Below are 144,179 nucleotides of genomic sequence, written 5' to 3'. Positions count from 1 at the left end.
ACTGTTGTCATAATAAGCAGTGCTAAATATATTTCAATGCGGCGAAAGAATATTTGAAGAGCCAAAAATACATCACTTTCTTAACCGTCAATCAGTTAGATGCCACGTTATATGTAAATAGATCTGTTGTTCTAATTTATTATTTGTAGTTTTTAAAATTAATGCAATTTTAAATTTGTTGTAATTTTATTATTTTTATTAATAAAAAAATAAAAAAATAAAATATTTATGAAATTATTGTGTACACGATCTAATTTAAGATTCAAAAGAGAAAACTTCATATATCTGTTTTATTTGTTAACTCAGCATGTTTCAAAATCAGCTTTAAACTACTTATTCTTTAAATTGAATTAGCAGTAGTTATAGATATGACTGTAGGTTTGACATAAGAAAATTAGCTAATGAGAGTATAAAATAAAAGTTATTTGGTAATTAATTAGGTACTCTTATGTAGTTTAGCCCTGTTAATTAAGTTAGTAAGAGAAATGAAACATGAAGTAAAATAAATCAATTATTTTACATAAAAAAAGGTAGCGAAACGCACTTTGCATCCTGGGCTCCTCATCAATATTAACTTACATTTAATATTTGAGTGTTTAATACATAACTATAATATACATCGATGACCATATTACAAGATTCTTATACCCTTTTTCACACACTTATTGTTAAAAATGAGCCACTGGTATCAATAATATAATTGGTGACTAGAAAAAATTAAAGTTGTATACAATTGCAGACTTAATATATTGTATTGGTTTAAGTTAACACCAGATATTCTTTTTATTTTAATTTGTTTTAGGTACTATACATTTTTAAGACTAACTTATAATTTAATTTGTTGCTTGTTCATCGAGATTGGATGGTTTAAATCCTGGATTATATGTTTGATAAGAAATGCTTATCCACTAGAAACAATTCCATTTCAATGGTTTCTACTCTGAGATAAAAAAGTTAGAAGACGTAGATTCTGGCTTGGTTTCTTTAAGTCGAAACTCCATGATCATTTAATAAGCTTGTAGGTTATCTTGGGTTTAGACGATTTAATTTTTAGATCGGTTTACTATCAGATTCTTAGGTGTAACTTTGCTGTAACTTTGGCAAGATATTTAGCAAGATAAACAGAAATATTTTTTTTTATATGGTCTAATCTGAATAACCATCGTATTATTCGTATTATATATCGTCATATAACAGCTTCAACTCCATTTTAGTCCTTAGAAAATGACAATAGAGAGAAACTACTATAGGTATTTGGATCAAATAATCTACCAATTATTTTTAATTTGTTAAAACTACTTTAATCAACCAGTGCTGCAAATTTTTCTATTTTTCGTTATAATATTGTTGATAGGTTGACCTTTTCTTGAGATAGCGTAAATAAAGAAACCTTTTGCAAAATCGAAGCCTTTCACTGTGTAAGGGAGTAGAGACATTAGGAGGGTGGCCAAATAACTTCTAGAGTGGTGGCAATTTGAGCAAAACAAAACAACAATGACTGTGGTATGCTTTGAAATCTCATAAATTTGAAAAGGTAATTTATTTTAGTTTGTATACAATGTATAACTACTATTCGATTCAGATGGTTATTTTATTTACAACAGATGGGTTCGGAAAGAACAAATTTGTTTGAAACTTAGTTTTTTGTTGTAAAATAAAACAGTTTCGTGATTAAGATTTTTTTAATACACAACATAACAACAACAAAAATGTCACACACTAAATGTAGTAGTAGGACAAGTTTTAAGAATCCCAATATTGATGCAAACTTTGTAAGTTTCATTTACGTACAGATCCATTATTGACATGAACCACGTGATGTCAGTTGAAGTTCTTATCGTAGTATTGGGTCATTAGCTTGACATTTGCAGGACCTGTCGTGGTAGTCTCTCAGGAAATGCTTGACATATAACAAATATTCCAATAACAAGATTTTGTTTTAAAAAATATGAACAAAGATTGAAAAGTGCGGGGTTAGAAGTTGTTTTCTGGGTAGCTAGCTATTAGCTATTAATTTTTTTGCAAGCAAAATTTATAAGAAAATATTATTTCCGAATAATCTTGGATCAATAGAAATTAAATACTTGACAGTGAATATTTTAATCTTAAAAGTAAAACATGTGTTCGGTATTAAGATATTTATTACTATAATTTTCCTCCATATGCTCTCTAATAGGGGGTGTACTAGACGTTATATTGTAAGGCCTGGTAATACTACAGGACTGAAAATTACGTAGTAAATGGCAATAGGTCCAGGTAATAACTGTTCGTCCCACTAACAGTGGTTATGCTTTACAAGATCGAAAATAAACAACTAAGTTTTTACACAGAGATTTTATTGTTTCGGTAATCATTAAATTCTCCAATTTTCCCAAGTTAACGTATACCCAATGAATTTTGAATCAAAGAAAGAAAGGTAGCTTATACCTTACATAGAGGCTTGATTCAGTACTTGATTTACTAAGGTCAACAAATATTGGCAACCCTTAGAAGAAGGATACCTGTTATAATCAAAGATTCAACCAATGGCCTACTTCAATGGGTATTTAAACTAATTTTTTTAGGTGTTAGTATTTAAAAACAATATTTTGTATTTTTTAGTTTCAAATACGAAATTATAACATATTTTATACATTTTTAACACAACCTCTCCTGATAGTATTGAATATATATTGCTTATCTAAACATTATTGGATTTATTTAAGGTCCATTCTACCTCTAGAGAATTAACGATGTGTTACGAGCCGGTTCTACATTATGTTCCAATAAAAATTAGCGTGAAATAAGGACATTCGTAAATCGATTTTTATTTATACCTGTATTTGCCAGGTCAAAATTTTACAAAGCTTATCTCATATACTTGTTTTCATATTTGAGCCTAGTTTTGAAGAAAAATATTTTTTTATTTAATTTTTTAAGGTATACGACACACACAATTAGCAACCAATTTTAGTCACATATATTTTTAAAGACACTATACTTTTATATGTTTCTTCGTGAACTGTTGCCGCTAGGTAATATTCGAATAGGCTATGAAAAATTCTCTATAAAACAGTAGTACCAACAATACCCTTTAACCTGGTATTTTTACAGGTTAAGTGTAAGAAAGGGTCATGTGGCCCAAGCTTTTCGTGGGTAAATAAATAATTTTTCATTTCTTTTCTTTTTATAGTACCCATGTAAAAGTCAAACATACTTAACAAACTTTTTGAGAGTAAGAAATTAAACATACAATGTTTAACTTATTCGCAGGCCATACCTGTAATTATGACGAATCTGTTTTTAAGTATTTAGTATATCCCACCGAAATTGAGGTATAACTAACTAGGTTCATATGCAAAGTCTATCATATAGGTAGGTTAGAGTAGAATGATTTTAATAACAGTCATTTCAAACTTTTTAACAGTGCTAAATACTGCGCCATTACCACACAATGTATAAATATAACATACGGATAAATTACAGCAAGATAATGTTTTATTGTAATTCACATAAAAACGAATATTACAGCATAAGAGTATTTAGATAAGATATTTTTTTCAAAACACATGCTCAATAGTACAAGACAACACTGAATATTATGCTTTGTCTACCTTAAGATTGAACAATTATTTTCTAAGATGGGAATGAAAACAGAGGGTGCAGCTTTCGTAGAACTACGCAAACAAAGGGCTTATCAATGACGTCATGCATTCGAGAGAGAGAGAGAGAGAGAGGGTGTGTGTGTGTGCGTGTGGGTGTGTGGCATACTGTCATATTCTTACCTGACTTGCTCTTAGTCATCAAATTTAAGTTGTTTTAATGATCCTTATGTTAACATTGTTTGCAAGCTCAAAATATCCAATAAATATCATATATAATAGATAAAAGTTATTAATACCTTAAAAAATTGTGTACTTAGTAAATTTGACTAAAAGTGATTGACCTTAAATTGAGGTTCAAATCACAGAGTTAGTTACGATAATTTTATAGAAGCACCTTACACATAATGTTCTGCAATTAAACTGAACTGAGATTTCTTTTGTATAATACAAACAATATAGGTACTTTTAAAACATTATTTAACCAAAAAGGAATAGTTGAATAAATATTTCATAGTAAAATGACAAACATAACCGTTATAATGCACTTCATGGCAATTTATGTAAATAATTATGAGATAATATCAACACACAACAGAAAGCACCAAGGGAATTTATGTATATTTTCCAAGGCAGACATTGCTAAAAAATAATTTTAAGTTACCATAAGTTATTGCAATTGAGCACTTTTGGAATTTTTTTCATAATGATGGGTTTTCGTCAGTAATTCCTTTTAACTCATTGATATGAAATTAACAACGTTACATTGGATAAAAAACCTTGGTTTTGGAGTTTGGATAAAGTGGGAGCACACCATTAGAGCACACCAAGCAAAGTTAAGGAGGTCATTAACTTTGCTTGGAATGACATTTTTGATAAAATTTATGGCAACCTGATAAGCATTTAAACTATTTAACTACTTAGGTATGTACGCGTTTTACCATTACAATGAATTTAGAACCAATATGCATTAAAGATATATATTTATTTATAACATAAATTAGACTGCGTGTACACTTAAAAGTAACCATAAAAAGTTAGAAGAACCGACTACATTGAATAAACAATAACATCTTCAAACAAAATAAAATCAGCTGATTAGTTGGTAAACAATTACGTTGATACACATCTGATATAAAAAGTTTGGGTGTTTTTTGTGAATTTTAAAGACAGTATAAAGGTGCAATTTTATGCCATCCTAATGATGGATAAATCATAAAAAACACTTTTGGGGTTATGTAACATTTTATTATTGTTTGAAATAATCTAAAAACTCTCAAAAATAAATTGCAAAGCGGAAGGAGACTGTTGCATTGTTAAGGCAGACTTTAGCCGCAAGCCTTGGCATGCACTAAAACTAACCTCCAGCGGTCACGTATTACCAAAGCTACCATATCTCAGTTAATATTCGTCCTATCTTAAAAACTAAGGTGTCAATCGATTTTTCCTTAAAAAAAAGAATTATTGTAAATGTCCGAGACGTCACTCATTTAGCTTTCCAATCCAAATATCTAGTAAATCATGTTTAGGAATGCTAATAAGTTGTACATAATGAACATGTATTTAAATTAACAATCTGGTACCCACGGGCTTCACCCCATTCGACATCATAAGTATTAATAAAACTATTGATTGGTTAAGTTAAGCTGAAATAAACAGTACAGAATACAGTAATACAAACCAATAATCACAAATACATGATTTTAATAAAGGTAATATATTGAAAGAATAACAAACAAATAAGTACAGCTGAGGTGTTTTTAACATTAGGTATAAGGAAAGTTCCCTTTAGAAAGAAATTGTGACCTTAAAAAGCAATTCATGAAATAATGGATAGTCTTGCGCAAGGTTTCTCGTCATGACGAACATTTTAAGTATATGGTTTATAGGTGTGTAACTTGTAGTTTTCTCAAAAGTTAATGCGTACTTTGGGCTTTATATATATATATATACACAAAACACAAATAATTTGATGTGGGGGTTTGAAGTGAATCTCACAAGACGTATTACAGATTTTGGATAATCACTAATGATTTTAATTATCTTCAAACAATTACTGCATTCATGGGAATTCCATAAATATTGTTTTGCGTAACGTTAATCAATGAGATCAATATCGAAAATGTCTACGTTGACTTTCAAGTAAAGGAGAAGAAAATTAAGTATCACGAAGTTTAATGTAAAAAGTTGGAGAGTAATGATTTGGTTGGTGCACATAATACTCTTCGTGCAGAATATTATGACATTAAATCAAAAAGTTAATTTTCTTCAACTAGCTCTTTCACCATAGTTTTTGATGGTGAACGAAATTAAAATTTGAACATTGGTCAATAGATACTTAAAATGAAAAAGAAAATTGGATGATATTACACTATCCATTTAGAAAAGAGGATTAAACACTCGCAATACAATCATGTTATAACCTAGTACAGTTGTAGATACATTTATTGTCACGTAAGACAATTGCCATGGCAAGAAACCGTAAGGCCCGTATACTTGAGAAGGTTATGTATTAACCATATTCAATAGCTTTCAGTAACAATTATTTTAGTTCGTAAACAAGGAACTTATTGCCCGTGTTGGATGTAAAACATCTTCTTCATATACTATAAAGATAAAGGCATTTAGTTTCAAACTGATATGCTAGTAACAAACTTAAATATCCTATCAATGCCATTAGTGTACATTTCTTAACAAAAGAGTTATATAATACAGTTGTGGTCAAAGTTAAACAGCCCGAGACGCTAGTTAAGGTTTAAGAGGTCCCGCTACAATAATGACGTCGTTTTATTGGTTGGTCTCTTCTTAACCTCAGTATTAAATTTTATTTATACTTTTGGAAGTAATTTTGACGTTATTTTAGATGTATTAAGTATCTGTAAATTCTAAACATACATTTAACACATACAAGTTTTAATTTTAAGTGTCAAAATAATAGTATTGATGAATTTGGTAATTTTTCATGTTGATTTATATGAACTGGTCAGATTGCTTTTTAACATAAATGATTAAAACAACTGTGGTATGTAGCAGTGAACATAATCAAACTATATATTAAGCACTCAAAATAACATACAATAATATATAAAGCGGAGTGCTTTTACATTTTAATTCTTCTGAACTTTTTTTGTGCATGTATAAACATCACCTAGTAGTTTATTAGGTGTAATTTTTTTTCTTAAGTATATTATTTTAGAAATTTTGGGAAATCCTTTATTCGCCTATTGGGTCTAATGATGATTGGAGTGTCCAATCGAAATCTATCACCACTTACCATCTTTTTGTATATTTACCGTCCTGTGAGTAACAGTGTAAGCGTAAATATATGTTTGAAGGGTTATAAGACGTTTCTTTTATTTACTTTCCGGGGAAATCCTGTCCGTGTTGTTTCAGCTTGTGTTACGAGATATTTCAAATTTATTTTAAATTTATTGTTTCAAGTACTTGACTTAAAACGGAAAAATTTTACTTATATTAAAAAAAGTCTTTAAGAATTATAGGTCGATGAAAAAGTCAATGGATCATTAGGATGGATACTAATTTTAAAACGACGTATGCATTACAAGAACACACAAGTATTTTTAGCATATATCATACAACTAATTTAGTCCTATTTAAAAGGGTACCTATTTAATTTTATGAAATAATTTTGCATAATAACAATTTATTCTTTTGTAAAAAGTCTGGTCAGACTTTTAGCAGTACATTTTGTTTATTCAGTAATTCCGGTTTGTATCTTACTGTAAATTCAACATTTAATTGGTACAGCTAACAACAATTCCCTACTGGAAATGTCATTAATTGCCAATACAATGTACCATTATTACTTCGAATTTTAAGGTTAATTTTGCAGTCTGTACGGTTAAAGGTCAGCCAGTTATAAAACATGTAAGCCCCTAGAGTGCAATGCCAACTGAGGCGATATGTGCGGTCAGGGCTTGTTAAGCCAATTTTCATTACGAACTCAACTTCAATATTGAAAACCTTCGATATCCGATAGCAGGATATGATGAAAAACCTAATGTTGCATAAGTGTTACTTTTCTATACACAAAGGTTTTATCAAAAAATTATATACACTACGACTTCATACTTATAGTATTACCACTGCTTTTATTATCAACTGCTTACCACTTAAAACCACAATTTGAACCATCAAATTTAGTATCTGATTACTTTAAACCAACTTTTAATTGTTTCATAGCTCGGGATGCCTCAACGTTTCAGACCTGATCGTGAAAGGGACAGATGTAATCACTGGAAAGTCATCTTTTTTGTTGCTAAACTTTTCAGTATAGCAGTTACATTCATTATATCACATAATTATTATGTGTAATGCCTTAATTATCTTCTATTGAACAAAATGTTACATACTATCATATTTTTAACTTTTAACAAATATTAGGTCAAAGTATTATATGAGTGTAACATGTAGGCCTATTTTTTTACGTCAAACCTTATTAAATGTGTTTGTATGCATAACGTTGAAAAGGTATTTATATATTACGGTGTCAAGTTCTTCAGATTGTAAACAGTATTATATATTGTCGTAACTAAACTAATATTTTGCAGCTGAATTCATCTGGTCACACATTTACTATTGAAGATTAATTTTGGTGTAAATTATTTTTATGGTAATGCATGACGAAAGTTAATATTACAAACGACGAAGCAATATTAATAGCTCGTAAAATATTTTGAAACTGTAATAGTAAAGTCCGTAGGATAACTTTTACAATAAAAATATTATTTACATAAAACCTACTCGTTTGTCCATAATTATAAAAATAAAAGATGACATAGTAATTACTTATCTTTAGTTGAAAATTGACTGGAATGAAGCAAATATTTACCCTGCTTTAACAAGTTTACCTCTTGAAATGATTAATTACACTTGGCCTAATTCTTTGTCTTTGAGATTTGCTCAAACAAAAACCCACTACTGCATTTTGATTCAGGATTTAATGAACCAACTAAGCTTTGTTTGTTCTTCTAATTAGTTTTTCCAACCTCAAACTTTTATATAACTGGTTACGTAAAATAAAGCAAACCAGTACATAACAGTCTTCATCGATTTCCACTCATTCAAAAACATAAGTGTGACAAAAAATTACTAGTATCCGACACATGGGTTTCAATATTATTAGATATTCACCTGTATCTCTAAAAAATTTCTTTAATTTTCAAATTTTTAATTTGGCATAATTTATAAAACTAAATATAATACTTATGTATTTAATTTTTATCTCTTATTTATTAGAGTCCTTGTATATATCAAAGTAGAGTCACTCATTTTCACAGGTATATGTATTTAACGTGTGCAATGCCATTCTTGGACAGAAATAATATATTCTAGCCTTGGAAATCCCATACCAAACCAAATGTAAAGCATTCATGAAACATTAAGAGGTTAATTGACCATAATGAGAAATCATCTATATGGCAAAAATCAAAATTAATCAGTTTTATAGCTGTATAATCCTTCGATATTTTATGTGTACTATTTTTCTGTGTCATTGGCAACCTTATTTTTTAAGGCAAAGGTATTTTTTTTTTATAAATAAATTTTTTTCTCTCTAGGCTAAATATTGATTGTCTGCGATCTACACCTACTACTATAATAATCACTCTCATCATACACGCAAAATTCAGTGGTGATGTATTGAATAAGTTTAAAACTAAAATTACAGATTAAGTGGCATTTACTATACAACAGCACAGATGATGTGCACGTGGGGTGTACAGTATCGGTGATATATAGAGCATCCCTTTCCTGACACTAGCCAGGGGTTGTAGTTAGTTATACTTCTCACATGGAAGGGTGGTAAGGGTTCAATGTGGTTTGACTTATATTACAACCCCTTCCACGCATGCTTTGGAACAGCTGCGAAATGTCTCAAATAAAGGATTTTTGATTACTTGTGGTTTTAAATATATTTATATTCTAAGTGCAATTAATAAAGAATAATATTTGAAAAAATCAATTGTAGTCACATTGATTGTAGTCATATTGCAAGTGGTGTACTTTTTATTCTGTATCCAAAGATCCGTTGCCTAATTGACTATACCTTTAAAAACCATGAGTAGAAAAAAAATAAACTACACAAACTGACACAAATTTAGTTTGCAGAATAGAAATAAAGAATTATATGAAAATAGTATTGAGAAAAATAATGAACTGTTGCTTATAACAAATTATATTGCTTATAACAAAACAATAAACAGGGACATTTTTGTTAAAAAAAATAAAAATAAAACGTAAATTTCGTATTTTGCTTTTTGTGTATCAATTGGACCTCACCGACAAGTTTTGTAAACTTGGTGAGGCCGAGCTGTTGTATTTTCATAAATAAATATATTTGAATTTGAATTTTGAATTTAAATTTGAAAACCGGTTAACCTAAAATATCTAAATCTCGATAACAAATAAACAATATTAAGCATTTCGAAACAGATAGTATAACTAAACAAATAAAATCAGAACTGTAAAGGCTTCTAAGGTGCAAGACTTTGGTAAAATTATAATATAAATTGTTTTACTGTACTTTCCTTGTTGTAACCTATATAATAATAATAATATACCAAATGTGAGCCTTCTCGAGAAGTTGGATAATTTGTGATGAATAAGCGGATGATAGCTCTGAATTTTTTTTATGTTAAGATAACAAACAACCTTGAAGAAATTTATAAAATACATTCTCCTGATATTCAAATAATAGCTTTATCGTATGCATTTACTGACAGAAACTTGAAAAAACACCAAAAAGAGAGTATGTTTTGCAATAATGCTACTAATGTGTGTCTTAAGAAGTTTAAATAAATTTGAGTATATTTTATAATTAATTGTAACTAACACTACAGTTGATTTAGGCCAGTACGTTATGATATGGTAATTTTTTGATAGTTAATGGGCTTTATACTAAGAAATTAGAAAATCCATAAATACACTGAACAATCAATAATTATTATGAACTACAATATATATTATTAACACCTCTGATCATCCGATCGGCAATAAAGTAAATAAAACAGGGATACCAAAATATAAGGTTGTTTTTTTTTTAAATGTGTCTCACAGTAGTTTTTATTTAGGCTGCGCGTTAAAAAAAAGCCCTGTATACTGTTAGTTCCAGACTAGTAGATACTAACTTAGTGACTATATAACTATATATCTCTGAATGATATTTGGACTGCTCTGACATGACCTGATAGGTGACTTCATTCTGCTGGAGCTAAAGTGGGTTAACCAAGTTTAATTACAAGTGAATCACTTAACAGGAGCTGAAGATGTTGTTTAAGTTTACGTATAATCCTTCTGTACTGCAAGTTCCATTTTATTTATCTCAGTTATTATTATTAGTAAAGATTTTAATAATGTTTAAATGTTTTGAATTTACTGTATTTCTCATGTGAATAGATAACGTTTTAGAGGAAATATATTCTCTACACTCTTTCAATTCAGATGTATAATATTGAAGAAGACTTTAGAAAAATCTAAGCCTGCATTGTGTGGAAGGCGGGCCATTAGGAGAATTATCCAGATCAATTTCGAATAATCTTAATTCAAAATGCTCTTCTAAGGATAAGTAAATTCTGTTGAGGTATATCATTACTTTAAAGTTTGGCAGAAAATATTTCTATCCAAATGAGGCTTTGCATTAGAAAATACGTCAAGGTAGATTATTAATTCAGCTAAAGTAATCAAAAAGTTAAATGGACAAAGTCTCTGAGTAATATTTTGGTTGGCCAGTGAGCATGATGACTATTACCTTCATACAAAAGATTATAAATATAAATTCCAGATGACACCTTTCTCCAAGTAACCTTATTACCACTGCATAGTAATTTGTGCAGCTAAAGGTCCTTTAAATTGCTTAAAATAATTTAGTACTTTTTTACTCGTGATCAAATTAATGACTGTAAATTTACTAATTAAAATCAAAGAAACACATTTAGTCACTTTTGATTATTTACTACAGTACTAAAAAGTGTACTTTCAAAAGAGATACATTAAATATTCTATCGTGGTCAAAGTGGAACAGCCCGAGACACAAGTTAAGCTTTAAAAGGTTCCGACCAAAGTTAATGACGTCATTTAATGGGTCGGTCTCCCCTTAACCACAAGATTTACCTTTGTCTAGTTTTTGGTTTATTCATTGTTCATTTAGTTACTAGTCGAGTTTAGTTTGATTTAGTTGTTTTTTGACGCCCCTGTTTTTATTATCTTTTATAGTTTCAAGTTTTTATAAACTCAACCTTTAATTTACTTTTAACACAATTGTCCTTTTAACAAAAGGAGATTATTTATAGTAGTTTAATTTCCTTGAATATACAGTGTCGTAGAAAAGTCCCGGAATGGTTTAATAAAATGTTTACCAAAATAGATAAAGTAATGAGATTTTGTATGTCAATAAGAGCCATAAATGTCTACTTTTTTAAGCTATTATCTCTTTTTTATCCCTTAAGGGGGATGGCTCACGAGGAGTCGTACAAATTCTTAAATAGCAGCATAGGTCAAGTTTGGTACTTAATTCAAGTTCTTAGTTAGAAAAACATATTGCCACAAACCCAAACTCAAAAGGACAACTACTGGGTAAAACAATGACAGCTGTTCAAAGATGCATTGAATTTTCATTGATATTATACGCTACCTCCTCAAAGGGGCGACCACAAGAATTAAGAAGAAAATTATTAACATAAGCATTGGTCGACATGCACAACAGATTAAAGGTCTTAAACAGTAGAATGTAATAACCCAAATTCGAACTCAATAGAAAAACTGAGTAAAAAAAAACAGCCACTCAGAGATTCAAAATGGCAGATTTAAGATTTTTTTTAAAGGCTGCCATTTTTATTCAAGTTTCCATTTGAGTTCGGGTTTGTGGCAATGTGTTCTACTAACAAAGGCCTTCAATTAGATACCAAAATCGACCTATGCTGCTATTTAAGAATTTTGTCTGACTCCACGTGGGCCGTCCCCCTTTAGGGATATAAAAGTTATAGTACCCTAAAAGAGTAGACAGTCATGGCTTTAATTGATATACCAAGTCTCATTGCTTTATCTATATTGGTAAAACATATATTAAACCGTTCCGGGACTTTCCTACCACACTGCTCAATGCTTTAGGAATTTTTTTAGAGAGCCAGTAAGTTATAAAAGATGTAAATGCCTAGAGTGCAATGCCAACTGAGGTGATATGTGGAGCTGGTGCTTGTTAAGCCAATTCTCATTCTGACCTCAAATTGAATATTGAAAAACCAACCAGGATATTGTTTTACCATTGAGCGAAAATGATCATAGTTATCTTAATATTGTATGCTGATCAACATTTTCAATATTCCAAGATTGCCTGTTTTAATAAATGTTCTAGCTTCTGAATACATGAATATTTTGCACAAGTTGTAATCATTAAAATCGTTGTGGTAAAGTATAAAAAAAATGTTTGTTGACTGAATCATTATTTCTAATAAATATACAATAGGTTTAGTGACTAACATGATCAGAAGCATTCTAAGTTCCATCCTCACTGAAATGTTTTGTACTAACACGAAATAACAGTTATTACGTGTAAACAAAACCCGATTACTAATAATGCAATATGATATATGTTGTACTGCTCTACCTGTATGAGGGTACAGTTTAAAATGTATCTATCATTTTGCAAAAAGTAATACACCGCTTCCAGTGTCTGTAGGTCGAAAATTTGTTAGACACTCATTATGCCAAACACACACATTGACAACTCTTAGATTTTGGAGGTCAGGTTCGCTTCTATGGTTTTTTGGAAATTAAAACTATGGTGCACTGTTTTATGGGGAATTTTGAGTATTCTCATTGTAATATTGATTCTATAGGCCATTTTATAATCTGTATCTAGTTTCTTGACTAACCTGTAGTTTCTTTGTACAACATGGTTGTTAGTGATTTAAATGTTGCGATTAACAACATTGACTTATTTTCCTTTAACAACCTTGATTAGTTATATTCTTTTAGAAGAAAAACCTTATTGCATAAAACTATGGACCCAACATATATATTTAGTATGTGGGGAATCATCATTTATATAAGTTAACTAACTAACGAAGTATTTAAGCACAGTCTTGCTGTGACTGTCAGTGAGTAATGGAGTATTCCGACAAGTAAAACTGTGAACCTGATGTATAACCGATATCACCAACTGTATGGTTCTTGTGTGAAGGGTAATCAATACAATAAAGAACATAGTGGCCCGTTTTAAAATGTTAGAAAAGTAATTATTAATAATTTTCTGTCCAAGCCGCATTATAAATACTAATACGTTATCTAAAAACATTTTGTTTAAAACACTTAGGCTTTGTTGTAAATGCGCATCCATTCACTCACAAAAAAAAATACACTTTGATCATGAACTCATTTAATCATGTTAAAAGAAATATAAAATTAGAAAATATTATATATGACGGAACTTGATGACTATCTCAGAGAAGAAACGAAAGACTTCGGAAAAAAGGATGCGTTTGTTTCAAATGCACTGTAAAAGAAAAGTTGCACTATAAAACTTGTGGTGTTTTGTTTTAATTTAACTACTTTTTTATAATTAACTTTCAATTAATTACTATGTTTTTTTTATCAACTAATAGTTTAAATTGAATACTATTCTTTTGTATTAGTAATTGAAATAATAAACAATTTAAATGATAAAACACGATAACTTTAATAACCTCTGCGATATTAAGTGTACCTTCAATTAACACACAGTTTGCTCAATAACTTTGATTAAATTCTTAATTTTAAGAAATTTTACGCAAGATAATACATAATGATAAATTATGATGATTATGATTTTTTTTATGATTTTGTTGGTACATAATGATAATAATGTGCTTTAAATTATTTCTAATTTAAAATTAATAACTGAAATTAGAAATATTTACTCTTTTATCGCAGGATACCACAAAAAACTATTAATTAAATTCACTATAATTCTATTAACTTCAGGTTTGCTAAAATAAATCCCAGTTCTGCGATTTCATTTAGATTTGATTCATTAACTTTGTCTTTCTTTCACTGATTAATATATCTAGAATACAGTTTTAATTAACTAATCTCTCTCATAAAGCACTATAAATAAGCCAATATCAAGCTAAACACTACGTTTTATTCAATACGTCTAACGGTGTAAAAGTTACAGCACATTTAGGCTATAATAATACAACGCCCCTTATCAAATTTAGAAAATTTATAAATGTATTCCAATTTTTAGGGGTTACTAATTTATATTGCCTTTAATTTTACAATGATTATTTGTTAATTTAAACATTTATATTCTTTATCTATTTCATACTTAACACAATTCTACACGCAAGTACTGATACACTTCTATTAAAATACACGCTTTTAAAATCAGCTGTTTTGAACGTTCCGAGTATCAGATAGAAACTTAATATAAGTCAAACCTCATTGGACCCTTATCATATGTTAAGCATGAGTTACGACCACCCCTGGCATGTATTAGGATAGGGTTGCTTAATGCATCACCCTGAAGTACACTTTTGGCATTCATAAGAAAACGAAGCAAAGAAAAAATATTCCTTTATATTCTTGAACAACTTTTACAAGTACGTCAATACTGTGGAACAGGTCAATCAGAAGTCGCATTTTAAAGTAATGAAGTTATATGGCGTATTAAAAAGATGTTAGTTAAGTGATGATAAAACTTAACTAACAATAGTTTGCTTATTTAAAGGGTAGATTGAGTCAACTCAAATGAAAACCGTGTACGGCCGATTATGGAATACTATGTTAGAGGCAGCTTTATGTAAAAGGTTCACTTTAAATAAAAAAAGCATATATTTTGTTGATACATTGACATAATAGTTTTTTTTCAGTTGAATTTACACCGTAAACGAAATGTTACTGCACAGTAATGGTCAACATTTGACATTTTATCGGTAATGACGTAACACTGTTTAATTTCGTTATGCTAAATTACTGTTTCGCCTAATATTTATATTTTGAATCCATAACCATAACATGGGGGAGCGAGTTGGTCTAGTGGTTAGAGCGCGGGACTTTGATGCCTGCGGTCCCGGGTTCAAATCCCACCAAATCACCAATGGATTTTATCTAAGTGATAACGCCGCAATCCCTAGGTCTAGCCTGAAGTAATGTTAAAAACAATCCCGGGCTTGTGTCTAGCGCCCTAGGACAAAAAAAGTAACCATGGCATAGGCTTTTAATCAAACTCCCCAGTGGTTATTTTAAAGGCAATATTTATATTCTTGACAGTATACAGTTCCTTCATATTGGATATACGCCAAGTGATGTCAAGTCTGTTCTCATCATTGTATTGGGTCATTAGGTTGACATTTGCGGACCTGCTGTGGTTGTCTCGCAGGGGCTTACTGACATTTCACAGGAGTCTTATCTTGATATAGTCTAAGTTCGGTTATTTGGATTGACTCTTCTAAACTTGTTAGCTTAATAAATAGTGCAACTCGCCTGTTTCTTGCCTGTTTTCTCAATTATACTTCAGTTAATCTATGTACAACTGTTAATCATTTGTTCAAAATAACTACATTTATATTTATAATGTACAGTTTTTTCATTGTAACATTTAAATATTACACCCAACTAAAATGATTTGTATAACAATTGCGTCCCTGTACAAAAAGTAGTATCAAGAACTTGAAAAGATTATTTAATTAATTCGGAACAGAAGCGCAAAGCTAATTGCGTATTTAAAAGTGGTAGTGAATAAAGAATTCGTAGAAGTTATTCGCTATGTAAAACCACTCTATGCTAAGCCATTTTTTTTTTTTCATTCTGTACCATTACATAAAACTTGTTTAGAAATACATATTTATTCATCGTAATAACGTAGATTAGGGTTAATATACCTTCATCCATAGTAATTCTGTAGATACAAAGACTACGTTTGGCCTGTTTCTGGGTGAATCAACATACAGAGTGCAACTCTGGCTGTTGTCATAAATGCAAAAACAATAATAGTGCTGCACCCCATTGGTAAGCCTTATAGCTTTTTAATATTATTGTAAATTATAGAACCAACTTAAATAGGATCAAGTTTGATTGTATCACTTTAATAGTATAATAGATACTCATAAGGTTAACATGGGGAACAACAGAGCCACTGGGGCGGAGCCCGTAAGGATTTTTGAGATAAGAATAGGCCTATATGTTAATCGGGAATGTAAGATATCATCATGCCAAATTTCAGTCCAATCCATCAAATGGTTATTGCGTGATTGAACTTCAAACAAACAAACAAACAAACACACACACTTTCACATTTATAATATTATATGTAATATGATTTGATGATTAAAATTATTAAAACAGCTCAATCTTACTTTTTTCTTGCAATAATGTTTTAAGAAACTAAAAAATTGATCAATTTTTAAAACATACCAAAACATGAAACATTTGCTACACTCAAGTTTAAAGAGAAAACTCTAAAAAGCTTGGAAATCTTCACTAGTTTTCCTCAAAGGTTTTTTTAATGTTTTACAATAACTCGATTTTGGTGTTTAGTATTTGATATTATATTTAATAATATCTGGTAAGGGCTTGCGTGTTACAAACACAAATCAAATAATTATATTATTCAATTTGAAATGTAACTTTTCGTGGTAAAGATTTTAGAAAATTACCATTTGACATTACATTTCATAAAATTATATACGTTTAAACAAAGCGTTGAATTTTATACAAGGTCATAAGTTAAAGTGGCTTGGTACAGAGGTTTACATGTCTTGTTATCTTACTACAGCAATCATTCAGATGCTTTGCCAAGATCTTAGTATGACCTGACAGTGGCTTACACACTTGACCTATTACTGTCTGGCAAACTTGGTAAACTTATGAGAGTTGCGTTGTTAAACACAAAAATTGTAGAGTTACGTTAAGTACACCTATACAGGGTGTTTCAGAATTAGTGTCGGATATTTTAGGGTATTATTCCTGGGTAAGAAACATATCCAAATATCATATTTAAACAGTCCGGAAGTCTTTATTTTACTCAAACAGCCGCCATTTTGTTTTTTTCCTTTAATATTTTTTTTAAAGAGAATGGTAAAACATACGGAATTGAAACTTTGCACAAACATTTCTGACTACTAGGCAAAGCTACAAAAAAATTATGAAAATTTTCCAAATACATAAAACAAAATGGCGGCCATTTAAAATTTTGTTTCTTAAATAACTCAAAAACCGTTGATTTTATGAAAATTTTACAAGAATAACTTTTTTTAGGTAATTTTATTACAAATCGATTGACACCTTAATTTTTACAATTGAACGTATATTAACTGAGATATGGCAGTTTTAGTGATACGTGACCACTGGAGGTTAGTTGTAGTGCAAATCTAGACTTAGGGTACCATAGGCTAAACAAAACCAGCAAAACTCCAAACAACATGGGGATCAAAATGTTTAATCTCTTGCCAAAGACACTCAAAGAAATAAATGAAAATAAAGCCTTTAAAAAACAACTCAAACAATACCTTATTGAACGTCCATATTATAAATTAACTGAATTCATCAACGACCACAAACATAACCTAAACAATAAATAGGAAAGCAATGCTCAATTACACTCTCACACACATACACTATTACAAGAAATTGACGATTCCCCTGTCTACAAGGACGGCGGAGAAGACATCGATGGTAAATGGTAAATGGTAAATGCATGCGGAGTTATGCATTGTTGTGGCAGACGCATCACTAAAACTGCCATATCTCAGTTAATATACGTTCAATTGTAAAATTAAGGTGTCAATCGATTTTTAATAAAATTACCTAAAAAAAGTTATACTTGTAAAATTTTCATAAAATCAACGGTTTTTGAGTTATTTAAGAAACAAAATTTTAAATGGCTGCCATTTTGTTTTATGTATTTGGAAAATTTTCATAATTTTTTTGTAGCTTTGCCTAGTATTGTTCAAATGTTTATTGCGGACATTTTCCATCACGAAAGTAAAAAACAATACACAACGTTTCGGGATCTGGAATCTGATCCCGTCTTCAGGTGAAAAAACTTAACTAACACATTACAACTAACAATACACAAACGCCCAACCTAAGTTGGAATACACTACCGAGGGTAGTAGTCAAAAAATATGCACTGTATAGCAGTCAAGTCATGATACAACATGCAATTAATAACAAATCACAAAACACTATAATCTATAAAAGGTTTACGTACAAAAAACTCACACAATGGAACACTAACAACACCGTACGCTATGACTCCACCAATGAAACTGAACCAACATGGCTGACCAATCGGAAACACGGAGACAACAGAAATGGCTTCCGGTCCCTGGAAAAGTAAAACCAACAGAATGGCGGAGCGATGTACGATGCCGCAAGATGGGTGTTAATTATGTTTATTCCTATCACGAGTTTTACTACGAGTTAACATAACGTGCGAATTTTGAGGAGAACTCGTTATTTCCCTATTTATTGAACAATTAAGTTCCCTATCCTTTAGTTCCTTGTTCAAAATGGGTAGCCAAAGTGGCCTTATTTCAACCGATGACTGACTGATTGGTTGGTCTGCTAATTTAATGTATGAGGCTTCAATGAGTTTACGTTTGAAAAAAACGTAAACCTTTACCTTTACCTTTACCTTTACGTTGAAAAAAACGTAGTTGGAAAATGTCCGCAATAAACATTTGAACAACATTAACTCACCATCACCAACAATGAACTTCAAACAAAGAATTTGCCTAGTAGTCAGAAATGTTTGTGCAAAGTTTCAATACCGTATGTTTTACCATTCTCTTTAAAAAAATATTTAAGGAAAAAAACAAAATGGTGGCTGTTTGAGTAAATAAAGACTTCCGGACTGTTTAAATATGATATTTGGATATGTTTCTTACCCAGGAATAATACCCTAAAATATCCGACACTAATTCTGAAACACCCTGTATATTGTTGAATTGTTATGTAAATACTTTGCAAAAAGAAGAATATAATGTAGATAGAATCAAGTGCTTAACTTATTTGACAGGAGATTTACCTACAGCATACAAAAGAAAAGAATTTGTTCAGTAATTGAGATTCGACATTTTGACTTTTATCTTCCTTATTGATAGATATAGTAAGAAATGTTCTAGTCAAAAAAGTATTTTAAGTTATACAAGTTTTTTGTTTAAAATTGTACAATGGAATAGAAAACCAACACTGAGTGGTCTTACAGTAATTATTTTTTTTTAAGAATTATATCGAACCAATCCTTTTCTCATTACAGCGATAAAAAAGCTTATATTTACTCATACACCAGTCCCACATTAAATAACCAATTGAACTACTATAAAGTGACTTTCAACCCTTGTGTAACTCGTTATATATTTTCCCTGAGTCGAGGAAGAAAGTAAGGGACGTTGTAAACCGTAAGAGCTTGCATTAAACCGTATAAACAAAGGGATGATCAATGACGTCATATATCCAGAAGGGATAGTGGCATACTGTCCGCTTCTCACTTGACTTGCATTCAAATATCAGGGGTAATAGTACACATTACGTTTCGGGATATAAAATGATTATGTCGTGGAAATAATATACATACCAACAAATATTACATTTTAGTCAACGGTATACATCTGTAAAAGTAACACAAGAATGCAATTATTCGATTGTTTGCATTATTGTATCTAATAAACTATAATGTATAATGTGATTGCAACTACTAAAATACTGAAAATGACAAATGAAATATATTGGCCATGGTGTGTCAATTCACCTTGAGCTAACTACCTTTTGGCATTATACTGCAATTAAATAATAAACTATATTTTTGAATTTTGTGTCTTATGTATAGACGATTGTGAAAGTATCCATTGCAGTATGTAATCCATTCCCCGTTGTTAATTCATAAAATTATCTCAACCTATTGCCAAACCAGAAAAATTGCAAGATTTGTTTTGAGGTAAATATTTTTTAAATTCCACTGTATAAAACAACAAAAGAAGTATTTGTGTTGTTCAGACACAAAAGTAACTGTTTCTGCAACTGGGAATTCGGTGCTGTTGAAATGTGAAAAACACTTCATCCCCTCAGGAGTGAACCGCAAATGTTTCCTTTACGTCAAAACACATGTTTTGCCGCGCAGTTCACTTCAGATAACACACATACTGTTACTAACGTAATGCTGTTTGTGAGCCTAAGAGTTTCCAAAGTTATCTTTAGTAGGCTATATTTTAAAAATCAATTAATTATAAACAATAAAAACTTAAACCATATAAACGTTTCTAGTTTTGATCACTTCTTCAAAGTTGGACAAGATATTTGGGTTCAACAAAGTTGACACTGTATTTTTACTTACTTGTGTACCAAACACACTAAGGTAATTGAAATGATAATGTAGCTTTTTCATTTACAAATAATTATTGCAGGTTTAGAGCTAAGTAGTAGTTTTCAAGCAACTTTTTATAGTTTTTGATAACAGAGACATTCTCAACGATTCAAAAGGTTTTTTAAGTTCAATATATCAAAACTTTTCTGATCATCTTATTATATTGTTTTATGTATAACCTTTGTGTATTTTTTTTATACTGTCAATTGAAGCATTGACAAACGTATGCCATTTTACCAACAGTTGTCATAAATCCGTTTTTAAATGCTTTTGCATAATTTAATAGTCTCATAGTGTAGTTAGTGGTAAATAATTAACCCTTATTAAGAAAAAATATGAATAGTGTCTATTAATATTTCTGTGTAAGAAGGTTATAATGTATAACTGAATAAAAAAATTACTACAGTAGAGTTTTCATAATTTATATAAATGCAGTTTTTAGAAAATTTTGTAATTGGAATTATTTTTTAAAAAATACATTAAAGTTGGTATTACTGTGAGTAAGCACATTGTTGTAAATTTATTTTTAGTTTCACTACACACCTTACCTTTATCTTCAGTGAATAAACCTAAACCTATCACAAAATGTCAAACTACATTCATAGAGAAATGTGATACACCCAATATCAAATATAAAGTTAGTTTTCAATAAAATATGTTTCACTATTTTGAATTAATAAAACTACCTAATGATAGTAAAAAACTATTCATTATTAGCTATGTGCCATGGGTTATACTTCTCATTACATTATTTCTAAATACCCAGTGGCTTTCCCATGACGTAAAACTAATTAAACGTTAATAACATAGCTGTACAAATATATCAAGCTTTATTACTAAGCATCAAAGTATTATTACTAAACATTCATTAAATATTATATTAATAATTACTGTATTTCAAAATAGTTTATTTAGATTTATCATTGCATGAAATATATTCATCAAAGCAAATATTAACATGATTAAAACTGGTCAGTAAATATCAATGAACCAATGTCATTAAATATGGTACTTGTTTATATCGCCACATACAGTATAATTAAACATCAATATAAAAAATAGTTTTAATTTGATTGCTTGCTAATTAATTAGTCTATTTTAATGACAAGTATTTTTTGGTACATTAAAGTGTAATGTATAGACCAATTCGTGTTTCAATTTTATTTTTAAGTAAGTATTTGATATAGTACTTAGTTAAAGCTAATTATTTACAAAATCGTCAACTGATAACAGTTTCTTTATGGTTTAAATAATAACGCAAGGTGATATTATATTTAACTTTAACACCTGTGAAGATATTATAACACTTCCTTAAAACACATGTCGGAGTGATACAAAATTCATTGTAAAACATAGGCAAGTGGATATCGGAAGATTTAATGATAGTGATGCTAGTTAAACCATAACTATGTAACAGGTTAATTGTGCAGAACGAATTAACACATTGAAGTCTTCTACGCGTGGGCATGTAGTTTTAAATTGTCCGTGCAATTCAGGTCGAAATTAGTTCCAGTCAATTCTAGCTGTCATAGGTATATTGAACATTTAAAAATAATTTTCTATTATAGTAATAATATGATAAAAGGTATTTGATCTACTTGAACATTCCAGATTACTTGAAAATAAAAAATACCTTGAACTTAGCATTTACCTTTCTTTGGATTGTACAACGGCACTAATGTACTGAAAGTGTACAAAGTTATAATTTACTCAACAATTATTAGACAGCCTTAATCGTTTATTTAAGAAACTATAAGAACAGAAGCTTAAGCTGAAAGTATTAGGTGACCATAAAAGGTATGTACAATTTCAACGTACCATGTCTACATGTGTTCGTTGTTTGGACACATTCGACCGTTTAGATTTACTAAACGTTTTCCGGGTTTGTTGATCTGAATATATATTTTTTCGTAGATTTTAAATGGTTGACTGGCACATATAGACGAGGATAACCAAACATACTAATACACTTGCTTTTCACACACCAACTCATGTGATTTATAAATAAAGGACACTCCCTAAGTAAATCCTCCTAATTAATGAACAAAGAGAGGAAATACTCCGTTTTTAATTAAATCTTTTGTATATTACACCAATGTACAACTTTGTACAACAATATACAATGAGCGAGAAAAACTGTTTTAATGCTTCTTAGATGAGATGAAATCATTGAAAGTCGCTTATGGAACCCGAAACTTAAATTTTAGTGCAATCTCTGTGTTATAAGATAATGAAGAATATGAATAAGAACAAATCTGTTTTCAAGAGTCGATTGAATGAAATGTAAGCATTGAAAGTCGGTGACGTCAGCTCTGGTAAGTTTGGCCGACGACGAGGATGTTTATACAGCGAGTTGACACTTCTCATCCGGAGAAGGTTTCCAACACAATCTCTCTTTAATTTCATAAATCTTTCATTCCATGATTTATTATTCCACAGTCATTCTTGGCTAAATTTACTTTGCCGGAAGCCTGGTTTGGTTTGCATTTACGTGAAGTTTATCTAAATATTGAAAAAACTTCGTTAATATCAAATCAACCACCTTTTTATGTATTAATTATAAGTCCTAGTATATTGCAAGCTAGCTGTATTAAATGATTAAGATGTTATAGAAGTTTTCACGAGATATTGATACTAGTTAAACACCTTAGCCAAATTACGAAGCTCAGTTTGTCAGTTTATCATCGGCTTAACTATTTTACTTAAACACTTTTTACACATTTCCTTCCTTATACAACTGTACGACTTTGTAACTATCTACATCCACAGTAAGTCCTAAAATTAACTTAACTGAATAAGAAAATTCATATAGATCCTTTGTTTGGTTTAACCAGCTATAATGCAATAAGGTTTCGGAATAAATATGACAAAGACTTGTTGTAAAAAGTCAGAGTGAACTTTACTTATAGGGGATATGGCACTGAAAATGCTAATTTCCTTAACATTATCACTAGGTCTTTCAAACTTATACCATGTGTTTTATAGGCATAAGAATAGGTATAAACATAGTTAAAAGTAAAATTTTTCGTTAAGTTACACCCTTATTATTTTTTTAGTTTTTTTTTTTTAGGTAATTAACTAAATTTGATATAACTTCAGTTCTAATTATTGGATTTTAATCATTAAACCATCAGTTTGCAGGGAATAATGCCCTCTAAATATTTAGGTAGAATTATAACAGTATCTTAAATTATTAATTTTTTATGGGTCATTTTGTAATTTTTAAAAAATAAATTGGTTTTCTGTGGAAATAAAAAAAATCTTTTTAACTTTGGAATAGACATACATTTACAATTCTGCCTAATTATTTAGATAATGACATTCTAAACACTTGGCAAAAATTTGAATCATGTAGCATAAACCGTTTTGAAGATATATCGAATTTAGTAGTTAAAGACGCTAAAAAACTGATTAGCGGGAATCGCACGCTAAAGTTACACTTGGCAGTGTAACCATGGTGATACTTATTGTTGAGTTATGGATCAATTTTTTGTTTATGCAAGCATTTTATTATTATTTATTATATTATAATGTAATTATTAGTTAATTATTACATAATTAATATTAAGACTAATGATAATTATTATTATTATTACTAAAATAAGTCAATGACCGGATTTTTTAAAAATATCTTCCGTACTTTTCTTAATATAGCCTAAACACAAAAAAAATATTTTATTTTTATTTTTGACCAATTTTTCTTATTTTTAGCATGATAAATAAAAAATAATAGACAAATTAAAAAAATCACTTTTTTGAAGAAAAAAAACATTATTTCAGTGCCATATATCCACACACACACACTGCAATTCCGTTACTTTTTATCCATCAACAATTTACTTCAATAAGGTGTTGGCCTTTGAATAAAATGTTTAAGTAAATCTCTTATGAAACCTCTTCAGACATTTAGAAGCATCATTTACTTGCATGTCACAACCTCTAAATGAATTCAATTTATTCATTAGAATCGCTGCCATAGTAGGTCATACAAGCGAATTCATAACCCGCTTTTAATGCATAATATGTAATCTAATTTAATCAGACATAACAATGAATTCCCATCAGCATCGTTTTCATATAGAAGAGTTGTTTTATCAAAATCCCGATTAAGTCTTTATGTATTTATATAATGAAACATAATTAAATACATTGGAGTTTCGCACAAACAATAGCCATTATATTGAATGTTCAAGCAGACATTTTGTAAAACCAAGAAACACTGATGAGCCAACGTGTTAAGCAAGTAGACTATTCCTCTATAAAACAAGAATTGCTTACGTCAAACATGGCTGGAACAATGCAATACATGAGAGAGGCTTTCGTGTGTTTGTTTAGTCTTAATGTCTGACAGAATGCTCGTTAACTTTTAGGAAGCCATTCCCATTCATTTTTAAGGTTAGGTTAGGTTAGGTAAGGTTAGGTTAGGTTAGGTTAGGAATTATCGTATAGAGTCATATTGTATCTATATCCTTAAACCCATAAACGTATAGACTACCAATACTACAAAAGTAATTACCTAATTGTTGTAATAATTATGTATCAAAAACGTTTTCATCTTTTGGATGTAGGGTAACAGATTTTATTTCTCGATGTAAAATTATATTGGATAGTAGCCCATTATATTAAAGCATTTGCTTTTGGATACTTCTAAATAAAAACAGTCAATATTAAAGCTTATAAATAACAATTTGGTAATTGTTATAATGGTTATAGTAAGGTTTTTAACGTACAATAATTACTATATTTGATTTGAAGGTGGACATATCAATTTATTGTGTTAGTAATTCTCAACGATGTTCATTCTTAATAGCTAGAATAAGTGATCCCTGCATCTTAATATAGAATTTTGTGTAATTTTTTTGGTAAAAAACATTTTTTGAAATCATAATTTTATTGTATAAATTGAAGCATACTTTTAAGTCCCTATTTTCATATTTTTATAATATGTTTTAATAATGTCAGTAATACAAATTTAGTTTTAACAATCTGATTTTTATAAGTTCTTATACCATTAAAGTACCTAAAATATTATTATCACCGTGCAAGAAATTGCAAGGAAATGAGTTTCAGTTTAAGTTGTATGTATCCAACATCATCTTGCAGCTACAATGCCAGAAGTGTTATTGTTATTGCCTTGCAATTGTTCCTATTCTGTCAATAGGTAGAAATTATTACTATCTGTTTTACATATTTTGTTACTATTTTAAATTTTTGTATTCAAAAACTTAAAATCTTATGTATAACTAAAGGGACATAATAAGCATTCACCAAATAGTAATTATTAAGTTCACCGGTATTTGATTAATTTTTTTCTTAAGAGCATTCAGTAATGTTACTTTTGTTATAAAAAATTATTCGACAAAAATGGTAAATGTGTCTAAATTTAACTTAGATAGCGTACTAACAATAAATCGTATATTTAAAAATAAATATCATAAAACTTTTGAAAATTGACATTTATTTTTATTTTATTACACTAAAGGTTTTTGAAACTATAAGAGTAACTATAAAAGTAAACTGTAAAAATCTTTAGATGGAGATAAAATAATAAGCAAGGCTCTGTCGCGTATATTTCAAATCGTTTTAAAGCAAGGAGTCGAGCTATTTTTATCGATAATAAAACACCACGAGAGTATGTGCTGTTCCTAGTTATTGGTTTTAGGTTTATAGTTAAACGTGTATGGTAAAAATTGCATAGTTTATGTTTAATAGAGTTAGAAAATGTATTAATACAATTTTAATTGATAGGTTTTACTAGTTAAAAATAGTAATGAGACTACCAGTAAAAGAGAAAGATAAAGAGTATAAATGGATACATGTAAAATAGGTACATACCTAAAATATGCTATGCATTATTTTTATACTGTAACAATTAAAGCTAAAACCCAAAGTTTTATCAGGCAGTAATTAAATTCCGTGTACAGTATAGTTCAATATGTCTTCAGACAAACAATCTCAGAGTCCCTTAGATCATACAAACTGTTTGGACTACTATGTACTTTGTAACTCCAAGTACACTTGACTTGACACGAACAATTAGCTGGTGTAGAGTAACTAATACTGAAATGTATATTAAACGTACTCACCCATATTGTTGTGAAGTATTTATTCAAATTGTTTAATGTAACTGAAGGTTCGACTATTGTCAAGAGATAGAAGAAAATGATTAACAAAACTATTTCTCAATTATTAATGGAATGAATAAAGCGAAAATTAAATTGTGGGTGGAATATGTTATTAGTGTATTTTAATTTACACACTTAAGGAACTTACAATTAAGATGTAACAGGGTATGTAATATTTAATTTAAAATACAGAGCTCCTATACAGTATATCTAGCTTTGGTTACCTATTTATTTTAAAAGGAAAATTTAACTACAGAAATAAGAAAATAAAAAAAATTAAAATCATGCAATCTTTTGTAGACATTTTTAACTTGACTTATAACTCTTGTACCGCAGTCGCACAGTATACTATTACTATTGCAGGAATCGGTTGGATGCGATTTTACCAAAGATCTCAATGTTTACTTTGCTGACAGAATTTAATGGCTGGGAACATTTGGCGCTGATCATACAAGACGCACGTGAACAAATAGATGAGAGCTGCAGTCTTAAACACTTGGGATAGCACATCCCAGCTGGTGCATATAGTTGAGTTCTGCTTTGTTGGATGTTAGGTAACAGATCTTTACGTATTTCCGGTCTTAGATTCAGTCGTCTTACAATCTAGACAAAATGCCATTCAAGAAAGTTTTAAGGTGTTATGTAGACAATGGAGAAGTTGACTAGAAATACCGTTTTGGCGTTGCTAAGGAATGTACCGTACGTTTTAAAACAACATAGCAATTAACACAATCAAATGGTTACAAAAGACTGATAAATTTATCACTAATATATACATTTTTTTAAAATAGGTTTGAAGATATTTTGTCAAACTTATTGGTAAGGGTATTGGGCATATATTTCTAAATTGCAAAATAGTCTTAATATTTGCAAAATTGCGATAAGAACAAGTAAGTTCGCAGATTTGGGACCTGTAGTTACAAAGACTTCAGTAAATGAATATATTGAGGGACAGTAAAAAGACTTGTTAGACTTGTTTAAGACAATATAAACATTTCTCCTCTAAATCTTTCCATTGGTATATTCAATCACACGTTTTCGGATTGATCCAAACGAATGATTGATAAAATAAGTAACCTTTGTCATCTCCAAACACAAGCATAATGTATTAGTCGTCCATTAATATTTATAATATACTAATAGACAACTAATACATTATGCTTGTGTTTGAAAAAGACAATGAACATTACTTTTTTATGTTTTGAGTGCATCTACTTCTAATCGTCAAGTAATTGTGTGACATTCAAAGATGTGATAAAAATATTAACAACATTGGAAAAGATGTTAAAAATATCACAACAAAATTGTATTAGTATTAGTTTTTTTTTACGTTTTATATGACATTCTAGATATGTTTGTGGTACCTTACGCAAATTGTACGATACATTATTGTAATTAAACTGGACATTTATAACTCATGATTAGCTAACTGAAACTTTTAACATGTTGGCAATTAGTTGAGACATAACTCGCAGAATATTAGAGTGACGTTTGATATTAGGATCAGACATCTTATAAGTTAATCTATAATACCCAAACGACTTGCAGCATCTGTATAAGCTTTACATAGAGCTGTCAGCTATAGATCTCATTACTTTTAAAATTCTGTCATCTCCGAGTAAAAACAATACAACTGTTCTTCGTACTCATTTTCTGTTTATCATTATTATTATTATCAATTGAGATGGGGTCATCATCACCTAGGTCCCCCTGCGGTTTCGGGGTTAGAATAGAACCGCAGCCTTCCCGGGCTTGTCGTAAGAGGCGACTAAAAGGGTGACCGACGCTCTCACTGGGAGTCCTTGGGAGTGCCCCTGTTGTGTTTGCAGGGGTTGATGTGTGCTCTGCACTGCCGATGGGTATTCTCAGTGAGTCGTGAGAAACCAGCCACTTCGGTCCTTGGTCAGGGAGTGCGGCATGGATGTAGAGGTCGGGCTCTACATTGTGACGGGTGACCCCCGGCACGTCAGGTATCCGGTGCTGGGAAAACGGAGGTTGGGCCTCGGGGAACTGGGGTAGGGGTGCTGTCCCCGAGGGTATACCCGTTCCTGACTATTCCGGGCCACCCCTTGCCGCACGATGCGCTGGTAAACACAAGATGGCTTTTATAACAAATACCCTGAACACATCTTTAATAAGTAGCTCGAATGAGCAAGAAAAGAAGTCGGAAGTAGAGCGAGACCCTTTTGGGCGAAGCTCCAAGGTCCAGAGATCGCCAACATTGAAAGGCGTGAAGACGTCCCCTCCACCTGCATCTTTCAGGTGTACAAAAGACTTGACTTTGGGATCTCCCTTGACAAGTGGAGAAGGAAACGGTGGACCACCCTCTAAGTCTGGTGAAGGGATGCCGGAGGAATCCCTAACAGCAGCGTTAGATTTGGAAGTGTCGGGAATGGTACTTCTGCGTCAGCAATATCTCGACGCAGAAAATGACATCGAAAACCGGCTTCGAAACATGGAGCAGACCATAAAGGCAATGCTTGAAACCTTTAAGACGCAGAGAGGAGTTAACCAAGTGGTTAAAAATGGTATGGCTAAGCTCGAGGACGACCTTGGTTTTGTCTTCGCCTGCCGGCTGGTGAGCAAGGCGGCCATGGAAAGGATCGCCGAGAAGGTGGTCCCTACCTGACGACAATGCGCGACCTTCCAAGAAACGCAGGAGGCCTACATCAGAAAGCCCTCCAAAAAGAGAAGAGGTTGTTCAGACAGCAAAGCCTAAAGTTAAGGTCAAGGCGACCCAGACTTCTAGGTCCTTCTCTGACGTAGTTGCCGCTCCAGCGAAACCTCAACAGCCACAGCAACCTGCGACACCCATTGAGGGTAGCTCCCGAAAGGGGTCAGTCGTAGAAACACCATCTGGGACTGTGTGGGAAAAGCGCCTTACGAAAAAGGAGAAGAGGAAATTGAGGCACGCGGAAGTCGGCTCCAAGACATATGTGGCAGTGAGGGTGCAGTCGACCGGCGTGGCCCAAGCTGTGCCTGGCTCGGCACTCGCTAAAAAGTCGCGGCCCAAAAAGCCCAGGACTGAGGCAATTTTGGTCAAGCCTTTGGAGGGAAGATCATTCGCCGAAGTCTTGGGTGTTATCAAGGCCAAGGCTAAGCCAGAGCAAACCGACACGGTTGTACGGTCGATTAGACAAACCCGGGACGGGGACGTCCTCCTCGAACTGGGTAAGTCTAAAGATAAAGCTGCCTTTCCTGCCGAACTAAAGGCAGCTGTGGAAGGTCAGGGCACCGTTCGTGCTCTCGAACCCAAGACGTCCGTCGAGGTTCGGGATATGGATTGTGTGTCAACGGAGGATGACGTCATTGATGCCCTAAAAAAAGCTGTCCCCGAGCTTGCCGGACAAACGGCTAGTCTGAGGGTGTGGCTCACGAAACCAAACCGGAGTCAACAGCGGATGGCGGTCGCCGAAATGGCAGACGCAAACGCCAGTAAGGTTCTGGCACTCCAGCATTTGAGGGTTGGATGGGTTAATTGCAGGTTGAGACGGAGGGTGGAAGTAACGAGGTGTTTTAAATGCCTTGATTTCGGCCATTCCTCCCGAAACTGCGAAGGGCCCGACCGAGGCAAGAACTGCCTTCGATGCGGGGAGGTGGGTCACACTCGTAGGGACTGTAAAGTTGAGACCTGTTTCCTCTGTAAGGAGAAAGGCCTCAATGATAAAAACGCTAAACATATAGCTGGGTCTGGGCAGTGCAGTGCATTTAAAGGCGCACTACAACAAGCGAAAGCCCAACCACGAAGATAAGGATCCTCCAGTGCAATGTAGATCGATCCAGGACGGCTGACGCGCTTCTCAGTCAGCTTGCCCTCGAACACGGTGTTGACGCACTCTTGGTCAGCGAACAGTACCAGTACCGGGACAGGGACCCATCTCTTTGGTTTCCCGATACACTTGGTACTGCTGCGTTCTGGGTTCGTAATACAGCTAAAGTGCAGGTAAGGAGTCACGCGAAGGGCCGAGAATTCGTTTGGGTCCGGTGCGGGGATGTCACTTACTTTAGTGTATACCTCACCCCCAACGAGGCTATCCGTGACTTTCGTGGAAAGATAGACCGCCTGGAAGAGAGCGTGCGCGATACCGCCGGGCACGTTGTCGTGGCGGGGGATTTCAATGCTAGGGCTGTCGAGTGGGGAATGACTCTCACTAATTCCCGGGGGAAGTACATCCTGGACTTTGCTGCCAGGGCTGGACTTGTTGTCATAAACGAGGGCAACACGCCAACTTTCCAGCGTCCCGGAATGAGGGGAACGATCCCAGACATCACGCTAGCATCTGAGTCCCTCTTGCCGAGGATACGAGCCTGGAGAGTCCTAGAGGATTATACGGCCAGTGACCACCAGTACATCATTTTTGATGTCATGGATAGTCATCAGAGACAAGCTACCGTGGCTCGGCAGGTGCCCGTTCGGTGGAACACCAAAAAGCTGGACGTGGCCAAATTCACTGAAGTCATACTACGGGGAGAGCCAGTGGTACCTGCAAAGACATCAGTTACATTATTGATGAGGCTGATAGTCTCGGCCTGCGAAGAGTCAATGCCTTGCAGGAGATCCCGGTGCGATAAGCGACCTGTGTACTGGTGGACAACCGAGATCGCAGATCTACGACGGGCAGCATTGAGAGCCAGACGTCTTGCTACCAGGGCCAGAGAACCTGAAGATAGACGTCTTAAGTCTGACGCTTACAAGGTGGCTGGAAGTCTCTTCGCCGGGCCATTAACCGGAGCAAACGCAGTTGCTGGGAGAAATTAAGGGACGATATCGATTCCGATCCGTGGGGCCTTGGTTACAAGATAGTAACCAAGAAGCTTGGCACCCGCTCTCCACCTTCCGTTATGGACGGGGCCTCTATGGAGAGGATCGTAAAGTCCCTTTTCCCGACTCACACACTGCGCCCATTGCGGGAGTTCGGAAGGGTGGACGACGTACCGCTTTTCAGTCTCGAGGAGTTGGAGGCGGCCGTTCTGTCCCTGAAGAACAACAAGGCTCCTGGACCGGATGGGGTACCTGGTGAGGCCCTGAAGAAAGTCTTTTCAATAAACCCACAAATCCTTTTGAGCACGTACAATGCCTGTCTGGCCGAGGGGAAGTTTCCCTTCTGCTGGAAAACAGCTAGGCTTGTGCTCGTGGGGAAGGGAAAAGGAAACCCAGACCTACCCTCCTCTTACAGACCTCTCTGTATGTTGGACACTGCTGGGAAAGTCTTGGAAAAGTTGATCCGTTCCCGACTGAATTCAGCCGTGGTTGCTGCAGGGAATCTATCCCCTCGTCAGTACGGCTTCAGGAAGGGACGGTCAACGGTTGACGCTATTGAGGAGGTAAAGCGAGCCGTAATGAGAGCTGAAGAGTTTAACAATTATTCACGTCGGGTTGTGCTGCTTGTAACACTTGATGTGCGAAACGCATTTAATTCCGCGAGGTGGTGCGATATGCTCGACGCACTGGAGAACACTTTCCACGTCCCGGCATACCTCATGCGCATGATAGAGGACTACCTCCGGTACCGCCTCATCATTTACGACACTACAGAAGGCTCCAGGACGATGGATGTAACTTCTGGTGCTGCTCAAGGATCCATACTGGGCCCGGACCTCTGGAACGTCGCCTACGACAGCCTCTTGAGATCCGAGATGCCTGAGGAAACTGTCCTAGTTGGGTATGCAGATGACGTTGCGGCTTTAATAGCTGCACGTAGCATTGAGCTTGCCCAGCTGAAATTAAATCGAGTCATGCGAACCATTAACGCATGGATGGCAGAACATGGTCTCTCGCTCGCTCTGAGCAAAACTGAGATTGTGATTCTGACTAAAAAGAGGATTGACACCATCGTGCCTTTGATGGTGGGGAACGTTGAAGTCCAAACCACTCGTGCAGCAAAGTACCTTGGGGTCATGGTGGACAGCAAGCTCAGCTGGCGAGACCAGATCACCCGTACGGCGGACAAGGCTGCTAAAATGGTTTCTTCCCTTAGTCGGTTAATGGCCAATGTCGGAGGTCCACGGTCCAGCCGCAGAAGGCTGTTGATGTCTGCGGTCCAGTCCGTGCTCCTGTACGGTGCGGAAGTCTGGGCAGACGCTCTCAATAAGGAGGTATATAGGATGCGGCTCGCCCGAGTGCAGCGTCAGGCAGCACTAAGGGTAGCATCTGCCTATCGAACAGTGTCCGAACCCGCCGTCCTGGTGGTTGCTGGAGTCATCCCCGTCAAACTTTTGGCGGCGGAGAGGAAGGCAATTCATCAGCGCCGTGGGGAGGACCAGGCAAGACTTGAGGAACGCACCCGGACCTTCCAGCTGTGGCAGGAGAGCTGGGAACAGGAGACAAGGGGGCTCTGGACCAGGCGACTGATACAACAGGTCCAACCTTGGGTTAATCGGCGTTGCGGAGAGGTGAACTTCTACCTCACCCAATTTCTGACGGGTCACGGCTTTTTCCGGTCGTACTTGTTCAGGATGGGCAAAGCCGTGTCACCCGATTGCATATACTGCCCAGGCATTCCCGATGACGTGGAACACACTTTCTTCCACTGCCAGCATTGGGAAAGGCCCCGCCTAGAGGCTCAACAGTTCGTAGGACTGCTGTCGGTGGACACGGTCATACCGATGATGATGGAGGGTGAGGACAATTGGACCTGTGTGTCACTTTACATCCAGGGTGTTCTCCGCGCCAAGAAGCTTGACCTCGACCGGGATGCGGTGTAGGTCAAAAAATAAATAATGCCAGAAACGGTGCGAGCCCTGTGGGCTTAGGTCACATGTTGGCCTGACTTGAAGTAATGTGACAAACAATTCCAGGTCTGTGTCCAACAGAGTAGAGGGGGTTTTTTAGTGAGTAGTCTGTGATAAACTCAGGAGTCTCACACTACAGGCTGGCTACCTGTGTGCGTAAAAGCATTTTCCCTCCTCACCCTAAAAAAAAAAAAAAAAAAAAAAAAATCATCACCTAGGTGTCAAATTCCCTATTATGAGTGAAATATGAGTGTAAAATGGAGTAAGATCATATGTAGCCTTGTTATTGAATATGGCCAGCTGTTTTATTATCCAGCATCATTTATTTAGAGCCCAATGACCAGGGTCAGCTGGGACCGGTTTCGAATAATCAAAAAGCTACTCACTTTTTTCAGGATCGATCTGGAACCTTTTGTTAAGCGAACACTGTAAATACTCAGGTATCCAGCAGTCGAAAGTTTAAATGAATATAAACATTGGAAATTCTGTTGGGAGTGGAATGGTGGAATGGTGCTATTCTTCGTGGCTGAGTCTTTAGTGAATATTTTTATAAATTACTTCTAAGTCCAGAATGCATATCTAGAACCAAACCAGCGACCTACAGTTTTGAAGATAGCTATAACAATTGGGCTATCCAGACAATCTGTGGTTTGAGCAAATAGCAGAATGCACATTTAGTGGAAAGCGAAAATCATGTAGAATTACGTTAACGGTAACGTAAAGCAACATCAATAACCTTTAAAGAAAAGTTTATACCACAATCATTACTATAAGATCATAAATTGACTCGCTCAATGGTTCTGCTCATCTTCCATCCTGTTTAATCTGCTCGGTTAATGGCTATAGCCATGCCGTGAGGTGCAGTAGTGTGTTTGTATGAGGGTATAAATACCACTAACTTATAGTTAAACTTCCTCTCTACCGCACTCAGGGCTTGTAGGGCTTGTTTGCTGTGATATGTTTCCAGCCTAGTTCATAATCTTGCAGTATAAACCCCATGCTTCCCTTGACATTAATAGTTTGTGTGGTCTGTTGGAAAAGCCGTTTATAATTTTAGTGCTATGTTGTGGTAATGCTTGATTAGGAGTTAATCTTGAGTCAATGGTCGGATTTATATTGTGAATGAAAGTTTAACACTTAAGTTAATTGATACAACACAATTATGGCTTAAACTTTACTTTGTGTTTATAATACTTGTGACAAAATTATTGAGTAATTATGTGGAAAACAAAATTATAGTACCACACCACCTCTTCCATCAAAATCCGTACAGTTACCAAGTAGAATTTCTCTATAATGATGATTATTTTAAAGCATTTGGTTCAGCAAGTTTGTTCAGAACCTAATTATTGCAGTTACTGTATCTACTCAATGTGCTTCAAGTTTACGTATTGAATACTTATGATAGGTATTTGGGGAAACAACATTATAATAAGCACTTTCTAAACATGCCAATTGCATTGTTTTCCTGTTACAACACACATGTACTTGACCAACAATGTTGTTTATTTCTGTTTGAACCACCCTGTACTATTTGAAAGTGAGAAATAAGATATTTTAAAGCAAAGTTCTAATAATGTTTTCAAACAAAATTCTCATCAATAAATTACATGTTTTCTAAACAACACACTGATAATGTGTTTATTATTATTACTGAATGTAAAACATAATCACCAATATTATATTATTATTCGAAGAACTAAATTATATTCAGGAACATTAATTTACAATGCATGAACTTGTAACAATTTATATTCATGATACGCATGTAACATCATTCTCTTTCATAACGATAAATGACACCTCGTTTAGGTGGGAGGGATAAAAACTAAGGGAATTTTGTTCCCATCAAAAACAACCAGAATAAAACATACTGATAATTTCGGTAACATGCTATCAAAAGCCTTGTTTACTACTGATAGTTTTTATAACCTAGCGTAAAAACCAGTAAGTTTATAGAACGGATCTTTTTTACTTACCAACCAAACTTATCTTTCCAGTAATCTCATTATCTAAGTGACATGTAATGCTATTAATATTTAATCAATTCTGAGTGAAGTGGTAAAAAGGTCGCCAACACTACAGGGAGATCAACTTTGCTCTCAAGTGTAACATGTTCTTGTCACTGAACGTTAAAACTTTTCAACAAGTTAGTGTTAAAAACCCACGAGGGTGGTTTTCTTCCACATATTGTCAAAAAATAGTTGTTAGAAACTCTTTCAATATTAGTTCAGTTTCATGTTTATAATATTACATTTAGAAGTGGAATTTTGTAAGTTGTATTCAGTTATTTAATATTGAGTTTCACAAATAAAAAACAGTAGTTGGGGTTTCTGTAATTTTTTAATTACTTTTACACGTGTGTTTATCAGTTGGAGATTCATAATTGTTGTACAAATAACACATTTATTCAAACATGTATCTTATTTTTTTGTATGACACCGATAACCAGTTTTATGTATCTTTAAAAAATATAACACTATCAAAAAATTACTTTCTATTTTTAACTTCACTTACGTTTTTAAGTTCAAGTTTCAAAAAATCAATTACTTGTTCAGTATAAAATAATTATTGAAAAATTTGTGAAACAAAAACTAACAAATCTAACCTGAACAAAATTGTTCTATGCAAATTTTTTTACTTATAAATTTATAAAAAATGTATTATTTAAACTTATGAATGTCACTTATGTGTAACTTATGTGTAAACTTATGTGTAAACACATGCGCGGTTTAATGGCGAACGCCGTAGGTATTGAAGGCAGTTTTCATTCCACAGGGAGGCGTATGAGTATGAGAAGTATTGTACATATTAGTGTATGCAGCTCTATCGTTGTGACCTACTTTCTAAACACCCTCCTTAATGTCCAAGATGCATTCTACAACCCGTGTTTTGCAGACTATTTTAGCCGATAAAAGGAAAGGAAAGAATAAAACCAAGCAATCAAAACTACAAATAACATTTCTTTAGTATTAAACGGCACATTGTACTTTGTAGTATTAACTAAAATAAAAATAAATATATGACAGTTTCTTACCGTATATAAAAGGGTATGTAACCCTATGATTGATATAACTAAAGAGAGGAAAGTTTTTAAGAAATTCCACGGTCAACTTTATAAAAAGGATATTAGTGACGACAAGGTAATATTTGTATTACTGCTAGTTAAAAATTAAATAACTAGGACAAAAAGAATACTAACTCTCCTTATCACAGGTTTACAAATAAAAAATGTCAATTACAGTTGTGTGAATTAAATAACTTATAATTGTTGGTATTTAATTTGTATGTGCAAGGAATAAGTACCAGTTTGACCGTTTATGTATTCATAAAGTTGATATTGGTTTAATGGAAATTATGGTATGGTAATTTGATATGATTCATCACAATTAGAATATTACAAGTACAATTACCCAAACTTACTTTTTAATCTGGATTAAAGTAAACTTAATGAAAAATATGCGTATAATTTTAAAAGATATGTGTTACTTTTAGTTTTGCTGAGAAAAATTGCTGAGTTGAAAGTGGTCTAACTCTCTTTTAATTTTTTTACGTGCTAAGAATGCAGTTAATGTGTTTAATTTACTTTATTTTTATTACACAAATTAAGTCTTACCTGTTAAGCTAGAGAGCTGCCGGCCTAACCGCATGCATGCAAATTGCACAGTGCACATGCACATTGCACATTGCACATGCACATTGCACATTGCTCATGCAAATTGCACGTGGCACGTTGCACATTGCACATGCACATTGCAAATGCACATGCACATGCACATTGCACATGCAAATTAATTGCACATCAACGTCAGACCAAATAATGTATATTTGACGTCCGTTCTTTCGACATTTATTTGTGCTGTGTTTAATTTTCAATCGTATATTAGACTAATCTATATATTATTAGACTAATTGTATTATGACGCACCAGAGTATATTCCAGTACAACAAAAAATTTAGGTCATAACTTTACAGGATATTTTATTTCTGTATGATGTTTTGTTTAACCTAGTCTTTTTACAAAATAAGTTAATAAGCCAATATATCTCCATGTATACCATAAAGCAAAAGGTTTGAAGATTTATCATTACACAGGTTCTAAGAGGACTTTGCAACCTTAAGTACTAAACGTCCTAACGGACTTACCAAAGATGTACGATTACACAAGCTGAAGAACTTGGTGAATAAGTTTATTCAACGTCTTATCTTCCTCCGTCTATCATTCAAAAGTTGAGCCTATATGATTTAGATCAGACCCAGACTTACTTACCTTACTATCTGAAACACGTGAAAACCTGTGGAACTATTACTAAACCCAAAACAACAAGGTATAACAAATAATACAATGTATTAATTTTGTTTAAATATAAATTGCTTAAGTTAAGAAAATAATAAATGACATAGAGACATTACAGCTTAGTGAGCTATTTTACAAAACAACAACATACAACATAATCAAACGAAATCATTAGCTTGTAGTCATTTAAAATCTTTACTTTAAAAAAATAGTTTTAAAATATGTGTCGTAAAAGTACTGTTTCAACGCGTATATTTTTTATTCCTTTGAGCTATAGAAGAATATCAAACTAAAACTTTACTTGAAAGAATAGGTTTGAAACAATTTGCTACACCAAATATTTTAAACATTTGAGTATTTAACACCGAATTGGCTAAGTTAAGTTTTACTTTTAAATAGCTTATTGTTTGGACGCCACCTAAACACTGGCAGTAACTTTGCAAACTATTTATATTGTTATACTGTCTTCAAATGCTGATATTTGTTTGTGATGTTATTGTTGACTGTGAGAGTAAAGCGAGTTTATTTACAATGGGTTTCAACGACTCAAGGTGATAAAAAGTTCAACAAAATATACAAACAGCATAAATACTTGAGTATGATAGATTTTTTCATTAGATTCCCTTTATTACATATTTTAGAGGGTATTAATGTTAGTTTTTAATGAAACCCAAATTATTTTGGCAATTGTAAAGATGTATGCTATGTAAATATGTATTGTTAAATTGTTAACCCACCGAGCAATGCTCACCACCTGGTACTCATATTAAGTAGCCTATTGTATGAGAAACCCTGTGTGTACCACGCTATATATATTTGAGTCGGATGAAAGTAAGGGACGTGTCTTCCATCACACCACGTAAACAAAGGGATGATCAATGACGTCATATATTCAGGAAGGATAGTGGCATACTGTCCGCTCCTCACTTGACTTGCATTTTGATATCACAACTGATTATTTGCTACAGTAAACACAATCATTGAGTTGAATAAATTTAGCTCTTATCATTTAAACTCATACCAATAGGTAGTACATTTTACGATATTCAATGGTATATAGACTTTAAGCTAATAAATTCAGACACTACATTCCATTAAACCAACAGAATAATATAATAGATGAAATATATTGTTTCAGTCGTTCACGTTGCATTTGATAACAGGGAATGAAACGCATGCACAACGTTCTTTGGGGTTTCTACGCAATTAGTTTTTATAAAGATGCTTGAAAAAAAAAACTGTCTAAATAGTCACCAATTTTCCTATAATAAAAGAGTACCATAATCAAAGGGGAATTTATTAAATCCATAATTCCGAAATATAGAGCATTTGCAATTTTATTGCTTCAGAACCAATATAATATATTGACTGATAAAACCTAGCAAATGAGGAATGTGGAATTTTTTTCGAAACAAGTTGAGCTCTATGTTTGAAGATAACATAATCAAAAGTTAGTGTCTTCAATCATAAACCTTTAAGGTTAACGTTGATAGTTTTGCCCTTGTGGTTTATACAGGGTAATATACTGTTACCTTCTAACGTTCCAAAATGGTGTGGTCATACGACGCGTTTCGTCAACACAGTGACATCATCAGGTGATCCGCTATCGCTTCGTCTTGAACATTAACACAAAACACATATCACGAACACGAACACATAATTTTTACATATAAGGACCGATCGGTATTGTCGTCGCTGTGGCCACAACTCGCGTACGCACATGATTAATTCTGGGCGACGACTCCCCAGTCGCCCAGAATTAATCATGTGCGTACGCGAGTTGTGGCCACAGCGACGACAATACCGATCGGTCCTTATATGTAAAAATTATGTGTTCGTGTTCGTGATATGTGTTTTGTGTTAATGTTCAAGACGAAGCGATAGCGGATCACCTGATGATGTCACTGTGTTGACGAAACGCGTCGTATGACCACACCATTTTGGAACGTTAGAAGGTAACAGTATATTATTATTAATAACTGACATTCCAGTAGTAGGAATGAATTCTAATTATACAGGGTGCTTCCAAATTGTCTGGACATATTTTGTGGACTTGTTCCTTGGGCTAAGACAAACATAAAATGCCATATCAGTATGGGTCTAAAATGCCTAGATTTCTGTTTGTTGGTATGTTTGTGATTTTTAATAATTATTTTATATCTTGGGCATTCTTCAAGGTGGAAATTTCAAAACTGATATAAACGTGTATTTTAGTAGATAAATAGAGCTTACAAAGTTAAAAGTTAAAATCTTTAATGCCAGATTTCTTGAAAACCGTAAATACGAAGAAAACTGTTTTTCATATTAAAAAGGTCAATAATTTAAATCCTAATCTAATTATACCTTTTTAGTTAAAATCTGATGACAAACAACCGAGTTATCAGCGTTCTTCTACATTCGGTTACGCAATTTAATAGGACAACCATACTGATCTGTAAAATAACAAATAATAAACAATATGGAAATACTAAAATACACATTTATACCAATTTTGAAATTTCCATCTTAAAAAATGCCCAGGGTATAAAATAATTCTTAAAAAATAACAAACAGACCGACGAACAGAAATCTAGGCATTTTAGACCCATAATTATACGGCATTTTATGTTTGTCTTAGCCCAAGGAACAAGTTCACAAAATATGTCCAGACAACTTTGAAACACCCTGTATTACAGCACTACCATTAGTTTATCCAAGAGTAAAACCAGTAAAACGTAGCTTAAGTAAAAGGTCACTGTGGTGAGGCATAAATAAAGTTCACACAGGCATACTTCCTAAATTTAAATATTCTACAAAAAAATTAACACGAATAGCATTACACCGGTGCAGCCAAGGCTACCTAAGCCGATTATACACTGAAACACCGCAACACGTCATCTTGTAAAATTGTAAGCCTACACCTAACAAATCATAAATATCGTGATAAAAAAATGTTTATTTTATACATTTTTAAATGTTTGATTATTCAAATGTGAGAATTACTGTTGATCAGAATTATTGTAAATATTTTAGAGTTACAATTAAAATATTTACAGATCGTTTACTAAAAAAAGCTACACAAACTTTGTGTATAATTACATTGAACACAATTTTATAAATAATATAATTAACTTATTTGTGAAGAAAAATAATAAGGAAGTGATTCAAAATGTTTCTTGTACCAAATTATGAATAATTGGTATGTAAGGTTTCTAAACAAAACATTTGAAAGTTTTATAGGGGAAGAGCATAATAATTTTGGAGTGTAAAGTTTGTAAAAGTAGGATTTAAGATTTCTTACTCACCAAAGTATAAATTATTTTTGTACATCTTGATGGTAATTTTCTTGCAACGTGGTAGATGAAACTTTAAAAGTTCTTAAAGTAAAATAAATTTGATAAAGCTATTCTCTTTGAGTAAGGGGTTGGCAGGAATATACATTTTTTAATAACACATTATATTTTTATAGCCAAAAGAGATCACACTCACAATGCAGAAAAGTACCTTGCACAGAAATATAAACTATTGGAAGGTTTAATAAATAAATGTCTGTTGTACAAAATATGTGTTGCTATTTTATTTACAGTAGGTTAAATCTTTAATTGTATATAAAAATATCGTAACAAAAAAGGAATAGGAAAAGTAGCATAACTGATAAAACATTTAGACCATTAGTAAACTTACAAGAGATTTTCCATTAAAAGATATAACTAAAAACCGTTTAATGTTTGAAATTACACTAACTTAGTTCAACAGAATCTTTAAGTCACATTTTGAACAATATAAAAATGGCTAAGCTTTTAACAAGGTGATATGATAGTTACAGAAAAATATATAAACATCTACTTATAGCTATTTATAAAATAAATGACTTAGTACATCTTATAGATATATACATATACATTTAATTAGTGAAAACTTAAGCCAATCTACATAGACATTGGATGTCTCAGTTTGTGCATTGTATTTACAAGTAGGAAACACGGATCACAGTTGATGCTTGCTGGCTTAAAACAAGCCTGGTTTCTCTTAAGCACGAACAATAGAAGATGATCAATCATACCAACATAAAAAAATATTTCACATACATTTTTGTTAGGTACAAATAATGGTCAACATTTTAATCGCGAGATCTGTTCGTAAATTTAGGTCTCCAACGAATCCCGTCGCTGCAAAGTGGTCAATATCTAAAACTGCGTCGTATTATTACTTCATTCACTACTATTCTAACTCATATGGGACAATTCGGAAACGTTGCGATGGAAAATTAATGCCCCTTAATGAGTTATGGTTTCTGTAGAAAGGGGGTCAAACCTTTTCGGTTACGTTTTCAGTTCAGGTGTGTTATGCAGAAAAATGTTTTTACGTTGAAAGTTCACAAAAGTAGTATGGGAATTCGCAGAGGGCCATACGTATTTGCTCAGCGGGGTAGGAAGTACTCACATTCTGTAAGACAGTAGTTGAATTTGGGGAATTTGATTTTTGATTGGCGTGTTGTAAACTTAAGGGCTAGTCACGCCATGATCTGAATGTAAATTTCCTTTAACTTTAGTCATTGCTCCAAATAAGACAAAATAACTACATCAGTTAGTCCACTCCCTTAAAAACGTCCTGTAAATGTTTTAGACCACTAACTTTTGAGCCCCTAACATGCCTTGCACATATTTTCTACTGTACTGTATATCGACTGGCGATAGACTTAAAGCCGTTGACAATTGAAATAACATAAATTCAATTACAAAATGCTATTTATACTTGGGAAAAGCGCCAATCTGTTATTACGACATTTGGAATGCTATGACAAAACTATATGTGTGTGAACCAAATAAAACAGAGTGGATGAAGTAAGGAACACGGTGTCGGTTTTGGATTTAACTAGCGTGCTTGGTTTCAATGGGAGCTCGAAGGAGACCTTAGTTTAAGCACAACCCCCGTTATCTTTCAATGGTTTGTTTTTTTCATACAAAGGAAAGCTTATAGTATGTCAAGATTAGTTAAAAGCTAAATAACAACCAAGAATATAGTAAAAAAAAATTATGATTGGAAAAAATAAAATAATAAAATATAATTTCTTAACGAGGCAGTTTCAAAACCTTTTAAACTATACGATGTAACGAAATACTGATTGACACGTAATATTTTAGATAAATATCTTTGTAATCGCTATTCTTAAAACCAATAGGAACTGTAACATAATGATTAGTGGAAACCATGTTAAAACTAATTACAAATAGTGTAAATAAACAATGTGTAAAGGTTTTATCGTATTTTGAATTTCTTCAGAAATGGCGTAGCAATACAAGTGATCAAATATGCAACATTTATTATTTGTGAGTTCGTTAAAATTATCAGTCATTAGCATAAACACTCTGAGTCAATAAAGTAACCAGTCTCATATGAAAGGGTATAGCTCGAGAACGTGGATCTCTGAAGTATGCATAACCCTAGATGAAAGTGAAAAGGCAATCGAGGTCTATGACTCCGATACTAAGAGATACTTTAAGGCAGCTCACACTTACACCCACTCATATTCACGAAATGCACCACAAGAATCACATACATCACAAAGACGTCACTTGGCTGGTGAGTCTCACATTGTTCGAGTCTCACACAAAGTACCCCAAGTCTCATGTCCCATTTGCCAAGATTTGTAGGTCAGGGTCTTTTGTGATCTCGTCAATGGTGGCTATTGACACTTTCTTGGTGTCGTCGATGACTGCGCCGTGGTTCTCGAAGATAGAGTCGTGCTCGGGTCCTCTCTTGTCCTCGTGAGTGTAGTAGTACGCCGCGTGGTGTCTCGAGTAGAACACCGTCAGCACTATCACTGTGGATGAGATGAGAAGTAGTACAACAGCAGCACCTGCAGCAATCAGCCCTAGCTTAGTAGTGTAGGCTAGCCGCAGACTGTCATCCCTGTATGATGGGTCAGCACTGCACCATTCCAAACTCTCTCTGTCAAGAGATTCAAGAGTCATACCTTGTACTGAGTAAGGATACATACACACGACCTCTCGAAGATAGTCCATCTTGTCCAGCCTGTTCAACATCCAGTTGATATGGCAATGGTCACACGACCAAGGATTTCCTTGTAGATAAACCATCGCGATGTTCTCCAGTCTTGTCAGCAATCTGTCATCCAGACCGTAGAAGTTGTTTCTTGATAGGTCTAGTTCGTTGAGCTTCGGCACTGGGGCGAGCACTTGTGAAGGAAAGTGCATCAAACTGTTTCCAGAGAAGTTAAGGAACCTGAGATGTTCTAGGTGTACTAATAACCCCAATGGAATGTCTGACAGGCTCATATCAGCTATTGATAGCTCCTTTAGTTTGACCACAACTTGTAATACGTACTTAAGCTCAGTGATGGGAATGTTGTTTCCGCTAATGGTGAGAGCCCGCAGAGAGTCTGCAAGAGGTTGGAATGTTAAGGTCTCGGCGCGGTCGAGCTTGTTGTATCCTATGTCTAGTTCTAATAGTGTCGTCAGGTTTACGAAAGCTGTTGTGGTAACTTTTGCCAATCTGTTTCTTGCCAAAGACAATACTTGGAGTTTGGGGGTCCAACTGAAAGTTTTCTCTAATACTACTGGAAGATGGTTGCCGTCAAGCTTTAAAACTTGTAGCTTGCGGAGGTCACGAAACTCGTCCGATGCGATGTATTTGAAGTCATTGTCTCCGAGGTCCAAATGTGTCAGGGATGAGAGCAGGCTGTATATGTGAGCGTTGATGTTCTTCAAACCACATCTTCTACAGCTGAAGACTCTTAACTCCTGGAAAGAAAAAATACTGATGTATATTACAAGAAATCCAAATTATATAATAAAATGTTATACCATCGTTCATTTCCTATACCAGAAATTGCATATTCACTAGAATATTGGCTATATTGAATTGTTTACTCTTTCGTGAGATCTCCAAAACATATCAACTAAAGATTAATGTCCATGGTTTTTCTCAAACAAATCTGCTTTACACATAAAAAATTCACCTTTAATTGAGAACTTCTCTCATAATTAAGATGCTTTTACTACCAAACAATGAAATATAGTATAAAACAGTGCCACCAGCAAAACGGGTTTGATATTTACCACAAGTATCTTGAAAGAAATATGTTTACCGAATTGTTATTAACGAACCTAACTGAAACTTTTTATTTTCCATCAAACATTGACGGGATGGTTCTGCACAAAACACTGAAAATAAATGCGAAATCTTCATATTGTACAAATTATGTATAAATACTTCCACCAACCTGCACATCCTTGAAGACCTCAGGACTAAGATCTTCCAAGGGGTTGCCACTGAGGTCTAGCCTTGTCAGTTTCGCCAGACTAAGGAATAGTCGAGGAGCCAACTCTGTTATCCTGTTCCTGGCCAAACTAAGGACTCTCAGCTCTGGCAGCTTCCTGAAGGTTCCACTGTGCATCGACTCTATCCTGTTATCCTCCAGGTGGAGATGTTCTAGATGCATCAAACCCTTAAAAAAAGACACACGCTATTTTTCAACACAAAACTGAAATGAACTAATAATAGTATGGGTATTCTTAGTAGGGTAAAATAATCTGTGGTTACTCATGACACAAAAATAGAAAAGGGTGATGTATATGAACTGTAAATGAGTGTTACCTAGCCTAGTGTCAATGTGAATAGCGTATCGGACTTAGGTGTAAGAGAAACTGTTGCAATCAATGAGAAATTAATGGACGAGTTAGGTCAGTTTTATTTAAACTAGAGGCCATCCAGTGGTTGATAATTTCACCAAAAATATGTATTGTGCAGACTTCTCTATTTTGACCCTATGCTGTAAATACATGTGATTGAAATTTCTTTGATTTTTTTTATTTTCTGTGCATATTTTATTCTTATTTCGTCACCAGCCATTTTATTGTTATTGGGTTGTCATCCATAAATCCCATGTTATTTTTTTACATCTTAAAATTCATGATTTGTACTTATCTTTTAGCCTATTTTAATTTATGAAGGGTTTCTGATCATCTTCAGAAAAATATCTTTTTTTAACAGTTTGCGTAGACTTCCCCTGTGATGCATACGAGCTCAGAAAAAGGTTTTAAACAAAATTGCTTGCCTATTATTATATAGATGACGTTTGGGTTTATTTCCTACAAAATGCCAACGGTTTAGATTGGGAGCCTCTAACCTAAGGCCTCAAACCACATCTGGTGAAGACTACAAAAAAAAAATATTTTTTATTTTACGATGATCATTGTCACCTGAGAGTGCAGCAAAATGCTTAAGCCAAGGTTGGTCTTGGTGATACCATGATCGTGGGAAACACATTTGGGAATATTCTGCCATCTCGATGATGGTGGTCCTTTGCGATGGGGGCACCACATGAGAAAATCTTGCTCCCTCGTCAATAGCATGATTTTCTCCTCACTGCTCTCTTAGTATGTTATAGGAAAAACAATGGAATCTTAGGTATGAATGAGGGCTTGGCTGAAACTGTAGTTAATAATCAAGTTTTTGAGTTTTTACATTTTGTGAAAATGTGAATTAGTTTACTTGATTTGGAAAAGAGGATGGTGAAATTTTTTAACCTTGCATTCGACCGTCCAAATAGACTACGGATATGTGCGTGGAATGTATCCAGCAAAACAAGAGGTGAGTCAGTACAGTACAAGGGTGAAATGTACTGTTTAAAGTCGTGGTACCGATAGGTTCCAAAATTCGAACCCACGACATCGCTGCCTTGGGCCCGAAGTACGTGGAGCTACCGACTGAGCTATCGACCAAATAATAATAGTTTGCTAACCAAGCAATATAAATGTATAATTTTTCAACTTCCTAGCCCTACAGAACATTTTATTAAAATAAAAAACAACATGTTTTTGTAAAACGTCTATGAATTTTGAATTCAGATAAAACTATTAAATATAAAAATACAATTAACTGTTTGACGAAACAAATCTTCTAAAAGGCAAGGAGTAAATGCCAGTTTTAATTTAATCTTATTAACCACTTTGGAACATAAAGCTTAGTCTTCCTAGAGTTTAAATCCCGTAATACTATTCAGACTCACTAATGTTTGTTTATCCAAGAGGATTCTGCATACTGCTCTTAATTAGTGAAGAGACAGTTTTAGCTTAAGTCTAGCAGAAAATCATCACTCACTGTTTGTTGAAAGGGGTTTCATATTTTTTTGAAAATATATTTACTCTGTAACTACTACTATTATAAAAAAAAAAAAACATGAAAATATATTTTGGAAAAGCATGTGAAACTAAATTTTTACTTCTTAGAAAATAATGACTCCAACTATAAAACAATTAACTTAACTTTATTTAATTTTACTTTACTTTTATACAACCAGGATACTTAAGTGAACAGTTAGTTTGGTTTATAGGGCTTTGGTTTAAAGCTGTAAAAGTGTATTCAGAACATGAACCGGTAAGTATTATTCTTTTAACAACTTTAATTGTTATTAAAGAAAATAATTAAACAAATGTATATTAACCTAAAACAGTATGCAAATACTTCTAGAAAATTTTACTATTGTATGATAGGATATCATGAGTGCAATATTTTGGGATTCTTTTAAAAAATATTATGTAAAGTGATTGAAGTTGCCTCCTATGGTATTTATTTAATACTTACAATTCGTTTTTTTATAGTATGTCAAATTATGGTTGGCACTTATAACAATAGTTTAAGAAGTGTTCAAGTTCGTTACACCATTGACTATTGGCAACATTTGGACCACATTCTGATCTTCTAAAGTTGGTTTTTCATCATAAAACTATTTTTTTTTCCGAATTTACAGGCAACGTGTTGAACTTCAGTGTAATATAAGAAGTTTATGATTCCTAAACAGCTTGAAAAACTTGGATGTAAGCAAAATTCTCGAAGTCATCAAACACGCTTTAAGTATCTCAATGCAAAAATCCCTTAAGTTGAAATTGTTAAACAAATATTTACCTGGAAATTGTACTCGAGTACTTGAGATATGTTGTTCTGCGTGAGGTTGAGCACTTTGAGAGTAGGAACGCCCCAGAACGAATGTTTTCCGATAGCTGGAATATTTGACTTGACTATGTGAACCTCCTCTAGCTGAGAGAACTGCTTGAAGATCGGTCCTATGGTGAGGGTGTTCTCGTTACTGTCGGGTGCTGAGATCTTGAGCACCTGATGTAAACATAGAAATCGTTAGAAACAAATAAGTAAGATGATGGAAGATCTGCTTGAAGATCGGTCCTATAGTGAGGGTGTTCTCGTTACTGTCGGGTGCTTAGATCTTGAGCACCTGATGTAAACATGGAAATTGTTAGTAACAAATAAGAAGATGATGGAAGATCTGTTTGAAGATTGGTCCTATAGTTAGGGTGTTCTCGTTACTGTCGGGTGCTGAGATCTTGAGCACCTGATGTAAACATAGAAATCGTTAGAAACAAATAAGTAAGATGATGGAAGATCTGCTTGAAGATCGGTCCTATAGTTAGGGAGTTCTCGTTACTGTCGGGTGCTGAGATCTTGAGCACCTGATGTAAACATAGGAATGGTTAGAAACAACTAAATAACGTGATACCAAACAACCACCATGGTGTAAAACCTAAAGCATGATTTGGTGAGTAGCTTACTGGATAGAAATCTTTAAATTTGTTATGTTTATTTTAAATCGTGCGCTACATCCAGATCATAACATCACAGGAAAATCAATAGTTTATAAATACTTTTTGGCTAACAAATAAACAAGTGATTAACAATAATAATAGTAATAAATTTAACATTATAGGTAGTTAGTTACCACTTCATTCCACATCAATAAGAACTCTTCAACAAAAAGCACGTAAATACGTCAAATTTCCAACTTATTCACAAGTTTGGCAAATTTATAAGAAAGTATTTGATAGCTATTGTGTTAAATATCCTTTATGTTAAAATTGAAATTTATGAAAACACTTCTTTAAAGTTTTTTTCTTATTCCTTTCTAAAAAGTCCTAAATACCTTTCAGAGAATTTTTAAACTATCAACATTTTCTAAAACAATTTAGGTTTTATCAAGGATTCACGTAAAACATGTAACTGAGGATAAACACACAACATACAACACTTGTAAGTTAAGTGTTGTAATATTTTAACCCAAAGAACGTTTAGGCTTTATTCATTTTTAGAAAATACAAAAAGCCAAATATTTTCTATGGCGAGGTTGGTATTGTTGGGAAAACGCATCATCTAATTGTCATGGATGTAAATGTTGCATGCCAATCTATAGCAGTACCTACATATTTCAGTTATTTTCTACAGTAGGTAACAAAGGATGAAAAGTCCTATAGTTCAATCTGGGATGAAAATGAAATCGAAAAGCCTCTAGCCTAAATTCAAATTAAATTTTTTCTTTGATTTTCCTGAATAAATTATTTATATTTATCAAAATGTTTTTTAATGTCATATAAAAGGCTCAAATGAAAGCTCAGTCGAGATAATTATTCAACCTTAAGTGTCACATCAATGCATCTTAATAGGAAATTTAAGATTTGTCAATAGTAGTAGTTTTATAAACCAAAGGTCATAATTTAGTTGGAGATTCGATTGCAGAGACAGACGTTGTTATGCAGCAAAAGCTTGCTTCGTGAAGACCAAAACCTGCTTGTCAATATTACGAGTTAAGGAGGACCGGAAAGGCAATAAATAACCTGCAATGTTGCGTGCACCGTAGCTCTCGGGCTGTCTCTGCTAATTTCGTACACAGAACGACATCCGGCAAATGTTTGCACCGGAACTTTATTGTCTTACATAAACCTAATCTTCTTAGAGAGGATTATGTATACTGGAATAACTGGCTCTGTGTACCCTTTAACATTAACTTTAAGTTTCCAAGCTCAACTCTAGATACTTTAGGTTTCATAACTCAACTACTTGTCGTGTACGCTTTGAGACATTAACTTGGGGTTTCTAAACCCTACTATCAGATAGTTAACCTTTGAAAAGTAGCTTAAAGTTCCCTACCTCAATTAGCTTGAGTTAGTTGGTTAAAACCCTTATTGACATCTCACCACGTACAAAACACATCTTAACACTAACTTATCAAACATATTCTGCATAACTGATTAAAGTTCATTAAATTACTATGAATGCAGATTATTTGAGAAAGCTACCAAATATTCCTTCAAGAACTAGGAAACAGGTTTTAAAGCAATATGAGTTTCTGACTGCTTCTTTTCAGTGTAGAAGAGATTATTCTACTACATAACAAACTCTAAATTGTGTTTCATTATCATAAAAGAGAGTAGTGAACATTGTGCTATAAAATATCCAATATCTATATAGACCTAATATGTTTTAGTTTTGTTGTTTTCCTATTTAGCTGTAAAATGGCAAAACATAAAGTTCGGAAAATCAAACATGAACTATAGTAGACTGTAACAAAGCTATATTTTTGTCAGTAAAACCAATCAAAGTTATTACACTTTATCAGCAATCTGCTTGAACATTCATGAAACACATTTCAATTATAAACTTGGATACTCTATAAAATTAAACTATAACAGACTGAGTAAAAATTTGTTGGATGATGTTTGAATAGTGCATCAAATGACCTATTGGGTTTAGCAAGTGGGTCACATAGTCTAGTTCATTATAAATCATTGGACATCTATGAAAAGGTTGATTGGAAATTGTTTCCATAATTATGTTTTATATCAAAACTAGCTGTTACCCACAGGCTTCACCCCGTTTGACTTCATTAGTATTAATAAAACTATTGATTGGTTAACATTAGGTATAAGGAAAGTTCTCTTTAGAAAGGAATTACGACCTTGAAGAGCAATCTGTGGATTAATGGATAGTTTTGCGCAAGGTTCTTGGTAATGACGAACATTTATGGTTTAGCGTATATGGTTTATGGGGGTGTGACTTTTAGTTTTCTCATAAGTTCATGGGTACTTTGGGATTTATATATGGATTTAAAAGCTTATTGTGTTGGGGTCTTAAACAACGAATAGTTTGGTTCCACATCCTTTGCTGTATCTTATTTCTGAATAAATTTTCACAGCATTGGCTTTGTTTTGTAAATAGAAGGTTTCACTATAACAATATTAATTAAGACTGGATATTTGGGATTGTGGTTATTTTCTCCAAATTAAGGTAAAGTCTTTAAAAGTGTGTATTCTATCTTGTGAGTGTTACCTCTTTGCAACAATTAATTGGTATTTTCTTGCACCAGGTTGACTAGATAGAAAGAGGACTAGTATCCCGTTACATAGAGTGAAAAAATTCCCTATCGAGAACATAAACAGAAAACATAAGCAAAAATGTACGTCAGTAAATTAAAACTGACAAAACACTTTGTAGACACATTAAATAGACATTTAGAGAAAAATAAAGGTAGTAAACTTAAAGCAGCATTTATCGTAAAGACATGTACTGTATAGCCCTAAGTTTAATATCGTAAAGATCTTTGCATCTGGCAAAATATATTGAAAAGAACGTTTAACTGTTTTAAGAACGTTTTGAAGATATTAGTTTATACACGTGAATGTTGCTAAACTATTGACACTATAGACACGTTTGTCAAGGTTTTTTTTAATTATTCATTTAAATTATAGTATGGTTAAAATAAGCTTACCTCCATCATGGCATCCATGAACGTGATGGGGATGGGGTCCTGCATGCCACCCTTGGAGCACGTGACCACCCTTCTCCCTCTGGCGTCAAGGTCACACTCGCACTCGGGGGGACAGATACAGGATATACCAGCGAGCAGGAACAGAACTACCAGCAGTGCGGACAGCATCTGGAGGGCAAAGGGTTGGATTGACTAAAACAACAATAATTATTTGCACAGTTTTTAATTATATAATATTGAATTTTATGTCCAAACTTTTCATCCTAGGATGCTATGTTCTATTCCCGGTCAGTATGCACTTTTATTTAGGCTATGCCTATTAGGGTTGGCCATTATTACATGGGTACATGGGTAACTATAAATCTTTGAAGATTGGCAGGATTTGAACCCGAAGTCTCGGGAACTGTAACCATGATGTTTTCATTGCCTGATGATAGCCTGGAGGCTAAGGATATCAAAGTACGGATTATTGTAAAATATTTTAAGTAATGTATTCAATACAATGAACTCATATGGCAATGAACTGTTAAATTTTACTAGTATTTTGTATATAGTTCAAAAATGAATTATTTAATTTCTAATATGTATAAATATAGAAAATATGATAAACCTACCATGGAGAGCATTAAATATTCCTTTGTTTGTAATTCAAATTATTCAACAATGTATTTTTTTTTATTTGGGCTTTTATTTATTACGCCTAGTATTCTGAATGCATTGCAAGTGCATATGCGTATATAAGTTCATATGCAAACTTCCAAAATTTATTTTGTAAGCTAGTTTGTTTAAGCCAAATGAATCAGTATAGTTGGCAGCATTGAATTTTGTACTGAGACTTACCTATCAAAATAATTCATTCAAATGACTGTCCTTACTGATTTTATAATTGTTATGGATTTACTAGCATTTGAAAACAAGAAAATTATCTTGACAAATCGTAACAATTCTAAGACTACTTTTTGAAAACTCATAATCTTTATGATTTTTGACGTAGCTTACTCGAATTGGTCTCCAAAAAGATCAGATGACATTAAAAATAAACAAAATAACTAATATAATCCTTAATATATATGGATAATCGTTACTATAAAAATAGTAGGTACCTTGAATCTAAGAAGAGACGAGTTGACAGTAGTGGCAGTTTATTGAGGCAGGCTGCGAAGAATCTGAAAACCATACAGTTAAATTAGCATATCATTTTACATATTGAGAATATTGTTAACTAGTAAAATAAAACTAAGGACATGTATTATAAATCCAGATAAACATTAATTTCATAAGGGACAAAACTCCGAGTTTGGTACAACAGTAAAGAGATTTTCGTTTTATAGCTGGGTAAATGCATTCAGAAATAAAGAAAAGAGACGAGTATCGAGAGTCATCACAATAAAGCGTTTCTTAGCGCAGCTTTTAAAGCAACCATATCATCAGCCAGAGCAGGTGACGGCGAAGCCCTGTATAGTTATAGGGTTTATTTTTATCCCTGGGGGTGGAAGGTTATATTATTGTGAGCCGTGACACATGTCTAGCGAGAAACTGCCACAAACACATTCTCATCTCCCTCACACACAAACACACCAACTCACACACACACACACACACCCCAATGACGAGCAGGCGTGGACACCCTAGTGTGAAGAGACGCTTCTAGTAAAAGTTTAATTTCGTTGTCATTACGTAAAAATAGGTCAATCCAGTCTGGGGTTTGGTAAAATTATATTGTTATTGTTAGGAAAAGCAAAACTAGTAAGTGACAACATTATTATTGTTGATTAATAGCTAATTTATATTTCTAACTACAACATAACAATATTGCACCATTTGTATACATTTTTGAATTGTAAAGAAGATTTTCTTTATTTTGAGCATAAAACAAACAAATTGTACATTTTGATGAATTAAGAATGTTGAAATTATTTTTTTTATGTTTGAAATAAAAACTGGAATTTGCAGAAAGTTGCCTACGTCAGACGTGTTAGATCTATGTTTCATGACATTTGTAAAGATTAACTAAGACCTAATCTGGTTGGTCCAATTCCACCAATCAGACTGGTATTAAAGAAAATATTTACATGTTAGATACTTCTTTGGTCAACGTGTGTTGCACATTCACAATTTTGAGTAAAGTTCGAGTTTTTAAATTACTTTAGCGTGATTTGGCCCAGGAAAACTGGCATGTATGTGTAGGTCTATCAAAAAGAATAATGTTAATAAATTATTAAATTATTATGATTTGAAATTATTAAAAATTTGTTGGATTTTAGAACACATGCTTTTTGGTAACAAAATGAAAACTAAATTAAAGCATGATGAAGCATTACTTCACTTTTTTCAGAAGTAATTTATTTCCAATCAAAAAACCCTATTTTTATAGATCAATATAAATTAAGCTACAATCAAGAATATTGAGGATAAATTAAATTAAACTAAAGTTTCTTTACACATTTACCCAAATATTTTAACCGGATAATTGTTAACGATTTATCCAAGTAACTATCTGTAATTTAACTTATCTTTATGTAGATCATGGTTTAACAGACCTTCTAAAATCTCGACAAGAAAAGGGAAGAATACTAAACTATATTCGCAACAGATTGTGTATCATCAGGGAAAATTTCATAATTATTAGACTTCTTGTTTTAACAAAACTTGTTTTAATATACAGATTTTTCAGTGCGGTAAAAGATTTATGTATGTATACCAAAAATATTAACACTCATACAAAACGTTTCAGAGTGAAATCTTTATTTGGCAGTGAAAATAGCTATCTCGATACCATACTACACAGTTCTTGACATAGTAAACGTCTCAGAGGTGTGAGTAAGAGTAATTCAATTTAGGGTCCGTTGTAGGTTACTTGGTACCAACAATATACGGTTATGATTACACAATGGATGTATTCCAGTGAGGGGGCGAGTAGCTGGATCATCATCGGATCGAGTTACTGAGTGACACCGCAAGGGCAAGTGTTGATGGGTTTCATATCTCCTTGAGGGGAATTGAAAAGCTATTATTGTGTAGAAAGAAAAAGTTTTTTACTTGTGGGTTCAGGTCTTGTTATCTACGGTCAACTAATTCCCAATATGAGAAAACTGCTAAACATAGCTACGATAAAGGTAAAACATTTTTCAGTTCTACTATCGTGACTACGAGAAATAAAATTTAAACAATACTCTTAATTTTTTTTATAATTAAAATACAATACATAAAAGATGCGAAAAAGGATTTCATAAAATGTTCAATAGTTATTTTATAATGAACATGTAATTGATCTGTCGTCAATAAATAAGGTTGCAACAAGTTTTACAGTACATAAAAGATGTAAAAAAGGATTTCATAAATTTTGCAATGGTTATTTTATAGTGAACAATTAATTGATCTGTATTCAATGAATAAGGTTGCAACAAGTCTTATTTAGTACTAGGTCACCTAAAATAGCATTTTCTAACAAAATTGGTTAACGTTTGTCGATAAAGCCACTTTGTTATACAACAATATCTCCGTGGACATTTTTAGTTAAAGCTTTGAACATCGTTATTTTCCGAGTCAGTAACAACGTCGTTATTTGGCTGCAAGACTTAAACTTAAAAGAACTGGAATATAACAAGTTTATTCCAACAGTACATTATTATTTGTGAACGACTTAACTTTAATACAGACCTAGTAACCAGTGTTATATTTAAAAAAGATCGATTTTATCAACTTGCAAAAGATATATTTTATGAACGTCTGCTTTTCTTACCACACACGATCACAGATGGAACTCAGACTGATAAAAACACGTGCAAAAGAAAATCTTCAGACAGTCTGCACCACAACACGTACAACATGTGATAGATATAAATAAATCGCGAATATCAGCTGTGGTGATTAGGTGTAGATATCAGAGTCCTCAGATACCATTTTCTTAAAACAATATGTTTCTCCAAATTTTACAGGGTGTTCAAAAAAGTGGGGACATATTTTACCTAGTGATTCCTTGGGTCAAAATAAAGAAAAAATCAAGTATAACATTTTTTCCAAAATCGCTTCGTTAACCAGATATCCACCATTTAGATTTTTTTCATAAACATTTTTATTTATGGACTTTTTCAACTGATCTTTATAAAACTTAGAAGGCTATGCTTTTTAGGGTAGAAGAGAACCATGTTAGAAAAAAAATCATATTGATTCAACTTAAAATTCCATTTTAATTTTGTAAGCTTAAATTACTAAAAAAACGGCTGATTTTATAAAAAAAAAAACATCTCGGACACTTTTATTTAGCATTTTTAATTCACTATCAAACGATACCAAGTTCAAAAAGATCGAATAAGAAACACTTGAAATATTACTATTTTTGTTGTAAAATAGAGCAAACCTGACTAGCTTCTGCCTTATTCTACCCCATTTTTTATTAACACCGTTAATTAATGCCGTTTTTGTTCTAAAAAATTTCAAGAATAAAAAAAACATTTAAATCCGAAAAAGGGTATATACGTAAGACAAAAACTACGGAAAGTACAATATCGATTGGTTGTTTTAACATGTAGCCCTACATCAACAGTAATTGAACAGCAACGGAAATAAACGTAAAAAATCTAACAAAAATCACTTTTGACAACATGTGGAAGAAAACCATCCCCCTGCGGGTTTTTAACACTAACTTGTGGAAAAGTTTGAACGATCAGTGACAAGAACATGTTACACTTGAGAGCAAAGTTGATCTCCCTGTAGTGTTGGCGACCTTTTTACCACTTACTCAGAATTGATTAAATATTAATGAGATTACATGTCACCGAATTATTAGATTACTAAAATTATAAACATCGTAAGTAAAACAACTCATTTAAAAAAACTACTAATTGCAGCTTTCGATAGTAATTGTGATTACCTTAAATATGAGATTTTTATTCTGGTGGTTTTTGGTGAAGACAAAATTTCCGTAATTTTCTATCTCTCGCATCTAAACGAGGTGTCATTTATCGTTACGGAAGAGAATTATGTTACTTGCGTATCACGAATATAAATTATCATAAGTTCATGCATTGCATATCAATGTATCCGGGTGTATTTTGTTCCAATGAAAGTAAAATAATAATGATTGTAAAGTTTTTTTATTAGTTTTAATGATAAAAGCATTTGTTTAAGGTGACTTTTTCGGAAACAAGTAATTCACTAAACACAATATTGTCAAAAAAAATTGGAACCTTTCTGTTTTAATTCTTAATCGTGAAAAGTATGTTTGACCAAAATAGCTATATAAAATTATATGACAATATTTTCACCTTAAAAGCAATATAATTTAAAGTTTAAACAATAGCTATATTGTATCTGTTCAACTTTCCTTCACTACATATTAAAATGATCGTTGACTTAAGATTATAACTAAACATTTACATAGTGCTGAATTTATAATCGGCTTTTCCAACAGACCACACAAACTATTAATGTCAAGGGAAGCATGGGCTTTATACTGCAAGATTACGAACTAGGTTGGAAACATATCACAGCAAACAAGCCATACAAGCCCGTAGTGCGGTGGAGAGCAAGTTTAACTATAAGTTAGTGGTATTTATACCCTCATACAAACACACTACTGCACCTCACGGCATGGCTGTAGCCATTAACCAAACAGTTTAAACAGAATAGAATGGAACATATGCAGCACAATTAAGACGTGTCAATTTATGATCTAATAAGTAATGACTGTTTTATAAACATTGCTTTTAGGATAATTGGTGTATTTTGAATGTTAGCAACGGTTTTTGGGTCGCTATAGTAAAATTGTGTTTAGTTGTACACGTTTACCAATTTGCTGTGAGGTAATCTATATATAAAGCCAAAAGTACCCATGAACTTTTGAGAAAACTACAAGTCACACCTCCATAAACCATATACTAAAAATGTTCGTCCTGACGAGAAACCTTGCGCAAAATTATCCATTATTTCATAAACTGCCCTTTAAGGTCGTAATTCCTTTCTAAAGGGAACTTTTCGTATACCTAATGTTAATAACAATACTTCAGCTGTACTTATTTGTTTGTTATTCTTTCAATTTATTACTTTATTAAAATCAGGGGTGAGTATTTGTTTCTTTTACTGTATTTTGTTAATTTCATGTTAACTTAACCAATCAATAGTTTTATTAATACTTATGATGTCAAACGGGGTGAATCCCGTGAGTAACAGCTAGTAATAAGTAATTACTGTTATGAGTAGGTGACAAATCTTTAATCGGTTTACAATTTATTTTAGAGCTGGAAGTTTATTTAATCCTTGCATAACCTTGTACGTTCACGTGGGCCCTCTGGTCTAATAATTACCAAGCAAATAAAGAAGTAACCCGATACAGTACAACAGTGAGCTGTACTGACAATATTTTTAGTTAATTGCAACTCAAACCTATGAAATCGTTTCCCTAGATTCATTGTTTGTCGAGCTACAAAAAAAGCCTTCAACTCGTCAAAATATCCCCAAATCAATTAATTATATAAGATTCCTAAACATTGATTCAAGCACATTTTCATACACTAAATATCAAAATGTAATTGTAATAACCTATAAACTTGCTCAAAAGGCTACTGAAATATAACTACCTGGAAGTCCCAAATAAAACTGACATATAAGCTACAAGTTGCTACGAAGTATTGGGTTTGGATTAACTTATAAGATGTCTGAGCCTCATATTATATCACTCCAATACCCTGGGAGTTCAGTCTCAACTCATCGTCAACATGTTGAAAGCTTCTATTAGCTAGTTCTGAGTACACAGCTAACTTTTAATACCCTATCATAGGATTTGAAGATGGGAATAAATGTTACTCTTAATTTATCTTGCGATTTACTCCGATTGTTTCTGTCAATAGAACGAGGTTTGATACTTGGTATTTTATGTGTTTGATGGAAAATATCCGTACTAGACGTCATGAAAAATGTCGACCAATTGCATAAGTTGGCATTTGCAGTTTTGAATTGTTTATAAACATTTAAAGTTAAAATTAAGTTTGTTCTTTGTTGCCTCTAGGAAAACATCGTCTAAGCCAATTATAAATGAGTTATCTGCATTTATTTTATTGCAAAAAAAACAAATATTTTTTAAAGATTTTCAGTTTATTTGTGTGTAAATCTGTTTAAAACTATGTTAAATGTTACTACCACAACATACGTTTGGATATACCGAAAAACAAGTAGTTAAACGTGTTAAACGATTCTGTCATAAAGACACTTAAGACGTATTTTATTTTCCCATAAACATCTACACTCCCTGAAGTCATTTAAACTAAAATATCATAATTCTTTGGAGCCTATTATTTTTCCTTTTTTAAAGGAGCCTCAGCCCAGCTGTTGTCAATGTCACGGTCACAGTGAGTTCCTACCATCGTCCTACCTTGCTGTAAATATAATCTCAACTGGAGATTGTAGGAAGTATCCTTGAAAATAACGTTGTATTAAATATTTTAATTGTGCGCTAAATATAAATTGCAATAGTTTATCACAACACATTTACACATTGTTAATAATTATATTTAAATAAATTTGACAAGAAAACAATATTCGTTGAAAGAAAAACAGGTCTTCAGAAACAGTTTAATCACATTGCGATTTTTTTATAAATCGGGTTGCTTGATTGTACTTAATTTAGGCACTTTTTTACTGACGATACCACTTTGTTTTGTGTTTTTTTTTTTAACAAAACCTTGAATTAATTCTTACAATTGTTCTCTTGCGTCAAGATTGCAAGCTGGCCTAATCTATGATCAAAGAATAAAGGAAGCTCTTTTACCCAACATCCAACAAAGCAGAACTCAACTATATGCCCCAGCTGGACTGTGGTACCCCAAGTGTTTAAGACTGCAGCTCTCGTCTATTTGTTCACGTGCGTCTTGTATGATCAGCGCCAAATGTTCCCAGCCGGGCCATTAAATTCTGTCAGCAAAGTAAACATTTAGATCTTTTGTAAAGCCGCATTCAACCTGTTCTTAATAATGATCGCAGACTGCAATATGGCGTCCAAAAGAAATTAGGTACTTAGCAGGTCACGTCAAAAGCTATTTGTAGTAAAAAAAAAATAAGAAAAGTATAACGTTTTATTTTGTATGGCTAATAAATCGATAGTGTGTAAAATGTTGATAAATTCAACATCTTTAATTTTAAGTAAAATATTGCAAAGCTCACCTTAGTGTACGCAATTGACTGTAGCATCTTAATTAAATAGTAGTTGAGTAAATATAAATGTGTGGAAAAAACTTTATTTGCTGTCAAAATGCAGGGCTATTTATTATAACATATGCATTCATACGAAATGAAATTAGTCATAACCCGATGATGCAGAATAACATAACTTTTGAGCATGTAATCAATAATTTCCAGAGTCTATCCTTAAACAACAAAAGATGGTATTTTCACATAACACTTTAAACAATTACTTTTAAGCTTTACAGTTTCAGCACAGATTCTAGGTATTTGTTACACTGTGAAAGCTAATTGTTCGTGCTAAGTCAAGTGTAATACCTTGCAGTAACGAAGCAGTTCAAACCGTTTGTATGACCTTAAGGCGCTTTGCGCTTGTTTGGCTATAGGAAACAACATGGTGGAATTATTAGTAGTTGGTTAAATAATTTAGTTAGCAGAGGTGAGTACTTAAATTTTCATCTTTCCACGCATTTTCACGACATCATTTGATTGGATAAATAACAACTATGTAAAATCTGTAATGGTAGGTAACTGAATAAAAAAATACATAAAACTATATACTAGGTTTTTACACTATAAAATATTTATTACAGTATACTAACAGCACATACTCTCCTAGCGCTGTGTTATGATCTATAGTAAGGTTTTACACAATTAAGTAAAATATCTGTAATAATATAAAAACAAGTATAGCCACGAATCTTTAACTTCCAATTCATTATTTGTTAATACATTAACAAAGAAATCTAATAAAATAATTTACTGAAGTATTTGTTGAATATGTCTATGTATAAATTCATTAAATATACTTTACCAACGTATATATCATGTCTTATCTGGAAAACCTATTTGTTTAAAAGGTGGCTTAAAGCACCTTGGAAAAATATTAATTTGGATTAGAAAACTTAAGAGTTACTATTAGTGTACTTAATACTAAATACCTTGCTAATTATTTCTTACTTGAAATTGTAATATATTTGTGTTTAAGAATACAGTACAACAAAAATTAATAATGTTTATGAACACGAACTGAGTTTTTTTTTTTATCTGTTGAGAATAGGAACGCTTGCAAGGCAATAACGATAACACTATCTGCCATTGTAGCTGCAGATTATGTTTGATGCAACCAACTTAAACTGCATCACATTTTATTACAATAATTCTAGCGTGGAAATTTTAGCAATTAGGGTACTTAGTAACGAAAACTTAGTGTGTTGAAATTTAATACAAATAAAACTCATTATCAAAATATATATACATGAACTACAGGCGTCAAATACGATACCGATTAAAATACTTCGTTATGGTACAAATTTGTACAAGTAAATTAGATTTCCAAATACATTACCTGTTTAGTTATAATTAAACATTAATACAAAAATGTAATACAAATTAATACTTAGCAATACTGTAATCATGACTTTAATTAATGACAATAACTATAACTGTTTTGGAATCAATTACTTATCAGGAACTAAATAGTTTTCAAAAGTGTAACCTGGCATATCCAAATATTATTTTCAACATTGATGAACATATTTGCCATCAAGCCATATAATTGATGATAATATCATCAAAAAGTCAATGTAATTTTCATAATTTATATTAAATGTTATTTGAACATACTGTCCTTCTAAAAGAAGAACCTTTTCAAAATATTTTTTGTATGGATATATTTTCACAGATTTGAAGGTATAAACTAAGACAATACATTGTCATGATGAATGTGCATAACAAGATGTCTGGAAGCTATTATGACTAAATAAACACACGAAACGCATACATTATACATTGTATTGTTACAGCCATGTTTAACGTTGGCAATCCTGGTTTTATAGAGAGATAGACAACACTGAGCTTACCATGTTGTATCATCAGTGTTTCATGTTCTTCGTAACAACATATCTGCTCAAAGATTTAAGTATATAAGTTTTAAGTTAAGATTTAAGTTAACAGTTAATTTACGAGCTACATTTAACAGTTAGATTTAAGTACATGTATCAGTTAACGTTGGTGGTAAACTATAATGTAGGTCACAAGATATACAATTTAACAAGACTGGAGTAATTTGCAAAATATAACAGTCATTATCATATCCAAAAGGATTGCATAAAATATTTACTTATAAACAATATTACTTTATTTGAACTCAGTCATTTGCCAGAGATATTGATTTTAATTATTCGAGGGTTATCAAGAATTATGAACCATGTTTATGACTGACCAATTCAAAGAAATGAGCAAAGATGTGGTACAATAATAAGATAATATTTGCTATCATTAAATCAAAAATGCATATACAAAAAAAAGGATAAAAGTTAGCGGCAATACTGTAATTAGAGCTCTTCAAATCACTCTAAAAAGCTTAAGCCACTGTTAACAATGTTAAATCAGAGTTAAAATACCAATAAACTTATAATGAAACACACTGTTTCAATACCATTGTTAGTTATCAGAAAATAAAAGTGGGGCTTCATAAAAATCGTCAATAGCAAAAAATCTGATAAATCACAAAATGTATTCAAATGCTGCGACCGTTTAGGGAAATGATGCTACAAAATGTCTGGGGCTTCATAAGAGGTTTATATGAACCTTTCATTCAAAGGGCAACACCGCAAATAACTCTTCGTAAATTGCTTTTTGATGGATTCAAAGTAACGACATTCTCTGGAGTTAGTGTATACTGTCTTTTTTACAAAGGCCTTAGGGGTTTTTCACTCTAAAACGTCGATTTGATACTTTGTATTCAAACTAATTAATTTACATAACTAAAGTAAAATATGTTCATAATCTAGCTTAATTCTGAGCCAGGGGAATGATCACTGACAGAACCGTATTTTAATTGTTACGACATTTTATGTATAGTCAGCTAACTTGCATTATATATGGACCAAAAAAATTGTATTTTAACAAATATTTTTTATATTAAAATCTAACATATTAAGGACTTTGGGTTTAACGATTCTTTTGAATGTAAAAAAAACCAATATTAGCCTATAACAACGATTCAAATCATCAATATCATTAAAATCCAAATATGTACATTACAATATACTCATTACAAGATTTTTTTAAATTAATTTGGAACACATTTCACCAGCATTTAAGTCAACCCACCCAGGAAGTAACTAAACCAAGAATGACTGTGGAATATTGAAATGATTGAAAGCAGAACTCGTAAAATGGCAGAAAGATTTATGAAATTAAGTGAGATTGAGTGTTGGAAACCTTCTCCGGATGAGAAGTGTCAACTCGCTGTATAAACATCCTCATCGTCGGCCAAACTTACCAGAGCTGACGGTCGGGTGCGTCAGCGACTTTCAATGCTTACATTTCATTCAATCGACTCTTGAAAACAGTTTTCATCGTCCTCATATGTTACATTATCCCATAAAATTCAGACTGCTTAGAATTGTTGATAAAACTTAGGTACTCTCAGCAACTTTCGTACAATTAACACGTAAAAACAGATTCCCTTGCACTCAACCGTTAACATTGAGTCTATTAACAAATAAACCAACTTCAGCGTCTTAACGAACCGTTCCTAAAACCAGTTTTCCTTTATCATATTTTATATCGTCCTGTAATTTAAAACTGTGCTAATTTCAAACTATTGAGTACATCATATGTTTCTGAGGATTAGAGTTGTTGTCTTTGTACGTAGTTTTATACAATTTAAACTCTATTAATATTAAAACAGCTAGATATATCAGTTACTAATACATATTCTGATTTTAGTTTTACAGCTAGCAAACGATATTTCTTAGTTTTACTTAAAAGAATAAACAAGTATATACATCTTTCAGGTTATGCCGCTGTCTAGCTTGACTAGTTTCTGCAATCGGTGTTTTAAATTAAAACTGCCCGATTGACCTTTAAATATTAACTAATAACAAATATTTACTCCTAACCTTTTGTTATAATCAGTATATATTGTTCACTAGTTTGAAAATAGTCCTATAGTTTTCTTACCTATCACCACAATGAACTTTCGAATAAAGGAAATATTCTTGTACAAAAACGCACATACCCCCTTCAAAGCAATATGTTTAATCATTTAGTAGAATACGATATAGTTATTCACACTAGCCTGGCTATCCAGTCCAAGTGGAATTGACTTTTAACTAAAATTGCACAAACTACTTCAAACTAAATGACAACGAGTTAATTTGGCTTCAATGTTGTAATTGGATCTGGGCAATTGACCTGTTGCATGGTTCGTATTTGAACTAGTATTGACTTTTAATCTTGGTGGCCACTCCTTTATAATTTACTCTACATTTTTATCCAGACAATGTATGTTGGGAAACTATTTTAAAAACTATAGCCTAATCGCAGTATTGAGCCTAGACGTATAAAATAAAATACTTCCGTGTGCAATATCTGTGAAAACCGGGAATTTTTCAGTTGAACGTTTTGTAACATTATTTCAAAGATAAGCACCCTTATAAAAACACCAATAGCAATGACCAACAAACATTTTTCTTTTTACGTGGCAATATGATTTTATCACCAAAAGTAATTATTCATATTAACATACTTTTTTTGTTAAATTATTTGTATTCATGTCAAAACACTTTTGGTACAACAATCAGTGATATTACTTTCAATAATACTGGTTTATTGATATATACATAGCTTCTTTTACTATACAAACATAGGTAAATCATTAAGTAATCAAGTAAATAAAATAATAAATTAAAATATACAATATTGACATTCAATAATTATTAGTTGGATTTGAATTGAATGTTTTGTAATTATACCTCAATACCCTTTAAGCTTTGTGTTATTGATACAGTATTTAATTAGTTTTGAATCATTGGAAGGCCGCAGGGTATTTGGGCATTATGTAATGACAAGAAAACCCCTTTGGCATATATCTAATAATTATAAAATATGTAATTATCATTAGTAACGTCAATTGATTCAAAATAGAGCAACAATATTTACATTAGAAACAAAATTTATAAGGATTATATATTTGATAATAGGGTGTACAAGTTTTCTATAACAATGTGTTTTGGAATTTACGATAGGTAAAAGTTTCAATTATACGTTTACTAAAGATGAAAAGGAACTCGACGTGTGGTTGAAATTATTATTAAAAACAATAGTGCTTACAATTAATTATCATGCTGACTTTCATAATGTTTTATTTATATATTTTTTTTAACTCGCTAAATATATTTTAAACATATGAATACATACTTTTGTTGTACATTTATTTTATTAAAATATGTTTAGAATAAAGCAAGAGTTTGATGGATGAATATAAATAATAAAAATACTATATTTTTTACTACAAAAACGACTATATTCTAAACTTTGAGTCGGAAAAAGTAATTTAGTCAAAAGCCGTCAAAAGTCAAACAGATTTTCGATGACGTCCCTTTGAGTAAAAGGTTATAAATTTTTCATTGCATTAACCGGCTACAGACATTTAGTAAGTTAAAGGAGCTTTTAATCACAGCCTTTGAAATATGCGTTCGGTGTCCTTTGTGTTGCAGTAATTTTCAGGAATGATTTTGTTTATCTTAATTATTTATGTTGTACGCACAATTTTGTTTTTGATAAGTACTTTACTTCCCTTGGACATTTCAAGTAATGTGGGATTTTTTTAAGGTTAATTGTACATTAAAATAATTTTGGACACCCCTAGGCTCAAAAACAGCAGTTACAGTTAATGTATTATCTGAAGTGGATTGTGCGGCAAAACGTGTGTTTTGACGTAAAGGAAAGATTTGCGGTTTGCTCCTGGGGGGATGGCGTGCTTTTCACGTTTCATCAGCACCGAATTCCCAGTTTCAACAGTTACTTTTGTGTCTGAACAACACAAATACTTCTTTTGTTGTGTTATAGCCTGGAATTTGGGAAATATTTACCTTTAGTGTCAGTATCTATATTTTTGCTAAATAGTTATAGTTATTATTTATGCTTTTATTGTGATAAATTGAGTCACAGTGCAGTTGGCTCACCGTAGGTAGTTGAACTGGTTGAACTTAATGAGTGGATAGGTGTTATATATAATTTACTTAATCCTACTTACTTAATCCTATATAATTTACTTGGCCTAAAGTAATACTTTCAGCATTTTTCCCTAGGACGCTAGGAACGAGCCCGGAATTGTTTTTCACATTACTTCAGGCTAGACCTAGGGGTTACGGCATTATCACATGGATAAAATCCATTTGGTGATTTGGCGGGATTTGAACCCGGGCCCCCAGGAACCGGAGTCCCGCACTCTAACCACTAGACCAGCTCGCCCCCCCTCCAAACCAACAGCATTATACTGTTAGTGTAAGTTGGTAGGTAGATAATGTAACAGTCTTAAACAGTTCTTGGGAACTTTCAGATGATTGAAGTGAGATGAAGTAGAAGAAAAAAAATGATCCAACATAGAACTTTTTGGCATATTTTACAGTTAGTTGTTAACAGTATTTAGGTTTAAATTTGGTGAAAAGGTTTAAGTTTTTAGCATACTTCAAAGCCCGTGTCATTTTTACTTAATAATCAAAATTAGATAGAGTTATTAGGAAGCACAATTAAGTAAATTGCATTCGAGAACAGTAAATTTTTTATTGCTTTCGCATGCAAAAGCAGAGAATTTTAATGAATGTTAAGCCTAAACTGACCAAACGTAAGTCTACAATTTGGCTCCCACCCTTAGTGTTAGTAAAATTACCTTAAATTGGATAAATAAAGGTTAAGGTACAAGGTAAAACCTTTCTTGTGGTGTTACAATTCGTCACTAGATTTCTTGCCACTCGAAACTGTTATCACGACACACAAGGTAAAAAAGATTTTTCCTTGTCTAAATGTTATGAACAAGATAACAACCTGTTGCTATATAACAATATTTTGTACAAAACACACGTTGCTGCAAAAAACTTATCGTCAAAATTATGATTTAGTAAAGGAAGTTCTTATATATAGATATTCTCTCATCGTCTCAAAATATCTTACCCGTCAATTTTAATTATTATAGCTGTTGTTATAAGTAGATAAAAGTCATTGTGATCGGCGACATTTGAACATGATCCTTCAGAACAGCACTGCACTCTAACATCACTAAAATATCAAGAGTCAGCAAACAACTCAAGTAATTTATTGCAAATGGATCATGTAAACCTGTTTCTTTTGAAAATAGTTTTCTTCTTCCTCAACGGATTTTTTTATATGTTGTCGAGGTTGTATAACTGGTATAATAATTTCACACCAAAAATGGACGAATAAAGTTTTTCCAGATATTTACATATATTAGATAAGCAATAGTCAGTTACAAAAAAGACGAATACATTAGAATTCAACTACTTAAGTTCAACTTACTGTATTTGCAAACAGCATTTTCCGAGACGAAGACACCCTGTTCAGAATACAAAGTGAACTAAAGCTTCAATTATAACTTCAACGTCCCAGTTGCATGGGTTATCCATGACACTTTAATCTTATAGATATAAAGCTTAATAGTACAAAATGTTGTGGCAAATGTTGAAATAGGATTTTTGACATCATAATCATAATGCAAAAGTATAAAACCATCGAAAGAATTGGGATAAAACGATTGGCTTTAATTCAGTCGGTAAAGTTGAAGGTGTGTTTTTTTTCTAATTCTTCTCATATATTCCTTCTTAGGATGCAGGCATGTAAGGAATTGACCATAGATAAACTCATACTGTCATATTTTCATGATGTCAGACTTTATAGGTCAATGAAGTTATATTAGTTACCATTCATTATCAATTGAACATTTGGTTGTTTTTCAATCTTGTAATTTTATAGTCCCTCCCAAAACGTGACAGTATTAAATACATAAACTGCAAAGGGCTGCCATTTAAACAAACATTAAACAACACATTAAAATCGGAGTATGCCATACACTTATTGAGACGTTTTTTTGTGAGGTAACGGGATGTTATAAAAAAAACTTGTTATTCCCAAAAATAAAATTAGAGCATTTTTTGCCAATTAGTTTATTCCAATTTTATCCAAATCATTACTGGTTCTCATCATTTTTTTTACTTATTAGCATATTGGTTACTAAGGTATTATTTAAATAATGCAATTTTTTTTACAAATTAAATACACTTAAAATTACTAATGACCAAGTATTTCTTACTAGATTATTATTATTTCTTATAATGTTTTACTAAAACAGTAATGCTAATGGTTACTAAGGTATTAAGGTACTGATCTCGGTACCACACCCAGCAAGTTCTGGAGAACTTATTCATACTTATTTTGCTAATATAAGAGATCCTCAAACGTTTTTATTTTTAAGTTCCGAAATTTAAGGATAGAAATTTGATACGTTTCTCTTGTAGAAAACCTTCAAGTCTACTTTGTAAAGGTGAATTTAGAGAACATTTCTTTTAACATAGACCTGATTTAATGAAACCACAAAAAAACTGACTGAATTACTTGGCATTCAAGTATGTTGTATTGAAGGTGTTTATTATACTTCATTCACAATATTTAAGTGGTTTGAGAGGAAGTTCACCCACCACCTTTTGTATTTAATATATTTGCAATCAGCTGTTGAGCTATTATTTTAAAGGGGAAGTTCAAGTGGAGGTGATAGATTTCTTTCCCAAAAGCAACGTTGTGAACAAAGTATAATGTCTAATAGATTTAAACACAAAGAGATGTATAGGCCTACATCATATGCAGGAGCAATGTAAGTAATGCAAGCTATCTCGTTTTGATGGCGAACTCCGCAGTTATTGAAGGCAGGTTTTCATTCCACAGGGAGGCATATGAGTATGAGTGGTATTGCACATTATTAGCGTATACGGCTCTAGCGTTGTGACCTACTTTCTAAACACCTTCCTTAATGTGCAAGATGCATTCTACAACTCGTGTTTTACAGACTATATTGGTCTATGGACGAAAAATATGATTAAAACGGGATTTATTTAGCTAGTTTGTTTTCTTATAGTGACTTTCTCAATCGACAACGTAAATAGTAGTTTCAATAGTTGGACTAGTATTATGTTTTATATTTTTTACCAACCATTATGGCAGTGTGGATTTTCTCAAATAATTACGTAGTATACTTTGAATTCAAATATTTGTTGGAAAGGAAGTTTAAATATTGTCTTCATCTAAGGATCAGTAGAAAATATTATTAACACATACTTTCTAAACACCGATTATACCTATTGTAGATGGTTCGTAGATACTAGTGAGGCTGGCCTTATTAAAAGTAAACAAACTGTTGTACGCAACTCATTTTTAATGTAGAATTAAGATAAATTCGAACATGATGGACTTTTTCTGGATATACTTTTTAAATTTGACGGCAAATAAATCTATCTCTTTGTTTACCACGAGCCTAAGATTTTTATGTATTATCCTGAAACTAAGTAGATACATAAAGGAGCACAAAATCCATATGTGAGGCTACTTAGAATAAAACCCATCGTATAACATAGCAGTTGGCGCTAGAGCCATACAGATAAAGCTATGTTGCTCATATATAAAACTACTAGTATCGGGCTTTACAACACACTATAGTGTGTGTGTGTGTGCGTGTGCGTGTGTCACAGTGATGACCCCTGACCGTGAAATTGCTAGTTCCCGGGGCCTACTTCCGCACTTCCCGTACATGTGTTACGATTACTGGATACTCGGCTAGGCCATAGACCTGCGATTAATATGACCAATACTGTTCAAGCATTGCATTTTTTCAAATACGGCCTTATGTTAATATTGGTCGAGTAATATTGCGTTATAGGATTTTAAAATATTAAAGTAGATCGCAAGTTAACCCAATTTCAATGTTTGACTTCATGTTTCTTGAATCATTCATCTAGTTTTTTTTTCTTTTTTATTGAGTCATAACTGTCATAAATCATCTACTGATACCTCTGACTTTGAATAGAATCAGCTTTGAGAATAAGCACTTTAAGTACAGTGGAACCTCAATTGCATGACCCTCGATAACAAGTCACCCATAAGGACAAGTGTAATGTTTAAATCGCCTAAAATGTATTTTACCCCAATCACATGCTATTGCAAACTTCGATAAGAAGTCAACCTTGATAACAAGTCTTATTTAATATTCCCATGAAGATCCTGTTATCAAGGTTATACTGATAAGCTAAGATGTTTCATTTCATGTATTGTACTTACTAAATATTTCTGGAAATCATGATCCACCATTTTCTGTCACACAACTTGACTTCTTCTTATCCCTTTGATATCTGAAAATAGAAAATAATTTGTTACCAAGGGTTCAAGGTTTTTGTCCTAGGACGGATAGGCATGAGCCCGGAATCGTTTTTCACATTACTTCAGGCTAGACCTAGGGTTACGGCAATATCACTTAGATAAAATCCGTTGGTGATTTTGCAGGATTTGTACCTGGGACCTCTTGGACCGAAGTCCCGCACTCTAACCACTAGACCAACTTGCTCCCTTCAAGGTAGGTTAGAACATGTGAAAACACAATATGGAACAATATTATTGTGTTTGGTAACAATCACAGTGAGCTACGGTGAATATTATAAAGACCCAGCAATCCTAAACTCATGCTTGAACCTTCGTCTTAACTGATAGGACGCTTACAACTTCGACACCTCACATACTTTCCCCAGGTAAAACCCATAAATATAACGGATTCCAATAAATGTCACAAAGAACTCGCAATGATAAAGGCAGAGCAGTCAATACCGACTTGAGCTGTCGTTACATTCAATAGAGACGAGGACAATTTATTTCGACGACACCGTCACTAGTCTTCTGATAAACGAGCGTATAATCGGTGAACAACGCTGAGACCATTAGCCGCGTTCCGCTCTCTACCTTCAAATTTTCCGAAAAAGTGAGTTTTCTTTTTCTGTTACTCTCGAAAATCGTTCGTTGCTACCTTGTATTCCTCCTTTGTGGTGAAACTTTCATCACGTTGTGATTTTGGTTCTTTGGTAAGTGGATTTCATCTTTAGGGGTTTCTCTAACTATTGGGAGGCAGCATTAAAGGCAGCATCTCGCTGGGGGCTCCGCCCCAGGCCTCCTTTATTAGTTGGAAAATGTTGAAACTCTTTTTGGAGAAAATCTGTTACTGGTTAATTATTTTGTGAGTAAAATGATACAATAATAAGAAGGTAGGTAAATACTAAGCACTGTAGTCTAATGCAACTGAAGTGTTTTGATACAGAAATATTAAGGAGGGGGAGGTTTTATTTGGTGGGGGGTGTAAATTTTATACACTTTTCTAAGTAATTCCTTGGTTTTAAAACGAAGACTAGCAACTTTGAAAGTCCTTCGAACATGTCGTACCCAGAAAGAAAGGTTTTGATGTTTTTGGTTTTTAATCAGCCATTTAAAATATTGCTGAGGGGTGTAAAAGTTTTAATATGTCTTTATTGGGGATTTTTCCTTCGAAGTTAGGAGCATTATACGACAGTACAAATATATGTCGAAAAATTAATTTTAAAAACTTAAAACACGTCTAAATTCCAGTAATTTTAAACAATTTTAGAAGAGTAGGCCTTTTTTGGGGGTAAAGGGGTGTGATTTTCGGAAAAAGCTTTAATGGGCTTCGTAGAAGATTAATTCCTGACCATGAATATTTTATCAATTCTTTGCTACCTCTTACCGTTTTTGAGTTATAGAAGTTTATAAACAATGTTGTTTTAAGAAAAGCCTTTGTTTTATTGATGTCGTTTAAATTTTTTTGGTTCATTTTATGATTGTTCTTACAAGACTTCCATTACCTATAGTCTCCCATTACTACAACCTAGCCAAAGACTTTTCCTTTCAAACACATTTTAATCATACCATTTGTAAATACCCAATGTCCATGAAAGCATAAAACTCTCGTTGTAGACCACCTAACGATTACCAGATTTACAATTCCACTTGAGACACATAAGGCGATGCAGGTGCAGAATATATATGGGATTTACGTCGTCGTTTGGAAGCAATATGTCTTCCCTCCACCGCCATCCACATCAGCATTTTCTCAACACCTGTTTTGACGTTTATAACACTCGTAAAGCATTGTTTTCCTTCATAGCGTTTTATATTGTCATTATATTTTCAAGTAGGGTTTATAAAATACACCACAAAACCAACCGTGATGTTTCTTTGAAGTTTTTCGTGGGAATTTTATCTCAAATCAATAAAGTGTATGAGTTTAGAAAACAATTTAACTTTTTTCAAACAGTGTAAAATTTTAATCTACCACAAGGTTTTAGACCTTTTTACCACTTTACATACGGTACAAGCAAGTTAGTGCAATAACATTTGTTGTTTTTTTTACTATTCAAACGTAGTTTTTTAATAAGGTACCTTATTTCTCCGTTAACAATAGCTCAAATACCTCATGTAACTTTCAATAAAAATTCTTCGTTTATTAAACAGCTTAAGTAACTTATTAGATGATAAATAAGGAATATTCTGATCGCTGTGAATTTTATTGGTTTTCTTTTCAAAATTGGTCATTATATTTTTATGGAGTGATTTTAAACTATTATATTCTAGAACGTAGGTGTCACAAAAATCACAAAATCCCTTTTCACTTAACTTACAGAGCCAAACATAACCCAACAAATTGAACGGATTAAGTACAATTCAAGTAATTTAATCTTAGATTTCCAAATGCAAATTGTCCAATATATCTTGACAATAGTTTCATAATTGCCTCCCCCAGACACGCAAAGGGGTTGTAGAGTTGTACAGTTATTGAGCTTCCAACAAGTGAGCAATAATGCTTCTATCAATCTACCATCTGTCACTCTCCACACTGGCATATCGCTGCTATCAACTGGTGGAAGACTTTGCTGACATTTCCCAACTCTTAACTTACAAAAACATGTGTCAAAACGCTATAACAGCTCTCTGCGTTCTTGAACTTGTCTTCTACTTGCATAATAGTTGCATGGTAGCAGCTATTTTCACATTGACGAGATTGACGGTAATATAATTCTATTAAACTTATTCAATGTTAAACGGTAAGTAATGTTGGGTTTGTAGGCAACTTGTAGGAAGGAACTATACCAATTTGAATGTTAAGCACAGGTTTCGGTAATGAGGAACCTTAAGTACACTAAAAAAGTGCTACGTTTACTGAAAATAAATACGGTATGTAGATTAAAAGTAGTCATATAAATGCAATGTTAATATGTAGTAATTTAACAACTATGACCCCCACCTGCCAACGTTTAAGAGCTCTTTCTACTTACTGACTACAACTGCATACTTAATGTCGCCTCGTGTTAAATAATTTCAGGATTTCTCTACGTTTTAGCTGTTCCTGAATATTGTCTGGCAACCGGTATGTATTTAGTGATGACCAATCTTTACTCTGTACCGTTCTGTCTAGTAGATGTAGAATGGTGGCTACCTTTAGAGTACTACCACTGACTACTGACTACTACTGACTAGTGACTGATGCAGTTGTACTAATGTAGTCAGTTGCTGGACAGGAAGAGTCACGCCCGTCACAGTTAGTGCGTCTCTTGGACACTCCCAGCATCGACATCACTGCCATCACCTTCCTTACCTGGTTACCTCACCTAGCCTACTGACTACTGACTACAGACTAGTGACTATTGACTGATGCAGTTGTACTAATGTAGTCAGTCGCTGGACAGGAAGAGTCACGCCCGTCACAGTTAGTGCGTCTCTTGGACACTCCCAGCATCAACATCACTGCCATCACCTTCCTTACCTGGTTACCTCACCTATCCTACTGACTACAGACTAGTGACTAGTGACTGATGCAGTTGTACTAATGTAGTCAGTTGCTGGACAGGAAGAGTCACGCCCGTCACAGTTAGTGCGTCTCTTGGACACTCCCAGCATAAACATCACTGCCATCACCTTCCTTACCTGGTTACCTCACCTATCCTACTGACTACTGACTACAGACTAGTGACTAGTGACTGATGCAGTTGTACTAATGTAGTCAGTTGCTGGACAGGAAGAGTCACGCCCGTCACAGTTGGTGCGTCTCTTGGACACTCCCAGCATAAACATCACTGCCATCACCTTCCTTACCTGGTTACCTCACCTATCCTACTGACTACTGACTACAGACTACTGACTAGTGACTGATGCAGTTGTACTAATGTAGTCAGTTGCTGGACAGGAAGAGTCACGCCCGTCACAGTTGGTGCGTCTCTTGGACACTCCCAGCATAAACATCACTGCCATCACCTTCCTTACCTGGTTACCTCACCTATCCTACTGACTACTGACTACAGACTAGTGACTAGTGACTGATGCAGTTGTACTAATGTAGTCAGTTGCTGGACAGGAAGAGTCACGCCCGTCACAGTTAGTGCGTCTCTTGGACACTCCCAGCATAAACATCACTGCCATCACCTTCCTTACCTGGTTACCTCACCTATCCTACTGACTACTGACTACAGACTAGTGACTAGTGACTGATGCAGTTGTACTAATGTAGTCAGTTGCTGGACAGCAAGAGTCACGCCCGTCACAGTTAGTGCGTCTCTTGGACACTCCCAGCATAAACATCACTGCCATCACCTTCCTTACCTGGTTACCTCACCTATCCTACTGACTACTGACTACAGACTAGTGACTAGTGACTGATGCAGTTGTACTAATGTAGTCAGTTGCTGGACAGGAAGAGTCACGCCCGTCACAGTTAGTGCGTCTCTTGGACACTCCCAGCATCAACATCACTGCCATCACCTTCCTTACCTGGTTACCTCAGCTAGCCTACTGACTACTGGATACTAACTACTACTGACCACTGACTAGTGACTAGTTACTGATGCAGTTGTACTAATGTAGTCAGTTGCTGGACAGGAAGAGTCACGCCCGTCACAGTTAGTGCGTCTCTTGGACAATCCCAGCATCAAAATCACTGGCACTGCCATCACCTTCCTTACCTGGTTACCTCACCTATCCTACTGACTACTGACTACAGACTAGTGACTAGTGACTGATGCAGTTGTACTAATGTAGTCAGTTGCTGGACAGGAAGAGTCACGCCCGTCACAGTTAGTGCATCTCTTGGACACTCCCAGCATCAACATCACTGCCATCACCTTCCTTACCTGGTTACCTCACCTATCCTACTGACTACTGACTACAGACTAGTGACTAGTGACTGATGCAGTTGTACTAATGTAGTCAGTTGCTGGACAGGAAGAGTCACGCCCGTCACAGTTGGTGCGTCTCTTGGACACTCCCAGCATAAACATCACTGCCATCACCTTCCTTACCTGGTTACCTCACCTATCCTACTGACTACTGACTACAGACTAGTGACTAGTGACTGATGCAGTTGTACTAATGTAGTCAGTTGCTGGACAGGAAGAGTCACGCCCGTCACAGTTGGTGCGTCTCTTGGACACTCCCAGCATAAACATCACTGCCATCACCTTCCTTACCTGGTTACCTCACCTATCCTACTGACTACTGACTACAGACTAGTGACTAGTGACTGATGCAGTTGTACTAATGTAGTCAGTTGCTGGACAGGAAGAGTCACGCCCGTCACAGTTAGTGCGTCTCTTGGACACTCCCAGCATAAACATCACTGCCATCACCTTCCTTACCTGGTTACCTCACCTATCCTACTGACTACAGACTAGTGACTAGTGACTGATGCAGTTGTACTAATGTAGTCAGTTGCTGGACAGGAAGAGTCACGCCCGTCACAGTTAGTGCGTCTCTTGGACACTCCCAGCATAAACATCACTGCCATCACCTTCCTTACCTGGTTACCTCACCTATCCTACTGACTACTGACTACAGACTAGTGACTAGTGACTGATGCAGTTGTACTAATGTAGTCAGTTGCTGGACAGGAAGAGTCACGCCCGTCACAGTTGGTGCGTCTCTTGGACACTCCCAGCATAAACATCACTGCCATCACCTTCCTTACCTGGTTACCTCACCTATCCTACTGACTACTGACTACAGACTACTGACTAGTGACTGATGCAGTTGTACTAATGTAGTCAGTTGCTGGACAGGAAGAGTCACGCCCGTCACAGTTGGTGCGTCTCTTGGACACTCCCAGCATAAACATCACTGCCATCACCTTCCTTACCTGGTTACCTCACCTATCCTACTGACTACTGACTACAGACTAGTGACTAGTGACTGATGCAGTTGTACTAATGTAGTCAGTTGCTGGACAGGAAGAGTCACGCCCGTCACAGTTAGTGCGTCTCTTGGACACTCCCAGCATAAACATCACTGCCATCACCTTCCTTACCTGGTTACCTCACCTATCCTACTGACTACTGACTACAGACTAGTGACTAGTGACTGATGCAGTTGTACTAATGTAGTCAGTTGCTGGACAGGAAGAGTCACGCCCGTCACAGTTAGTGCGTCTCTTGGACACTCCCAGCATAAACATCACTGCCATCACCTTCCTTACCTGGTTACCTCACCTATCCTACTGACTACTGACTACAGACTAGTGACTAGTGACTGATGCAGTTGTACTAATGTAGTCAGTTGCTGGACAGGAAGAGTCACGCCCGTCACAGTTAGTGCGTCTCTTGGACACTCCCAGCATCAACATCACTGCCATCACCTTCCTTACCTGGTTACCTCAGCTAGCCTACTGACTACTGACTACTAACTACTACTGACCACTGACTAGTGACTAGTTACTGATGCAGTTGTACTAATGTAGTCAGTTGCTGGACAGGAAGAGTCACGCCCGTCACAGTTAGTGCGTCTCTTGGACACTCCCAGCATCAAAATCACTGGCACTGCCATCACCTTCCTTACCTGGTTACCTCACCTATCCTACTGACTACTGACTACAGACTAGTGACTAGTGACTGATGCAGTTGTACTAATGTAGTCAGTTGCTGGACAGGAAGAGTCACGCCCGTCACAGTTAGTGCATCTCTTGGACACTCCCAGCATCAACATCACTGCCATCACCTTCCTTACCTGGTTACCTCACCTATCCTACTGACTACTGACTACAGACTAGTGACTAGTGACTGATGCAGTTGTACTAATGTAGTCAGTTGCTGGACAGGAAGAGTCACGCCCGTCACAGTTGGTGCGTCTCTTGGACACTCCCAGCATCAACATCACTGCCATCACCTTCCTTACCTGGTTACCTCACCTATCCTACTGACTACTGACTACAGACGAGTGACTAGTGGTTGATGCAGTTGTACTAATGTAGTCAGTTGCTGGACAGGAAGAGTCACGCCCGTCACAGTTAGTGCGTCTCTTGGTCACTCCCAGCATCAACATCACTGCCACTGCCATCACTTTCCTTACCTGGTTACCTAACCAATTACCCGTTGTACAATGTAGAAAATGCATGAATAATCTCTAGTGTATTTTATATATTTTCTTAACGTTTTAAAAAACTAAAACATGGAGAAAACACATAAGACCTATTTTGTATCCCCACTTAACCGTCGAAAGTTGAGTTACTCTTAGTGCATTTCAAGGGCATCCGGAAGTATAGGGTACATGACCGAAACCCATTACTTAAAAATGAGATGGATAGTATAGAAATGAATACCAGGTAATTAGGTTGCTAAAAGACAAATTCAAAAAAAATATAAGTTAAACCTTAAAGGAAATTAACAAATTATGGTATTATGGTTTGATTTCCTATTTTCTCCTTCATTACATTTTTAGAGTAGTCCATTATTAATTTCTAAAGGCATTTTCGTTTCAAAGTATGTTCAAAATACACTCTTGCGCCTCACGGATCACAGATCCATTTGCGTCATCTTATATCCTACTTCTCGTTCCAAATACAGATCTCGTCCGCCCCCAAACTTACAACCTATTAAACTATACCACCACTTAGGCCAACTGGGTCACTTGAGCCCTACGACCTCTTCTCTTCATCATCTGCAATCTATATGCAAGAGATACACTCACTTAAATAAGATTGTCATCATTGTTGATTCTGTTGGAAATCCCCCTCCTGTTAAGGTAGAGTTGGCCTTTTAACTCTTGATTATATGACACCTTTACTTGTGCATTTTTCACAATAATTTTAAGACTAAACAAACGTAAATAATATAGTTGATGGGTTAAATACTTATATAACATTATATTTCTTAATATAAATATTTTTATATTATATTATAAAATGCATTAAAAGAATCGTTTATGAAATTAGTTCATTGTTTTGAGTTTATTTTGAAACCTTATTCTTTTACATTGTGAAAAATGTTGTTTTTATTGTGTTTTAATTATATAATTAACCCGATTGTGAATATAAAACAATACATTAAATCGCTAGAAAGACTACATAGCATTACAAAGATATTAAAACTGTTCTGTGACTAACTACGTTTAAACATTGCTTTTACGCTATATAATTCAGTATAACAATATTAAAAAGACATATCGACGTTTTCAGAACCTTAATATGATTGATTTAATCTCACATGAATCACGATCTCATCTCACTATTGCAATACCAAACCGAGCAACATAACCGTAAAGTAACAATAAATCTCGTGTAAACATTTCACTGCCGCACATGCCGGGCATAATTCAATGATTCGGAGCCGTGACATGTGTTGCCTCAGTGCCCAAGGGGTTACGGATTCATGTCACCCCCACCCCCCCCCCAACATCCACCCCCAGACATAACCCCAGGGAGTGCTTGGTCTGTCACCCCAGTAATTCTCTGGGGGGATGGTTTCTTTTATCATTTCAGCGAACTCACAACCTCCCTTTTTGATAATGAATATTATTTCAAATTTGCAACGTGATTTCCAACAAATTTGTGTGTGTCGCGTTATTAAAATGTTACCTTACATTTATAACAGTTAATAAATACGATTCCGGACCCTATTAATCAAAGTAGTAGCTTTTTTTCTACGTGGTATACAGCTAACTGGAAATGCGCTACTGAAAGCAATGTATTCGAATATACGAAGGCCAAAATGTGGTTCGGATTCCACTATAAACTGTAGGTCCCTTAGTTGCCATTAGCTGCATGGACTATTAATTAACAGATGTGTCTAAGGAATGTCGGCCTTAGTTACTAACAAGACTACAAGATCGCGCCACTCATCCTACACTCATCTACATTCATACTTGGCTTAAAACGCCTACTTTGTATGGTCGCAATTTAATAAGAAAGAATTAAAGTATATAGTTTTCTTCAGTATTTTGCAGATAATATTTTTATAATAAGATTTAAAGCTTTAATACACAAAGGATACCCAAATAGTTTTTCTATGCTGCTAAATTCCACACTTATTGAATTTATTTCCATCAATCGGGTCGACTTGGATCCAATGACTCGGGTGCTTCACTAAATGCATCTTGATTTACTCTAAAATATAAATAATTATTATTTCAGTTTACAAATTGTTTTTTTTTTATTGAGAGCTGTAAAATGCAGTTACACACGCCTTAGGTCCGGGTAGTGTGAAACTCCCACCAACCGGGCATACCTACTAAAAGCACCTCCCCTCTCCTCTCATCGAATCGTAGTGAATAGCGATATTTCATGTAAAGATGTACTTTAATCTTTTTTAAGGGTTTTTGTCAACGCTTCAATACGATCCGCTAATGTTTATTAACCCTTAACAAGACAGATTATATTGGTTAAATTATGCATTAAAAAGTGTTAGAATTTTTACCAAAGTAAAAGGATTAGGTTATCTGTCGACCTAAGATCAATCATTAAAACACGGTAAACTTATTCTTCTGTTAAGCAACCAGTATAAAATATGAAAATGAAGTTAACTTGAGGTATGAAACGCAGTATGTTATCAATAATAAACATAAAAAAATGTTTTTAAAATTTTTAATTTCAAAATTGTTTGGCAAACATTTTAAAGATTTTGCAATTAGGTACTATCCTAAAGTAGGGTGCACTTTGAAAAGCAAATTTGTTTAATCTAACGCGAATAACATTAACATCGCAGTACGAGCAATGAAAAGCGGTCAAAGGATACCAAACCACCTTTGGTTCAAGAGAAACGGAGAGAAGGGAATTTGAAACCCACACATCAATCTGAGCAGGGAAAGCTCTCTTCTCAACGTGCTTTTTCCTTATAAAACTAGATTTACCTAAACATCCGTTTTAATTTTGTTTAGGGAAGTTGTTGCAAAATATAATTGTATCGCCTAACGCAATGTATAGCATGTTTATTTTTACTAATTTATTTTATTGCTATAACATTTATTTAATCAACGATATTATTGATTATCTGTAGTTACAAAACAAAACTCAACATAAACTCATTTATACTATAACACAATATTTCTTTAAACAAGTTTAACAGAACTTTGGTAGTATTTATCGTAAGTGTTCATAAACGAATGAGAAAAGTTCATTATTTTAAATGTTAGATTGGATTAAAATGTCGTCACAAGACGCAATAGGAAACTTAGGGTGGATAGAATGAATGTAAAGTACTTTATTAAATAGATTAAATAATCAATGTTGTAATTGAATTTTGTTATTTAATTGATTATATTAACCTAAACACAGTTAAAAATGCTGTTAAGTAAAAAAACTAATATCCATGAATGCCATTACAATTATAACATATAAAGTAATAATTAATAAAATAGTTATAATACTGTTGGGAAACAGTAATTAAACAAGCTTTGTGGTGAAATGCAATATAGGCTTAAACAACTTAATTGATTTAGTCGATCAAAGAGGTATTATTTAGCAATAATAAATTTCAATCAACTTTATTTGCTTTGAATGCGATGCAAAAATATATTCCGTGTACAATAATTAACTCTGCAAAAACAGTGTTCCGGCTTCAATATTTTATTTTGTGGTGATTCCATTCGATTTAGTTTCAATTGAAAGAAATTTGTTCCATGAAACCAAATTAGAGAATTGTATTAAGATCTGTTAATGTATTTAAATGTACACCAACAATATTTTCTCGAGCATTTACTTAACAAGATTTGAATTAATCTGCTACTTAGGCCTAACACACTGTGTTTGATATGTAGCAAGTTTTAATATAAATAATTGACATTCAAGTTACATTCATGTTACTTACCTTCCAATTCTAAAGAATTATATTTGAATTTCTAGAATGTTATACAATTTAGGTTCTTAGGTCTGGCTAATTTCTCACAATTCTAACAGAGGTTTTTTTTTTATTTAAGAAATTTTTAAAGACACGTTTACAAATAACAAATTCCGTTTTTAACTTTCCCCTTTAAAGCAAAATATATATACCAAAGTAGTGTGTTTTCTTTTTTTCATTTTTCCACACACTTGAATTTGCTCGTGTGCATGGACCAGGCATGGATAGTATGAAGCAAAGCAATGATCCGGTATAGTATGCGAATTACCTATAATATACAATGGGCAGTTCACATACTGTATAGGATTCATGCCTGGTCCATGCGCACGACTATACTGATAAAACGTATAGAACTTGAACTTACGACATCGCTACCTTAAACCTCATAGTCCTCCGTGCTACCAACCACGGATATGAGAACAGAAACAGTATGGATCATAAGTATAAACAAATTACGTCACTGGCCTGAAAGTAGACATGATTATATTATTATTTAAATGGCACTGCCAAAAAGCCTCAAAACCAATTGTTGCAGTTATTAGCATAATGGTCCGAAGTGACGTAATCTATTTATGTTTGTGATACATACAGTTCCTGTTCTAATATTCATGCTACCAACTGAGCTGACTCTCGTAAAGATTGCGCTCATGTTAATAAGTGTTAACTAACCCTATTATTACTTCAATATATGGATTTGATGCTGTTTGTGTCATTTTTTTACCTAGGCACGAGCCCGAGATGGTTTTTCACATTAATTCAGGCTAGACCTAGGGGTTGCGGCATTATGACTTAGATAAAATCCATTGGTGATTTGGCGGGATTTGAACCCGGAACCCCGGGCACCGAAGTCCCGTGCTCTATCCACTAGACCAGCTTGCTCCCCGCTGTTTGTGTCATATATACAATTGAGAATATAGTACTCTAAAATATAGTAAAATACTAAAGCAATCAACTACTACGCCAGCAAAATGTTCATCCTATACTACATTTTATTATTAAATGATAGTGAAGAAACATATCAACATTTCAATATCATACGAAATATTGTTTTAAAATTTCAAAGCAACTAAACAAGAGGTTTTGATGGAATTTTAGTTTTCGTAAACATAAAGACGTTTGGGCAATTAGGACGTTGAGTTTGCTGAGGTGGTAGACGACGGTCGTTAAGTTGATTGTGCTCTTAAACCACCACAGAGACATCTGGTGGGACAAACGATAACTAATGAACCATAACTCTGCTAGGGTCGGCGATGTATAATAAATAACTGGACGGGGTTTAGTTAATTGCAATTCAGCCCGTCAAACTTGGTTTGGCTTCTTTGTCACTTTATTTTATGATAATGTTATTTTCATTGTGGAATTTGTTTAACAGAGTAACTAATATGTTTAGAGTTATTTTTTTTATTCCTCATATTATTTTAAATTAAAATGCAGATTAAATGTATGGAATTTTCCAGAACCAATCTGCAATATATAATTATTGGCACGTGGTTCAGACAGGTAAGTTTGATATTTGAGCAAAATCTTTTTTTACAAAATTGTCATGTGATTATTCTTTGGAATTAAAAACAGTAAGTTATAAGTCTGTATGTAATATTAAGTACAAAACCGTGAATAAATTATACCTAAATCCTACAAAACGTTGGTTTCAAGCTTACTAAATAAAAAACTATAGCTAATAGGTCAAATTAAAAAATAACTGTCAGCGGTTTAACTCCTACCGGAAATAACCCTCACCAACCAGATGATTGATGGTCATGTGATCATTTAGTGACAAAATAGTTAGTGACCCCCAGGTCCAAATGACCAATTGAAACTAAATGGAAACTAAAACGTAGTAATATAAAAATTAATGGTATCGGAACATTTATATCATGATCACTTTATCATACATGTGTTGTTGGTGAAAAAACTAATACCTGAGGTATATATATATATTGTTAAGTGTGAATATAAACGAGGTGTTAACGTCCAATATATGTATGTCTAACGTTCGATGAACTGTTTTATTATAGGCCTACTGTAAAACATATTAGTATGAGACAAACAAATATTTGTGAATTTAGGAAAGTATGACTTTTCCCTAATTTCTGACACCGTGAACAGAAATTTCAATGAACTCTGTAGTAATTAATATTAAAAAATGCATTTCATAACAGTACAATATTGTTTCTCAATGTACACAATCAATCATTAAACTTAAAAACCTGTTATACATCTAAAAAAAATATTCAATATTTGAAGTGAATTGCGTCTTCCCACTACCTGTGCTTGGATAAACTTAAAAAAACAACACCTGATCTAGACAGAAATGCTTCAACAGAAAAATAATGGGAAAACTAACTGCAGCTGTAAAAACAACGATTGTAGATCATCTTTACGATTAAATTTGTATGAAAAACATGGTTATTGTTAACCAACGTGTACTTTGCTTAAATCATGTCAATGGTCAGTTACATAAGCTTCTCACATAGTATTATTTACCTGTGGTCAAGCAAGACGGAGGTTTTGATTACGGACCAGTGAGAGAGAGAGAGAGAGAGAGAGAGAGAGAGAGAGAGAGAGAGAGAGTTGGAGAGAGAGAGAGAGAGAGAGAGAGAAAGAGAGAGAGGGAGAGAGGGAGAGAGAGAGAGAGAGAGAGATAACATAAACATATTACTTGTAGAGGTAACCATTCGCAACCAACTGTTACAGTATTAGATGCAATTGTAGCAAATATCAACACATTCAAAGACGGCTTAATGTAACACCCATCAACGCATGTGAAAACAACAATACTACATTCACTGTAAACCATTGTTGGTGTTTCAACAACCTCAATACTTCAGTTGTTGATGTTTGTCTGTCTGTGTTGAACAGACAAACAACATCAACCGATTACGTGGTTTATTTGTTTACATACACAGGAATGGGATTTCAGTAGAAAATCTCATTTGCAAGGTATGTTAAGATTGACGAATTTATAATTTACTATAAAATTGTATACCCTATATATATTTTTATATTGAATACAAAAAGATCAAAAAGATAATATTATTTTATGAAGAAAGATAAATTACCTACAAAACCTAAGAAGCGTTTTGTTAAAATAACTATGACCTTTTTCATTTTTCGAAGTAGGGTTTCACAGCAATATCTAATAATCTAAGTATGTTTAACACAAGACGTTACAAAATGTAAAAACTATAGCCTAAAATGTAAAAAAATTGAGTTTTACTTATTATTTTGTTAAAAGTTTTAAAATATGTTTTCAACGAAAGTAGATGCAACCGAATATTGCAAAGTGTGAGTTAAAATTAAAAATACATATGCTTTCATTTTTTTAAACTTACAATACGTAATAATTTCCAATACGTAATAATACATACGAAGTACGTAGTAAAAGATTATGATAAATGTATCGAAATATAAAAACACTTTAAAATAGAATGATAATCGAGATGTACAGATGTAAACTCGCCAGTTTTTAAATACACAAACGAATATTTTCTGCTGACTTGAAACAGGCAGCGAGATAGTTAAGGCATTTCAAGCCCTGAAGGTTATTACTCAGACCTTCAATCCACTTCTAGCTGACAAATCACGACTTTCCTTCTGTTTTAGAACTTTTCTTTCCATTTTTGTATAGCTTTTATAAAAAAATCACATGTTATCTGTATTGGTTATTTGTTCAGTTATACTACAGTTAGATTCTTTTCAGCACCAGGGGACCGAGCTTTGCTCGGATTGAATTGTACATTAAATATATATGTTAATTAGCTAAATTGAAGATATTAATTAGGAGCGTAATCAATATGAACTAATTTTAGATGATTCGAAGAACACATTTAATTACACTATTATAGACATGAATAAAATAACCTGTATCAGCTGTTTTTGTTAACTTAGCTACAAAAAGGTATTGACGATAACATAGGCACTTTCAAGGGCTATAGGACGGAAACAGGATTTTTCCCAGCCTTGTGACCAACTCCAATAAATTTCTTGTGCTCAAATACCCCATATAAAGAAAAAAGATAAAAATCCTCGCACAGGAAAAAATGTTGACCGTACACGCGCTTGTTTTAGAATATAGAATTACATATATCTGTAATCTCTCCATCACATCCAATATTTTTTTTCATAATACTGTATAAGAAAACTAAATCTATATACAACTTTATTTTACAATGATATTTAACAATGATATTTGAGTCCTTTAACGCTTTGTTAACTCGATGTAGACATAGTTTACAAGAAACCCATCGTAATTCCTTTTACTCGGAAAGCTCAGTGTACATAAATATCCTTTTAGGCTAAAGTATAGCCTCAGAGAAGCGGGAACCAATCGAAGTCCGCCCCTTTTCTACTACAGTAAAGTAAAACCACTTTTTACTGCTTTCGTTACGTTTCAAAGCTATAGTTTACGATTACGGTTTGAGCTGTTTCTTTCAACGACGATGGTTAAAGATGTGTTAAACCTTTATAGCGTGAAAATACTGTTGACGGAATTAAAATAATGACAATTTCCTGGCGCTTAACAGTAATTTAAGTTTTTTTTTTAATTCAAGACTAATACACAGTTGGTACAAGTTGGTCGAAACTTTTTTTTATGGTGAAATATTTGGTGAGACATATGAATTATATAAATTATTGTGTGTGTGTTTGAAATTTGCATGATGATTTTTTATTACACAAAACTTAGTATAACTTATGATATGTACTTATGCTATTAAAGGAACCTAAGGGCTATAAAAGTAAAAATTGTTAGGGTAAAAGTCTTGGATTCTGATCGAAATAAAAGAGATTACCCTACAATTTCTCCGATTTTATGAATGGAGGCGATTGGTATTTTTTTTCTTTCTTGACTTAAATGGTAATTTTAGACACGACAATTTCCAATATATTGCAATATATGCAATGTATCGCAAATATATTGCACAAATATATTGGTTACAGAACATTAATTGGTCTTACCAAACGTTTATCTTAAATGCATTTAAATGACGTGCTTGTACACTATTACCATTATTTTTTATTTTTTGAGCGTTTATTCTGAAACAACTTATCTAAATCCAAGTAAAGTAATTCCGTTACGTACATCAAAAGGAATATGAAGTGTTCCACAAGCCCCGGCTATGAAGACTAAACCCATTGAAAGTTTAATGCCTACCCAAAATATTCTCTACCACTTGAGGGAATGATTAACCTCCGGACTTCCTGTAACGAAGTTCTTCCTTGAATACTCCAGAGGTATAAATATTACCTCTAAAGCGCGGTTTTAAACCCATAATACCCATAATAATTTACTATATTTTACATTAAATTTTATTATTTTTATTGCATAGCTGTTAAATTTTATGTTTCTGCTTTTCTCTGCTCGTGCCAGATTTTGCAAAATACATTAAAGTGAATTGATAAAATTGTACAGTATTTTTCAATTATTATTGTAGTTATAAATAATATTTTTAGAACTGCATCTTGTCAAATATTTTCGATTGAAATTCAAGTGCTCATTGTTAGTTCATACTGCATCAAGTTATTTAGTCCATCTGCACTAGTCCATTACCATTTTAAATTTGTGTAGCGTTTTGGAATGGAAGTTGGATTGAGTCAGCATCCGAGTTTGTTTGTGTCAATTATTTTTGTCAAATAAACCAATGTTGAAACCTAGTGAAAAGGAAAGAACGTTTAACTGTAAAATTTAAAACATTTCTCGCATAAATTATCAAAGTTTCGAGTCATGAGGATGTATATAGAATTTTGACAATATCACATTCTATGACGACTCATTAAACTATGACTGTTTGAATGAAAATATATTGCATGGATTTTATGTTTACCTTACTGTCCAAGAGCCAACGGAGTAACCTGGTCTAGTGGTATGAATATAAGCCTTCGGTCTCTGGATCCCGGGTTCAAATCCGCCAATCACAAAACCTTTTATCCATGCGATAATAATTCTGCGAACCTTTACGACAAACCTTAAGTACTGTATAAAAATGTTCCGAACTTCTAGCATCCTAGCGTCCTAGGATATGAGGAAGACACAGTAAAAAGAAATAGTTCCCGAGATTCAATGAGTCTGTGAGTTAAGCCACCAGCTGAAAATAACACGTTACGATATGGCTGATGTAGCAATAAGTGAAAAATATATGGCTTAGAACCTGCAGGTTATTACTGCGTTTTTCCAATCCACTCCACTTCTCATGCTGAGCTGAGTCGGCACATTTGCTAGTCTCTGAGGATTAACGAGGATAACTTGTAGTACTAAACGGATAGAATAGAAAAACGAAAGTTTATTTTATTTCATTTTTATTCAGAATTACAAGTCAGGTTGTGTGTCTTATTTTACAAAGAAACACTCCCTTTACTATCTCACTGCTTGAATCAATTAGCTAAACGATATTGGTAATGGATTGAAATCAAGAACCGAACATCCTGAATGGACCAGACGCACCAAAATAGGTTCGATCGGACGAGATTAGATCTTAATTGAAATTAGTTGTCGTGCCATTGTAATAATATATTCAAGGTCTGATGTAACCTAATGTAATTTACTTTAAACCAACCAGTCTTATTAAGAGTGTTCTATAATATCGTAGTTAAAATCTTTCTTGCACGCTTAATTAAAAACATTAAATGCGCTAAGGTTTCGTACCTTACGTAGTTTAAGCCTTATACTGTTCAAAGTTTTACATATTAAAGACAAATTAAGAAAAAAATCTACTAAGCAACATGTTATTAAAATTAATCTATAAACACATTTTGTTTTTTAACAATATATCACGATTTAAAAGTCCAAATATTACATCTAATATACAATAATCTGAAGAAAAAATACTGCATTTTTATAATCCATTTATTGCTCTGTGTGTTATTGAAATGTATGTGTTATTGAAATGTGTGTGTTATTGCAGTTTATCCTATTTGTTCTCTATGCAGGACAAACTTAGTCAACCGAAGTCTCTCCCTTGATACAATACGATCCATTTGAAAACTAGGTTAAGTTGCCTTGGGTTGACTGGAATTAAATTTACCCTTGTGAACCTAAAGCATTGTCATTGCTGTTTTCAAAAACAATACTATACCTCAGCATCTAATACTAAAATATATATATATATATATATTATATATTGTGAAATACACTAGTTATCTTTCTACGAAAAACATACATGAACGTCATAATATTATGGTTAATTTATTAAAACTATAATTAGGGCATCTCTGTTTAATGCAGTAATATCAATTATGAAGCAGCTTCTAACGGGATATTTTTTTAGGTGATTGTCTTTTTTAATACTTTTAACTGCAATGGCGACCAGACAAAGTAGGTATTTTAAGCCAAGTATGAACGGAGATGAGTGTAGGATGAGTGGCGCGATTTTGTTTTGGAATCAAAACCAAATGTTTCCCTTGTAAATAACAAATTAGTCAATTATCAGAATAGTAATGCAGATAATCGTAGTACTCACTAGTGCGGACGTTAATCCACACCAAGGAGTGGGCCTATAGTATCCACATATCATGCCTATAAATCCACAATTCGTGACCTCCAATTAGCTGAATTATAGGACAACGCGTAAGTCCCAGTCATAAATAGCCTCAATATACCCGAATTCCCAAGCTGTATTATAAGTACTATTACCTATACAACTATAACAAGAATCAGCTTGTATATTTCATGATTAATATTTATTATAATTTCTTTATTATAACATTTTCCCATTAGATTAATTATTTTAATATCATAAAATATTCATGTGTAGTTCGTACTGGATACACACGAGGGAGTTGGTCTAGTACATTATAGTTGTGGTGTGAGGGGCTTCGTTCCTTGCGTACGAGGTTCAAATCCGTCGCCTATTAATGGATTTTATCTTGTAAATATAGTGTGATCCCAACGCCGACCTAATTTTGTAAGTTCGCCTATTAACATAGCCAAAAAAATATGTTTTGTTGGCTTTTAAACGAGAATATTTTTTTCAAGAATCCTCCTCATTTCTAGCCAAACAGATAATTATTTTAACAAATCTACATATACTTAAAAACGTGCTGGTATGTGTGATGAGTCAGATAAATTTAACATTTGTAGCAATAAAAAAATGTTTATAGCAACTTCCTAAACCCTAATTTTTTTTAAAGAAGCACAGGTGTTTAAAAGGACATGCTATAACCATTAACCTTGGTTTTGGCAGCCCTTTTAAAAGGCAATAAGCGATTTCCCTCAAAAAGTGTCAAACGATACTTTTTGTATAATATATTAGGCAATTAGTAAGCAAAGTAGGTGCAGATGGTGGTCGTTAGAAGTGCCGCAGCGACATCTGCGCTGCAAACGACGACAAACGATGACTAACGACCAACGACTCGTCTAACTAAGTTTACATAAGTACACATTCTAAGATTGCAATCGTTAATTACACAAAGTTCAATGCACATTTAGAAATACATAACTTTTTTAGGTTTAAGACTTTCTTTTGTAATGTATAATATTTTTTATATCAAATGTAGTTAGTTATGATCAGTCAACTTAGTGTCAATAGAGAAACAATTTTCTCTTGATTGCATTTTTCGTTAATAGAATAGAATTTATTAAAAGATTCGTCTTGTTACACAAATAAAAACTATCATGAAGACATTTTTGGAGGAAGCCGATGTTTGGGTTTTGATGATCGTCATATTCTTTCCAGAAAAGATCTTCCATCATCATAGCTTACAGACCTTCTACACTCTACTGTTTATAATTTTGTTTTCCAGACTGCTTACTCGACTATTGAGGAATGTCTCAAACTTGTGGGCGTGATCACGGTTATGATCCTCATGGTGGTTATCTATATATAAAGCCAAAAGTACCCATGAACTTTTGAAAAAACCACAAACCACACCCCTATAAACCATATACTTAAAATGTTCGTCATGACGAGAAACCTTGCGCAAAATTATCCATTATTTCATAAATTGCCCTTTAAGGTCGTAATTGCTTTCCAAAGGGAACTTCCCATGTACCTAATGTTAAAAATACCTCAGCTGTTATTATATGTTTGTATTAGTATATTGTTTACCATTACTGTATTCTGTTTTGTTTATTTCAGCTTAACTTATCCAATCAATAGTTTTATTAATACTTATGTAGTAAACGGGGTGGAGCCCGTGGGTAACAGCTAGTTTTCCTCAATATAAACGTCATCTGGAATTTGTTTTGGAAATTGTGCAAAGGTGAAAGATTATTTAATAACCTTACTTTTATCGTTAAATTGTTTTTATTTGTTTGGTGTTAATTGATCTTTATAATTTTTTTTACATTAATGGTTTGTTTTTTTTTTTTACTGCTTAGGTACCACGGATATTGGGACAAATAATAACGTTGTGGATAAAAAACGTAAACTAAATCGTTATGTAAATTACCAAAATTAGTAGAAATTAACTCTAATGAAAGTTCAATCTTGATAACTTGGTTGTATTATCAATGTTTATAGTCATTTCGTTTCCACAGCTCTGAGGGCAACTGTTTACAGCTGCCTTGCCAGCTGCTTCAGAATGTGTGGTTTTAACGTACCCCGTGCTGACCCCTACATCAACCTTGTGGAGGAAGGTGGGTAGACTACATGTATTTTTAAAAGGTTTAAAATAATAGTGGCTCTGTTTATGGAAAATACTGAGTAGCTTTAAAAGGCCTTAGAGAAGTTGGGGGTAACATATAATTGAGATGGCAAGGTAGGATGATGCAGCATGGAATCCGTCAATCGTCTTTTCATTTATATTTTATTTGGTTACAATGTGTATTTAAGTTTTAAAGTCATTGCTACTGAATGATAGTAAATATGTGTCAACACTGCCTAACCTCTGCTTGATGGCGAAGGTGACCAGCCTTTTTTTTTTTTTATTAACATCAGTGTTTATCATAAATTCATATTTTCTTAGACAGTTAAATTGTTGTTTTTACTGTTTTTAGTAAAAGCTTTTGATGTAGGCTAATGCAAATTTTTCAACACAATTACAAAATCGGAACTACATATGTGGACAGTAAAACGAAAAACCGGTTGAGAACCTTGATATTATATCGTAAAAATTATGTTTTGTCAGAGCTCATAAAACATCTAACATAGAACCCCATTGAGTGAAATTGACTATTCGACATTTTGAAGTAAACTTTGAAGAGTTCATTTTCAAGTTTATGGGGAAAACACGTTATTATATCTCCTCAAATTAATGTAAAACGTTGTACTTTAAATGTATGACAGTAAAGTAGTTCGAAAAATGACCAACAGATAGTTCTGAAAATTCTTGATTAGTTTAAAACTCTTTGTTGATACCAGAATGGATTTGTGAGGGTAAGTTTGTATCTTGATGTTTTATAAGTTAAAACAAACTAATTTTTGAATTTATTTTCCTATCGTGACACAATCCACAAAAAACATTTATATTTTTACTATCTCCGGTGTGTGATTACAATGGTAGTTTTCGGTTCCCAGTTTTCTAACATTTTGCTTGTTCACTTTCCCTGAAAAGTTAAAATTATTTGTGTTTGAAAAAAATACCTAGTTATTATATTGGACCAACTGATCTAGCAGAGTAACGGCAAATTCTCTTTGGAGATTCCAGTAATTTGGGGTAACTTGTTTCAAAATTTGAAGTTTGTAAGTAGTGTTAGGTATATTTAGTAGCAGGGGACCAAGGCTCGCAGTGTTCTGATTAAGTAGATTTATAATGGCTAAAACAATATCATAAACAGTCACATTTTTTATAATTTACGAGAAAATTTGTATTACAAATCCTAGACAATAAAGAAAAATCTCTTTTTTAACATTCAATTTTGTTTCTATTATATTCAAAAACTGTTTTTAATTCTAAATCTTCTATCAAAAGTTTCTCTTGGAAATTTTTTTAGCTTAACCCTAGTATTATCTGAGCTCTCAATAATTTTTCCTCCGGTTCTTTAAATTTACGTGGTTTAACTAAACTTTTTAGGTACGATATTTTCGTTCAAAAAACATAAAACATACAGTGGAGAAAAATTTTATCGTGCAGCTTTCTAACTCACACAACATTGACTATTTATTTATTGGAATTTACTAATGCATTTAATTTATTGGAAATCGATGCATAGAAAAATATATATGAGCTAATGATTCCATGCATTAAAGAAAAATATAACTTAAAAGATATTTTATTGGATCAAGAGGGACCATTACAAGTGTTTTATTTACATTTTGGAAAATAATCAATTGGACAGAAACATTCTAAATAAAATATCTAATGTGACAGTGAAAACGTTAATATCAATCCTATGAATTCATGTATACTCTAGTTGATCTTGATCATTTTATTAATTAATTTTTTTCTTCGGTTTAGCCTAAATTATTTGTTATGCTTTTTGTTTAGCAGGTTTCTAGTGATAGAACGAGGATCTATTTAATAAATTATCTTTATTGCTATAAACTGTGGTGGAGATCTTAGCATCTCAGGGTTTCCTTCATTTAGTTGTGGCATAAAATTTCACAACTCTACAAGGATAACTTTCAACTAGTTTAATCCGTTTCAAAACCTTAAATTAAAATCACTATCTTAAAATCATTGAAAATTTAATGAAACTCTTATGAAAAAGCTACATGAAAAATATTATAGTCGCATACATTAATTCACGATGACAAGTTGTGCGTATGTAACCCCGCTAACAGTGTCCCGCCTCGGTGGACGGTATGAATAACTTTGGCCGCTTCCGCTCTGGCCATATTAAACCGCTGTACCTATCACACCACTACCGTCCGCTACCGTCCACCATCCGGTAGCAGCTTGCACTCAATTGGAATGATAATGCGACAGAGTGTTTTATAAACGATGTAAATGACCTGTCATAGTGGTTATTGTTTTATAAGCACAACAAGTATGTGACGTTCCAACGTGTAATTTGAATACGAGTAGTAAATTTATTCACGAATGGTATATTGGTCGTAATTAGGTATGAGAATTTAAGTAGAAAATAAATGGCTGTTTTGTAATGTTTGGAGGAGAAGGAGGTCTCTCAAAATAAGAAAGTTTTCTTAAAAGGTAGTTTAATCCCAGATTAACTTTTTAACCAAATAAAAAGTTTGTAGCAAATCATTTCCATAAGAAATCTTTTTTTAAAATTATATGTTTTGTTGTCAGATCAACCTGTAGATCAAAGTTTAAATCGAATGGAAAAACTCTAGCATTTAACTACTTCCAAACACATGGACATAGATAAATCGAGCCAACCAAAAGGATCATCTCAATAGAGTTATAATAAAAATTTTCAAAGTACTCAGGTTGTAGGTACACGTTTGTTGAAATAGGAGTATTTCCAGTTAAGTAAACTGTAGTAACTTATATAGGCTTACAGTAAAATTGGAAAAGTTACAATTTCCCATGTTTTATTAACTTCTTTCTTCTTTTAAAATCTGATAATTTCTTCAGGTTTATTGGAATTTTCAAAGGCTACATCATGTTTAATTCAGTTTTAATCATATTAATTTTAACTATTATGCTCGAAATAAAGACACAAATTAGACCTAATAAACTTAATAGCTTCATATTTTATACTACGTACATAGAATATATATTGATATTGCATCGTGATGAAAGTATAATGTACACAGCGACGCATGAACTGATTTTTTATGGGTCCAAAGCTGAGGTAAATTATTATTCCTCCAATGTTATGTCAGCTACATCCGGCCTGGAAATTGAAAATATATATTTTACAGAGGCCTTCGACCGATGCACGAAGCACGTTATTTACAACAGTATGCGCGTTCTTGTTCACTTCATGAAAAAATAGGTTAACCCATATGACATATTCAATAAGCGTTAATACAAAAAAAACTAGTGCTATTTCATAGCTATGTACTATGTTTTGGATTTATAACAATATCCAAATCGTCAAATGCTTTAGCGGGACAGCTATAATGAATTCACAAAGTTGTATTTATATTTGTGTTAACTTTTCTATCGGCTACAATATTTTTTTGTTTTGGCGTCGCCTAATTTGTGCCCCCTTGCCTTTCGCTCCAGGTTGTTCTGTGTTCGGATGTCGGTGTTGGGTTACCAGAGTGGCATCATCGCTTTAGAGGAGGCTGTGGCGACGAACCAGATGGCGATAGGATTATGAGATGATAGAGGCTTAGACAGGGGAACTGCGGATGTGGAGTCGTGCTAAGATAGAATAAACATGGACCACACAGAAGGAGATGTAGGTTGTGGAACACTGGCGATCTTAGTTCATTGAATAATCACATCTCAATCTATAACTTATATTGGAGATATTGGCAATGAATAGCGAAATGTATAACTAAATTTGAATGTTCAAAAATGTCCAATATTTAATCACTTGTTTTATTCACAAGCGCTTTCGGAAACTAGGTTTCCATCGTCAGGATGTACCAGTTTAAACACTGTTTCCGAAAGTGCTTCTGAATAAGACAACTTATTCTATATTGCCCATTTTGAACATTTAAATTTAGTTTTATATTTTATTACGTCTCACTCTAGTTAAAGATACTATATCTACTTAGCTACATAAAAAAGTACAAGTGTTTTCGGTTATTGACCGCAAAATAGGGGAATTATAAATCTACAATATATGCAAGAGGGCAAAGCATTCGTATAAAACATAAGAGGTTGATAAAACTATTGTAATTTTCACTAGCCAACGTGGAAAGTAATACCCCATAAGAGGTTTCGTTTTTAAAGCTATTAAACATTTTAAATACTTTAAAACTTTTCCACTTGTTTTATAACCGTGGAAAATGCTGGAACTTTTCTGAGTTGGATTTTTCTTTACCGTATAAAGGCATATTTTTTTAAAAAAAAGGTTGTCAACTACTCATATATTATATCGCTTATTGACTTAAACCTTTTCAACTTACACAGTAAGTAACAAGTCTTAACCAAACAATCAGTTTTTTTTTTTTTTTTCGGAAAATGTATCTCTTACTCTTAAAAGCAATATTGTAGTGGGTATGATGTATTTTTAAATCAAATAAATGGAAGGATTTCTGTAATAACTAGTAATCGAAGTCTTTAAAAACGCACATATCATCAAAATGTATTTCAAACGCCTCTTGTAATCATACCAATGCGAACGTTAACTCATGAAATACCATCAACAACTAAATAAAAACTTCAAAGCCTACACAAATTTAAATTAAACCGCTAACCAAATCCGTTACAAAGAGGGTTAAGGTATCACAAGGTGGAACGCAGCGAACATAAATACCCTCTTGTGTACAAGTACAATCCCAGTGAAAGGCCCAGCCAGATCGAAACCTCCCCCTCCCACAACTGTGGGGGTTGCGAAGCCACTATTTATGATGCCCATAACAGGCCAAGCTAGCTTTGCGAATCTCCTCTTTGCATATCAAGCCTCTACATCTCTATAAACTACATCTTTTATTCATAAGGTATAAAATATGTTGTAAGTCGCGTTTTGAAATAGACCCAAGGCCTCGTCGCCTAACATAGTTGAAAATGTTGGTGAACAAATGTGTTATTTTTCACGAGTAGTTATGAAGATGTTACAGTTGATGAGGTTGTGATTTGGTATTTAAGGACGGAATAAAACGCGGTAAACCATTGAAAACTAAGGGTTGAGGGTTGATAAATGTATCTGTAAAATCAAAATTAGTAAATTAAATTGGGGAACTCTCTAAATCTAATGCTACAATACTTTTGAAAGAAAATATGTATTTTTAATTTTAACCATGAGTAAGTTTGGTATAACATACTTTCTTCTAGTAAAGTTTTGATTGTCACCTTTTAGAAAAATTAACAATATGGGTATACACATAATATTTAAAGAGTTGATTATTATTTTTTTTTTTTTTGCAAGATTTGTTCAACTTCCAGGAAACTAGATAATTTTCATTCGTAAACCAACAATAAAACATGAGGGCTAATTTTTATCGCTTTTACCTGTATCGCTTTATAACAATCGAGAAATAATTTGTACCATCTGAACTTTTTTAAATTTATTATATTATGACGGAAAAACACCACAATTCAAGGCAAACCATTCATTAGAGGTTAAAATAAATACAGACATTCGGTACTAATAATTATTAAAACATGCTTAACTTTTCTAGGATTACCTCTTTAAAGTTCAATATAAAAGTATGACTCGATTTAAACGTTGATCGGATTGAACGTGCTTCAAATAATTCTCAGGATAAACCAGAAAATCACTTTAGTTGTGAGATTCAACTGCTCGATCACACAGCTAATCAAGAGTAATGAATTGCCAACGTTTATAGCCGCCCATAGTCCTTTTATAAATACAGTTATTTTTAGCATAGTTCAAGTTGATTGGACCATTAAATAGGCAAATATTGTTTGCACAGAGTGCATTCAACTAAGCAATGCCAAACAAAGCGTGTGTTGGCTAACTAATACTCAGAGTTTGGCCAACATATTGTTCTAGCAGCATTCAACCAAATCAATGTTGTGTTCATGGAGTTTCCCATACTCAACAAAATTTCCAAATCATTTGGCTATCAACAAATGGTATTGTTTAGAAATGTCTACAATAGATGGATTTTTTGCTATTTGTACACATCTGTATTTATTTTTTTTCGATCCGTTTAATCCTGCAAATGTTAGTAAAATATTTGGATGGTTGCATCAAAATTTTGTAGTAACGGTTTTATTAAGTTTAACAATACTTAAGCTACACGTACAAGAGCGTGAATAATAACTAAAGTGATGGCGTACGACATTCAATTTTGTTTTCGAACAGCAGAATCATTATCAAATAAACTATATTAAATCATTTACCACACTAATTAATGAAGTTAACAAAAAAGTATATAATCGATTGATTCCTCTAATTGATCACTAAACCGTTGGTCCAATAACAAACAAATAACTGTCAAAATAAATTAAATCAACTTTTAAAATTTAACCTAGATCGAAGAGATATTTTCAGGAAACCGTAAATTATTATTTACTCCAAAGTAACTGCAAGGAAATAAGGACAATCATATTTTACTCGGGATGATTTCAGAGGAAAGCAATAAAATGAGATGACATTCTCCCGTCGCTTACTGCAGGAAGTGCCAGTTAGGGCAATTGATTGTAACAACAAAGTAATTGGTTAGTCATTAACGGCTAATTACCCATCGGATACACAGTAGAGGTCTGTAATTAACACAAACCGGCTGATGAGGGTGGAATTGCTAAAAGGGAAGGACTGCATTGCAACCTATAACGACTTGTGTGTCATCTTCCTCTAAACGATTAGTCGTTGTCAATAGCAACGCATCAAAAACACACTTCGTTTATAAACTGTACTGAAACAGTTGAAATTTATTAATTAACATTTTTGTAGGAAATAGTTATTTTTGTGTAACAAGTGTGCGAAGTGACCCTTTGCTGCACATGAGGAAAATGTTTACGCGCAGATCGCAAGGTGAGTGTGGAAAGTTTTTCGAGTGCAGCAAAGGCAGTTTGCACTCGTGTTACACATTATATATTTCCTACAGTTACTATAAGGCAAATAAATAATTAGTTAAAACACTATAACCACGTTTTCAGGGTAGGTTAAATCCAAGCGTTGAACGAGATGGGAAAGACTGTACCAGCTAATCGTAGTTTTTATCTTCAAGTGTTGCCAACTTATTTTCAAGCGTACACGTATTACGTGCCTAGTAAAAGCACACTGTTTTGTGTTGTTTGGTTGGAATACTGGAGTGCGGCAAAAGAAAGTAAAAACAGTAATTAGCTACTTGGCGTGCTATAATCAATGCAAGAAACCCCACTTTGTCAGGTAACTGAAGATAAATATATGTATGTCGATTTGAAATAAGACACTATTATTACTTTATCAAAAATATGGCGTGCTTTGGTATATTACAATGGGATAAGCACATTAAGTTTGATGGTTTTTAAAATTAATATATAGAGCTGCAAACTCGAACTAAAACGGACAACCGAGTAAAAAATTACAGCTGTTCAAAGATTAATTGAATTTGCATATCCACGCTACTGTCTCAGGGGGCGTCTACTAGAAGCTGAAATAAAATCATAACATAAGTTTAGGTAGATATACACATCAAATTAAAGGTCTTTATAGGTAGAATAACATGCCGTAAATTTGAGCCCAAAACTAAAAACAAAAATGGCAGCCGTTCAAATATTCTATTTTCAGATTTAAGAAATCCCCCCGGTTATTTTACAAATGTTACGTAGCTATTGTAATAATCTAATTGAATCTACTAGTTTATTTAAATGCATTTATTAAAGTTTGAAGCAGAGGATATTTGGTAAATAAAATGGTAGTGTTGATGGACACTCACGTTTAAAAGACCACGTACTCCCTAGCTGGTTCTAAACAGAATGACTTGAGGGTCCTTAATCTCCTTGACCTTCCACAATTTTGGTATAAATAAACCCAATGCCACCTAAGTTTGTGTTCAATATGTATTAGATAGGTTTAAAATTTTGAAAAAAAATATTTGTTTTACATATGTGCATATAAACTTATACAGTGGTGTTTCTTGTTTTGCTAAACTGTTACTTATCATAAATTTTAATAATTTTAAAATAACTATTTCTTGAATTGCGTAGCTAAATTTATTTATAAACATTTAAGATTGTAATGATCATTACCTGTATCAATTTTATAATGGTATTGCCATTGGAAGTTATAGTTATAGTTCGAGTTGGACAGTTCTCTGAAATACCAAGAGTTGTTTTTAAAATCCCTTATTTTGGTATAAAATTATAGTTGCTAACATAATTCGATTAATATAGATACTGTATATATTACTTACGCTTCTGAAACGGATTTCATCCCGAACAATCAAGTGAGTTACTCAAAAAGTTACACGAAATGCTCTGAAATAAAATCTCAACGTCTTGACATCACTACGTATTAAACATTGAAAGTAAATTAATATTTTAACTAAAAAACTAACGGACTTATGATATTGCAAGACTTGTGGAAAAATCTACAATCTACCTTTCTTTCTACACTAACGTACTTAAATTATCAACTGGAACAATTAACTAATCAAGTTATCGAAGGCTACAAGTATCTAGTAAAAGTAAATTTTGTTAGTAACCTAACTCTGTTTCTTGTAGATGTTATATTTACCCTTTGTTCTTTACAATATTATATTCTAGTTAAAGTGCAAGAGTTATTAAGGTTACATTGTAATAGATAATCATTGTTAATTACCAAGGGTTTTATACAAATACATAAAGACACAACGAAAATGTTTTGATAATCATTTATTAGCATACGTAACTAAATTTTAATAATAAAACCCTTAGCAAGAGTTATAAGTAGAGTGATTCATTAATGATGATAATATAATAAGGATGTTTTAAATACGCAACATATATTATATTAATATTATACCATGGTAATAAATAATTTTTTAATGGAAATTTCATAAACATTATGGCGTTTTTTGACAATTTTCGATATAATATTATAAAATCAAACCTCAGGTTGGCTTGTAATCAACTTATAATTGACGTAGAGGTAGATAATATGACAGAAAATTAGACCATGCTTAACTATTCCATTGAATAAATTAGTAGATATTATGTCATACATGTTTAATCATCGTACAATTATTGCAAATTTGACAAATTATACCAGCAAACAAATTGATCAGTGGACATAATTATGTATTCCCTCACACCACAGCTAAGAAAAATACGGACATAAGCTATATGGGTCAGAATCTATTAAAATACATGTCTTAGGCCTACTAGTTTATTATTTTTAAATGTTCGTAGATAGAACCATAGATAAAAGGAGTAGACCGAAAGAGTTTTCAAAGTTTTGTTTACTCCTTTAATCTATGATAGAATCTTTCCTCGAAAAGTTGAAAGCTCCTCGTGAGGAACGGAAATTGGGGTAGACACTCACTTCTGTACCACCGTCCTACCTCTTAGATAATGTAACTTGTATGTACAAATTGAGCATTAGAGTGGAGTGAATTGTCAGATTCTAGTATGTAATAATGTACATTAAAGTTGATTGGTTAATAGTGTAAAACATTATTAGAATCTTCTAGTTTTGGAATTTATCCTCAAAATATTTTTTTATGTAGACTCAAGAATGAAAGTATTTATCGAGTATAGTGCTCTTTATACCAAGGGTGGAATTATTTTAGTTTTTTTAGCCTGACAGATAATTACTCAATTAAGCATCTGATAATGTACTTGATATGCAGATTAATTACAAAGGTAGAATCGTTTTAAACACGAACAGTAGCTAATGTATACTACGTATTCTAATTAATAAACATTTTATTGCGGAATTTCAACTTTTAATCGAGGGACATTCAAGGATGAAATACTATTGGAAGCACAAAATGTTATTGACATTGTGTAATACCAAGAAAACGTTAGATAAAATGGTTCTAATTTATCGTAATTGTTCTATTGTTAAACACTGTTCTCATATTTTAGTTTAAAATTGCCTAAAACTGTTTTAATTGTCCATCGAAAAAGTTCACTGTTTTATAAAACCCCCTAAAAAAACATAATATAATCTCATAAATAATATATTTTCTACAGAAAAAAATGAACGAATACAGACGGTTTTGCCTAAACTCGGTTGAGTTGTTAGCGTTTGGGAGTTGACAGGCAACAAACATACAGTACAACGTCCGTACAGGGGAGTGTGTGTATTTCACCGTTAGGGGGGTTGGGGGGGGGGACATGAAGTATGACCTACCACAATATTTATATACGACCCGCGGCTCTCTAGCAAATAGAATAATAGAGGCGCTACAATGACGTGTTTGCAAGGAATTCACCTGATTCAGTTGTCTCAGCTATGTTATGAAATGATCACTAATCTTAGTTTTCAATTTTGAAATCATGGAATTGTATTGGCAGGAATTTTCTGAGTAAATCGGTTAATTTATGACATCTGGGGCTTCGAAATTGTTAATTAATTATTATGTTCGTTTTGTATATTGGATGCATTGAATTTATTGGTAGGTGATTAGATATGAATTATGTGATCTCTATCATCCCTATTTACCACTTCATGTAGGTATTGTTAAAAATCTGATAAACGATAATAAAGATTTATTAGTTTATAACTTATTTTTTATACATATATGTTTTTTAAACTCGTTTGTCATACCCCTCTGAGAGAGTACATTTCCCTCCCATGATAGATGAGTAGGCTAATACTATTTATACTATCATTATCTATATTAATATTTTATGTTAAATAGCCCCCATCTATAGTTTTTTCGTAAAATATTCATGCATCCGAACCTTTGGTAAATTATACGTATTTAATTAGTGTTATGCAGTAGGCAGTAAATTTTAAGTTTATTAAAATGTTATAGCACTTAAAACTTAGTAGTCACAAAACTATCTAGTGAGTAATAGCTAACACATTGATGAAATAGATTAAAAGTAATTAAAAAATAGAATAAGAAATAGAATGAAATAGATTTTGATGGGGTTTTCTTTGTATAAATTGCAAGATTACACAATAAAAGAAACAACTGTATTAGAATCTAGATCACCTAAGGTTGAATTAAGTCTTACAATATGAAAGGAATTGTTATTTGTCAATCAAGAGATGATAATATCATTATTGTAACGTGACTTTTCATAGACAATATTTTGGAATAGATAACTTATTTGACCAACCGTTCAAATCACATCCTTGACGCAACTCAAGCGGGAAAATATGTGATATTTATGATCACATACTAAAATAATGCAGACCCAGTCAGTACATCACATGCTACTATACTCCCTGTCATAAAAACTATCATAAATTGTAGCTTGCGCAGATTGTATATACTTGATTGACAACTGTACAAAACAATTATATCTACCTAATTCACCCTTAGCGCAAATATATGTATATATCATCCAGCAACTTTAGGCTTCCCAAAAAGTGGTAATAGATTTTTTTATTACTTACATAACACTATGATATACATAAAATAAATCTTAATTACTATTGAAAAACATGATTATTTACCTGTATAAAGTAGTGTGATCCGTATCGGCGACTTATCAATACGACGCACTACACATCCACACAAGTCGGGGAGCGCACGACAACTAACCAATCCACCGCTCCCGCTCGACTGATGTAGTCATAGAGGGAAGCGCCCCTAGTACCTAAACCGGCCACCTGGAGCGCTAGCTGCTGATAACACTATGTGCAAAAGTGGGATATGTGTTTGAAAAATAAATGTTTGAAGAGTTGTCATGACTTTATTTATGTACTCAACCAGTTATACCTACGATCATTATTTCGTGAAACTTGCAGTTTGTTGAAATCCTAAAATAAGTAAATTTGAAATTTTCTTTTTAGTTGGTTTTGAATTTCAATTTATAATTTATGAAATACACAATAACATATACAATTGAATTTTAGGAATAAGTAAAATTGATAAATATAAATTTAGACGTAGGTTTAAATGTGAAACTGTATTGTTTGATACTCATATATACTATTATGGACTGTCCTTAAATAAATAAACTTTGTGTACAATAATACGTCAAACACTCTACGTCAGGCCATGTAATTAACCACTTCTTTTTGCACTGTAGATATATTAGCGCATTATTTTTTGTGTTTGTTTAAGTGGTAATTTGACGCTATACAACATTTGCGTATTCATAACAATCAATTTCTCTTTATCACTCAACATTATGCATATGTTTTAAATACATTTTCTTACACTGTAGTATTATACAAATAATCTATATTATGTGTAATGTACTTAAAACACAATACTTGCCCCTCCAATGATACAAAATCTATTTTGAATTCACTCACAAATGCGTACTTTACAATGTTTTATCACAGTTCAATAAATCTCAAGCGTTTCCGTGAGATTGATTTTATTCCAAGTGAAAAGGAGAAAAGTCTCCGGATTTAATAGAGTTTACGAAATCACTTTCAGAAGAAATGAATTGAAATCGAGATCGTTTCGGAGGAAAACTTGGAATATCACCGTGTCTAACGACTGTCAGCTGATCCCGTCAGATATTCACATTTCACCCTCTCAATCATTCGTCATCTCGATCACTCGACATCTCGATCAATCGACATCTCGATCACTCGACAACTCGATCCCTAAACGAATACTTCTCTCAGCAATTTATCCAAAGATAACAGAACGCCTCGGCTCTTATCGCAGACACAATCAGTTACTGCTAAAGCACATCGTTTGTTTCTTTCTCACTTTGATCAAAATCAATGTTCCGATCCATCGTAGCCTTTTTGCGATTCCATTTTGTTTTTCTTTGTCAAGTGATTCTTTACCCTCCAGTTAAGGCTGACAACTCTTTTCGAAGTGTTTTTCCTTGTGTAATGAATTTTCTTCCAATTTCTTTTGTTAAAATTTGTTGATTGGGTTTATAATTGAATGCAGAATATTGTTTGGAATTAATGACATAATAACTGTGTTAATACCAATATATATATATATTTTTTTTGTATCAAGGAAAACCCCTGAAAGTGTTTACTACTGTGATATGTGATTTGATGAAAGCAATACAATCTACTGATCACTATACTCTAACACATTGATATTAATCAACTACTTTAAGCGAATTATTACTGAATAAAAAAATAGCTCGAATATGACCGTATGCAAAACTTTTTTGGCTAGTTTTTCATCAGTTTTCAACTGAACTAAATTTAATTGCTGAAGTTAAAGGCTTAAAAATGCATCAACTAACTTTTTCCTCGTTTTATTTCTAGTGACGAAAACAATAAAGCCCAGCAAGCATTGGAGCTAGTCGTAATCCTATTTTGTTTCCATTGTCCACAGTAATCCCCTTTTCAAACTCTATTCTTGTTTAGGTAGGTTGAAAATAAAGTTATTCTTTGGAAATATATCCTAGTCTTTATTTTAAAATTCAGTCCAAAATTACAATGAAGGGTGCAAAACGTTGATTATGAAATTCGAATTAACCTACTTGATGACAGGTAAATTGGAAAACTATTATTTTAACAAATAATTCTTGTTGGAAAACGAGTGCTAAGGCAAATTTTCTTGATTTCAAGAAGTCGTTCTAATGCAGTATTGGGTGTGTCAGTCTCTTCATTTTTACATTCATTACCAGCAAGCTTAAGTTGAAATTATTTGTCTTTTAGGATCACTTTGACCAACAAATTCAATAACTTTTACCAATTATTAATATTTTTTGATAAATTCTTATGTAAAAAATCTAAAATGACATTTTAGCTGTTGAATATAATGATACGAGTAGCTGTGAGGGAGGTCAATCATTTTATCATGTTGTAACTTGCTCGACAGACCGGTCAAAGTCTGCATGGTGCAACATTATGATTGCGTCACAGACCGGTACAGTTCAGTGTTGACAGTATAGTTCTAGACCCCAGTGTCGGCTGCCCTCTGGTGGGGGTTGATAGGCTGGGGATGGGGCTTGACAAAGGGCCGCATGCCATGCAGCTGTGGGTCTTTACATCTGCCCGAAATTCCCCTCCCGTGAGCACGTGCGGTCATATTGCAAAACGTGCCCCTGCTCTACACCACGACTCCGGCCAACTTCCTTCCCGATCAAAGCCCTAATACGAGGAAAAAAACCCCTCGAAATGTTGCGGGTAGAAATTTTGCGTGAATGTCCAAAATCAAAGCGCGGTCTTTTGTGATCGTGCAAACGCGTGGCATCCGCTGTTATTGGTTATCAAAAGCCATATGCCCAAAGAGGGTGGTTGTGACAGCTAATCTCGTGTGGGAAAGTGAATTTTGCTGGATTTTGCGGCAATGTTTTGTTAACAAACTGTTTTCGTCTACAGTCTCCTATATTGTAATGCATGAATTTCATTAATGTATACGTTTGTTTCTATACATTATACTCATGTAAAGTATGGAATTTTAATACAAAAACAATTGATGTTTTGGTTTTTACAACTAGTTTAGTCCTTTACGCCACGAACACGTCTAAACTGCTATAGTTGATACACAAAAACTCAGCAAATGTATAGAAGAGTTAATAGATATTTTATCGTGACGCTCTTGTCAAAGGCTATATTTTGAATTTAACGATGGAATGTGTAGGCTGATATTACATTGGCATTCCCAAATTGCACAGCTTTTCGCAGCACGGTCCCATCAAATACAACTGATACAAAATCATTAAAAATAGCGTACAGTATTATAATTTTGTTACCTGACCAGTCAGATAGATTGACCTTTTAAGATCTGCGTCTCGACTCGATTACTACTTGGGTCTATAGTGAGTTTTGTGTTTGTACAGTTATAATTCTGAGATAGGAAAAACTGAGAGGTACATAAAACTACCCAGTTCACACATTTTTCTGTACGAATTTTGGATCCTCTTTTCATCAAACTGAAAGCCAAAAGAAATTAAACTATAAAACACCTAGTACATTCCTTAAAAGTTTGGCAAGTGTTTTTGACTGTCCTTTCATTGAATGTTTTGCTTACGTCAGTCGCAATGGTCAGCATACACATCTCTTATTTGTCATTAAATGCGTGGGGGGGGATTAGTGTGGGGGCGGGGGTGGATTTTAATGGGAAATGGAAGGGTTGATGCTTTAGATGGGGTAAGCTGCATGACTAATTCCCCTCTGTTTATAAGAAAGGGGTATTGATTTGAGCTTTGAGTACAAACTATTGATCGCCAATTGGAGTGTTGGGCCTGATGTATGTGAATGTAATTGTTTTCAATTTAATGAACGTCGATGAGACGTTAATATAATTTAGCATTTTATTAAACCACACTATCGATAGGCTGTATTTAAAAACACAGAACGACTGGTCATTACACAATTGTGAGGTATATACGATATACGATACCAAGAATGGTGAAACATTTAAATAACGTATATACCATTTTACAGTTATGTACTTTTCAAAAGTTACAAACCGTTACGTGAAATATATCATTTTTGTTCATTCCCATTGTACATAGATGCAACCTGACAATAAGGGACACTGCATTGTAGCTTAATTAATAGTCTCTTTGCTACCATTCAATAAAGTTAATAGTTGCCTAATGTATTTCAATGGCTTCTTGCAGTAACGATATATATCAGTTCATGGTTTACTCGGATGATTTATTATTTATAGTTTATGATATTTTGCATTATATTTTAATTAAAACATTGATCAAGCTATGGCGGAAAGAGGAATGGTGCATTTAATTGATCCTTAAACGATGGATGTATCCAAAACTTTAAAGAATTACAATATACGCCTGATGTACCATTCAAAGCTAGTCTATCAAAAGCAAAAGTTATTCCAAATTCAAGTTATTTTGATATATGAAAAGTAATAAACTTATAGGAAGTATACTGTTTTAATCCGGGATTTTTATTGGGCTATTTTTCTTTGACGAAAAAAATATTGTTTGAGTATTTTAAACGAACGTCGATTTAATGATGATCATCCTTCCTAACTACTCCAAATATCATGCAGAAATTACACAACACACTTTGTATATGCGGTATTTCCACAATATATTAAAACAAAATTGTTACAGTACACTATGGAATTGTTCCCTTTATGAGTATAACTCCACGTGTGCGTTTTAAACAAAACAACACACTGTTACAAAGTATTACCATAGATGAAGTAATATAAATGGTGTTTATTTATTAATATAGTGTTTATTTATTCTATGGTATTACTCTAGTTGTAGATAATTGTTGTGTTAAATATACACAACAGTGTTGTATGTATATTGTGTTGTTATAAGTAGTCGACTGCAGTGTGTCGAATTAGTAGTTTTTTTTTTATTTGAAAACTCATAATTTCAAGCCGAAAAAATCCAACGTATCTGTCTACATCCATTATTAAACTAACTCGATTTTTCATTGTTCCATATATCATAAGATTATATCAAAAAGAATTTTCTGAAACAGAGTAATCTAAAGTGTTACAATTATTGTGTTAAAGTATAATATTTTTTAAATCGTCCTAGTTAAATTGCAAAGACAGTCGAAGAAAACAATTGTTTGCAATTGAAACATGTTTATATTTTCTAGGTTCTGTATTTAAATGTATCACTAAAACCTGTTACATTTATAGAGTTTAATTGAAAAAAAACCTTTAAACTCATCTTACTACAAGACTTCAAAAGTTGCCCTCAACATACCAGTTATAGGAAGAAAGGTGGACGTAATGGATTTTGAGTTGTTAAGTCGGGGTTTCCTAGGCACGGAAGGAAAGCTAGTAACGCGTAACGCGAAGAGCGGAATCCACTTTTCTTTAGGCAATTTAATGTTACTGTTTTCCTAGAAGCGGAGCGGAACACCATGTTAATTTCTTTCCCCTCTCCGCTCTTCGCACTCCGTGCTCCTCTTCCGCGCCTAGGAAACTCCAGCTTTACGTAGTAGCATTGATCAATTTTTTTTACTGCTGATGTTATATTTTCTCACTTACAACCCGATCCCATGTAAATGTATCAAACACATGTGTTAATATTTCAGTATATTAGCAATTCTAAACTGTCGTGAATGTTTTTTATATATGAGGTATTTTATTTTCAAGAGCTAACGAATATTTTTCAAACCTGTTAACTACACAATGACCTAACAATCGTATCAACGAAAATCCCATTCAACAAGTATTATAAAAATCCACATACGGACTGAAAATATTAGTACCCTAGGGGGCTGCAAACGAGTTGATTGAGTGTAAATTGAAGAGTCAGTGAACTTGAGCTTCTAGTGTGGCCATCCCACCTGTCAGGGCGACTTGGAGGCTGCGCATCTGTCGTCTGCAGTTAGTCGCTGTGTGTGTGCGTGTGAGTGTGTGTGTGTTGGTATATCTTCTATCATATACCACCCAGCTGCAGGGAGATAGTGTGACAAGAAGTGAGATACTCTTGTAGGTTAAAAACTTCACACCATTGACTGTCGGATACTGAAGTAGGCATCCTCCATATGGATTAGCTGTAGCCAATGTATTATATATATATATATATATATATATATATATATATATATATATAAACAGTGGAACGAGCAACCCCTAATTGGTGCTTAAATTTTAAGTTTTCTTTGCTGCTCAAATAGTCTTAAATTTTATCATCTTCCTTGTTGTTTGTTATTTTAATGGTGTAACACAAAAGATGCTATAATTTACGAAGCGTACTCTTTCAGTTTGGTGTAGTTGAAAAGTTGGACAATTCGACAGAAATCAGTATTTTACATGACTACAGTCTGTTGGTGGATTGGTTCAATGAGGCTATGTTCATTCTAGAACTGTCAAAAGATTGCAATTGGATATTTAGTTTTTCCTCAAGATCGAATTGTGGAGGTTTAAAAAGTACTTGGTTTATATTAGATCTAATTTGATTTTCAACACTTTTGAAAATGATTCAATGATAAACGTTCCACCATTAATTTCAGTTAGCTGGTATGCATAAAGAACTAACACAAGAAACGTTGTAAAGATATAAGGAAAATAAAGTTGTTTACTTAAGACGTTCCTTTGTACATCTCGGTACGTGACAGTTACTGGAAATGGTTGTGAATACAAAATGTACTTTGACCTAACAACTGTTCCGTTCAAAAGCGTAGAAGAAACAATCACTTTTATTTCATTTGTGCAGTGGTGTTTGCTTGGCAAATGTTTTAACTATGCCTATGTGCAAAACTTAAGAAAGTTGTACTTCAATTCACGCGTAAAATAAGGAACGGAATAAACATTATCATTTATTTAAACGAAATCTATTAAAATACATGGTGTTTCGAAACTCTCTCCAGAAACTCCGTGGTCATGTTCCTCAGGTCAAGACAAACAAAAAATATCATGTAAACATATGTCATACTCGCTTCGTTTTCCGTATTTAAGTGTGTATGTATTATTTGCATAACTTCCCATAACATTGGAACCACGTAAGGTTCCAACTTCAAACTTGGTACGTGTATGATGACTAATAGGAACTACTTTTTTGCAAAGCATCAAGTTTTTACTTTGCATATTTTAAAAATGGCGGCCATTTTTACTGTTTAACACTTAATCATGAAATAAAAAAGTTGCAAATAACAAAAATGTTGGAAATTTATTTAAATTCGCATAAATGTACAATTTGTATAGGGTCATAATACAAATAACATATCAAAATAAAATTTTCTAAAGTTAAAATAAAAAAAATACATTGACAAACGGAAAACGAAGCGAGATAGGGTATATGATATTTTTGGTTTCTTTTGACCTAAGGAACATGACCTCGGAATTTTGGGAGGGGGTTCCGAAACACCCTGTTTATGCATAAATCAAATGTATACAATTAGGAATGTGCGTCAAGGTTATAATTTCAACCGTCATAAGCCTCCAACTGCCAAACAACTGTTAACTAATTCTGTTGATTAATGCGTTTTGCATCCTCCGTTTATGGATGTCTGAAGTCTCCCATATTACGAACCTTAATCAATAATTCCCGCCTAATCCCATTAAGAGTGGATTAGTCATGAAGCTTCTATCTGTAATGTAATGTAGCCTATCTCCTTCTCAACCGTTTTTCGTTATTTTAATGATTGATTTTTCAAAGTTGTATTTATTGTCAAAGTAGGAGTATTGAGGGCTGTTAAAATTGTCTAAAAAAGTAAACATTCGTGCTGATTAAGATTCAGCACGGATCTTCGGTCCAAATACAACTGACCGAAATAGCATGAAAACCCCTACTTTTCATTCTACGAACTCCTTTTAAAATAAAATAACAATATTTACAAAATATTTAATTTTTTTAATTTTGTTTATTAGTACATCCATATTTAAAAGTAAACTTTACTTAAAAAGTAAATTTATTTTATATTTCAGCTTCTTCATATACTTACGCGTGATATTTGTGTAAGGGAACGATCAAATTCGAAGTCTTGTTATTTAGATATGCAACTTAGAACAAATACATAGAACAATAGATATAAATTATCCAAGAAAGTATAAGCACTTCAAAGCGCAATAAATTATAACTATCCGGAACTGAATTGGTCATCCTAAGTATAAAAACAGACAAATTAAAATTTGAAGATAGAGAGTTTTTGGCAAAATCCGTCATTAACGATTAAAAAATAATTCTAGCTTATTTTCGAATGTATAATCACAACCTAAAATACATAGATGATTATTTTACTAAGCAGTTTATTATGGATACATTTTCACCGCAAATGATATTGATGATGTATATTAATACTATGCAATTATGTTCGTAAATTATTCAGTGGATGAAAATTGGCAAAGAGTTAACATGGAGAATACAGAAAAGTTAAATAAATTCATTAATTTGAACAAGCTCTTTTTGGAATTCCAATTTGAACGATACTTGTAACCAATACATTTCCCCACATCACTTATTTGCTTACCTGCTCAGTTTGTTCCCCTTTTACAACAACAGTAATTGAATCTTGTTTGGAGCTCTCCTTGGGCAATTATCAGTCCAACAGTTATTTTTTTAGTTAATTTGTATATTTTTTATACATTCTTTAAATATATTAAATATATGACTAGTTTTGGATTCGTTTTTGACCTGCTATTTAGGCTCTATAAGCGTTGTACGTGGTTAAATTACTGTATTTTACTTTTGAAAAGATGTTAACAGTCTTAACAGCAGTTTGTTGTTTTCTGAAAAATGTATAGCGAAAAATCATAAATAGTTGAATATACAGATTCTTTTCATCATGCATCGCATACGACCAAGTTTGCAATGATAATTTTATCCGTCATCTTTAAACATAAACTAGTAGGAGTATTATCAATTCAACATAATTGTATTTAAATGAATCGGCTCATTATCGTTGCGAATATCTATAGGTTCACTCAAAATTGGGTATTTCAAGAGATCATACAAAATTACTAAAACATGAAAGTAGAGAACCAATAAAAACTATTATCCTAACATTTAAGTATTTTCATGGTAGTTATTTGATTTGTATTTAATTTATTGTGATTAACATTATTTCTCATAAAAAAATTTAAAATACGTTACATAGTTGAACTTTTAAGCATGAGAATTTCTGATTAAATAGAGCATTAACGCTATCTTCTCTTTTATGAAAAGAACACAGTTAAAGGGTGGAAGTAGCTGGAGAAGTAATAGTAGTAAAGAAGGCAGTAAATTGTAGCACGTCGCCGAGTTCAAAGCTTTTATTTGATTGTAGGAGGCTTTGTGTTGATTCTACGACTCTTGGAATGGGGAAACATTCTGAAAGAAGAGATCATGTATTTTCTTCTGCTCTTAATCCGTAGATTGATCTAATACAAGTGTAAAACTGTGAACGAGTAGAAATATTTGAGTATAAATCAGTCAGCATGATATTAAGCCCTCCCATTAATGCCCATTAATGTGACATAATCAAAATAGTTAACTATGAAATTTATAAAAACTACAAAGATGGTATTTTAATCGAGAGCAGTTCTAACATTTTTAACGTAAATTGCGTCCAACCCCCCCCCCCCAAAAAAAAAAGGTTTTGTGTATGAGGGAATCAAACCCGATACCTTTTTGCCTCAATTAAAGATGGTAACTATTTAGATATACAATATCTTGATCGGTTGAGTAATATTCTGTAAGATGAAATACATTTTCAATTGCTATTATAACGTTTTCATTCATATAAGAAGTGGTTTTTTCATGTTATGTGTTGCAGTCATGGACAAATAGGGTCTTATCCTCTGCTTGGCATTTCATCATGTGTGTAAAGTTACAATAGTTGGTTTACTGTTGTATATATCCAAGCAGTCGTATTTAGGGTAGTTGATCAAAGATATATTAAGTTATTATCTTGAGGACTAAAGTAATAAAAATAAAAATGGGTAAACCAAAAGATGGCTGAAACTGGACTCAGCTGTTCTTTGTCATTGGATTTTAATAAATAGTCCTAGCTAGAGAAACTGATGGTCTTATTTTTTTTTTCAAAAAGTTTGCATCTTATTCAGTCAACACTGATCTCCATTTTATATTTTCTCTATTATGATTCTCTATTTAGCATCGTAAGGATCTACAAAAAAAAATAAAAATCTTTGTGTTGTGACTCCTTGCCTTGTAAAGCATTTTACCTCTTAAAAGTTGATTTATGTTGGTTGACTTTAATATATGAAATAGCCAATTTTAACGACCCCTAATTTCCAGCATGTGTAGATACATCACTGCTCCTGAGCCATCAAAAGCCTAACACGATTGTTGTATACATATAAAGATTTAACAGGTCTCGTCGTGGAGGTTTACTGCTATTTATATGACCCTAGAGCCATCTCATGCCCTGCAATATCACCTCATTATGAGAAAGAGGAACATGATAAAAAAATTGTTTTCATTGTAACGTGTCTGTATTGAGAATAAATTTACTTACATCAGAAAATAGAAGTATTTGAATAAAATAATTCGTAATTTTTTATATAGATATAGCCTTTGTTTTGTACGTTTCACATTCTTCACTTCCATAAGGGTGGTTATTACACATAATGTAAACACACCATAAAATTACAGATAGACATGGAAAAAATAACTTTTTGGACAGAAAATAAATCCTTTGCTGTTTCTAAATAGTTTTTTATTTTGTTAACTTATCACCACGTAAGTACCTATTACTTGTTTAGTGTCCAATAACGTTTAGTAATGCATATAGCAATATTCGATTAATTGATTCATTAGTTACAATAACAACAATAAACACAAACAACCTTTTAAACTAGTACATATAAGCTAAAGTTGGGTAAGTTGGGTTATGATGACTAAGGCCATCACCAAAACAACAGTACCTTAATACTACACAAAGCTATGCAAGATTCCTTATGCCAATTAATATGATAGGTACTGCAAATTTAAAATCATATATCCTTATTTCTTTTTTTTTATTAAAGTAAACTAAAAAAACTCTAAATGCTCACTATAAAACAGTTTAAACATCAAAACCGTCTTTAAATAATACTTCCCTTAACTTTTACTTTTGCATTTTAAGATATTGTATTGTAAATTCGCGTCCAATTCCACTTAACTGATTGCAATTTTCTGCCTTCACCAAATAAATATGTGTACCGACGATGAAGATTTTGTAGAGACTGATATGGTAGGAGGGTTTAGACTATTCGAGGGAGTTTCAAATAAGTTAATCTGTTTGACGAATTCGATTATCCATAGAGAATGAAACGGTGTGGGGCATTGATTTAATATTGGGGGATTAAGACACTTTAGGATATCCAGTAGAGTAGTACAAGAACAAAGGTTTTGTAAAGAAAATACTGTGCTTTATGAAAGTTTTTGTTTATTTTAATTTTTTTATGGATATAATATAGTGATATGGTAAATATTTTTTTTATGGTTAGGGTTGTTTAACTGTTATTTTTGAGTGAAATTTGTCAGATTATTTGTTAAAAGTTTTAATTAAATTGTGTTCGTATTATTGAAATAAGAACATGACAATATGTATATTGTAGATTTAAGGCATACTCTCCCTATGGCTGCCTACATAACATTATTTATTTAACCATTTCTTTTATCAGTTTAGTTTAAATTAACTTCGGTTAAGATCGGGTAAATATTTCTGTTCAAATATTGCAGTAGGTAGCTCATATTTCTGAATATCTCCAACCAACTAATTTTAGGGTTGATTATAATTTCTCATAAGTTTAGAGTTTGGGATAATTGTCTGAATTGGTAAAACTCATAAATATTCAAATATTCAACAGAAACACTAGAAACATTTATGGGTGAATATAAAATGGACACTTTCTTAAAACAAAAGAAAATAATGACAACTTTGCCCCTCAACGTCAAAGTATGTTCAACGACTGGCGTCAAAAACCTCCAACTAAACCTTAAGAGTCCTTTGAGGCTAGCGGCCATCTTGGATAATTTCAAACAGCCGCTGAAGGAATGTTTATTGTCCCAAAATATTTTTTCAAACACCAAAGTAATCATAATTTAAATATCTAGTATTATGAGGGATTAGAAATGTTCTTTTTAGTTTTGAATTGTTCTCCAAGGGAGTCTATGGAAACTAGTGGCCATTTTGGATTTGCCCGCCATAAGAGCAATGTTAATTTCATTAATTTCATAAGCCGCTGAAGAGTTATTTACCAACTCAAAATATTTTTTCAAACACCAGAGTGATTGTAATTTAAATATCTAGTATACTGTGAGATTAAGAAATATCTTTGTTTGTAGTTTTTTAATTGTTTAACGAGTAGAACGTCTAGGCTCCAAGGAACCTTAAACACAATTTAGGTAACGGCTATCTTTGTATTGCGGATGATACACATTAAATCCACTATAATAAAATACAAAGATTATAGATACCCTATTGATTTGTAAATCTATATTTGGGGGTTCATTTCCCTTGCAATGTTTGAAATAATCACACATACTTATGTTTACTACTTCAAACTCCAACTAATAAATAAAATATATAAATTCAAAACCTGTCAACCAAAATTTAGTCACCAGGAGTATATTTAAATTTTGTATTAACAACAATGTGAGGTGAGATAAAATACAGGCCACAAATATGAAAGACCGTGTATTTGAAAAAGAAAACCATTGATACAGTTTTATAGGAAATGTTTTTAAAGATCTTAAACTTGTATGTGTTAAGAAGGTAAAATTTGTTTTGTAGCTTTTTATATGAAAAAAAAACAATAATAACGTCAATAATACATGCATCATTAGACTTTTACTATACGTTCTAAACACAACCGAAACCAGACAGCATTACAAATTCCACATGCGAAATTATTCATTACTGAGCGTTCAAAGCGACGTATCGGGCAATATGCTCATATAATGCATATGTGACATGCTTGAACCATTGCTGGTACGCTTCACTTTATGTATCGCAATATTTATTAATTCTTTACATTTAACACACATTTCTCAAAAAATGTGTAAGTGGAACCGAATATAAAAGGCTATAATGATTGTAGAGGTTGGATGACGGGCTGAGTTATACGTATGTTTAACATTTAAAATAGTTTAATAGTCAAAAGGCCAATTACAAAATCTTTACTAAAAAGTATAAGGTTTACTCATTAAATTTCAGTTTATCTTATATTTTTTGTATGGACTCTTTTAAACCCGTCAAATGTCACAAGGATAGTAGAAGATACAATTTTACACTTCGTAGAGCTAACATTAAAGTCAAGTACAATCAAATAAAAGGTTTACACTCCACCACATTTTACCACCGTCTTTACTCCTCTCATCCTCTAAAATATACTTAATGTTGAAACCACGTCGTATAGTTGAAAGGTCAGTAGGTGAATATTTTACTATCTACACAAAATAGTTTCATCACTGCACCGGACGATGCTAGAAAGTAGTTTTTTTAATGCAGTTGAACAAAGATAAAATGTCAATATTTATTTCCGGTTGTATTTCAATACGTTTCCCTTAAATATGTCTATGTAACATTAGAGTTCCTACATAGGGTTGGTGATTTATTTATATTAGTGCAAAATAGATCTTTCAGCAACCCTAAACAATTTGAAACAAATTAACGAACAAAATGGTGTTAAAGTCGCAACGAAGAGAGTTAACTCCTAAGAAATTATTGAATACATTTTTAGGGAACTATGAAGTATTGTGAAAATGAATGATGAAAACTAAATCCGATTTGGAAAGCAGGATAAGTAAAAAGTGCAATGTTTTGTACTTTACTTATGTAATGGTGTGCGATGGAATGATAAAAAACACTTAAGAAAATACTTAATAACTATATAATAGATGATTGATTTTAAAAACAGTGGTAAAGTAAAAGTTTAACATTATTGTAATTTGAAGGTTTTAATTATAAAATAGTTTTTTATAACAATCAATATAATGTATTTCATGACACGAATGATTATTACAATATTGTGTACACCTATTAAATAAAAGTTTTTAATTAAACTTAAACTTCCTTAGTTTTACTCCTTTCATATAAAATACAAGTCAAAATTCATGTTTTCGGCCCCTGGACTATATTGTTAAGACAATAATAGGTTTTTTACATTCCTCAGTCAAATAGTCCAAAAATGGTATTGCTCAACAGCTTCCATTGGTATTGCTCAACAGCTAAATGAGCAATACCAATGGAAGCTGTTGAGCAATACCATTTTTGGACTATTTGACTGAGGTATGTAAAAAACCTATTATTGTCTTAAAATACAAGGATTGATGAGAAAACATTCCCATTTTCTATAATATTTATTCCTAGATAACTCAACAACTTAAGAAAAATGCATTCAAGAACTTTTTGTTAAGTTTAAGACTGTGGTAGGTTAACTTGATAACTTGTATCAGTCTAAGCTAATCCTAGTTGTCTCTGAGACATCTGCCACACATGTAACATATCAAGTAGTGTATCTGAATCTAATCTGACACATGATTAATCTACTTAACAAACATTGAAAACTGAAAGAAGCTTTGACAACAAAACATTCTCTAGAATTTTAATATTTACGAAAGGTTACTCAGTTTAATTGGATTGTAAAGAAACCTTACATTGAAATATGCCGTAAAGTTTTTCTAGGGCTTCGCATAAATTGAAAGCTGACACCTATTTTACATAAAACTTTACTTAGCCTATATGGTTATATATTTACATCGATGTTTATTGTACTTACAATTCAAAATGTGCTTGGTAATTCTCAATTCAATTTATTCTACTCTAATAGTGTTAAATTAATATGAGCCTCTTATAAACGAACTCATATAAAATTAAGTTTGCAAATTGAAACACAAGACTGCTTTGGAAACCTCACGCTGTGTAAATGGTTAAATTAAATTAAAACAAGATTTTGTGCTTAATTGACGTGACAATTAATTAATTTAGGATGGAGAAATATTGCAAATATTGGAGTTTACATACACCCGACTTTTTAAATGTTATATTTTTTATTGTCAGCCAAAATCTATATATTTAATATGATACATGGTTTTTTGGTGTGGCAACTAATTTGAGAGAACGACAGGGCATAGAAATTTGGTAAAATTTTCTAAAGAACGGTATTGGTCTGTAGATGAGCAACCAAAAGAGAAACAATGTAAATTTCCCTGCGGCCTTCAGAATTAAGTTTATATGATGAACGCTTAACTTAACCGTCCATTGTTTGCAAAAAATGGTAACGCGACAATAAACATAATATATTGTGTTTATTGAAAGACACTGAACATTCTTCTGTTTTGCACAGAATAATATTGTTATTGTATCAAATTTTAGCTTTTTGAAACCACAATAAGAAAGTAAACAGAGTGAAATGTGCTTTGTGTTTTGATATATTTTATACTCCAATCATGTCTTGTACACAGGCATTATAAATGGTCATAAAATCCTCATAAATCTTTACTGCACCTTTAGATATGTATTGAGCCCACAATTTCAGCACCATTCTGCAGGACCACGAAAATAAGAGTGAACGCACAAAAATACAATTCATAATTAATTCAAAATTATAATCTTATCGAAACGTAACCATACGATATTGACTTATCAGCACCATGCTATTTAGATTCTTAAATGATTTTAAAAATATCATTGTTAATAGTAATATCTAAATATTTTTTATGTTAAATTTTGTACTAGTATATCCAAGAATAAATACAGCATTTGTACTAGTTACTAATGACACTTTTAAATGCTACAGTTTTAACCGCCCTTACAAAACGAGGAAAAACATTGTTATCGAGTTCTGAGAACGGTCTTCACCCCTTTTATCCAAATACGCAGACGTTTAAGCTGCTTTTTGGTTTGCGGTTTTCTTTATGCAAAACAACTCGAAAGCAAAGGAATTAAAACCACCAATCTATATCAACGTAAGTAACTCTTGATCAATAATAATTAGCTAGTACTCGACAAACACATTTCCCTAAATACTATTATTAATACATCACTTTGGTACAGTAATGTTTTTACCAATTACAAGCCATGATAGTTATAAGTGATGATATATTCAACAGTTACGCATTATTTGTTTTTTTTTCCTTTACATGTTAGATAAGGTATAATTATAATAGAAGTAAATTAAGCGTCCGGAAATATTATTACTAACGAAAATATTAATTTAATAGACTACATTATTCGGAAAATAACACGTGATATTTGATCTAATAGTAATAACGATAAAGGTTTTTCTTTTACATTTTATCATATATGAGAATATGAAAGAGTTGTGAAACTAAGTGTCACTACTTTTTTGTACAAAAAATGAAAATTTAAATTCCAAATGTAATAACAAATATTATTTGTTCGTAATATCAAGAGAAACAATAAACAAAGAATGCAATCTACTTTTGTACTGGGTTCAGCTGAATAATCAAAGCAATTCCGTCTCTTTGAGAGATATTAGGTTTTACTTCAAATACTACACCATATTTATGCTTCAAATTGTTTATATTTGATTTTTAATGCAACTTTAATTCACCTAGTAATGTAAACATATTTATGAAAAGTTAAATGTTGTCGAATTTCCAGAAACTAATGCTTAGTTCTTAGTATGTGATGTTCATGGTATTTTGCTCTTAGGTATAGGTTTTTTGGTACATCATAATCGTGATCTTAAATAAAATATGAAATGTTTTACTTCAAAACTATTACCAACATGAAAAGACATGTAAATGTAAATAGAGGTACCTCTATTTAAAAAAATATAGCAAAAATTAAAACTGCGTTGGTAACGATGTTAAGAATAAACATATTGTAGAAGTAATCTGTTCAATTTCACAGTAGTAATTAACAAACGGATTTGTATTTGTTCTACGTAAAACTCCCCAAATCAAAAGTTTACTATGACTGTCTTGTTTTATGGCTCATATTTAATTTGGTTTAAGAATGTGTACAGAGTTGATAAAAAGTCTGGAGACCCCCTATTAACTTGTTCATGGATTACACCAGAAAAACCAAACTCTGCTCATGTCTATATAGCATAAATTGCACTTTTTTGCTGTCATCCCAATTTCGTCCGAAATCCTTAAAGGGATTTAGCCCCGTCAAGTGACACTTCATTTAAAAGGCCATCAGTTTAACAATATCGGTGAAAACTAGATGTCTCTATCTCAACCTTAGTGGTTAGGTCATAGAGCTAGTTTTCACCGATATTCTTTTAAACTGATGGCCTTTAAAATTAAGTGCCACTTGACGGGGCTAACCCACTTTGGTGTTCAGACTAAATTGGGATGTTAACAAAATAATGCAGTTTTATGCTATATAGTGGTTTGCAGAGTTTGGCTTTCCTGAGGCTTTGGCTTTCCATAAAAATTTAATGGGGGGTCTCATAACTTTTTTATTAACCCTGTATAATAAGGTGATTTGAATCTAAAAAAAGGAAGTTCACCTGATAACTTGACATACAATTAATATTAATTCAGTAAAATATCTAATAATGTTAAAAAAAGATCAATGTTTATTGAGAGAATGAGCTGGTCTAGTAGTACAAGGTATAGTGTGGGCCTTTTGTCCCTGAGGCCAAAGGTTCGCATCCTGCCAGTCACCAATGATGTGTATACTGTATAAGCGTTAATGCAGCAATACCTTAGCATGAAGTAATTTCAAATAACAATCCCGGGCAACAGTCCAGCGTTCTAAGAAAAATATGCATGTTTGCTAAGAATTAAATTGAAGCGATACCTTCCTTTTCCTAGCTCCGGTTTTACAGAAAGTAACAGTATTGTCTATAAAATATAAACATGGATGTTCCAGCCCATAAAGCACCTTGTTTACAGCGTGTACAATGTTACAACCAGTTATAACAAGATTTTACAACTCTTTGCTCCAATTTACCTTCTCTTTTACGACCTTTGCACCTTGGGACCTGTGTCAATGTTTACTTTTCTTCATTGATATAAAAAAAACCTAATCCAATATAGAAATACTTTACGAAATTGCATAAACGTCATTTATGAAGCCTGTTCTTATAAAAATGCAATTGTTATTACACTCAAAATTAGATTTTACTAATTGTTTTTTTCAGCCCGACAAACATAATAATCGGCACGAAAAGTATTTTTAACCAGTCAAAAGGTTTTTTTAAAACTTGTAAATTTTACAATGCTATTCCACAATACTCGCTATATCAAAACTAACTAATCTATCCAAACGTTTTTCCTGACCAGGAAAATTTTAATTTATGTAGTAAAATAACATCTTGGTAAGAACCTTTTGCTAAACACATTTGTTTTTCGGTAAACTCACATACGAAACAAACTTTTGGTAATAAGAAGTAATTAAACGTTATTTATTTAAGTATGCATTATGTAAGTATAAACACAGAATAAATACCCTTAATAGGCCTAATAGGATTGCTTTCTGGGTGATGAAAGACAGTAGAGTGGAAGATCATGATGTTATGCTGTTTTCTACTCCTTTATTTCCACTCTTATCAATTCAAACTTAAAATGTTTACTAATCTTTTCTATTTTTTGTATGTGTATGGAAAGCACCGATGAGAAAGGTATCTTCATAAACCTTTCCACTGTTTTTCTGAACAACCGTGTTATGATTAGTAAACGTTTAACCATTATTACGTGATAATTTAAGAACATTTGCGATCCCATTTTGTGTATTGTGACGGTCCAGGAAAGGGGTCTCCAGATTGTCTTCTTTTTCTCTCCTCAGCTTCACCTTGGTCGTAAAACGTCTAGTATAGAAAAATTGCCACTTTCCCCCTAAAGTTTCGTACTCCTGTCAAACAGATTTCCCTTAGAAAATATTGTGATAAATACCACGGAGTTTGCAGTTGAACTATTCAAATGCATGCAGCAGCTGCTAGGATTGTGTTAGACTCATGTTGATTAACCTGTCAATCCATCACATAACATGGGATGTACTGTAAACTCCATGTCAGACATATCAACTACTACCCTTGATTTTCGTAGAGTAAATACCACGAATATAAGAATAGAAATGGTATGGAATAAAACGTAAATAAATTACGTCACTTATCCGAATGTCTATAACTACACACACAACAAACCCCCCTCTATTTTTGACGGTTTCATATTATTACAAAAATGTTTACTTTTGGGTCAGTGACGTTGTTTATGTTTATGATCCCTACAGTTCCTGCTCTAATTTTCGGGCTAAATACAACGTTTCAACTATTCGTTAAGTTATATTGTGTTGTATTAAACTTAATATGACGTTTAATTTTGTTTTCTTTACGTCTTAAGAACTCTGCTAGTAAACAAATTACGGACGTTCAACAGAACTCTTCGATTTACTTTCAGAGGGTGTTAGCCTCAATTATCAGTGGTTCAATTGGCTGTAGAATCTGATATTGTTATGACAAACTAGGATCAAAAAGGATTAAAATATATTTTTCACCACATTATCATGTTTTTGGCTGTATTACATACGTTAATTGGTGGCCGAAAGTTACGTTTTGCTGGCGATGCCAGCTGTCCATAATTTGGGGACCGAGCAGGTTTTTACAGGCCGGGGCCGCAAAATCAGCTGTCCGCTTACTTACTTAAAACATGAATGCATTTTAAATACATAATCAAAATCCATAGCATTTCAATAGAATTGTGTTATTGTCACCGTTGCCTAGCAACTATATATTTTTATTTTTGCTGATTCCTCAAATTATTTCTTCACATAACCTTAAAGTTGTAGTTGTGTTGACTATCAGTGTGCATTATTATTGTGGTGAATAGTGGTAATAGGGTATAGTGTGGTGAAAAATAGCGTTCGTACCACGGACCGAAATGGTTTTGCGGCTCTCGATCGATTTAAGTTCTCGACTTCGTCTCGAACTTAAAAACTATCTCGAGCCGGCAAAACCTCATTTTCGGCCCTAGGTACGAAATATACTATTTCACCACACTATCATGTTTTTGGCTGTATTACATACGTTAATTGGTGGCCGAAAGTTACGTTTTGCTGGCGATGCCAGCTGTCCATAATTTGGGGACCGAGCAGGTTTTTACAGGCCGGGGCCGCAAAATCAGCTGTCCGCTTACTTACTTAAAACATGAATGCATTTTAAATACATAATCAAAATCCATAGCATTTCAATAGAATTGTGTTATTGTCACCGTTGCCTAGCAACTATATATTTTTATTTTTGCTGATTCCTCAAATTATTTCTTCACATAACCTTAAAGTTGTAGTTGTGTTGACTATCAGTGTGCATTATTATTGTGGTGAATAGTGGTAATAGGGTATAGTGTGGTGAAAAATAGCGTTCGTACCACGGACCGAAATGGTTTTGCGGCTCTCGATCGATTTAAGTTCTCGACTTCGTCTCGAACTTAAAAACTATCTCGAGCCGGCAAAACCTCATTTTCGGCCCTAGGTACGAAATATACTATTTAGGCATACTTTTTCACCCTGTTTTATTTGTTGCCATTAGCTGTATGAGCTATTAATTAACAGCTGTGTCTAAGGAATATTTCAGCCTTAGTCACTAACAAGACTACAAGATCGCACCACTCATCCTACACTCATCTCCATTCATACTTGGCTTAAAATACCTACTTCTATGGTCGCCATTTCAACGAAAAGTATTAAAGTATTACTCTCAATTTAAATAAAGCCATAAGCTAATGGCTTTAAGCTAGAATGACAAGTTCCAGTAGTTCGGAGTCTAACTTCAGCTTTTAGAATAAACTTAAAATAAATAAGTTTCACTAAGAAGGAGAAAATATTTTATTTCTTAGGATTATTTTAGTAAAATCCATAATACCTTACAATAAATTGTAACATCGTACTAGTTCATTGCTCATCGATGAATTGTTTAGGTTTATTAAATATTTTTCGTTTCAATAGGTTTGTTGTAGTTTGAAAAATTAAAATAAGGAGGACTTTGTTTATAAATAATGCTTCTGAAAGCGTCTTTTAAGTAACTTTCCACGCAAATGTTCAGAGTTTGGTCTCAGCTGTCAGCATTTGTTTGCGGCAGTCCTTCAAACTAACTTATATTAAGAAGTTATCAAAAATAGACTTAAACCGGTGAAATAAGTTAACCAAAGGAGAGAAACTTTATTCACAACATTCTTATCCAAAGCATTGTATTCACAATTTTAACATCAAAATCCCCATCTTATAAATTTAACTGGCCCAAGGAATTCAGTATACTTGTTATACGTAGTTTCTAATGTATAAATATGTTAGCCTACCTACATATTACAGATATTAAACCTGTTTTAGCACAGGACTACTATAGTAGCATTACACTTATTTTCATGATTCATTTACAATAAACGAAAATTTTGGAAACATAAATATCTGTATATAAATTACTAGGTATATCGTGTTACTTTCTATCAAGCCTTGGGTTGCTAAACCCTAAAGAGCACTTTAAGTTTCAAAAATGTTTAGTTTTTGATAAGTCAGTGACAAAAAATCCGCACAATGTAGCCTTAAAATAATGCAGGTAAAAATCAAAATACTTTTAATCTATTTTCTTTCAAATAATGTACAATTTTTTACCAACCGGTGGAAAAAAACATCCATCAAGAGAATCAGAACAAAAAATTAATCGCTGTAAATTAAGTTCAACAACACTATAGCAAAATTCTAAATTAATTTAATTTACATTTCTCAGACAGTAGTATTGCTTTTTATAGTAAGTTTGTTTTCAGATTTATGAGAAAATATAAAATATTGATATCTATAAAATGTATGTAAACAGCTTATGTAATGATTAATTGATGATGAATTCAGTATACACAATTCGCGTTCGGTTTGTGTAAAAATATTGAAGTTTGTATTGCCAACATTTTTATGTTAAGCTTAGCACATCGTCACTATTGTCGGCTTAAATTAGTTTTCTATGTAAGCTTGTTTTCCTTCGGTCGAACGTTTGATAATATATGTGTATTGTGAGACACTGAACATACAGCCTTTTGTTTCCCTTGTAATTACACTGTTATTACATTAAATATAAGCTTCATCAAACCTCTTGCAAAGCCTAGCTCTAAGCTTGTACAATATTGAATGCAAGACATTGATGTATATATATTTTCTCTTCAAAGATTCGATATTTTATATGCATTTTTTATACACTTTTTAAAATAATCCTAAGCTTTCAGTAGCTTAGATGCTCAAGAATTAAACCTGTCATTTCCCCCAACAAACTCTAAAGTTCGTAACATTTTTGTACACATAACAATACAATAAATACACGCATACGAAATTAAAATTATTGTTCAAAAACACTTGACTTTAAATTCAGTTTTTAGTTTTGTACTTTTTACAAAAATATTTATATACAAATCAGTGACATGAGTAAAATCTTACTTGTTTTTGTCATTTTTGTTCAAATTTATTAAAGAATGTGAATAGATACGCTTCATCTAATTGGTTTTATCGTTACTACAGTTAGATTCTGAGATCGCTATTCACATACCTCTTTTATCCAGGGACACGGTGATGTAAACTGCTTGTAGGTTTGCGGTTTTTCTATGAATCAATCCAAAAGCTTAGTACAACCGTCAACCGGTATCTACTTGATCAAATACTACTAAAAGGCAAAGTTTTACGAATACACATTTCTAATCACTAGTTAAAATATTAAATTTTACTGATAGCAATCCGTAAAGTTAAAATCTGTCACAGATTTACTCGTGAAATATATACAGTGGTGTACCATAAAAAATGTAAATATAAAAAATCGCAAAACTATAAACAAAATAACAAGACGGGAATTGTAAAAAACTATTGCTAACAAAAATGAATGGGATTAATATTTTTGGAAGTATTTTAAGTATATATCCTCTAATGAGAATGTTTTTATTGGTTTTGTAGTTTTATTTAATATTGATATGATCTTAATACATTAATGCCATGAATAAATGCACCACTTTAAAAACAACTTACGAACTTAGCTTACAAAGGCGTCTCGTACAACGCTACATTTAAGTAATGTTACTTTGGCAACTGTTATTGTAAAAATAATATAGTTTTCTTATTTTTTAAATAAGCTTCAAAGCTTAATTTACATAACTATTAACGAAATGTTATACTCCTTAGCCTATTCAGAGAGGGAAAAAAAGGCATTACATTAAACATAATGTAGAGATAATATATTTATTTATTTATTTATTTATTTTAAAAGTTATATTTATACACTTTATGTTTTTCAATTTTTAAAGTTTGCTAAGCATAACTCTTTGCATTCTATGAGCTAATCTGTTTTATAATAATTTACCAAAAGAAAAATTTCCCTTAGGCATTTAGAAATCTTCACCCAATAGAGTAAGTTACCTATGGAGGCGTTCAGTACGAGGTGAGTATGTTATATACAACTCTCAACTATATTTCACTACCTAATAATACAATAACTGCATTTTGAATTATAATTTATTCTCATGACAGTGTTTATAGATAAAAGCTGAACCACGCTTTAATTTCTTATAATAGGTTTAAAATGTCATTTGTTTCATTTATTAAAATTATTACAATGTAGGTATAAATTAAAATACAATACATATTAATCAGCAGGAAAACAACCCCACAATAAATATTTCTCCACCTTTGTTTAAAACCATGCAATTACTTAGAAAATAGATATCCAGTAAAAAAAAATAGTCTTAACGTCTGCAATGATAATTTTAGTTTAGACAAAAAATCAAATTTACATCTGACAAACACCCTGGGATCAATAAAAATGTATAATTTAATCTATGAACCACCGCTTTTCTGGTCTACAATTTACACATAGCCACTAGGGTCTACAATTTAAAGCCCCAATTAACTTTCTTCTTTACGTCTTTTGCTCCTTTGGAACGGTTGTACTTTTATCTGTTGCTAGTTGTTTCATGGTGGAAATCAAGTAAGTTATGAGATAAATGACAATAATAACAACTAGAAATGAATACATAATTAATTGTGCTTAAAAAAATCAAACAAAAAACAGTAATTTCAATATATGTTTCACAATTAGCAAATTAGAAATTACTTTAATTTATAAAATAATAGTTCAATATCAAAAGTATATGACTCAAGATTCACTATAAAATAAGGGATTAAAATGGTGAAATCTCCTTTTCAAACGTATCCTGAATAAAATCATTTCAGTATTACTATTGCAATAAAATAATATATTCTTACCTAAATCTATAGCATGAAAAAATAATATGCCAACCTACAACTATTAATTACAAAATTTATATTTATACTATACGGTATAAAAGTGCAAAATTATAATTGTTCATAAAGGAAAAAAATATTTCATAAATATTAAATGTTATATTGTTGCAATTTATACTAACCAGGTATAATTTTGATAACGTTATTATGGTAAAATATTGAGGCTAACCCTTTAATTTTGATCTTAACTTTCATGTCTCACTACCTACTACAGTAAATTCTGACACAGCGTTTTCCCTGATTCTGTTAAGACGTTTTTATATTTTTTCTCAACAAACATACACAGTTTTGTTTATAACATAGTTTCAAAAACTACAGTTTTATAAACAAGATGGCTTAACACATTAGAGGAAATGATTTGGGAAATTATGGATTAAAAACATAAATATTCTTTTTTGGACGCAAAAAGATATACAAAGGGAATTGTATTGCAAATTTGATCACAAATTGTATTTGATATTAATATCAAGAGGGACAATAAACAAAGAATGCAATCTACTTTTGTACTTGAATAATCAAAGCAGCTCCAGCTCCCAGAGATATTAGGTTTCAATTCAAATAAAACAACATAACATAAATTCACATAACACGCTTTGGATGGAAAAATATTATGGAAGAGGGATTTATAAAATCTTCTATCTTACATTATTATGATGTTTAATTATTATTTTAAATTTCCGTGTAATATGTTGGTGTTACTGTACGCCATTGTCCTTGGTAAACTTTACAAAAAGTTTTACTTTTTCGCCAAACATTATTGCTAACTAATAATGTAGGTACCAGTACAATATTCGTAGATCCACACTTTTACCAATAATCATATCTATAACATTAGTTCCTTCCATCCAAGGCATTGACTTCATCAGAAAAGCACTAAAACTATTCATTAGCTACTCCATTGCCCAGACATTATTTTTGAAAAAAAAAAAAAACACGACACTTAAAAAAAATTGGAAAAATAAAGTAAATAAGTTATTAAATTGCCCTACTCACACGACACCACAACAATACCACTGTTAGTATTTGAAAGTTATCATTGTGTTCTTTTTTATACTGCTTTGTTCAAATTAGCTGTTATCATAAATTCAAACAAAAAGTTAATAGAGCTGCAACCCTGTTAGTATACTTTTATAATGCTATTGAATGTCATAGAACCAACTTGTTTTTTGAAACAGCTGTTAAGATTCATGAATTCCTCTTAAAAATGAAAAATCACAAGGTTAACATGGGAAACTCCAGAGCCACTAGGGCGAAGCCCAAAGGTCAGATGTGAATAAATACTACTTAGTTTTTCTACTTAATGCCTAAAGAATCAGTCTACCAAATTTCAGTCTTCTAGGTGAGTGGAAGTAGGAAAATTAGCGACGAATGAGGCAGTGAGGGCTTTGCCTTGTTAATGTATCGAATTGGTTCTCGCAGATATTTATGCATCTGTTTTTTTTCTTAAGATACGGTGCAGATTTGTACACATAGATAATTTGACTTAAATGTTGATTTGTTTATTAAATATTAGGCTACACTAATTTGTTTAACAATTGAGCTTTTTCGGTACTTTGGACCCTTTAAGCCTCTACTGTACTGTACTTACTCCTTCAACATGCTTCCAGTAAAAATATAAGTTGTTATGTTATATTCGTTGTTGTGGCAATACAGCAATTTGTATGTTCGGCTCTCCCGTTTACATACCGGTACATTGGCGTACCTTCAAAGAAGACCCAGCAAAGTGTTCCTTAGATAAAACACCTAGTATTCTAGTAGCCTAGTACTCTAATTTAATTCAAATATTTCTAATTCCTATATGATTTAGTTTTACCTATTTTAACTCCAACCCGACTTTATAAACTAAAGTAAATTTTTCAAAATGACTTTAGACCCTCCCCATACAAAACAATATCTAATTAGGCCATCTACCCTACATTCCCTTTCTACCCAGACAGGGACTACGTGATGTTCAAACCAGAGATACAGGCACCCATGAGATGGTGTTTCAAGGGTCCAGGGGTAGTTTCTGTCCGCCTCACGGCCGTGGTTTGCCTGGCAGATTTGTAAATAAGTTAAGCGAAGTGTGAGTCGACCACTCTTGAGCAGCTGAGTGAGTCGGTAGTGCAATCGCTGGTAAATCCAGCAAATCAGTAACTCTCTCTCGAATCTACACGGTCCTACGCGGTTTTGGCTAAGGTATCTTAACAATCTTTAAGCTCTCATAAATAAAAGATCTTTTAGGAAAAGGATTTGCTACAAATTTTGCCACCCGAACATACCAAACTTCAGCCTCTCATCTTGAAAAAAGTTTCCCTTGCTTGATGTTGTTGAAAAGCAGAATACAATGGGATTGATGCTTCTAACACTGAATGAACAAATTTACACATCATTTAAAATATGAATATAAAATAAGTGGTTATTTATTTATGGTAAAAGTTCCTCTTGTCGAATAAATTATAACTATTAGTGTAATCGCTCACAAAAATACAATATTTTATGACTAACGAATAAATATCAATAAATAACGTACAAATAAATATCTTTAAAAATTACATTGGCAATTATTTAAATATCTATAACAACAATAACGAATTAAATAAACATAAGACAACAACAAAATCTGAACATTTTATTTTATTAGAATTTTGTTTATAACATTTATTTTAGTAGAATATTAAAAGGTTAGAATAAAATAAATATGCCAAGTTTGATCCAAATATATTCATAAACAAGCAAACTACAACTGTTTACTTATTCTCCCAAGAAAAACATGGGAATTTTTAATTTACAATTTTCTCCATAACCAATAACCATACAAAAGCACTTCGATAAACTAAATGATTTTTTTGTAAGCTCTTCAAAATTGTCTATAGAAAATTTGGGAAATATTATGTTTTGAGGGTCAAAAACGGGAAAACCATTTTTTACAAAAAAAAAAATCCTCCCATAACACCCCATTCCCATGGTCCGATCATGCTGGTTCGCGCAACATATACACATATGGCGCACATATGGTGTATGGCGGTGTTTATGTAATATGTTTCCAGATTTTCGTCAAGTTTTGAACCTAACCTTCAGCTCACTCGTTAAGGTTCAAATCAACAAATGTCACTCTAAAATATTATTTCTAAAACTAACATACTCGTATACTGTGTAAGTTTTTGTTAAAAAATACATAAATACTAGAAGAGTTAGCAATTGCATTATTTAATAAACGTAGTGCTAAGATTGAACTAGACAACATATTGCTTAACCTGTCAATCTATCACATAACATAGGATGTTCTGTAAATTATACGTCGGATCCATCTCGTCCTGCATTTGATTGTTGTAGAGTAAATACAACGTAACAACTCGTCACTATATGATGTGTGTGTGAACACTTGTGGTTATATACATCGTCTGAAGTTACAATCGTGAAATATTTTGATTTTTAATAAATAGTTTGTGATATGAGTTATTATTAGTTAAGCAAGGCCTTTTAACTTTTTTTTAATATGAAGGTTATCTTTTCTTCTATATATGTTTAAATGTGTTAAAGCAAGCTATTGCATTGTTATGCGTCTTTTGGACATGATCCCTTAGCCTAAGAGGTGATTTATTCTTTCTTTGTGTTTCGGCCCGAGTTTTTCTGCCCCTTTCTTTTCTTCTTTGCGCATGTTGCCTTTTGGGCATGGCCCCTTAGCCTGTTTGTATTTCAACTCCAACAAAAGAATATATAAATTTAAGAAAATACAAAACATGAATATTCTGTTTTTATTTTGCTTGTCATAGTGAAATGAATGTATATAATTTTATTAAATACGAGCATTGACCATCAGTTAAATGTAAATGTAAATTAATTTTGTAAAGAAATCGGAGCATATGTTGGCATGATAAAATAAAAGGTTTGCTATTTATGTAATGATTTACCATTTATTGTGTTTATTTTATTTTTATTTTATTTTATATACCAACGGAACATCTCCAATTTTATAGACTAGACAATATTTCTCTTAGTGACTGTAGAATTTAAATACATTTTTGTAAACATTTCAACCCAGCAATAAATAAGTACATATGTAACAATAACAATAAATATGTATAAATAAATATATATAAGTATAACAACAATAAATATATAGTAGATAACAACAACAATATAAATATATGAAAAAATAAAGCAAATCTGAACATTTGATGGATGCCTGCAACAAATAACAAGTTTTTTTACAGAGAAGAAAGGAAAACAGTCAATATATATTCAATTACAATATATATTATAATGCATTGTGTGAATGCATTATAATATTATGGTGTAATAGCATAAGGCTAAAACTATTAAGGCTATGTTGGGACAACAGAGACACCTTTGGTATCTTGGCTACAATGTTTCCAAATACGTATAGCTCTCGCTTGCGTTAGTGGATTTTTTCTTGTAACTTATAATTTGGCTAGGGCAGAGGATCATTTTAGGAACAGATAAATTATCATATGCTGCCGAATCCTTCCTCTATCCATCCACGTAACATTCCTTGCTTAAACTATACTCCGCCGGGTGAGAGAGTTCATTGAAGACGTCGAAGTCCATTTACTGCCAAAGATTTTCCACTGCAGCCTCTTGAGAAAATGTCTGCTGCATTGTAGACACCAGGGATATAACGCCAGTCTTCAACATTGGTATTGCGAGATATTTAAATCCACCTGTTTCCCACAAAAGTAGGCCTACTCCCTTTTGTCATAATCCATGTCAGGCTAACCATCGAATCAGTCCAAAAATAGTATTTACAATCAGGAATATTCAGGGTTGACTTGACAGAAACAAATAATCTTCCCACTATCAGTGCTGCTGTTATTTCTAAACGTGGAATAGTCAGAGATTTTGCAGGTCCCAACCTGGATTTGGCTTCAACAAGTTGGATTGTGACAAGTTCACCTACTTCAACTCTTATAAAGATGCATGCTGCGTATGCTATTTTACTCGCGTCACAGAATGTATGGAGACTTATGTACAATTAAGGACCTTCCAGGAATCCTACAACTTGACAAATAGTTCAGGTCTTTTATCCATTTAAACTGTTCTAATATATCATAGTAGTTGATCATCCCAACTCAGTTTTAACCAAACCTTTTGTAGTAAAATCTTGGTGACCAATTAATGGACAAGTGAATCCTATTGGATCAAATATACGATGAGATAACGGCAATAAACTTCTTTTTATGATTGGTTTATCAAAAATGCTTACATAATTCACATAACAGTAAATCTCGTCTGATTTTACATCCCACATTAATCCTAGCCAGGTACAGAGTTGTCTAAGAGTTACATATTCTTTTCTTCAGACTTGTATATTTTTTTTCTGGCAGCGCAACATTACATGCCCAACTATGGAGCTCAAACTTGGCTTTTGACAAAAAAAGGTGAGATTCATTTACAAATCGATGAAGTTCATATTCACTCTCTACACTTCTTACACAGTTATCAACGTAGAAAGACTTTCAATTTATTTGCCGCATCCTTCATAGTTTCAGGAGAATTCTCCAGATGATGAGCTAAAGTAGCGCTCAATAAAATTATTATTTACAAATATTATTTACAAGTATAATGTAAGTCTTCTCTCAATGAGTAGTGATTTGAAATTTTAAAGAATAAATGGAATACAGGATTTGAAATTGGGACTCGAAACTTAACGAGGGCGTATTCTAAACATGAAAACATTTATTTAACTACTGTACACTAAATGCCTCGGTAAAATAGCTATGAGTAATGAAATGTTTCCGTAGTTCGAAAGCCAACTTTAGCTTATAGATTCAACAATCAGAATATATGTCTCCTAGGGGAAGAGAACTCTTTTTACTTAGCAAAATTTCAATCAGCAAAATGTCGTAGAATGTAACAATATTTTTAACTTATTATTGTTTTTTTATGGATAAAATAGTAGTTTGTTAAATACTTCGTTTTGAGAGGTTTTTTATGGTTTGAAGAAGGCAAATAACAGGACGTTGTTTATAAGTTAAGCATCTGAAAGCGTCTTTTAAGTAACATCTAAGCCAAGTTTTAGAGTTTGGTCTCAGCTGTCTTACTTAGTTTCCGGCTGTCCTTCAAACTAACTTTTATTAAGAATATATCAAAAATACAAACGTCAAATGGTAAATGTAGTAAAAATCCTAAAACTTTGTTTATAGTTTTTATTACGAAATTTTATTGTAAACCTTTATTGATTTTTTAGAAGTACAGTACTTTATTTTACAGTATACTTCTCCTTCTTTTCACTCTTACTGATCCAAGAAACGTATTACAGTTGTTACGGAAATTAAATAGGTATCTTAAGGTCTTCCTCAAATTCACATGAATGAAAGTGGTAATATGTTTAACTAATTATTTTGTCATGCAACCTGGCCAATGTTGTATAGAAAGCTCTAATAAATAATCAATAATTTATTTGAAGCAGGTTAAAATCCAAATATTTTGATTTGTTTCCTATATTAGTTAATTTTGCTTCCAAACTGTCGGAATGATTTTATAATGCTTTTAATGCTTTTATACAGGGTTAGTAAAAAGTGTGGGGACCCCCTGTTAATTTTTTAACGGCTCACACTAGAAAAACTAAACTCTGCACACCTTTATGGCATGTTATGAAGAACTTTTTGGGCATAACCGCCACTTGGTGTACATCCCCAAAATGGGGGATTTTTGGGGGAAACTCAAAATTTTCAAATGGTAAGACCCATCGAGTGACCCCTCATTTTGAAGGTCCTGGTAAAAGAAAACCAACAACGCAAACTAGAGGTCTCTATCTCAATCCAGTAAAAAATTGAAGCTGATTGAAATCTTTAGAAATCGGAAATAACTTGCAATTTTATATTCAATTAGCTGCTGCCATATTTTGCTGTGTTAAGATAGAGACCTATAGTTTGCGTTGTTAGTTTTCTTTTATTATGACCTTCAAAATGAAGGGTCACTCGATGGGGCTTATCATTTAAAATTTTTGAGTTTCCCCCAAAATCCCCCATTTTGGGTTTGGGAACTTATGAGAATTTCAATTGGCTGCTATTTTGTACTGAACTGAGATAGAGACCTCTAGTTTGCGTTGTTGGTTTTCTTTTACCAGGACCTTCAAAATGAGGGGTCACTCGATGGGTCTTACCATTTGAAAATTTTCAGTTTCACCCAAAATCCCCCATTTTGGGGATGTACACCAAGTGGCGGTTATGCCCAAAAAGTTCTTCATAACATGCCATAAAGGTGTGCCGAGTTTGGTTTTTCTAGTATGGGCCGTTAAAAAATTAACACGGGGTCTCCACACTTTTTACTAACCCTGTAGAATAAGATCACAAATTGAAACACTATTTAATCTAAAACAGTAAAATAGCTGCGTCTTATGAACGAAATTGAAATATTTACCTTTAAAACGTTTATACTCAGTGTATGTGGTAAGAAATCGGTTAATATAGACAATCCTCGTTAGTTTTGTAATAAATATTAAAGTTTGTATACGGCTAAAATATTTAAATGTTAGATTTAGTGTATTGTCAACCAAAATTAGTTATTATGTAAGCGTAAGTTCCATTGTTAGCACACGATGATAACGTTCAGCAATATATGTGTGTTGTAAGACACTGAACAAACAGCCTCCTGTGTACGCTGTAATTACAATATTATCACATTAAATATTATGCATCGTGAAGCCCCTTATAAACTACTTTTAATATCAAGTTGACTTTGTTAATACCCTCCTTATTTAAGGGTTTTTATTTTGTGTATTGGAAATTGGTTATCGCATTCAATGAATAAGGAATACTACCTTACTACTTTAGCTCGGGGGAACTGGTTTAGTGGTAGAACGCCGGGCATCGGTGCTGAGGTCCCCGGGTTCAAATCCCGTTAATCACCAGTGCATATTATCTACAAGTAATAATGCCGCAATCCCTGGTACTGTCCTGAAGTAATGTGGGAAACAATCTCTAGCTGGAGCCTAGCGTCCTAGGTCAAAAAATACCCTACAATACAACAGGGGGTAAACTATTTGTATCAAGTTATGAGAACGTGTTTATGTATTTCTTTTAGCCATGCGGATATGTTAGCTTCTTGTGGTTATGTGGTCATCTTTATATGAAGCAACTTAAATGTATTGGACTTACAACCGTCGAGCAACAACGTCAATCTCGATAAATCACTATTTATTTAAGAAATTGAACAGATACTGATTCCAGATAACTATTTAAACACGTCTGTTCTGTCCGTACATTATTTTTCCGATGTTTTATGTTTGGTAAATTTTGATTTTTACGGTTACTTTCCCATAAAACCCATAAAATAGATTCGGATTTTTTTAGTTCGAGCGATCAAATTAAATTTAGTACGCTGTGACCCTTAAACTCTAAACAAAACTTGACATATTCAATGATGTAAAAATTACAGTTAAAACACTATTGCAACGTTTGTGATTATCTTTGTAAAATATCACAGTTTAATAATTTCATAATAGTTCTAACACAGACTATACAATGACTCCGTCGATTACAATGCTACACATTCAACAGTAATGGGGAGAGGTAGTATCACAAGTTATGCAGGCAGTCATCTCCATGCTGTTAAGAAAAATCTTCACTAAATATCTTTTCCTTTTAACACTTTTTGATCCACCCAAAAAACTATACTGTGAAAATCTAAGGCAGTTAAAAGCATAAAATGTGTTTTAATGGTGATCTATATTTACTAAGGTCGTCAGGCCTAATCTGAAGCTTATTTAATAGTTTGTATAAACATATGATTAATAAACGTAATTTATTATGTATAAATACGAAAATATATCATTAATATAAACAGTATCATGTGTCACATATTATAAGGAGTTTTTATAAGATGTTTTAAGGATATATTGTCTTAAAAGTTGACTATTCTCTTTACATCATCACTGACATTTTCATTTTATTTAATCAACTATATTCTTCAATGTCATAGGCTTTATATCGTCTATCATAAAGCTAAGAACTCATTGAGGAAAACGTTGTTCACTATTTGAGTTAATTTGAATAAAAATTAATTAGTTTTTTATGTTTACAATAACTATGAAGTAATTGCAAATTCATTTTTTCTCCATATTCATGGTTACAGAATGTATAAGTCATAATCGTTTCTCAAAACTTAATTTAACGAAGAAATAATAATTATAAGTTTTTAAATGTATTTTTAACATCTCTGTCTAAGTTTTAATTATTCAGAATGTCTAAAATGTTAATATTTTCGCCTCAAATATACACATTTGACGTTATGAAATGTAGAAAGAAAATTCCCATAATGATTCAGTCTAAACCAGTACAATTCAAAATGGAAAATACACACAAATCAAATTACAATTCATTCATTATATATTTAGCAATATTTTAAATTTTGAAGGAAAACTTCATTTGTTTCTGATAAATATATTTATTTAAAGCATCTCGTTTACCACGTATACAATATCAAAGTCAGTTAGCACTAGGGTTTAAAATTTTACCTCCTATATTCTCTTCTTTACGCCCTTTACTTCTTGGAACCTGTAATCCTTTTCCACCTGTTTTTTTTTTTTTTTTTTTTTTTTTTTTTTTAGTTAAATTTATATAGGTCTATAATTAAATCCCTGTTACGTTAATAACGATGCCAAAAAAAAACAATAAATGCTATAAAACCTTTTTTTTTCAATATATAAAAAAACGAAGCCATTAAAAGAATGAAATGGTAACTGTGAAGTTTGGAAAGAAGCACTAAATCAAGGTACCAAAAGTACTTCTCTCCCATCACTTTAATCATTGACATTATTTATAGTATTCAGTCAATCTTACACTATATCTGTGCCAATTTCGACTAGTCTAGTTACGTCCAATTGTTCTCGATAAACGAATGTCCAAACTAGTATTTATCTACTAACGATACAACAATGAAATGGGATATATACATACATATTGTAGGAATACATTGAACAAAACCTGTGGCAGCAACTATATTTTTGTTGCACGCAAAAAAGATCTTCAATTTCAAATTTGTATCTCAAATATACGGTAGACTTAGCATCAATAAGAACAATAAACAAGGAATGCAATCTACCATTGTGCTTGGTTCAGTTGAATTATCTAAAGCAATTTTAGCTCTCCGAGATATTGGGTTTCATTTCAAATAAAACGACATAAAATGGATGCAGCCTGTATAATAGTTTTAATATTTCATTTGATTTAATATACTCAACCTAGAATGCTCTAATCTTTCATGTATGTAATTTTTCTACGTATAGTGGTATCAATCCATGTTGTAGGGTGGGTATGAAAAACCTGATTTAATATGATTTTACAACTTGTTGTTTTAATTGTGTTCACAAGTCAAATTTGTCATATATTATGTGGTGTCAAATTCCTGGAAATGTTCAGTTGTATGGGTCACAATTGGTTACATTATAAGTTGTTACTTGTTCCATCCAAAGTGGTTTACTTCAATATGTTTAATAATTGTGTCCAATTTATTATGTGCTAAAAAAAAACAAACAAGGATTAGTTATATACTCGTACATTATGCTTCTGTAATTTGCTTTTAAGTAGATTTCCAGGCAAAGTTTCTGAGTTGGGGCTCCGCTGTCATTCCCTGTTTTTTTTTCCAGTCCTTTAAACTAACTTTTATAAAGAAGCTGTCAAAAATGCAGACGACTTATACTTAATGGAGGAACCATAAGCATCAACCTTTATTCTGAGTTGTTATCTTTTAGTTCTTAAAATTGTATTTGTAATTTTAACTTTATTGGACTAAACTAGAAATCCAGCTTCCGTAATGTATATTCATAATAATGCTACATTTCTTTTTCTGCTGCTTTATTTCCTTTTAATTAAGTATTTTCTATAATACTTAACATAATATAGTTTCAAAATATTGTTTTCAAATTTCTTAGTCCTCTAGCCAACTTCAAAGACAGGCTGAATAGCATTTTCCTACTCCAATACTTTTTATTGGATGCTTTTTACTAAGGTAAATCTAAGGTAAATAATAACTAAAGTAAATAGTTTTTTTAAATAATCAGATTTTTTCCCATTGGTGTAGGAAGACACAAAACAAAAAGATTGTGAATTTAAAATAAAAAATCAAATACAAAGCTAACAAAATTATGATAAAATTTCAATAAAACATCAAAATCAGTTTATTAAAACTATAACTTATAATGCAAGTTGTACCTTCTATTCAATTTATGTCCTCAAATGTAAGTGGAATTGCCCCTTACAAGAAATGCATGAATTACTCAGCAATCCATTTAGTTTCCAAACACAAAGCGTTAGTAAATATCTCGTACATAATAACTATTCAAACCACAACCAATGGCTTATTTCCCAAAAGTCCTAACTGTTGGCACAGCAAATCTTTCCCTTGCCAGCCAAAAGATATGCCTTGAATTTAGTTTCACTGACACTTGGATTGGCTCAAAAGTGCTGCGGAGTTTCTGGTTATACATCAGTAAATATGTAACACAAATGTGCTATGCTGTAAATTGGTTATTTTATTTGCCTTTTATGAATAATCTGACGTTAAAAATCTGAGATTTTGACCATTAATAGTTTTAAAGTTAATCTATTTACAAATATAAACAGATAAACCCCAAATGTACAACATTATATCCCAGGAAAAACACCACAGGGAACACCATCCTGTTTCTTCATACCAATTCGTTAACTAGCAATATAATGGTAAATTGATGCTGTTTAGTATTTGGATTTGTGAAAAACACGGATAGTGACATTTATAATTTATACTATTAACTATGAACGAATAAGTTGAGTCGGTAACCTTAGAGATTAAATAAATTAAAAACTTAAATAATTATTAAATAAATTTAAAATTAGTGGTTATATTTAAAATCACCGAGGAAAAAACTTATTATTCATACAAGAAATAAAAATGTGCAAGTTGACACTGTTCCAAAAACTTGGCATTTTTGCATACGTGGGAGCCGTTGTGGGCGGGATTGGGTATGGAGTTTGGCATGCGTCTACCCAAAAGCCCCCAGAACCCCGCCCCAGGCTGAAAAGATCCCTTAGGTACGCTGGGCCTTGGGAACACAAACCGCTAGTGGTTCGGAACCTCCCCTTTTCTGAAAAAGAGGGGATTCCTAAAGATGAGTATGATTGAAGTTATAAATTCATGTGTCAGATTTGCGTCACCGGCTACCTCGTGAGCGGCAAATGTTCTTATCAATCTCATCACTAAGCTAAACGACAAGATGAAGTAAGTGGTCGGATCATCAGTGCAAGCAAAGCCTCCATATCAGCTGCTAATGAAGAACTACCTTGTCTGCACAGCGAGGTAGCCGAACTGTTTGGCAAGCTGCAGGTTGTGGAGGCATGTTTGGAAGAGAGGACGGATGGGCTGGCGTTGTCAAATAATCTTTTGCGCCGAAGATACTGCAGGAGAAAACACGGGTCAGCTGTTCATGAAGATCTGCAATGATATGCTGGACGAGAATCTAACCAAACCACCTTGTGCAGATCGCAAGGAGTCAAGTGCGAACCAGCAGTCGACGGGAGAAGACATGGACATCACCCTATCAACGTCTGCTTCACGAGGTACCAAGAAAACTCGAGAGTGGTTGACACTATGAAGAAGCTAAGGGAAACTTGAGCCTCCAAAGATAGCCTGACAGCTTGCCGACTGAATGTGACGCATATTTAAATGTTTTTAAGAATAAATTATATTTTCTTATAGAAGGCTTTTATTTTTATAGTTTCACTTAAGGAACATTATTGTGTGCAAAATACGTACAATCTTGTTTGTGTGTTGTCCACCATTCCAATCCAGTGTTACCTTGTGTTGTCCTCCATCACTAGTTCTGTTAGCGTAGGCAAGTTGAACAAAATGTTATTAAACCTTGCTTTATAAATATACATTTATAATATTAGGATGATTGCAAAATCACATTCAAACCCCCCCCCCTCCTTTAAGCGTGGAGTTTTGATATATCCATTTTTCATGTCTCCCAATGCAGGGATGGTTCTGAGATCTTGCGATACAAATGGATGTTTGTCTTGTATCTATTACAGGGCAATCTCTATTATAAATTGGGACCATATTTAAGATTAAGGTTTTATTTAAATCTACGTTTATTTGAACGAGTTCACGAACCAGCATAATCGGACTATGGGAACGGAGATTTAAGGGGCTTTTATTGGGTAAAAGATAATTTTCCCTTTTTTTGACACTAAAAACACAACAATTTTATAATTTTTTTTCCAAATCATTTTGTAAATCTTAAAAAAAGAACTAATTTTGTACATTGAAGCGTTATTGTATGCCCAATGGTTACGGAGATAATTATTTAAAATAATGAATATTTAAAATTCCTATGTTATTCTTATGGAGAATAAATAAACTGTTATAGTTTGCTTTTTTGGATATATTTTAACCAAATTTGGAAATATTGTTTATTTCATACTAAGCTATCAACATTGCAATAAAAGACAGACCTCGATATCTTCCCTGTAGCAGCAAACCTAGGTACTCACTAAAATTAATGTTTTTGAAATAGTAAATAAATCTGACGATTTTTAGGAAATATTTTAGTAGAAATCCAGCCAGGTAAATGGAAATTCGCTTGGCCTGCAGGTTTGCTGCGGTGAGGGTATTTTGATTTTGGTTTTGAAGATTGAAATTTTAGCCTCAATAGAATTGCCTAGTATTTCATCTGTACATATCCGAATCTTTCTTTCTTTAAAAACTTAACTAAACTAAGTCACTTAGGATAATACAGTTTCAAAATCGCTATACTAATGTCATTATATTTCAAAATTTAACTCACTTAACTGATAACCTTGCCAAACACTTAACTCTTAATGGTTCAACCCTAAAAAGCTTCAATTGTTACAGTGGTTACACAATCTTGAGTTATTGTAGGTCCAACCGTTGAGGTATTGTATCCAAAACGAATCCCAAAAAGATGTACTTTAAAGAGCTTAAAGAGATGTTAAAGGGGATGAATGAGATATACTGTAATGTTTCTAAAATACAAATATTTGTGAGTAATACTGCCGTTAGTGATCTAATTTATCTTGTTTATGGACAAACCAGCCATTAAATAGTGTACATTGGCGTCGTTCCGCGCAAGGTCCTTAGAGTGGATGTATGTTTTGGTCGCATTTCTTTTTTATACAGTCTCAATAAAAAATTCGATCATAAGCTGATTTATGAGGTTCCCTAAGTATCAAATTATTTATAAACATTTTTGGTTGGAACAACTGTCTTTGCTTTATCAAGACACTTATGAAAGCAAAATAGCATTTTTTTCCTAAATACTTATAATTTTAAAATATTTTTTTTTTATCATAAAACATTTTAACTATCTTACTAATATTATAAATGTGAAAGTTTGTGTGTTTGTTTGTTTGTTTGTTTGTTTGTTTGTTTGAAGTTCAATCACGCATAAACCACTGGACGGATCGGGCTGAAATTTGGCATGATGATAGCTTACATTCCCGATTAACATATAGGCATATTCTTATCTCAAAATTCCTTTCGGGCTCCGCCCCAGTGGCTCTGTAATTCCCCATGTTAACCTTATGAGTATTCATATTTAAAGGGAATTAAAGAATTTAGTCAGCTGTTTTAACTAAAAAAGTTGGTTCTATGATATGGAAAAGCATTAAAAAGTTATAAGATTTACCAACAGGGTGCAGCACTATTTTTTTTTTTGCATTTATGAAAACAGCTAATTTGAACTAAGCAGCAACAAAAAACTGTGATTCGCAATGAGAACTGTCAAAGTAGGATTGTTTACAGTTATGTATATGTTTTTCATTTCATGAATCATTTGTGATATTTTGCGAATTGATAATTTATTTTTCTCTATTTTTTAGGTAAAATGGTAGAACATTATGGCTATGGTAGATGTGTAATACTATAGAATACTGTAAATTTAAAAAAGCAAATTTTATCAAACTGTGTCCTCCACCCATTGCAATCGCAAAGCTTGAGTATAACTGCAATAAGCATTTTATACTTATATTCCAACCCCGTACGAAGGACGGGTACTCTGCTAGTCCTTTATATACAGTTAATCAAAAGAAGTTGTGATGTGAATTGTGATTTAAAATGACCGTAATTCAAGTGTATGCCTTTAGAAGAATATTACTGTATATAAAATGTGATAAAGTGTGAAATGTGGTATATTTTCAAATTACTCTTTAGCAGTGTGCATAAGATAAAATATACATTAAATGTTTGTTTAATTTTCCGCATTCAAATCAGCTTTAATCCGAGGGAATTAAATTACTATTAATCGGGCGTTCATTTAATTATTTTCTCATCATTAATTCCCAATAATCGGCGTGTAATACTTTGTGTTAATCAAATCGCTCTCCTAGTGGACCCTTTTATTGTTGTAAATTAAATCTATTACTAATATTTCGTGCCAAAAATGTTTATCGTAGGTCATAATCTTTTTAATTATGGTTGTCTTTTTGAGTTGTATTAATAGTCAAAGATAAAACATATGAAGTCCCTTAGGTAATCTTCATTATTGGTCATATAATATTTAAACATTATTATTATTGATATAATATTTCATCCCACAGTAAAATATTTGTTTACTGTTGTATACAACTAATATATTATATCTCAATGAAGCTGTTTAGTAAACATATAAGAGTATTACATATCAATACTGAAAATGTGTTTGTTTGCGGTTGATGCGTTTTGTTTGTGTTCTCAATAAATTATTTGTTTAGCCATATTGTTGAAATATTCAGCATAATTTCATTATTCCATTCCTCTTCTTTATGCAACTGGTATTCAATATCAAAGCTATTTTTACATTATATTGAAATGAGTTTTATGAAATGACGACTCATTTTTGTACTTATTTATAGGTTTTTGCTATAAACTTTTTTGTTGTACATTGACCTGATCATAAAATATTTAATCCAATTATAAGTGTAGGTTTTCTTGGTTAACATTTGATTTTATATTTTATTCAATGATCAAGTTTATTGTCACTTATTTACTTTAAGTTAAAATGTATTGTTAAAATTATATCCAAAAAAGTTACTTAAGTTGTAAACTATGTAGTAAACTGTAAGCAGAAATCCATTATTGGCACCTAAAAAATAATAAATGTTTAACTACATTTAACTGATTTTTTTCTACAATAAAAGTTATAGAATTAAAAACTGTATAAAAGCCTCACCTTAAATTCCTCTGTGACACTAAACCAAAGCTGAACTTTTAGAGTTGACATTTCTTCAAACGTCTCGGGATTAGATTGTTCCATAACCTTATCAAAATTTTCCAATATCCAATAATGAAATACTGAACTTTTGAAGAAATTTCATATATCAAATTAAAAATGCATTTAGAATTTAAATACAAAAAGTATAGTCATCGAGATACTTTAAATAAACAATGTTGGTTTCAATTCAAAAACGGGTTGACTGATGTCTAAAAGGTAAAGAAGGAACTATCTTTTTATTTTGATAAATGGTTATAGATTCTTAATAAACTACTGTTTCTCACCATAGCATTTACTTTTCATAAATAAATGCTGCCAACTTTAGATTGCCTGAAGGTATACCAATAAGATTATACATTTAACTTAACTGTGGAGTAGAATGATATGTCTTGTGTAGCTTTGTTACTGAAAAAACCCACATTATTTAGCAACGACCATTTACTAAAAGCGGATTATATAAACAACCGGATTGATTTTCAAATTATCAAAGTAATTTTGTTCTTCTCCAGATCGAAGTGGTGGTCTTTTTATTGCCATTCAAGCGCTATAACCACGGAGCACACAGTACCTTCATGTTGATAACAAAATTGATACAACCATTTAAAAAATATAACAAATCATACACTGCTAAATAAAAACTAATTTCAAAAATCAATATTGTTTTTGAAGTAGGTGTACATTGATGTCTAAAATGACATATCCTTTGACTAAGCGTCATTCAAACTCTTGAAATGCATCCTCCTATATTGTTTGTTGTAAAATATACTTACGTACCAGCTAGTCTCTAGCTTAGTTCACGTACGGTTTTTACATTCTATAAAATAATATCTTTTTTTTTTATACGTAGCAAACAGCTATAATTGGTATACAATTCAAAATATACAAACAAATATGTTTTCTTTGAACAATAATAACAAATTTGTATGCTAAACAAACAGTTTATTATTGGGTTTTGAGAAAAAATCAACTTTGGTTGTAAAGTGAGGTGCACATTGTTCTTGCTTATAGAATATCATCAATTTATCAATACTTGACAATAAATCAACTATCGTAATTTAAGATAATCAACATATTCTATCGATTCTGAGGTCAGATGCTGAAGCTAATATGCTGTGAGATCAAAGTCTGTTTGTAGTTCAACAGTAACTATACTGAGTAAAGGAGATGGTGGTAGACATATGGGCGTCTTTGTGAGTAAATGTATGGGCGTGTATGTGTGTGTATGTGTGTGTGTATTACGTGTACAATTTACGACGAGAACTTTGTATATGTTTGTATAAACTCTATACTAAACAATTTCAATACCAGAGTAACTATCGTTCCTCGTAAGTACTAAATCTCTTATAGTGTTCGTTTTTCAAACCACTAGTGTCATTCGAAAGTCCAACATCACAATATATTTGAGTCAATATTGATAAATGAAGAGGGATAAGAGACGGTCAGAGTTTGCCAACCTGTTAGTGTCAAAGGGAATATTTGTGTTGGCAGTTGTCAGCACTGTTTTACTCTCGTTGATATTTCTACTTGGTGTAAACTAAAAGCGTTTCTGTCGTGTCCCTGTAAATAAAATATTGCGGAAGCATGATAATTTGAAAGGTTCCATTTGTATGTTTAAATTAAAATCCCGGCAAAACAAAATTCACAATTTTTTGTACTGAACCTTTAAGCTTTACTTATGCTACTGAGCATTTTAAATTTCTTCTATAAATCTTTTTCTTCTTTCGAACAAATTTAATTCGAATTTTTAAGGCTTGTTGGATGTACTTATACGTCTAAGTATTTTCTTAATGAAGTCTTAATGATGTACAGTTTAAGAGCACTAAGCAATGCCCGAGAGCAGTGATCCATGAATAAGGGACTTTCGGATCAGTTCTTGGCCCGGAGTTGATACTTTAAGGTTGTCTTTCGTACTGAGTAGTATAAATCTTTCAGATAATGGCAAACACTGAAAAATGCCAAGCTTTTGAGCACCATCGAATATTTAAATAACTCAACTATCATTTCAAGGCATCAAGGGGCAAAGGATACGAATTACTGAAAAGTTGAGAAAAGTCAAATAAACATAAATATAAACATAAATATAACAGTAACGTTTATTTAGTCTGAACCACTTATGGTCCTGAAAACTAATGATAGCTGAAATTTGGCCTTAAAAGC

At 32.7% G+C, this 144,179-nt stretch overlaps 1 protein-coding gene across 1 annotated transcript; it reads right to left on the bottom strand.

Moving 5' to 3' along the window:
* Positions 1-43,284: 43,284 nt before the first annotated feature.
* Positions 43,285-101,898, bottom strand: LOC129001033 (leucine-rich repeat-containing protein 15-like). Its single transcript, XM_054428174.1, has 7 exons — positions 101,795-101,898; positions 69,962-70,032; positions 52,756-52,818; positions 51,653-51,820; positions 48,007-48,213; positions 45,323-45,547; positions 43,285-44,840 (listed from the first exon to the last, which is right to left on the bottom strand). The coding sequence occupies exons 4-7, from the start codon at positions 51,818-51,820 to the stop codon at positions 43,704-43,706; spliced, it is 1,737 nt and encodes a 578-aa protein (XP_054284149.1). The 5' UTR covers positions 52,756-52,818; positions 69,962-70,032; positions 101,795-101,898; the 3' UTR covers positions 43,285-43,703.
* Positions 101,899-144,179: the final 42,281 nt, after the last annotated feature.

The sequence above is a fragment of the Macrosteles quadrilineatus genome, unplaced genomic scaffold, assembly GCF_028750875.1.
Source record: "Macrosteles quadrilineatus isolate MER2022 unplaced genomic scaffold, UCM_ALF_1.0 Scaffold_8__2_contigs__length_117827958, whole genome shotgun sequence".
NCBI lineage: Eukaryota > Metazoa > Arthropoda > Insecta > Hemiptera > Cicadellidae > Macrosteles > Macrosteles quadrilineatus.
Note: the sequence above shows the minus strand (reverse complement) of the source record. Positions and strands in the feature narration are given on the sequence as shown.

Bases quoted from the DNA above. Each gene is read 5' to 3' on its own strand.
- LOC129001033 (XM_054428174.1), bottom strand. From the start codon at position 51,820: ATGCTGTCCGCACTGCTGGTAGTTCTGTTCCTGCTCGCTGGTATATCC. The intron at 48,214-51,652 runs GTAAGCTTATTT...TGTTTACATCAG, and splicing joins TCATGGATGCCATGATGGAG to GTGCTCAAGATCTCAGCACC. The intron at 45,548-48,006 runs GTAAATATTTGT...TCTTTTTTTAAG, and splicing joins TACTCGAGTACAATTTCCAG to GGTTTGATGCATCTAGAACA.